Below are 144,179 nucleotides of genomic sequence, written 5' to 3'. Positions count from 1 at the left end.
CACCTGGGTTCACATCCAGGTTTGAGTCTTTGATGGATTCTAAAAAAAGTTTAAATCTTCAAAGAAAAGCCTCATCAAATATAACCTGATAAAATCTTAAACATTTTAATAATGTGTTGCAGGGGCAGATCTAGAGAAATTTTCTTAGGGTGGCATGGAAATCAAATGGGGTGGCACAATCAAAGCCTTTAAAACACACACAAACATACACACACATATGCAGGTATTACATATGATTAAAACGATTCAAATGCAGTAAATACACGTTTCATATAAATATAGTCTATAACTTAATTATTTTCTGTAGCCCAAAATTAAAAAATTAAAAATTCAGTTACATAAAACATGTGAATTTTGATTGTATGTACCATATAGCCTGTATCATAAATAAATATGTAGCCCAATAAGTATAAAATCCACAAGGCTACACGACATGGGATGAGTCATTTAGTTTCACACTGTATTTTTTTTTTTTTTTTTTAGAGAAAATTAAATTGTTACATGCTTAAATTTACAAAAAATGTCAGAAATCTGCACTGTCATGAACAAGAATTTAAACCAAATTTTTCATGATGTGTTGGGTTCACCCTCTGGTGTCCAACATATAATTTGCAATTTTTGACTGTTTTTGATTTTACATTTGTATTTCACCTTCAAATTCAGCTTAACATCATGTGTCTGAATTTACAGTTATTTTTTCAACCACATACTCTATCAACGCAAGCAGTTATGGTTTATCTTATAAAAACCACAGACATGTTTAGTAAATTATTTTCGTACAAATTGAAATGCAAATATAAATTGTAAATTTTGAAAAATTATGCACGTTTTTTTTTTTTTACAATTATATACAACTATTTATCTAAAAATGCAGCCAGTACACCTTATTTTTCTTTTGTACAACCATTTAAAAACCATTTAAAAACACTAATGTATATATATCTATATATATATATATAGATATATATAGATATGTATGTATATGTGTGTGTGTGTGTGTGTGTATATGTATATATATATATATATATATATATATATATATATATAGTCAATGTTAACTGTAGCTAGGCTTAAAGTGTTAATGCTGTCATATTTTAATAAACAATGTTGTCATATGCAAAACTAGTGTGGCACATGCCACCCTTCTAGATCTGCCCCTGCTGGAGCTGGATGGAGGTCCAGGTTGGTTCCTGTGAATAATAATGGAGCAGTGATGTGAGTGCTGAGCTGTGACATAAAGAAGAGACAGTTAGAGATGGTCAACTCACCTCTGAGCTTTGCTCTGCCTCTTTCTGGCTCTTTTACATGAAGGGACTCCCTCCTCTCTGTCCTCACACTGATCCATGCTGCTCAATTCCCATCCACATCACACACTTTCTACCTTCACCTGCAGAGGAAACACAAATCATTCACGTGCACATCAACTGAGAGCTGCAGAGAAAATCTTTAGCTTGTGATTTACACAGGAAACACACAGGTTTGAGCCCACCCGGAGGAATGCTGTTGGTTTTTATGAGTAAAGTCTTTAATCTGATTAAATTATGTCAGAACCTCACAGAAATTGATGAATCTGCAACATCTGGAACACAGGGACTCACATATGTAAACAAATCTAACCAGTAAACATAAAAACCAGTTAACCACCAGGACCAAGCTGACTGCTTACAGAGTTCATACTCTAACTGTTAGCTTCTAAGCTAGCTAAGCTAACTCATGTTTAAGGTCAGAGTAAAGAAATTAAGTGATGCTGCTGGGAGTGATGTCACACACTAGCAGCATTTAGTTATTCAGCTTTAGATTTAATCCTTATTATCTGAACCTCTGTTTACCTCTGATAACAAGAACATTTAGCCAACAGTTTATTAACTTTGGTGAAATTATGAGCAGACATCAGCTCTGTCACCAATACTGTCCTTTAGTGCTGCAGCAGCAGGAACTCCAGTTAATCTGAAATCTCTTTTTTCTCTAAAACAAAGTGAAAGACAAAAACCTTATTTAAACACCAAATATTCACCAGCATCACTTCTGGTTACTCTGACAGCAGTTACCGCGGAACAGCAGCCGAGTTCAGTACCTATGATTGTGCCCAAGCACATTTTGAATCAATATTTTTTAGATTTCAATACACGTGGTTGATTGTGATGCTCTGGAAATTGAAATCACATGACTGATTTAAGACAACATAGTAACAAGCTGCAGACACGCTGATACTCCATTTCAACATGTGTTGAAATTTCAGACTTCAAACCATATACCAGTGTTTTTAACTTTATTGATAGGCCACTAAAACCAGAGTTATGATTAAAAATACATATTTTCTGAATATGGGATGAAATGATAAAAAACGCATTTTCTAAGGACAGCTTGTTTTTTAGTTTTTTTTACTGGTACATTTTTATGGGGCATCTTACTGTGAAACCTGATTGTTCTCTAATTTTAGTTTTAGTAGTATTCTTAAATGGTTATACAAAAAACAATTTATGCATTGGCTGCATTTTTAGGTAAATTCAGACAAACTATACATTCAGACATATGAGATTGTGCTTAAATTTTATTGTGCAAGCAACTATACGATGACAGTAAAAGTTCAAGATCTAAGTCTAAAAGAATAATACCAAAAATTAATGGTGAAATGCAAAGGTAGTTCCAAACAAAAAGTAGTCAAAAAATGGCCAGTTATACCCTGGAACCAAGAGGGAAAATGCAGTAAATCATGAAAAATTAGGTTTAAATCTTTGATGAAAATTGGATTTTGTGTAAATTTATTCTACAATGTGATTATTTCTTTCAAGAAGTGAGTGAATCTTAAGTTAGACTTAGGTTTATAAATGAACCGTCCCATGTTGTGTAGCTTTCTGAATGTCATACTTATTTGTTATACAGGCTATAAAGTATCAATAATTAGAATAAATGTTTCATGTAACTGAAATTTATAATTATGTAGGATAAAGATAATAAAGTTATAGAATATATTTATATGAAAAATGTATATTTACTGCATTTTATGTGGCTTAGATTTTGCCACTCTGAGAAAATTTCTTTAGATCAGCCATTGAGCCTCTCTACAACCTCCACAGATGGAACTAAGCTGCACAGAAATGATGTTAGCCAGAAAAACTTTACAGGCTAACAAAAATTACCTGCACATGGAGACGATCAGGATCAGTCAGACACACGTTCAAGAAAGTGAAAGTAAATTTTGAAAGGGAAGGAAACGCCCAGAGAGGCGTTTGAGGACACTCAGGAGCATCGGAAATATCCTGTGCTGCATTCAGATGCACCTCAGAAACTCCCTAATCTCTGGCAGGTTGTCCAAAGGTGATTTATTTATTCTGGTTGTCCTGTTTGAAACACAAACATCTGTCATCACTTTGTTGTTGTTCTTCCTTTTGTGTTTGAATATTTCAGCACTAAACTGATGTTTCTTCAAAGCTCATTTCAACATGCTGAAGTCATGAATGAAAGTGCAGACTGAGAGTGGATCACATGATGTTTAAGGTGTGTCATGTGACATGTTCAGTATTGTCACACATGTCTAGATTGTCCCATTTCTGTGCTGATTTGTCGCCCTCTGGAGGTCAAAACACAAACTGCATGATGTCACTGTAACCACCGCAGTGACAGGAAGTGTTTTTAAATGACTGAAACACTGAAATGATGCTAACGGCTGTCGTTAGGCTCACTGATAGCAGTGCTAATGTGTTCACGTCAAACACTGGCAAAGGTCAGATTCCTTCATCCTTCTCCAGCATGAGGTCGCCCTCAGACCCACAGGAGCTCTGACCTTTGACCTCCTGACCCTAACCATTTTAGTCTATTTGCATCTTTAAATGCAAATCCATCCAAACTGTAGCAGAGCAAAACAAGCTGGAAGCTGTTCTATGAATCATGTTCATACCAGAGTTTCTGTTTCCAGCTCAGACGGGTTAAACGCTGCTGCTGTGCTATATTTGTCATTTCCTGCTTTCACTACCACCCATGTCAAAGCACTGAAGTCATTTTATCACTTTAATGCAGTAAAACAGGAGCTGTAAGTCTGACATTTATTTACTGTCATCACAAACTGGATTAGCACCCAGACAAAGGTCTAAAAAGGTGAAAATCAGCATTTGATTATTATTATTATTATTATTATTATTATATCCTGTTTATGTGGATGCACTTTTCTATCTGTCAGTGCTGAAGCAGACGTCACTGATCACGTGACTCTGAGGGATGTTTCCAGCACCTCGCTGAATCTGAGCCATGAAGATTTAAAGCAGCCCTGAAGGCAAAGCAGGTCTGAGCCTGTGTTAGCAAGCTGTACCTAATAAAGTGGCAGTAAGGACTCAGTCAGTTATGATAAGAGCCAGCAGGGGGCAGCACAGAGAGGTGAGGTGCTGTCAGAGAAGCAGGCTCACATCAGACTGGTCATATTCCATCATCTATACCTGAAATAATCATCAAACACATGCAGAGCAGAAACATGTGGAAACATCTGGAGCTCAGTCTCAGTTTGATCCCTCAGAGGTTTACCTCAGTCCTGCTCCTCTGCTTCCTGTTTACAGCGCACATCATGCTGTGTACTGAGAGTCATGTGGTCAAAGCGAGGCCCTGGTACTCTGACAGAGAGCTAGCACAGTCATCCTAATGTGTGACATCACTTCTAACCAGAGAGCATTCAGCTTTCACACCCAGCCTACATCCTGTCACACTGAGCATGTGCAAACACAGCAGCCAACATCCTGTCACACTGAGCATGTGCAAACACAGCAGCCAACATCCTGTCACACTGAGCATGTGCAAACACAGCTCTCAGCCTCCATCACTCACAAGCTCCAGCCTCCACTTAAAAGCCCAGAACAAAGCTTGTGACCAACACGGTACAGACAGAGGTGATGTCCACGCTCTGTTTCTGGGTGGGAAACTCACCTGTGGGTGTGGCTGTTCCTCCCCTACAATCTCTGATGTCATAGCTGCTAAATTAGACTGAACTGAAGCCAGACTCAAACAGAAAACAGCCTCAAAGACTCAGAGAGAGAGCACTGCGCCATCTCTGGACCCAAATATATGTTCCACCACCACGCTGCAATACATCTTGGGATAGAGTGGGCCCACCTGTCCTTTAAATCCAGGGAGAAGGAGGACACGTTTGTGGGACCCTGGGATTCTGGACGGCCTTCGTGGCCTCGCTGTGATGTCATGGACCTTCAGAGGAAGCAAAGGCTGAATTTAAACACACCTGCTGACTTCCTGTGTTCTGCTCTGACAGCTGCCATGTGTCACAGCCTGGATAATAAAGCCATCAAACTTCACTCAGTTCCAATAACACCATCAGTGTTTGATGTCCAGAGGATTCATCAGCTTTAACCATGATAGAAGCAGGAAGTTAAGATGAAGATGAACCATGTTGTGACTGAAGGACAAAGCTGAAACATACAGATGTGTACAGATGTGTGGAAAACTAAGCAGCAGCCATGTTTGGAGGCTCACTGAAGTCCTCCCAGCTGACAGTAGAAAAGTCTGATTTTTACTGTGAAAACCACAAACATGTTTAGTGAATCATTTTTAGAACTTAGAGAAACTGTTCATGTCCAAATTCTTCCCAAACACCAAATCTATAAACAAGCATGAAATGAAATGAAGCAAAAGCAAACTCAGGCATGATCTGTACAAATACTTGAAAGTGTTTCCACAACAATCAGGTACATGTACAATAAGATAGCACACAAATGATTTGTGCCACTACAAAAAATAGTTCCTGTCCACCAGCAGACATTAAGACACATCACAGGCCTGACAACGGGAAGTGTATCACTCATAAAAACGACACGCTTAAAAAGCTGAACAGAGTCCAGAGTGTGGAGAACCAATGAGAGCAAATACAGAGAGAAGTGAGAGTAGAGCAGCCAATCAGACGGGTTCAGGGCTGAGGAGGCGGAGCTGCAGACTAAGGTGGAGCAGAGTGGACTCTACATGAGAGACTGCAGATGATAAACGTTGACAATAATTCCTTGATGAACGTGTGTTTATGTGAGGTCAGATTATAAATGTCCTCAGTGAGCTGTTCAGTCTGTGGTTAGATCTTCTGTTAGCGCAAACATTATTGCATGTTACCCACAATTCATGTGAAACTTTCACAGTGGAATCATTCACATCCATGTGTTAGCTGTTGTTCTGCTGGACCATTTCTAATGTGCATTTAGCTGTATGATCTCTAATCAATGATCCAAATCATTGATTCAACTCATCAAAGCCCCCAAAATGGTCTTGAAATGCTGGATTTGTGACATTTGAAGTCAAATGTGAAGAAATTATTTCTCTGTCATTGCTGCTGCTGCTACATACATACAAATATCAAAGTTGAGTTTGTGTCAAAGTGCAGACATGATGAAAAATGTCCGTTTCATTGATTTCCATGCCCTAATAAACACACACATATACATATAAACATATATACAGTCAGATCTAATGCTTGTAATTGTTCTGTAGTGATTCTATGATATTTCAAAATCATATTCAGTAAGTATCCCATGAGTCCATCTTCAGTCTGATTTCCACTTCCTGCTTTGAGCTCTGTGTGAGTCTGTCTGTACAGTCACATGACCAAGAGTGTGTCAGCAGGAGCTCTGCAGGTTTCAGCGTGAGTGCAGTGAGATGATGATCCAGATGTTTGATTCATCATCTGCATGTTGATTTAAGGTAAATCAATATGATTCATGTGAGAGCTGCTGCCACATTAACACTGTGTTGTCCACACTTAGCTGCAGGTGTTCCAGCTGGTTGACATCCAGAAGGACAGAGGGACACTGTTAAGGTTCAGTAGCACAGCTCTAGTGTTGTGTATCCTCTGCAGGTGGAGTGCTCCACTTATGTGAAACAATAAAGTGAAGTAACAAAGTCCAGGAAACCACCGAACTCTCCAAATCCATTTGACATCCAAAAAGAAGGAAATAAAGTGGAAACTTCAAATCAAAGACAAAGTCAAACATCCAAACTCAGCCTTCAGTTCACTGTGTGCACACGCACTCACAGATGGTCACATTTGAGATCTGAGCTGGGAGGAAACTGTTTAACAGCAGCTTCAGTTTCTATTACACCTTTTCCATTAGTACTTACTCGGCTCGGCTTGGCACAGCTCCACTTGGTTCTTAGGGTTTTCCATCAGGTGCTAGTTCTTGGTACCAGCTACTGTTTTGGTACCTACTCCACCCGGCTTCCAAAAATGTGACATCAGCAGACTGCAGTCCATTGATTGGCTGGTCGGTGGTTTTACTCGATTAGTCACGAGAGTGTTTCCTTCACCAAAATCAAAAACGCCATTTTAGAAACTCAGCAACGAAGGAAACGGCTCCAAAGAACAATGGTGTGGGGGACGGCACGAGATGTGGGGGGTTGAGCGGTTGAAGGTTTAGGAGCTGGTTGAACTGGTCCCAGAACTTTGACTGTTTTCATAATTTCTCTGCTTTAGAAAAATGAAACGAGCACCAAAAGGTAATTACAGCTGCTATATCAAAGTGACGAGTGCCGAATACTCGTTAAGACCTGGATTCAGGGCAATACACAAGAAGACTGAAGAAGAAATACACTGAGAGCATTTCTTTCAAACTGCAGTGTGCAGCAACAAATACTGCAGTTCTAGTACTGCCAGCTCAGGCAAATACTTCACTGTAAAACTTCATAATAAGTGTTGGTGCTTTGTGCTGGAGACATAACACAATAAACATGGTAGACTGAGACACAATAAGAGACAAAGCAGAAATTCACACCAATCTAAACGGATATTCAAATGTAGAATCACACAAATGTAGAAATGGAAGTTACATCAAAAGATGAAGAAAGTTGAAAGTATTTTGGTTTGACCACTGACAGCTTCCAACACACAGATTTCAAAATAAAAGCTCCATATTTATGACGTTATTTTTGTGCCACTATTCTGAGCGCACGTAAAAAAAAAAAAAATGCAGGTGCAAGTGTTGCATTTTGTGGAGAAACTTATTTTGAGCGAAGAAAAGCTAAATCTGGTGGCTGTAGCTCAGGTGGCAGAGCAGGTCCGCCACTAATTAGAAGGTCGGTGGTTCGATCCCAGGCTCCCTCCTGACTGCATGCCAAGTATCCTTGGGCAAGATACTAACCCCATGTTTGCCTACTGGTGGTGGTCAGAGGGCCTGGTGGCGCCAGTGTCCGGCAGCCTCGCCTCTGTCAGTGCGCCCAAGGGCAGCTGTGGCTACAACGTAGCTTGCCAATGTGTGTGTGTGTGAATGACTGAATGTAGTGTGAAGTGCTTTGGGGTCCTTAGGGACTGAGTAAAGCACTATACAAATGCGGGCCATTTACCATTTAAATCTGAGTGAAATGCAATATCCCAGAATCCATTTCGTCCAAAACTCAAATGAGGCAGTGGCGGAGTTTGAAATATTACTCTTTCTGGGTCACAAAATAAACTTTTAAGATATTTTCATACGAGAATGGTGCTGTGTAAACTTCAAATATCTGCTCGATTTATCAAGACATCACATATTTGCAAAAGTGCTCTTATGTATTCTGCCTCGTTTGAGTTTTGGACGAAATGGATTCTGGGATATTGCATTTCATCACTTCAAGCTGATTGGAGACCAAAGCAGCCAGTCAGATTTTTTTGCATCCAAGTCTGTGATTGGCTGGTTTTGTGGCACAAATATAACGGTGTACAGAAAGAGTTGAACGCGCACGGGCAGAAATGTTGAGAACGCAAGCAACACATTGTGAGCAAGCGCAAATTCAAAAACTGAGCGAGAGGGGCTGCTATTGTGTGTGTGTGTGTGTGGATAATAGCAAACACTGAAATACATTTTTTGCAAGCAGCAATGAGTTTTGTTCAATCCAACAAACAGTAAATGTTATCATCTTCATTCAAAAACAGAAAGCTAACATATTTGCTGATGTTCTGTCCGGGTTCACAGCTGCTGTGTCTCTGTGCTCTCTCACAGCTGTGTCCTACAGAGGAAAGATGGTCCAATGCCTCCAGTGGTTCACAGACTGGATCTGATGTTACTGTACATGCTGTCTTTACCTTCAGACCAGAACCTGCCAACAGAAAAAGACTGTCAGTGTTTCATTTATCATTTCTGACTGAAAACAGCTTGGCTCATTATGACCTGTTCTTTAGGAAATATGAAACATGATTATCTGTCATTAGTTATTAGCTTCACAATCAAAATCTGCTTTTCAGCCCTCAAACATTTCCAGTTGCTGTTAAACAGAGCAGGAATTTATCACACATCCTTTCCAAACATCCCGCTTTTAGTTTGGATGCTGACATCATTTGACTTTGGAAACAAAAACTACCAGGGTCACAATGATCAGTCTGGCTCTAAGGTGGAACTTATGCACAAGTTGAGTTGATCTTAGTCTGAGACCTCTCAGTCCATTCTGTCCTGGTTACAGGGACGTCTTTCCTGACTCAGCCAAGTCATTCACTCATGTCTCTGCAGCTGTTCGGGCTCTTTAGACACATCTTTCACCAATTTTCTTTCCAAAGTCTTTGAAATCTTTGCTTCCTGCCCCTGCCATGCCTGCTCCATACTAGAGCCCTGCACAGGACTTTTGGTTTTTTTTTTTGTTTTTTTGTTTTTTTTGTGTCCCGTTTGGATCTTTAGCCATCAGAATTGTTGTCTTAAGGCCAAGAAAGATGCCAAGCGGATTTATTGGCCGTAAAAACAACGTGGGCTGTGTTTATTTCTGCAGTGACCTCATCCAAGTTGCCCAGCAAGCATACTAAAGGGGAGGCTGGAATGTTACATTTCAGACACTTTGATAAGTCTTCACATATCTCACGCCAAAACTTCTGAACTGGTGGACAGAACCAAAGAGCGTGGATGTAATTGTCCGGTGTATTTGCTGTGCAGTGTGAGCAGTTGTTGGAAGGCGTATAGCCTATCTTGAACAACCTATGACCAGTATAGTGCACTCTGTGTAATATTTTGTATTGTATTAATTGCAAACTGGGATTTCTGATCCACTGAAAGGTTTTTAAGCATATCTGAGACCAAAGGTTTGGGTCTAAGCTGATCGATAAATCTGCTTCCCATTTTGCAATAGGAAGGGATATTGATTCATCTATTTTAGAAAGTGTTCTGTATATTTTAGACAATAATTTGCGAGGTTTTAGACTAAAAAATTGTACCACACTTGGTGGTGTTTGTAATTCAGCTTCACTGGGATTAAATTTCTTTTTTACTATGGATTTAATTTGTTGATATTCCAAAAATCTTTTCTTGTTGATCCCATATTGTGTAACTAGTCTGTCAAACGAAATAAAGTCTGTTCCTTCCAATATATGTTCCAAGTATTTAATTCCTTTGCAACTCCAATCTGGAAAGTTTATCATATTATTGTTTTGTAATATGTCCGGATTGTTCCAGATAGGTGTACGTTTGCATGGGATTAATGAAGACTCTGTCATTTTTAGAAACTCCCACCATGCTGTCAGAGAAGAGCTGATATTGATGCTTTTAAAGCATTCATGTCGTTTGATGTTTGAGCTGATAAATGGTAGGTCTGAAATTTCTAGGTTATTACATAGTGCCTGTTCTACATCTATCCAAGGTTCATCTAAGAGGGTGTGTTTAAACCATCTAGAGATGAACTGAAGCCTGTTGGCTAAAAAATAGTGATTAAAGTTAGGTAGATCTAATCCTCCTTTATCCTTGGTCCTTTGCCGTGTTTTTAAGCTGATACGTGGGGGTTTATCTTTCCAAAGGAATTTAGAAATATACAAGTCTAGAGATCTGAACCAATCTTGTGATGGCTTATTTGGGATCATTGAAAATAAATAGTTTATTTTTGGCAAGACCATCATTTTTATAGCGGCGACCCTTCCCATGAGTGATATGGCTAAAGATTTCCATCTAGCCAGATCGCCTCTACTGTCTTTAAAAGTGGGATGTGGTTTAATTTAGTTAATTCTGAAAGTTTAGGAGAGACATTAATACCTAAATATTTTATATTTCCAGATTGCAGTGGGGAAGGAGAAGAATTATGGAAGGAGCAATTAATCAGAAGAACTGTTGATTTTGACCAGTTAATTGAATAATCTGAGACTCTTGAAAAAGAATTTATCAATGCAATTACCCCAGAGAGATTGGTTTGTGAATTTTGGAGAAAAAGTAACACATCATCCGCATAAAGGCTGATTTTATGTTCTACATTCTTACATTTTATGCCCTTAATTGTTGTAGCCTGTCTTATTATTGGGCATACTTATCCGGGCTTCCTGGAGTTCACCTGCACCTGGCGTCAGTGGCGAATCCAGTGCCATTGCTTGGGTGTCACAGGACTCTTGTTAAATCCCACTCCTGCTCAGTTTCTCACCATTACTGCTCACTGTCCATCTCTATCACTCCTGCTCCCCAAATATTGTGTCCAGCCCACCCCCACCCTCAGGCTCATGGATATCAATGGATTTAACATGATATCAAATTCAAATTCAAATTTTATTTGTCACACACACACACAACCATACACAGTATGACATGGGGGTGAAATGCTTGTAGCTGTACAATGCCCGACCATTAAATGACAGAAAAAAAGTTTTACAATATTTACAATTTACAGGTTACTACAAAATTTACAAATTAACTTAGGAATTTACAGTAAAGAATGTGCAAATAGCAGAAGAGATTATAAAGATTATAAAGATTATAAATTATAGGAATTATAGGATTATAGGAAATGTGTGGTGGTGCGTGTGGTGATGTGATATGTATGAGAGTCCAGTCTTATAGTGACGTGTGTGGGAGAGTCCAGTCCTACACCTGGTTCAGGGCCCGAATAGCCTGGGGGAAGAAGCTCCTCCTCATTCTCTCTGTTTTGGCCTTAAGGGAGCGGAAGCGCTTCCCAGACCTCAACAGCGAGAAGAGTCTATTGTTGGGATGGGAGAGGTCCATCATAATCTTCCTAGCTTTGGACTTGCACCGCTTGGTGTAGATGGACAACAGGTCAGGGAGTTCTGATTGAATGATGCGTTCGGCTGAGCGCACCACTCTTTGCAGATCTCGCCTGTCCTGCTTGGTGCTGTTCCCAAACCAGGTGCAGATGTTTGCCATCAGGACGCTCTCGATGGTGCAGGAGTAGAAGTTCTTGAGCACCTTCAGTGGCAGATGGAAGTCTCTAAGTCTTCTGAGGAAGAAGAGACGCTGACGGGCTTTCTTAACCAGGGTGTTGATGTGGCAGGACCATGACAGGTCCTGAGTGATGTGGACACCCAGGTATCGGAAACTGTCCACTCTCTCCACTGGCGTGCCACTGATGATGAGGGGTTTGTAATTCCTTGCCTGCTTTGTAGTGAAGTCCACGATCAGCTCCTTAGTCTTGCTGATGTTTAGGAGGAGGTTATTCTCCTGGCACCAGGTCTCCAGGTTCCTAATCTCCTCCAGGTAGGCCGTCTCGATGTTGTCGGAGATCGGGCCCACAACAGCAGTGTCGTCAGCAAACTTGACAATGGAGATGGTGTCTGATGTGGCTACACAGTCATAAGTGTACAGTGAGTACAGCAGGGGGCTTAAAACACAGCCCTGAGGCACTCCAGTGCTGAGTGAGATGGAGGGGGAGACTTGTTTTCCCACCCTCACTGATTGGGGTCTGTCTGTGAGGAAGTTGAGGATCCACTGACACAGTGATGAGCTGAGTCCTAGATCTGTCAACTTGGTGAAAAGCTTAGAGGGAATTATTGTGTTGAATGCTGAACTGTAGTCCACGAACAGCATCCTAACATAATTCCCTCTGCCAGTGTCCAGGTGACTCAGGGATGTGTGGAGCAGGTGAGATATGGCATCGTCTGTGGAACGATTAGTCCAGTAAGCAAACTGAAGTGAGTCGATGGTGGCAGGAAGTGAAGAAGTGATGTGATCTCTCATCAGTCTTTCAAAACACTTCATCACAATTGAAGTCAGTGCTACTGGACGGTAGTCATTGTGGCAAGCGGGCTGTTGTTTCTTTGGAACAGGAACAATAATGGACTGTTTGAAGCACGTGGGAACCACTGCTTGGGCCAGGGAGAGGTTGAAGATCTCCGTGAACACCGGTGCTAGCTGGTCAGCGCAGGCTCTCAGGACCCGGCCAGGGATTGCATCTGGTCCTGCTGCCTTCCTGGTGTTCACCCTCCTGAAGGTGTTCCTCACAGCATGCTCTGTGATGATGAATGCATTTTCTTCACTGGTGCACTCCGAGCGGGCGCAGCCGTTTGTTGTTTTAATTGCTGCGGCGTCGAAGCGAGCATAAAACGTGTTCAGCTCATCAGCCAGTGAAGCATCGGCATTCATCATTGAAGAAGCTGGTCGTTTATAGTCCGTTATAGTCCGCAGTCCTTTCCACAGGCTCCTAGAGTCGCACTGTCGTAGCTTGACTCTAGTTTTTCCCCGTAGCTCCGCTTTGCCTTTCTGACCGCGCTGCGCACGTTGTAGGACGCAGCCTTGTATAGGTCCATATTACCGGAGACGAGCCCTTCATTGTAGGCAGCGGCGCGTGATCTCAGAGCGTCGCGGATGTTTTTATCCACCCACGGCTTCTGGTTGGGAAACGTTCGGATGACAGTTCTTTCTGCTGTGTCGTCCGCTAGTTTCCCGATAAATCCCACAACCGCTTCCGTAAACAGGTTGATGTCATCAGAGCTGCGCCGAAACATGTCCCAGTCTGCGTCATCCAGTGCGTCCTGCAGCGCGGCCACTGATTGGTCCGTCCAGCGAGCGACCTCCCTCCTGATTGGTGGTTGCTGCTTTAGCCTTTGTTTGTAAGCAGGCATGAGGAAGATGGCGGCATGGTCCGATTTTCCAAATGCCGGCAGGGGCTGAGCCTTGAACGGGGTGTAGCAGTGGTCTAATGTCCTAGTGCCCCGGGTGGGGCAGTTGATGTGCTGGTGAAGGTTGTGAAATGTCCGTTTGAGATTCACTCTGTTAAAATCTCCCATAACAATGAGTGCGGCATCTTGGTGAAGTGTTTGTTGATGTGTGAGAGCCTCATGTAGCTCACATAAGGCAGTGTCCGAGTCCGCGTGAGGTGGAATGTAAACAGTGCAGGCAATGACCGCAGTGAATTCCCGAGGGAGATAGAAAGGGCAACATTTAACGATCAAAAGTTCCAGATTGGGCGAGCAAGAGCGTGTGAGTGGGGAGATGTTTGTGCTGTCGCACCATCTGTTGTTCACCATCAAACACACTCCACCACCTCTTTTCTTCCCCGACTCCATTGTCCTGTCCATGCGGTAAACCGAAAAGAACCCCGTCGGCTGCACGGCGTGGTCTGGTATCGCTGGGTTCAGCCAAGTCTCGGTGAAGCAGAGGAGGTTGCAGTCCCGAATGTCTCTCTGGAACTTGATTCTGGCTCTGAGGTCATCAAGCTTGTTCTCGATGGATTGAACATTGGCTAGCAGGATACTGGGCATGGGTGCGCAGTGTGCGCGAGCCCGTAGCCTGTTCCTGATGCCGGCTCGTTTACCTCGAGGCCGTCGCTTAGGGTCGCGTCCTTTGTTCTCTCTCAGGATCTCCTTTGGCCAGGTTGGATCCGGAGTTAAACATGGTGAAATATTCGTGTATTGTAGACCAATAGAAACCAAAGTGTCTCTACTGTAGCGAATTTGTGTGTTTTGCATGATGCCCATGCAAGATTATGGCAGATATAGCAAAAAGTGACGAAAAACTGCAAAAAGTGGAGAAGTTGGGGCAGAGCATCCAGCACGGCAGCCGACCTCACCGGCGCCATTTTCTGAACTACTGCCACCACTGTGCTTCACTGTGGGGATGCTGGAAATGATTGATGCTTTCTAAAGAAAACTAGTGTCTTTAGTGTGTTGAAAATGCCTCACTCTGCTAAAATGTTGATAAAAAACTTGACCGTTGACAGAGGAACAAATCATTTTGTTCTCCTCTGCAGAGCTCAGGTAACATTTGATTTTGTTGTGCCTGAATAAAAAAAAAGACTACAGCTGACAGATTGATTGTGCATCCAAGTTGTTGCTAAGAAAACACATTGATATCATTCAGTTGGTTCTTACCTGCAGACATTTTGGGCAGCATTCATTTCCTATCTGATCCTCTGCTGGAAGACACAAGAGGCTGAGACTGTCATCAGAATGATCTGAATGGAAAGAAAAAGGTTTGAAAAGGTTTTAATTGTACCATCCACGACTTACAGACTACACTGTACTACTTACAGTAGCGAGGAGTGCTCAGACATTAGTTACTCATGTTTGATGTAAATTATATGTACACGTGTCACAGCTTTTGTCATGTTTCGATGTCATGTTTTAATCAGATTCTCAGCTAAAAACATTTTCTTCTAAATTCTCAGTATTTATTTATCAGCATGTCTAAAACGACTCAAAACTGACTTTCCACAGCAGCTGGCTGATCAGATACTATAGAGATGTAATCTATTACTCTGCTGAGACAGAAGCTCTCTCTGAGATGCACTAACAGTGATCATGTTTCTTTCAATAATTTTATTTTACACACCAGAATGAGACCAAGATTAAAGCTCCTCCTAATTATATTCTTAAGACAGTGTTTGAGTCTTTTTGTTCAAACACTGAAGTCCAGCAATATGTCTGTGAAGGTTCTCAGTCATCCAGATCATCGCAGTCTAAGGAGCTTGGAAAGAAAAGCGTCTGGACTTCTTTAAGTTGCTTGAAGATGTTTCACCTCTCATCCGAGAAGCTTCTTCAGTTCTAAGGTCAAATGGTGAGAGTCCCAGATTTAAACCCAGTGGCAGTAACCCCCCAAAGAGGGACAACTGATGATCCTCTACCTTGGCTCATGTGATTAGGTAGAGGATCATCTGGGACTCTCCACCATCATAATCTGATCAGAATGGGCACAGTGTTGTTATTCCAGCACTCCCTGAAGTTTGAAAAGCTAAATGTCCATTTTAAAGTGGTCGAGTGTAGGATTGTGTTTTCCTTCCTTTGTGCAGTTCTTACAGTAAACATGTTTGAATGTTTCCTGTTCCCCCAATGGCTCGCTTCTTCCTGTTGGATAAAGTTGGTTTGGAATAACATGTTCTTATAGGTTTAAATGAACTTCAAACTGTAATCCACTTACAAAACTGTCTCATTTTATTGAAACAATCCACATTTGCATCCATTCAAGGTACATTTGACATATGTTCTGAACACGTTTGTACACATGATGAAAGGACAGATGGTGTTTGTGTGTCATTCTTAAACTTAGTGTGAATGTTATGTTTCATAATGTAGAACTACTTAGAACAAAGTCTTTGGGAACATTTGGAGAACACGTTTAGGAAAGTAACATCCTGGTAGAACATTTTCTTAAAGCAAAGCAGAGCTGCAACATGACTGTGAGGATTCAGAATAATAAAGTCAGAATACTTTATTATTATGAAGACTAAAGTGCACCTTAATGCTGCCAATGAATACACGTTCTTTTTGAAAGCATGTGTGAGCACAGCTGACATGCACTACGCCACTTTATTTGAAGACATCCCACCTTAGCACTGCCTCAGTTCTGGATGTTTCCACAGACTCCTCTGGGCTCTGTGCACCTAAAGAAAAGGTCAAAGGTCAGCAGCACATGTAGTTGGAACAATTCTTCATTTACAAACAACAGTCGCACAAACTATACTATTATTTTCCTCCAATTACAACTTTTCACTTCAAGAAATGGTCCTGTATGATTTCTAGGTTGTGATATGAAAAACTAGTTCCAAATGGCAGCGATTCACTCAGTAAACATGTGTTTCCTTCACCAACCTCACACACAGATCCAATAAGATAAGGAAGTGGGCAGTATAGTACAATATGTGTTATTTTGTACTGTACTGCCCAAACTAAAGATCTGCTTAACTGTTGGAAATGATGAAATGATTCATATGTTTATTTTGGACAATACAGCAGAAGATCAAACATGAAAGTGGAGAGAGATAAAACAGAAAACATGCAGCAAAGGGTCAGAGGTCAGACTCCACCTGGGCCACTGTATTCAACAATGAGCCAATGATCATTTTGTCAAGTAGTGACTAAAATGTGTATATATATATATATATATATATATATATATATATATATAACATTCTGTAACTGTAACTTCTGTCGGTGCTGTGCTTTTGGAAACCGAATTTCCCAGAGGAACCCACCCGAGGGATTAATAAAGTTCTATCTTATCTTATCTTATCTTATCTTATCTTATCTTATCTTATCTTATCTTAAACCAGAGCCCTAACGTTATGACTGATAGATGTCAATTCATTGATCAGCTGAGCTGCTGCTGCTGATCTTCTTCTTCATCATGCACAGAAACATTCGGCTTGTTTAAATCAGTAAATAACTCCCACTACTCTCATTTTGAACTGTTTCCATTCAAAATGCTGTTAGAACAACGATCATTGTATAACTTCATAAATATCACGTGTTGTTTTCCACATGTAAGATCAGCAAACATACAGAAACTTCCTGTTGCCACACACGGCCTCTAAAATCTCTTCCACGGTTTCTGTCTGAAGTCCACTCTCTGTGTCGGATCCACAGGAAACACAAAACAACAAGATCTTATTAACATGGTTTTCAATGTGTGTCCTTACAAAAAGTCCAACCAATGAACAAATGTGTATATTTGTGGAGGCCTAACAAAAGCATCACACATTTCTATGTTTCTATAAACTGGTGTCAAACACAAATATGAAGAGTTTCATTGACAGACTCCAAAATGCCCCCGCTGTGAATCAAAGGGAAATCCTACAGTGTGACCAGAGAATCTTAATGGCTCTGACATCAACACATCCACAATGTTGGATCCAGTTCTACCTAACAGAGTTACTAAGACACACCCTCTGCCAGCATTACAGCAGCTCCACCTGTTTCGCCTGCCTCCTCAGCACTCTGTACACCTGAAGAGAAAAGAAAGGCTCCAAAAGGACAAATCTACAAAAGATTCATGAATTTTCATCAAACAATAACATGTTTGCCTTCCACAGTGTGCTGTTAGACACCACTGTACCTCTGCCATTTCAAAAAGAGCAGCTTGGTAACATTTTGGCTCCAAACACTTTGTGTTTAAGTTCCTAATCTTTGTTTTCTTTGTGAACCCGACAACATCTGGAGCTTTTTGACTCATAGAAACATCATTTTGTTCTTTAGATGACAGCCGATTGTGACTGAATAATGAATCACTGTTAAACCAATAAAGACAAAAATGCTGATTTTACAGGAACTTTGTTGGAGAAGCTGTAAAGACATGAAGCTGGTGTAGATCCCAAAAAAGTTGATAGTGCTGATCAGCAGTTATTCCAAATAAAGCTGTTTTATATTTGAGATGAAATGAATTTCTGTACTGATATATAATAAAGATAGTTGTTTTTGATCCCCTGTATTAAAAGTTGATCCAGTTTAAAGTCAGCTTGAGTTTGATTTCTTTATGTCAAAGTGCTGCTCATGATGTTGAGCTGCTTATGGAATAAAAGAGCAGCTGGCCTGGGTGTGATTCTGACCCGGGCCACTTCCCCTTTCTCTCTCCCTCTGCTTTGCTGTCACTTATCTTCACTGCTCTGTCCAATAAAGCTGAAAAAGGCCCCAAATCAAAGAAATCTGCCTGCAGCCTCTGAAATGTCTTCTGTTTCCTTCAAGAGGCCGGCGGCTTTTTCAGCGTCAGGCCATCAGACAGTCCAGTAGCATTTATGATGATGTCATGATTTTGAAGTAGTCCTGTGTCGGTCTCGTTTGAGACCGACACAGGATCTTTGAAGTGAACGACTTGAGCCGGCTCCTTATTGGGAGCCGTGGGTTTTTTTTCTTTCTCTCAACCTCTCTCTCTCGCACATTTTTTCTGCTTCACTCTGCACGTGAGTATGGACTCAAATTGTGGTCATAAATATTTTGTGCTTGTAAATCAGTTTTGTACTTGTAAATCAGGATTTTTATGTGTAAAAAGAATTTGTATGTGTGTAAAAAAGATTTGTATGTGTAAAAAGAATTTGTGTGTGTGTAAAAAAGATTTGTGTGTGGACTTAGCCAAAAAATACGTGTGAAACTCTGCACTCAACTTACTAGTATGAATTTTGACCCTATTTTTCTTCCTTTCATCTGATTGGCCAATTCCATGTCAATCACAAATTGAACAATCCAATCAGAGAACAGATGGGTATGGCTATTTGAGGGGTGCTTTTTTGAACTGCAGGTCCTAGGTGCAATGACTCCCAAGCTAGGCGAGTGCCTCCAGCAGATCCCAGGTACAACATCTGAGATCTCTGTCCAGAAGAGCGCAGTCCTAGGAAAAGCGAAGATACTGCGCAGGACCCTCAAGCTCCCGGCCTCTGGTAGAGGACCTGAGCGTGTAGGATTGACTGCCCGCAGGGGAATTTTATAGAGAGAGAGAGAAAGCGAGAGAGAGAGAGAGATTTAAATATAGATTTTTTTTTTTTTAATAACTTGTTTTGGACAGATGATGAACTGTCCATTAGGGTCCTGTATGCATCACTGTTTTTCATTTAGAGGTGTAATTATGTCTAATGAGAAATTTTTAATTTTCCTTTTTACCTCCGATTTAAATTTTAAGCTTTGTTGTTAACCAGGAATTGTAGTTCATGGATTTTTATTTTCCTTATTTAGGTTCAACGTTAAACGTGTTTATTTTTAAAGACAAATATGTATTTTTTTTTTATTTTGCAGACTGAATGGCTGTTTCCTGTCAGAGAGAAGCTGTGAAGCTGTGTTGTCAGTTCTCAGCTCTCATTCCTGTAGTCTCAAAGAGTTGGACATGAGTAAAAACAATCTACAGGATTCAGGATTCAAGTTTATGTCTGCTGCACTGCAAAATCCACACTGCAGCCTGAAAACTCTGAGGTCAGATCAAAAGATATTTTATTTTTCATCCACTGACAGGGTTAATGAATAAAACATTTTAGTAACAAAATTTATATCAACTATTTCTTGTTGTATCTTACTATTTTTTTCTTATTTTTGCTCAGTCACAGTAGACCACCAAAATTCCCAAACTTAGTAATTCCTAAAAGCACCGTTAATACGATAAAAAGTGAGTGCTTTTTGTATTTTTTATCTTCCAGACTGACTGACTGTTTTCTCTCAGAGAAAAGCTGCAAAGCTTTGTCCTCAGTTCTCAGCTCCCCTCTCGGTAGTCTGAGAGAGCTGGACCTGAGTAACAATGACCTTCAATATTCAGGAGTGAAACTGAGGTCAGGGTTCAGTCTTTTTCAAGTAGGATTATTTAAAATCTGTAATATATATTATTATGTTAAAATATTTAATAAAATCTAAATGTTATATACTTGTCAGGTACCTTTTATTTACGTTTGAGTTGAGTATTTGTCTCTGAATTGTTTGAATTGTCTGAACTTGTCATAACACTGCATTGACTCTTGGAGTCCTTTTTCATTAAATGATGTCATTTAATGTGGTCAAAGGAGTTTGCAAAGAAAAGCGTCTGGACTTCTTTAAGTTGCTTGAAGACATTTCACCTCTCATCCGAGAAGCTTCTTCAGTTCTAAGGTCAAATGGCTGAGAGTCCCAGATTTAAACCCAGTGGGACTATCCCCCCAAAGAGAGACAAAGGACCCCCTGATGATCCTCTAATCACATGAGCCAAGGTGTGAAAGCAGGTGTGGGACCTAATCTGCCCGGGTTTCTGGTGAGCTCATTGTGAAGTAATGTGGAGTAATTAGGACCCTACACCACCGGGCAGAACATGTTCCCTCTAAGCCTGAGGGAAAAAAGAAGGAACACACACATGTAAAGGAAGCACTCGAAACATGCGGTTATCCTAACTGGGCATTCATAAAGTCAGCAAAGAGGCACAGAAAAGAAGATCAGACACCAGCGAGGGAGGATAAGAAAGACAGACGCAACAACGTTGTCATCCCCTATGTAGCCGGTGCATCAGACAAACTCAGGAGAGTTTTCTCCAAGCACGACATCCCAGTGTACTTCAGACCCAGCAACACACTCAGACAAAAACTGGTTCACCTGAAAGACAAAACTCCTAAACACAGACTTAACAACGTGGTGTATGCTGTACAGTGCAGCGAGGAATGTCCAGACCGCTACATTGGAGAGACCAAACAGCCACTTCACAAGCACATGGCACAACATAGAAGAGCCACCTCCACAGGACAAGACTCAGCAGTTCATCTGCATCTAAAGGACAAAGGTCACTCTTTCGAGGATGCCAATGTTCACATTTTGGACAGAGAGGACAGATGGTTTGAAAGAGGAGGGAAAGAGGCCATCTATGTCCACTGTGAGCGACCATCTTTGAACAGAGGCGGTGGTTTACGACACCAACTGTCTGCCATCTATAATCCAGTTTTGAGTTCCCTCCCCAGACGCCTTAACACCCACTCACATCCTGGGCCATCTGTCCTCAGGAATTCACATGACAAGGTGGGGCCAGGTTTCACAATGAGCTCACCCGAAACCCGGGCTGATTAGGTCCCACACCCGCTTTCACACCTTGGCTCATGTGATTAGAGGATCATCAGGGGGTCCTTTGTCCCTCTTTGGGGGGATAGTCCCACTGGGTTTAAATCTGGGACTCTCGGCCATTTGACCTTAGAACTGAAGAAGCTTCTCGGATGAGAGGTGAAACGTCTTCAAGCAACTTAAAGAAGTCCAGACGCTTTTCTTTGCAAACTCCTTTGACTACGATGACCTGGATGACTGAGAACCTTCACAGACGTCATTTAATGTGCACAGTAAAGATAAATATATCACTGCCTTCCTTCCTATGGTCAGCATTGTTAATTTATTGTTAATCAAGTAACGAACTTCTGGGCTGGTTTATTGTAATTCACTGGTTGTCTTAAAAGCTCCCCCAGAAACCTTCAGTTTATCCAGAATAGTGTATCAAGATTACTGAGAGGTTAAACAAAGAGAGATGATATTTCTATTTATTAACTTTTCTTCATACAATTAGGTCCATAAATATTTGGATAGAGACAACTTTTTTTCCCAGTTTTGGTTCTGTACATTGCAACAGTGAATTTAAATGAAATAACGCAGATGCAGTTAAAGTGCAGACTTTCAGCTTTAATGTAGTGGACCCAAAGCCCTGGCCCCCTGGACCTGAAACAGGCATGTCCTGTGTCACATCATCAATAATATCTGTGTATGTTCACAAAAAAATCTTCTAAATGCAAACAACCACATCATCTCCAGGTCTCTTATCTGCTTAACTGATAATGACATGTGAAGGAATTGGTACAGGTTAAGTTGACAGCTGACATTCCTAGCCCTTTATTCCTGTTTGTTTCGTGTAGATGTGACCTGAACAGTCACACATGAAGGAACGTTTTTAGAAACAGAAATACTAGTCTAACTCAATAATAAACAGCTATTATATACAGGAGTCTCCAAAAATACCTTTTTCAGGAATCTTAATGATAAAAAGCTTTTGCCCGTTGTTACAGCGCTGGGCCTTGGAGGGAGTGAGACTGCCTTTTTTTTGTTCATGCAAATCCAAGTGTGCTGGGACTCATGGATGATTGGTTACTTGGAGACCTGTGCCGGCCCTCTTCTATGCAGATTGCAGTGTGACAGTCCACGGACCACAGAAATCTTTGCACACTTGACCGAGCTGGAACATCTGATGTTAGGATCTACACACTCCAAATGGCTTTACTAAATGTAAGATCATTAGCAAACAAGACGTTTGTATTAAACGACTTCCTAAAGTCACAACAGTTGGACTTTCTGTTTCTGACAGAAACATGGCTTCAACCCGGTGAGTCTGTAGCTTTTTCGGAACTGGTTCCTCATTTCTCATTCTTCAGTCTCCCTTGGCCCTCTGGTAGGGGGCGAGGCTTAGCCACCGTGTTCAACGCTCAATTTCATTGCCATCAAACATTACAGCATGACTCATTTTCTGGTTTTGAACTCCAGCTGTTTGAGTTACACCTAAACTCTGCTGCGCCTTTGCTGTGTGCCCTCATGTACTGTCCTCCCAAGTTTAATAAGGATTTTATCAAAGAGTTTTCAGGTTTTATGGCTGGAATTGTTATTAAATTCAACAGTTTTTTAATCCTTGGTGATTTTAACATCCATGTCTGCTGTGACTCTAAACTTTTGGTCACGGACTTTTAAAATATTATTGACTCTTTTAACTTGACCCAGTGGGTTACCGGTCCCACACATGAAAAAGGTCACACACTGGAGTTGGTGCTCTCCCACGGGCTGGATGTGTGCATCACGGAAATATCAGAGTTGCGCATCTCCGATCATCTTCCTGTGTTGTTCATTCTAACGCTGCGCTGCTCAGTAGATAAGCCATATGCCCCAGCGCGCAAAAAGTGAGCGCTTAATGCTCTAACAGCGCCCGCTTTTTCTGCTGCCTTTATGGATTCTGGAATAATGAACTCCAACTGTGAAAGTGTTGAGGACCTTTCAGACATTCTTCATTCTACCTGCACTGATATCTTGGACTCTATTGCTCCGCTCAGGACTGTGCGTGCTAAGCATTTATCAGAGCCATGGCTGAATGAACATACGCGCTCCCTCAGACGTGACAATAGACGCGCTGAAAGGAGATGGAATGTGCTCAGCTGTCTTAGAGCAGTTTGATCCCGTCTCCCTTAATGACTTGACTGCGGCAGTTAGTAACCTAAGATCATCACACTGCCCCTCTGATTGTCTCCCTCCAAGCTTGCTTAAAAGCACTTTTAATACCGTTGGGCCTTTTATCCTGAGATTAATTAATATGTCCCTTGCTACAGACTGCGTCCCATCATGCTTTAAACAAGCTATAGTTCAGCCTCTTCTTAAAAAACAAAACCTGGACCCAACTGTTCTGTCCAACTACAGGCCTATCTCAAAGCTTCCTTTTCTTTCTAAAGTCTTGGAGAAAGTGGTCTACCTACAGTTGCCGGCCCACCTTGATTTTAACATGATCTCTGAAAATTCAATCTGGTTTTAAATCACTACATAGCACAGAGACGGCACTTTTAAGGATTTTTAACAATACAGGGAGTGCAGAATTATTAGGCAAGTTGTATTTTTGAGGAATAATTTTATTATTGAACAACAACCATGTTCTCAATGAACCCAAAAAACTCATTAATATCAAAGCTGAATGTTTTTGGAAGTAGTTTTTAGTTTGTTTTTAGTTTTAGCTATTTTAGGGGGATATCTGTGTGTGCAGGTGACTATTACTGTGCATAATTATTAGGCAACTTAACAAAAAACAAATATATACCCATTTCAATTATTTATTTTTACCAGTGAAACCAATATAACATCTCCACATTCACAAATATACATTTCTGACATTCAAAAACAAAACAAAAACAAATCAGCGACCAATATAGCCACCTTTCTTTGCAAGGACACTCAAAAGCCTGCCATCCATGGATTCTGTCAGTGTTTTGATCTGTTCACCATCAACATTGCATGCAGCAGCAACCACAGCCTCCCAGACACTGTTCAGAGAGGTGTACTGTTTTCCCTCCTTGTAAATCTCACATTTGATGATGGACCACAGGTTCTCAATGGGGTTCAGATCAGGTGAACAAGGTGGCCATGTCATTAGTTTTTCTTCTTTTATACCCTTTCTTGCCAGCCACGCTGTGGAGTACTTGGACGCGTGTGATGGAGCATTGTCCTGCATGAAAATCATGTTTTTCTTGAAGGATGCAGATTTCTTCCTGTACCACTGCTTGAAGAAGGTGTCTTCCAGAAACTGGCAGTAGGACTGGGAGTTGAGCTTGACTCCATCCTCAACCCGAAAAGGCCCCACAAGCTCATCTTTGATGATACCAGCCCAAACCAGTACTCCACCTCCACTTTGCTGGCGTCTGAGTCGGACTGGAGCTCTCTGCCCTTTACCAATCCAGCCACGGGCCCATCCATCTGGCCCATCAAGACTCACTCTCATTTCATCAGTCCATAAAACCTTAGAAAAATCAGTCTTGAGATATTTCTTGGCCCAGTCTTGACGTTTCAGCTTGTGTGTCTTGTTCAGTGGTGGTCGTCTTTCAGCCTTTCTTACCTTGGCCATGTCTCTGAGTATTGCACACCTTGTGCTTTTGGGCACTCCAGTGATGTTGCAGCTCTGAAATATGGCCAAACTGGTGGCAAGTGGCATCTTGGCAGCTGCACGCTTGACTTTTCTCAGTTCATGGGCAGTTATTTTGCGCCTTGGTTTTTCCACACGCTTCTTGCGACCCTGTTGACTATTTTGAATGAAACTCTTGATCGTTCGATGATCACGCTTTAGAAGCTTTGCAATTTTGAGACTGCTGCATCCCTCTGCAAGATATCTCACTATTTTTGACTTTTCTGAGCCTGTCAAGTCCTTCTTTTGACCCATTTTGCCAAAGGAAAGGAAGTTGCCTAATAATTATGCACTCCCTGTATTCTTTTAACTCTGGACTCTGGCAGCCCTGCTGCCCTTTTATTGTTGGACTTGTCAGCAGCTTTTGACACGGTCGACCATGACATCCTGTTATCACAGCTAGAATTTCATGCTGGCCTAAAAGGATCTGCCCTACAGTGGTTTCGGTCCTATTTGTCAAAAAGGTCTTTTCATGTCAATATGGGCCCCCACAACTCCAAAATAGCCCCTCTTAAATACGGTGTACCTCAAGGCTCTATTTTGGGTCCTGCTCTGTTCGCACTCTATTTGTTACATTGGGCTCCATCTTCTCGCGGTACAGCATTTCATTTCACTGTTTTGCTGATGATTTGCAGATTTATCTACCTTTAAAAGCAAGGTCAGACCATCCCCAGCTCCTATTACGCTGCCTTGACGATGTCAAACAGTGGTTGTCATTAAATTTTTTAAAGCTAAATGAAAATAAAACTCAGGTTGTCATTTTTGGAAACTTTAATCTTATCGACAGCACTCTGGGCGCCCTTTCCTCGTATTGTAAAAAACCTCGGTGTCTACATTGATGGTTCTTTTAAATTGAATAAGTAGGTGAGTGCAGTAGTTTAGTCCTGCTTTTTTCAGCTAAAACAGCTAGCCAAGGTAAAGCCATACCTCCCGGCTAACGTCTTTGAGCGTGTTATTCACCTTTTCCTTACTTGCAGATTAGACTACTGCAATTCATTGTATTATGGTCTAGATCAAGCCACCATCCATCGTCTTCAGATGGTTCAAAATGCAGCTGCTCGCCTGCTAACTGGTACCAAACGGAGAGAGCATATAACCCCAGTTTTAGCTTCTTTACACTGGCTTCCTGTCTCCTACAGGATCCAATTTAAACTTTTACTTCTTGTTTTTAAGTCACTTAATGCCCGAGCCCCTCCTTACCTGTCTGAGCTCCTCTGCCTATGCTCCAGTGTGTGAATGTGTGTGTGAATGGGTGGATGACTGGTTGTGTAAAGCGCTTTGGGGTCCTTAGGGACTAGAAAAGCGCTATACAAATACAGGCCATTTATGCTCCAGGAAACACCATGAGGTCTAGCGCAAAATTAATGCTGTCCATCCCACGGACTTATCTCAAATCCCGTGGTGATAGATCCTTCTCTGTGGCAGGTCCCAGACTTTGGAATAGTCTCCCCTTAAATATTAGATCTGCACAAACACTTGAGCAATTTAAATCATTACTAAAGACACATTTTTATGCCCTGGCTTTTAACACACTATGACCCAAGCATTTTGGTGTCATTTGAATTAGTTTTAGTTTTTTTTTTGTTTTTTTTTTAGTTTTTATTGTCCTATTATTGTTTTTTATTGTTATTATTGTATTACATTGTTGCTTTTAATGCCATTTTTATATTGTTAAGCACTTTGTGCAGCATCGGCTGTTTGAAATGTGCTATATAAATAAATTTGACCCTGACCTTGACCTTGTGCCTCCCCCTTCAAACTTTGTTGGACTTGTTCATAGTGCTGAACTTGGTTTGTTAACCTCCGTGCATGCTTGAACAAGACTGATTAGAGTTTTGAGTTTTGTGATGCTAGCTTGCTTTGATTAGAATTTTGTGATGCTAGCTTGCCTTAGTTATCCCTTGGCTTTTACGTTTGCTTGTGTTATTGCGGTCAGGGCTCTAGACTAACTTTTTGCCATTGGCGCACCGGTGTGCCTAACTATAAAAAGTTGGGCGCACGGGCACAAAAGTTAGGCGCACTCAAAATTTTCAACCGCATCGCTTAACACCGCAGTTTTACATGTGCACTTTTTTTGGGGGAGGGAAATTGCAGTCCATACAGACAATATTCATTTCTAAATTATTAACTAACAATCTTGTGCTTAAAGTGCTTTGTCAATATTGTAGAAAATGTTAAACTTAATCATCATCTCGGCCTCCTCTGACGACCTGTTTGCTGTTGCATGCTGCTGAAAGGCAGTGGGGAGAGGGGACACTTGGGCAGTGCATTTATTGCAGCATATAATGTGTTTTCTGGATACACTGTGCTTTTTCAGCATTCAAAGATTGATGGCACCATGTCAGAGCACTGGCTATGAATTTCAGATGGATCAGGCCTTAACTTGACAAAAAAGTTATCAATAGTTCCTTTCTTATTACCCACAGCTACATCCACTTCTGTCCGGCCTAGGCTACTCACTAGCAGAGATGGGCAGTAACGCGTTACTGTAATCCGATTACTTTTTTCAGGTAACGAGTAAAGTAAGGGATTACTATTGCAAAAACGGTAATTAGATTACCGTTACTTTCCCGTAGGAACACTGCGTTACTGCGTTACTAAAACCGTGATTTTTTGCGAGAATGTCTCATGACAGTGACGTAAGCGAGTGCGACGTTCGTGACAACAGTTGTGTGCAGATCAACAATGGATAATATATCGAGTACGGGAGAGAGTATGAGCGTGCAGCGTTTAAAGCGTGGAAGTACTGACCTTACTTTGAGTTTGATTCCATAAAAAGTGACAAAAACATTAGTGTCCGTTGTGCGTGGGAAGAAAACTTCTTTTTACAGCGAAAAAAAAAACAACCCTAAACTTCCAAGCAAGCACCGAGTGCGCTACGAGGTAATGGGAAATTCACAGAGAAACTCGCGGATTCTTCCACTGACCGCTGCGGCACACCTGCACCAGGGTAAACCTCCGCCTACCCCACTCCTGCTTTACAGGTGAAAATAGAGCAAAAGGACCGCTAGTCTTTGACTTTATTTATTTTCTGCTGTGTTTTACTTGCATCTATTTGAAAGAGTGAGTGTAAACACACACAAAAAAATATTTTATGTGCTGGAATGTGCAGAAAATAGGTTTAAATATTAAACAAATTTCTTCCAGTCAGAGAATGTTGCATATAATTAAATTTTTGCTTGATGCATGAAGTTAAAAGATTAAAACTGATAAAACAAGTTTAAAAAAAAGAGACTTTTCCATTTGATTACATTTTGTATGATGGATTATGTAGAAAAAGTAGAATTGGGCTGAAAGATCCATCACTTTATCACCTATTCAGGTTGTAAATCGTGTTTTTAAAAAGTAACTAAGTAACTAATTACTTTTGAAAATAAGTAATCAGTAAAGTAATGGGATTACTTTTTGGGGAAGTAATCAGTAATTAGTTACTGATTACTTTTTTCAAGTAACTTGACCAACACTGCTCACTAGGGCTGGGTATCATCAATGATTTCTGTAATCCATTCGATTCCGGTTCTCAAAGTCCTGATTCGATTCAATTTAGCCTCAGACAGTCAGAAATATTATAATTCTGATCATTTATCAGTACTGATCAGAGGTGGGTAGTAACGAGTTACATTTACTCCGTTACTTTTACTTGAGTAAGTTTTTGAAAAAAAATGTACTTTTAAAGTACCTTTTTTGCACGATACTTTTTACTTTTACTTGAGTACATTTATGAAGAAGAAACGGTACTTTTACTCTGCTACATTTGCAAAATTTGACTCATTACTTTTTAAAAAATAATTAGTTTAACACATTAGATAACATGCCGCCAGTGGAGTTTCCGGTAACTTTTTTACCAATCAGATGTGGCCATGCAGTCACATGACCAGTTTGAAACTGTGGCGGGCAGAGCGGCCCAAGCGTTTCAAAGTAGCGGACACACGGAAAGAAGAAACCCATGAAAATATGGCAGAGCCAGTCATCTACGCTAGAGCTGAAGAGGATGAACACCCTTGGCCTCACATACAAAGGATGTTTCGCTTAAAAGCATTACAAAAGAACAGCTATGTCTTCAGCGTCTGTGTCTTCAGTGAGAGCCAAAACAACAACTTTTCAGCCTGAAAAAACTCAGCTCGTGTAACCGGAGGAAACGGTAAGTTTTCTCTAAATATCTTTTAGCTGTGGTTAGCTGGATGTCAGTCTTGTTTGTGTCAGTTTGTGGGTGTTTTGTGCAGCTTCGGCTGTCCTTTTAACTGCTCGCTGGTTAGCTAGCGTGAGCTATAAGCTAACAGCTAGCATGGTTAATGACGCTAGAGTTCCACGCACATGCAAACAGCTCGTCTCTACTGCTTTAACTGTTAAAACAGAAGGCAATACTGCGGGTGACAGGGTTTATTATGTGAAACAGCAGCTTGTTTAGTTTAAACAGTCTGCATTAAGCTGGGCAAACACTGTGCGATTTTGTTGTTTTTTTTCAGTCGCGTTATTCCGCTCCTGCTCAAACTGTACAATTGAATCTCAGGGGTTAGAAGTTCATAGGTCACGATGCAGGGTCTCACACTGTACGGCCTGATGCGACCTGAGTGCTCAAACTGTGCATTTATAATATGAAGCTTATCATACAAAATCTGTCTCTCGCTCTCCCTCTCTCTGTCTTTCACTCACTCACACAGGCACGCACACACACACACACCACCGTCAACTTTGCTAAATTACTAATGAAAAACATTGACCAGGCAGCTGTGATTGAGCAGCAATGTCCATCCAACTCTTTTCATGGTTGTTGTAGTCGTGATAATTTTGTGAGGCCACATTGAAAAGACTTGGATACGGAAGCGTAGAGCTGCCACCCAGGCAAAAGAAAAATAGAAAAGTATATTGTTCTAACAATATACCTTTTACGTTTAAACAATATAATATCACATTATTACAATATACATAATTATCACGTTCGTACAATATAAATATTATATAGGCTACATCGCAGCTCCAGTCACGGCTTCCATCACCGTCTTTCTCGTCTTTTCCCAGAGTAAAAGCCAAACAGGAGGATCTATTGGCTAGCACTGCTTAGCCTTGCACGCATTCTTATTTTAAACTTAATCTGGAATTCATTGCAAATTGTTTGTGCAGGATATGAATGACAAGATTTTGTTTTTCTACAAGAGTTAGTAAAAAAACATCTCCAGTGTGATCAAGTCTTCTTGCCAAACATCTGCCGCTTGGCAGTGTATACAGCACTATAATGACCAGACCTAATTCTTTTGAAAACCATACATCTTTCCACAGGTCTCAACTTCATCAGACATCACCTAGACACAGAGCTGGATGAGGCCAGCGCAAACAGCAGCCTAACCAACGAAGATGATGGATCCATGGGGTCAGGAAAGCCAGAAGCAGGGCTGGAGAGGTACCTTTCATGTCCATTCACTGGAGGTGTGGATCTATTGCATGGCTTTCCTCACATCAAGAAGCTGTTGATCAAAATCAATACAGCTCTTCCTGCATCTAGAGCTTGTGAAGGACTTCTCAGTCATGCAGGACTCCTGTTCACTGCCAAACAGTTACAGCTTCACAGAAAGAACCTTGAGAGCAAACTGCTGCTGAAGCTTAACCATCACCTTACTGAGTTAAGAAATGGCACATTTTTGCTAAATATGCAGAAATAAATGCACACCCATACAATTTATGGTAAACTGAGCTGCCTTGTATGTACATACGTTGAAGATGCCTCGTTCTGTTTTCTCTGAGGCTGCTGTGCCATTTGGAGCAAAAATGAATATAAAGTTTACAGCATATCTTGTCACTGGAAATTGTTTGCACTGTTTATATATTTATATTATTTACTGTAGGTATTGGTGAAAAAAGTTTGTTTGAAAAATTTTGTGAAAATCTGGAAATTAGAATTGTTGTGCCTTATTTTGTTGATGTTTTTACATATATTCCTTTTGAAAATACTAAAATTTGTATATTTATTTATTTTTGTTTGTCTGATAGCATTTATTTATAAAATAAATCGGACATTTCAAACAGTTACTCGCTACTTGTAGTCTTTTCACGAAGTACTTTTTTACTCTTACTCGAGTAACTTTTTTGAAGACTACTTTTCACTTTTACTTGAGTAATAATATTTTAAAGTAATGCTACTCTTACTTGAGTACAATTTTTGGATACTCGACCCACCTCTGGTACTGATACATGTGAGACTTCATCAGAATTGTGAACATCACAGCAGATACCTTTGTGTGAAAGTAACTGAGAATAAAACACAAAAAAACATGAAGGAGATTTTCCTGGCCTGGATTTTTATAGCAGATAACCTTAAAAATATTCTGCAATTTTGCATACTTTTAAAAAGGTTAAATTTCTTCAGTATTGGACAGCAGAAATCAGGCTTTCTTGTCTGAGGTCATTTAAGTGAAAAAAAGAAAAGAAAAAGACAGCGGCCGACAGCGCTGTAAACAACTGTAGACTGGTGGGTAATAAGCAAATGAGTAAGTCAGTAAACAGAGATTTGAGATGGGAAACTGTTCTTAAAGTACATATAGAGAGAGAGCTGTGCATGAAGTGTGATTTTTTTTTTTTTTTTTTTTTTTTTTTTTATCGTGGTGGAAGCAAAACAGCAAAAGTCAGAGGGAATTCGTGACGACATTTATCAAATGTGAAGTGCAGTTTGCTGCTTCTTTTGCTGCTGGCTTGGTGAATTTTGGTTGGAGAGAGACAAAACCTGCAGCTCAGAATCAGTGCAAAAAGACGTAAACACAGAGCGGACCCGACGCATCAGAGTCGGTGAGCTCTGACAGCGTGTCCGTGTATGTGCCGTCGGGTGAGAAAGCGGAGAAAGACAAAGCTGATTCTGATGCGTCGGGTCCACTCTGTGTTTAGGTCTTTGTGTGGAATCCGTGTACCTGCTCTCATTTGGTGTTTGTAGAAATAGTTTTGTGAGCTTTAACCTGAGATTCTGGCGTTTCTGGCAAAACATATTTAAAAGTCAATTTAGGATTTAATAAATTGATATCGCTTTATTTAAGCTACTCACCTTTAATTAATTACCTTTATTTAAGCTACTCACTCTTCCAACTGCACTTTCATCTGGACCACGGCCAACCACAGAGGTCCCGCCCCTGACTATCTCTGATTGGTTTAGTCCACGATAGGGGAATAATGTGTGTCTGTTGTTGACCACACGAAGAGTTGCAGAGATTTTTTTTTCCTCTTTTTTTTTTGTTACCCGAACAGTTGGTCGCACCGGTGCTACCAAATTTTTTTTTATTTTAGTCGCACCACTGAAAAATTTGGTCGCACTCTAGAGCCCTGGCTGTACATGTGTTAATTGGTTTCCCATTGGCCTGTTGAACAGCCCTTTCAGTTTTCTGTAAAAGGTTTGCAATAAAACCTTTTATTATACTCAGTTTTCATGTGGGAGCTTGTGTATGTTACTCCCCTCCTGTCGTCTAGCAGAAGGGGTCGTAACACTGTCATTTATTCACAATTTGGGTAAATCTCTGTATTTTAATGACACATTTATTTGATCCTTTCCCTCTCTTTTGGCATAGTTTAGATTAGCTTAATCTGTGTATAGGGACAGTCCTAGGACATGTTAAATATGAAACAGTCACATTTAACCTCCTAGCACCTGGCGTCCACATATGTGGACATCACATTTTGCGTTATTTAGACCAAAATTGAAATCTTAAAACACATTAACCCTAATATCAGATGTTAAAACATGGTCCGAAAAGTACCATAAGGCGCACTACGTGAAACAAAAAAGTCAGATAAGTTAAACTTTACTCAACTCGTTCTTCTTGCTTCCTCCACTTCCGTACTATTGATTCATTAATGCTGAATTCACTTGCAGCGGCTCTATTCCCATGTTCTACTGCGTGACTGATAGCCTAGAGTTTGAAATACACTTCATAAGCATGTCTCTTAACAGGTGCCATTTTGGGTCCTTGTACACAATACGGTAATATTATATTGAAGTACAGTGCATATTACTCTGCGAGGCTCCTGGTAGCCGAAATGCTCAGACTATCCATCAAGCGGTGCGGCTTCGTAGCTTACGAAAGTCATACTAAAACATTGTGACAGATTTTTGAGTGCTGTGTACCACATAAAATCAGCTCAAGGTCAGTAAGCACAACCAGAATTTATACATAAGGCGCACCGTATTATAAGGTGCACTGCTCATTTTTGAGAAAATGACAGGATTTTAAGTGCGCCTTATAGTAAAAAAAAAAAATGGCAGTACTCAAATAAGGCTTTATTCTCCATAGTGTAGTGTAGTATAAAACAAACGTAATTAAAACACACCCACTGGGGGGAGATGGGGGGCAGGGGGCTACAAGAACAAGCAAAGACTGTACAAAGCTCTGGAGGTTATGCACTGCAATAAATTACAGGTAACTATATTTTTTTATTTTATTTAGGACAGTGCATGTTAATGAAAATACATGTAAAAAAAGAAATTACATGAATGTAAACATACCAGATTATAGCCAAAGGCTAATTTCCATCTGTTGTCCAAAAAACATATAAAAAATGGACATAATAATTCATAGAAAGTTCATAATTCATACATAGTAAGAACTCAATCACCTAACTCAAACATACATACCATTCTATTGTTCTAGTGTTTCTAAAATAAACAATTAATTATTTTACGTCCACACCTACATGGGTATTTTTGAAAAAACACTTTTTTATGCATTTGGGCCTTTCGTTCACACGTAAACAGCATTTTGAATCACAGAAAACTAAGATTTTTAAATCTCCTGCCAGGTCGGAAATCTTCAAAAACTCAATTTTTGCATTTACGTGTGGACGAGTAATACGGAGCTCGTCACACAATATCAAAACAGTGCCTTTTTTCACATCACACTGTGGGCCACATTATTGTTTAAATGACATGAATTTGTACAATGGCGGATAGAAACAAATACTGTTACTGTATCTTAATCTCATTTCATTGTTATGCAGACGACTCACAGATTCAACTATCACTGAAATGTAAATCTGTGAGTCCTCTGAAGGGTTTACTAGACTGTTTGGATCATTTTAATGCATGCATGGCTTTAAACTTTCTTAATTTACATGAACAGAAAACAGAGGTCATTGTGTTTTGTCCCTGTGACCACTAAAATGTGTTAGTAATATTTGAGGAGAATAGGAGGATTAAGCTGTGAAACGTAATTAGTTGGTTTCAGTACATAAAATTGGTTTTGGTACTTCAATCCAGTTTCTTTTATTTTGTAGAGATTAATTGTCATTAACAAATTCAGACATCAGCTGAAAACTGAAACTGATTTTGCAAGCAGTCTGTGATTGAAGAATACTGTGAGAACATTTTCAATTCTCAGTAATTCACTTTCTGTCAAAAAAGTCTTAAATCTGCTGTCAATGACTAATGAGGGATGATTAAAGTGTAAACTTTTTTTTAAAATTTGGTGTTACTGTCCTTACAGATGTGGTGCCAGACAGAAAGCACTGCTCCAAGGTGTGTTTCAAAACACTCAGGTCAAATGGCCATGACTAAACAAAGTTTTGGTGGTTGGTTTTCACCACAATTTCGACAGATGGCATACCTGCTACTTCTAGAAGTAGTCTGTCCTATTATTTTTATTGCTGAGGATTGTGAAGACCAATACACACTATTCAATCACTTAAACAGTGGACTCAAAAGTGTAAACAAGTAAATACTATATAGATATATAAATAATATATATAAAAAAGCTATTTTGAATTATAACTGACATAAAGATGAGAGAAGGTGAGAAAGACCGAGACTGGTGTGTCTGTGAAGGTTCTCAGTCATCCAGGTTATAGTAATATAAGGAGCTTGAAAAGAAAAAAGTGTCTGGACTTCTTTGAGTTTCTTGAAGATGCTTCACCTCCCATCCAAGAAGCTTCTTCTGTTCTAAGACCAATTGATGGAGAGTCCCAGATCTAAGCCCTAATGGCAGATGTCCCTTACGAGGGTCATATGATTAGGCAGATAATCTATAATGGGTCAGTGGCAGCTGTGACTCGCTTTGGTCTCTACTTTTTCTTTTTGTTTTTTTCATCAGAAATTTTTGATTGCTGCATTAAGTTGCTTCTTCCTCACTTTAACACGGTACTCACTGTAACGTGAGTAACAGACAGTGTCTTTTCAGAGTATAAAAAATATATTTATACTCCGAAAAGACACTCAGCGTTCTATTGTTCAAACGCTGCTGGAAGAAGAAGAACAGAGTGATTCCAGATGTTTGTATTTCAACTAAACGGGGCAATTAGAAGAAATAAACCATCGGGCAGCCTTCCAGCTGTTTGAGGAGAGATTTGGGGATTTCCGAGGTGCACCTGAATGCAGCGTCGGTCTTTTTCTCTGAAGTGTAGCTGTAGAGACCGCAGTGTGTTTGTAACAGGGCCGTGGTTTGTGGACCCCTCTCTTCGCGCTTCCTTCTTTCTCAAAGTTTCATGAACTTTGTGTTGCATGTAATCGTCTCAGTGTGAAGCTCCATCTGAAGGTAATGTTAGCAGTCTGTAATGTTTTCATGGCTAACATCAGCTGTGTGCAGCTTATATCCAGCACAAATTTGCCGCTCCACTGTTCACGGCTAAAGGACTCACAGCTGGACCAACGAGGCCGAGCGCTAAACGCTCTTCCTCTTTTTAGTGTTTGTGTCTGTAGAACATAATAAGTCAAACTAGTTGTGGTATTACAATTTTTCCATGTTGAAGCCTGGACTTCAGTATCCTATTGTCAGTTTCTGGAAGTTTAGTTATTGCTGAGTTCATCTACAGTAATAGTTTCAGTAAGAACTGCGCACTGAATTATTATTTTCATCATCTTTAAATGTTATGGTGTGACGAATGGTCTCCTGGAAATGGCAGAGATTAGAAAGAAAACAGGTTTCTATTTCCAGTTTTCTTTATGTCAGGATGTTACTGCGCATGCACAAAGGCAGTGAACGGTCCAACAGCAGGTTTGTCATGAATAAATGAGGCTTCAATAACACCAAGGACAGGGAGACAAGGGAGAAGTAAATGAATTACGCAAATCAGTGAAGCATTTGAAAGAGTCCAAACAGTTGTGGATGTTAATTTTCATCCATAAAATTCTTACATTTTTATTATGGGTAAAGCACAAAGTTTAAAAGAGGAGGAGAGAGACAGAAAAACAAGTCAACATGATGTGATAACTGTAAAATGATTCATTGATGATGGTTTCACATGACCGAGTAGTGCGTTGTACTGTCATGGAATATGGATTTTCTCCAGCGTCCTTGTAGAATAACTTATGTTATAATTACTTCATTTGTTGAAGTGAAATCATACCATATTTTTTTAGCTGGAAACAACATGTTTATGTAATTACCAGTTAAAAGAGAGAGTGAGGATTGCGGAGAAAGGATTCTACAAGAGCCAGAAGAACCAGGGTGAGCAATGTTAAGTGGAAAGACAAAAAATAAATATTTACATGCATGCACAATACTTTGTGTGCATTTCAGTAGCAAACTTGAATCGGGGTACATGATACTTTGAGTATTTAAAATAGCGGTGATGGTATTTGAAAAAAGCTCTCCCCAGTTTGCTGCTTGCTCGGGTGTATGGAAGTGCATTGAATGACAGACTGATTTTCGTGGTCTGTCATGAACAATGCTACGTTTCTTGATGAGTTGGTGGACTGTCCTCATGTGGTTAAGAGGTTGTGCTGTGTGCTTTTTCTTTTGTCTTTTTTTTTTCTAACTTTCTTTGGAAAAATCTGGCAAATGCAACTGAGCCTTGCCTCAGGTTAGCTCCACACTAAAACAGATCCATTCAATGAAAATCTGTGGCTATCCATTCTGAATTACCCTTAGACACTAAAACAGCTTCAAAACAGTTGCTTTGGAAAGTAAAACTGTAAAATGTACCTGACTGAACTGAGGTTTGCAGAGTTATAAAGGGCTGAAAACATTTGCCTGTAACATACTCAAAATGCATTTTGGAATATGCTTAAAAATATTTTAACCACAAAAAGCCCTGAAAAATGTAGAACCTAGACCTGAAACCCCTGTTTTACAGAGTTTCAAGACTCAGTCTGAAAGTATTCAGTGATAATTTGTAAAGAAATAACAATGAAGGTCATTTTTAGCTTTCAGTGCACGGTGGTTTTTGTGGCTCAGCGTGTAGGGCATTATGCAGATAAATGTGTCAGCTTTTTGGGTGACAATTTACAGCACAGACTCAGACTTTACCTTGCTGGGATACTTGATACCAGATATCATGACCAGCGTTGTTAGTTACTTCTTCAAAAAAAGTAACTGAGTTAGTAACTGAGTTACAAGATTCTAAAAGTAATTCATTACTTGAAAAGTAACTATTGCATTACTTAAAAATAAATCCTTAACCCTCTGGGGTCCAGGGCATAATTGGCCATTTTTAACTACTGATTTTAACTCTACATTTCACCTTTAAAATCTATGTACTTTGCCTTTTTTGATATCATTCTTTTTTGCATAACCTCACGTCTGAATTTACAGTTATGTTTTCATTTTTGACATACTGTATTACCACAATTGATCTAAAATCAGACAAAAAAACATAAAATCAGAGTAGAAAAAAAGTTATATTTTTTACTGTAACAACATATTTAATGAATCATATTTCATAACTTTAAATGCAAATATAAATTGTCAATTATAAAATCCTGTGCAAAAGTTTTGCAAACAACTTTGTTGTTTGCAGCCATTTACCTTTTACCCCTTTTTAAATAACCACTTCAAACTATTTACAGAACAATCAGCTGTTCTGCATTCAATAAGATGCCACACAAATTATTTGTGCCAGTCCAAAAAATTAGTTTCTGTCCACTATGAAGGAGACCATCACAACCTGCAGGTCTGACAGCAGCACGTGTATCACTCCTGTTTTTTTTTTTAACCTGGAGACAGCAGTCATCTCATTGTTCTGACGCACAACACAAAACTATCCACAACACTACACACTAACTACACAAGATGCTAGCGCTGTCGTTAGACAGTAAACATGATGGAACTATTGAGGGATAGCTTGGCTGTTTGGAGGTGATTCTATAAACAGAGATTAATTCTTCTTAATCTCTTAAGCCCCAAGGGGGTTTTCTGAGCTTCCTGCTCGAAAATGTAATGCCCAAATTTAATTGATTATTTCTCTGCAATTACAAACTCTGTCCTTACAATCTTGGTATCAAAATAAAGCTAACACTTGAGAGATTTCATCAGAGGTTTAATATTGAAGCAGATATTACTGTGTCAAAGTTACTGAGACTGGAACACAGAAAAAGTAAGTAGATCCTCATTGGCAAAATGAATTGTGATGAACGTGAGTGATACCCAACGATATTTTTATGCACTCTTTTATGTAACACTTACTTAGACTTAGACTTAGATCCTCCCGCACTGATCGGTGCATCGCGAGACAAGAGAATGCCATCGTACTCAGTCCATCGCAGCAGTTGCTGCTTCATCCCATGACAGTTCGACTGAGCGTAAGTCTTCAAGGAACGTACTCCTCCATGTTTTTTGGGGTCTTCCTCGCCGTCTCTTTCCATTCCTTGGGTTCCACTGAACTGCGACACGGGCGGGTCTTGGGTCCGGCGAATCTTAACCGACGCTTGGTGACTTGGACGTGGAACAGCTCTAATCCCGCACAGCGATATACTTCCTCATTGGCAACGTGATCCGGATATGTGCTCTTGAGCAGCCGTCACAGGCAACGCTGTCAGAAGACGTCGAGATTGTGGTTGATCTTAACAGTTGATTTCCAAGTCTCCGCTGCGTACAGTGCTGTCGGTATAACAATAGTCTTCAGAAGCTGCAACTTGGTTGGTGAAGGCAGTGCGGTGGTCATCCATATAGGTCGTAGTCGTTTAAAGAGTGCCCATGCCAAGAAACTATTCTGACTAGAGCAGGGCGATATGACCAAAAATATTTATCACGATATACATTTGAAAATTTGCGATAACGATATAACTGACGATATAATTGACACTAGACAAAATACTTTACAACTCCTCAACTTTATTAGTGCAAAAAAAAAAATCTATGTATTTTCACTTAAACAAGCAGCTGTTTTTTATGTGCATTAAAGTTATATAAAAATGTAACAGTGCAAATGCAAATTCCTTGCTGACAGTTTAACCAAAAGGCATTTCCAGTGGAAATTGGCCGACATATCCTCACCATAGCCATGTATAATATCCACAAAAATTAAAAAGAGGTTATACACACACAATACGGTAATGTTATGTTGAAGCACAGCACGTATCACTCCGCGAGGCTCCGCCTACGATAGCCGTAATGCTCTGACAATCCATCAAGCGGTGCAGCTTCGTAGCTTAGCAAAGTTGTTCAGAAACATTTGACAGATTTTCGAGCGCCGTGCACATAAAATCATTTCGAGGTCAGTAAACACAACCAGAGTTCATACATAAGGCACACGGGATTATAAGGGGCTCTGTCGATTTTCAGAAAAATCAAAGGATTGATTTTAAGTTCGCCGTATTTTCCAAACAACACGGTAATAACGACGGCCCGCTAGCATGCTCTACCAAAAATAGTGCTTTGTTGTGTATCTGACGGATGAAAGCTAAACCAGTTCCACACCAGTGAAGTTGCAGCATTTGTACAAACCAATTCTGGCTCATCCGTTTCATTCAACGATCCGCTTTCGCTCTTCTCATTCTGCGTCGCCGCCATGTGCGTATGTAAACAAAGGCACCGCGCATGCGTGTTTTACCCATATTCTATTGCGAGATTTCATTTTCTTATCGTTGTGTAAAATTACACCGGTATTACCGTGAACGGTACGATATAGCCCAGCCCTAGAAGAAACCTCCCGCAGAACCAGGCTCAGGGAGAGGCAACCATCTGCTTTGACTGGTAGGGGTGAAAGCAAAAATATTTGTGAAGTCAAATATTGTAAATATCTTACAGATTAGAACTGGGAAGATAAAATATTCAGTATTTGGTAAAGTTAAAATTCACATCGGCAGTAATTGTTAAGTCAATTGGAGTTTGCTAAAATTAATATTGAATTGGTGTGTAACTTTGCCAAAAGAATGTCAGACTGTAGGTTTTTTCTGGCCATCTCCTCAGTTGGATCAGGAGTGACTTGTTTAGCTGCATAAATCTATTAGCTATTAAATAACAGAAAGATGAACTGAGCAAGAAGAACAGTCTGAGGTTTCTCTGTTTAATACTCCATTTTATTCTAGTCTGTTACATTAGTTGCACATAGCAGCAGCTTAGCAACCACACTTCCTGTCATTTCCACTTCTCCGAACTCACATATGGGACAAATGTTAAACCACTAACTAAACAACCGCTAATAGAAACATGGCAGTAACCACAGGAAGTGCATCATTTTGATGAAAGCACCTCTTGTGTTGACACAGGCAAGTATGTAGAAATGGGTCTTTGTGGGTTTCAGTCAGGGTGGTCTGATCTGTTACTTTCTACATTACGCACAATACAGGAAAAAGCTTCTATGAAACTGAATCTTCCAAAATGTGCTTTAAATTAAAAATGTACCAAGTTGGTATTAGCAATGAGCCAACATTCAGTCCATAGTTAGAGATGATGTGAGGTTCTTAAAATGAATTTTAATAAAACATCCTGTTAAAACTGTTTCTCTATTTAATAAGGACATGGTCATTAAAAGCACATGATGCTGAATCTGTGCAGAGATTAAAAAAGAAAGGTTTCTCTACTTTAGTCACATTCAGTTCTCTTACACGTTAAGACGGTGGATCCTCTTTGAATCCTGGATCAGCCAAAATGTTTAAAACAATTTGTTCACACATGTTGAATTGACTTAATGTTAATTAACAGAAACTTCCAGTCACAGTTAATCGGTGTTTGTCAGCAAATGTATTTTGTGTGTTTGTGTGTGTGCTGACCTACAACTTCATGGCTCCATCTAGTGGACTGATAGTAGAAGTATATCAGCTGATGGCAGCTTCCTCTGCCTCACACTGCTGTCTGACTGCATTCAGGTCACACTAAGATGAAGCAGGAAAGACGTAGCTGATATCTGGACAGCACACATGATGGAAAGGAGGATTTCAGTTGATGTGCACATGAATGATTTGTGTTTCCTCTGCAGGTGAAGGTAGAACGTGTGTGTGAGCTGAGCAGCATGGATCAGTGTGAGGACAGAGAGGAGGGAGTCCCTCCCTCTAAAAGCACTCTGTGTGGGGAACATGAGAGCCAGACCAAAGCTCAGAGGTGAGATGACCATCTCTAACTGTCCATGACTCTTCTCCATGTCACAGCTCAGCACTCACATCACTGCTCCATCATTACTCACAGGAACCAACCTGGACCTGAATCCAATCAATTTAAAACACACCAACTCTCTGCTGCAGAGAAGTGAAGTATTAGGAACTCTCAGCAAATTAACTGCTTGATGTTGTTGGATATAAACTGCAGTGCAAACATGTAATTCTCTCAATGACATTCAAACTATTCAAGTGAAAGAAAAAACTAAGTTTCCTGCACAGAAATTATTTTTATTCATAAAACAGCCCAAGCATCATTTTAGTATTTTTTTCTTTGAACCTTCTTAAAAAAATAAATAAAACATTTTTCTCATGATTGATTATACTGTAAACTCAGGCAACATTTCTAAATCTGTTTGTGACAGAAGACAACAGCACACTGCTGTGTATGACTTCAATGGGATAATGGGTTTCTTTCAGGAAATAAAAACACATTGAGGTTTGTTTTCTGAGGAAACCAAATGTGAGCTGTTCCAGTCAATCAATAGTCAATATAAACATTTAAATTGGTCTTCAAGCAAAACAGTGATCCAGATTTTATCTGAAGTGATTCTTCATCATTTCCAGGCATTACGAAGCAAAATCCAGTCCAACAAGGCACTCTCCATTTTACTCCACTCTGAAAATCCACCAAATAAAAATGTAACTCCAATCTGTTAAAATGTTGAAAAGACAGTTTCGTCTTCATCTACATGTCCATTAAATCTGTTCCAATCACAACTCTATTTACCCTGGACATACTCTTTTCCATTTCATTGAGCATACTCCAGAATTTGTCTTTATTTTCTAAATCATATGCACTGACATTATCACCCCTTGGATTTTTAACTTCAAATTCCTCCCTCAAGATTTCCTCGTGGCCTTGCTTTTTTTCCCTTCATTCTCTCCATCATTTAAGCCATCTATATATTTTTCCCGGTCATAGTTAATACATTTGAAGTCCTCACTTTCACATCCACCCTCCAGCCTTTCCTTCTCTCTCACTTCCTCCTAACGTGCCTCCCCTTTCTGATATTCCTTTTTCTTCATCTAGCAGTATCACAGTTTTGCGCATCTGTAACCGGAAGGTCGCTTGTTCGATCCCTGGGCTCTCTGTCCTGGTCGTTGTGTCCTTGGGCAAGACACTTTACCCTACCGCCTACTGGTGTTGGCCAGAGGGGCCGATGGCGCGATATGGCAGCCTGGCTTCTGTCAGTCTGCCCCAGGGCAGCTGTGGCTACAACTGTAGCTGCCTCCACCAGTGTGTGAATGTGAGAGTGAATGAATAGTGGCGTTGTAAAGCGCTTTGGGTGCCTTGAAAAGCGCTATATAAATCCAATCCATTATTATTATTATTATTATTATTATTATTATTATTATTATTATTAGTGGAACTGATCACAGCCACAGAAACAGCAATTTGAAATGACAACATTGCAGATGTGGAAGCAGAGCAATTACGGACCAAAGTTTCAGCCTGTCTCAGCAATGCAAAGCCCCCTGAATCTAACATCACAATGGAGGACACGAAGGCACTCACATCACTCATTGATGACAACAACATTATCATCCTTCCAGCAGACAAGGGTAGGGACACGGTTTTGCTAAACCATAAACAGTATCATAAGAAAATTTTGTCACTGCTTAGTGACAAACATGAGACCCAGAAAGTGGCTACAGGAAGAGGGTGACAGATTGTCTGAAGCAGTTAGAACAAGACAATGCTATTGACCGGACCTCATACCACAGGCTATACCAAGAGGAATCTACACCAAGTTTCTGGCTTCGATCCTCAACCTCAGCACTCCACAGTCTATTTACACCCACAGGCCAGTGGACACTCTTTTAATGGTGAGGATGTACACATCCTGGGCAGTCATTGTGCAAATGTAATGTTTATATGTTTATAAGATTGGGGATTGGGGAAACCCGCAGTCAGCTGAGACTGAAGAAGTCACCTGGATGAGTGATGAAACGTTTCTCCCATTTAAAACACTGCATCCAGATGACCGAATCAACCTTTTGGGACACAGATATTTGCTTCCAAAAAGGGACATTAAACACCTGAAAACTCTTAAAAGAGGCAGATGTCTTAGAAACAAGCAATCTTGTCTGCTTTTCCTTGTGCTTCCCTGAACTGATTTTTCAGTTCACTGTTGCATTGCAATTCAGTGCATTCAGTGGGGACACTCCACATCAGCTGAGAGGAGGTCTGCAAGCAGCTGGGAAGTGTCACCGCATGCCTCCAAGTCAGCAAATCACGTTTCAAACTCCCATTGCAGGACTTCAATAGCAGACAGATGAGTTTTGCATAATTTCAGTTTTGTGGAGAAGGCTTTCACACTCTCATAGGCTGCTATAATGAGCTGTCCAAAACCTGGCAGCTTTAAGTTCAGAATGTTTAGCTCCTGTGTAATGTTCACAAGGAACGCCATTATCCATTTTGAATCATCCAATTCAAGAACATCCAGTTTAGAACTTCAATGAATATCTAGAATTTAGCTTTTAACTCAAAGAATCTCCTCAACACACCCCTTCCTATGCTAATGCACATCAGTAAAGTGCCATAAAATCCCTCAATTTCCTTCAAAAATGCCCTGAACTGGTGGTGTTGTAAACCTCTGGACCTGATGTAATTTACACGTGTCAGGATTACAGACATGACTTCAAGCATTTTCTGCACAGTGCTTGTTGATGTTTAATGCAGTGCAGAGCCATTGCTGGATCTGGATCTTTTGCTTTGGTTTGGCCATACATGGAACACAAACGTAGCTCTTCTGTCAACTCTCCATGAGCCAGGAGTTTGTGACATCTGCTTTGACATTTACTCAGGATATGTATTTTGAATCTTTCTTCAGTGACTTAGGAGAAAACAGATCAAACACCCAATGTAGCAATATTAATTCCCATTCCTCTATGTTGTAGTTTACTGAAAGTATTAGATATCCCACAATACTGATGTTAATGTTGGTTATTGAAAAATTATGTTGGTTTTTTTAATGCTTTAGATTGTGACACTTAAAGTTAGTATAAAATTGATTTCATAAGTTATTGTACATATGAAAAAAATCAGAGGTTGTCAAATGAGAGGTACTCACAGAGTTTTCATGGACTGGCGCCCCAGTTACCTGTCAGCTGTAACATACTAATCAGCCTGGTTTGGAAGGCTGATGTAAAGGTGCTGGAAGAGAGACTGGCCAGTTACTGAATGTTAAATACATTTTTTCTGTTTTTTTTTACCAACTTCTGCTTATTCACATGTTACTGAAGCAGTGATACGCAACACTTTTCGTACTTGAACTCAATACAATTCACTAAGCTGTTGAGTCTCAGTGGATTCAGAAGGACTAGTAAATTTTTACAACTATAGAGAATCATCTTAATCACTATCTTAAAAGGTCACTTTTTGAATTTTTACTCTGTGCTTGAACTAATTCTTCATAGTTCTTCCACAGTGTGGACCAGGAGAGCTCAGAGGTTCCCAGTGGTCAGTCTGCCCAGCAGCATCAAACACAGCTGGACTCCATATTTATGGTCTGTACATGTACAACAACTACTTTCACATCTATTCTGTTCACAGTCATCTCCATGCTGCTCTTTGTAGACCAGTGGATTGTCAGTGTGCCCAATATGGATCTGATGTTTGGCTCCATAATTTCAGTCTGATTGGCTCACTCATAAAGTATTCTGTTCCAGCTGCTGGAGGACAACATCATCACTTTTGTGAAGAACGAGCTGAAGAAGATCCAGAAGGTTTTGAGTCCAGATTACCCAGAATGCATGGAGAGTCAGCAGAAGGATGATGAACAGAGGAGCGCCAGAGAGGCATTTATAAAGATCACACTGAATTTCCTGAGGAGAATGAAGCAGGAGGACCTGGCTGACCGTCTGAAGAGCAGTAAGAGGATATATGTAAACTTTAAGTTGCTGGATAAATGGGACATTTTACTGATGTCTCAAGAGATTGACCAACATGTGGTCAAATGGACATACCTTAGAGAAAAGCAACTCAACTCTTCCTTTACACAACGTGAACTGATAATCTGCTTTTTTTTCCCAGAATGTCTTGTTTCAGTTTGTCAATGCGAACTTAAATCTGCACTGAAGAAGAAGTTCCAGTGTGTGTTTGAGGGGAACGCTAAAGCAGGAAGCCCAACCCTTCTGAATCAGATCAATGCAGAGCTCTACATCACAGAGGGAGGGACTGCAGAGGTCAATGATAAACATGAGGTCAGACAGATTGAAACAGCATCCAGGAAACCAGACAGACCAGAAACAACAATCAGACAAGAAAACATCTTTAAAACACCACCTAAAAGAGATGAACCAATCAGAACTGTGCTGACAAAGGGAGTGGCTGGCATTGGGAAAACAGTCTTAACACAGAAATACACCCTGGACTGGGCTGAAGACAAAGCCAACCAGGACATCCAGTTCATATTTCCATTCACTTTCAGAGAGCTGAATTTGCTGAAAGACCAAAAGTTCAGCTTGGTGGAACTTGTTCATCACTTCTTTACTGAAACCAAAGAAGCAGGAATCTGCAGGTTTGAAGACTTCCAGGTTGTGTTCATCTTTGATGGTCTGGATGAGTGTCGACTTCCTCTGAACTTCCACAAAAGCTACAATCATAACTGACCCTAGAAAGTCCACCTCAGTGTATGCGCTGCTGATAAACCTCATCAGGGGGAAACTGCTTCCCTCTGCTCGCCTCTGGATAACCACACGACCTGCAGCAGCCAATCAGATCCCTGCTGACTGTGTTGGCATGGTGACAGAGGTCAGAGGGTTCACTGACCGACAGATGAAGAAGTACTTTAAAAAGAGATTCAGAGGAAAAAAGCTAGCCAGCACCATCACCTCCCACATCAAGACATCACGGAGCCTCCACATCATGTGTCACATCCCAGTCTTCTGCTGGATCACTGCTACAGTTCTGGAGGATGTGCTGGAAACCAGAGAGGAAGGACAGCTGCCAACGACCCTGACTGAGATGTACATCCACTTCCTGGTGGTTCAGGCCAAAATGAAGAAGGTCAAGTGTGATGGAGGAGCTGAGACAGATCCACATTGGAGTCCAGAGAGCAGGGAGATGATTGAGTCTCTGGGAAAACTGGCTTTTGATCAGCTGCAGAAAGGAAACCTGATCTTCTATGAATCAGACCTGACAGAGTGTGGCATTGATATCAGAGCAGCCTCAGTGTACTCAGGAGTGTTCACACAGATCTTTAAAGAGGAGAGAGGATTGTACCAGGACAAGGTGTTCTGCTTCATCCATCTGAGTGTTCAGGAGTTTCTGGCTGCTCTTCATGTCCATCTGACCTTCATCAACTCTGGACTCAATCTGCTGGAAGAACAACAGAAGACCGCTATATGGTCTAAATTTTTTGCAAAAAAGGAGTCAAGAGAAGTGGAATCTGCAGTGACATTTTTCTACCAGAAAGCTGTGGACAAGGCCTTACAGAGTCCAAATGGACACCTGGATTTGCTCCTCCGCTTCCTCCTGGGTCTTTCACTGCAGACCAATCAGACTCTCTTACGAGCCCTGATGACACAGACAGGAAGTAACTCACAGACCAATCAGGAAACAGTCCAGTACATCAAGAAGAAGCTCAGTGAGACTCTGTCTGTAGAGAAAAGCATCAATCTGTTCCACTGTCTGAATGAACTGAATGATCGATCTCTAGTGCAGGAGATCCGACGGTACTTGAGTTCAGGAAGTCTCTCCACAGATAAACTGTCTCCTGCTCAGTGGTCAGCTCTGGTCTTCATCTTACTGTCATCAGAAAAAGATCTGGATGTGTTTGACCTGAAGAAATACTCTGCTTCAGAGGAGGCTCTTCTGAGGCTGCTGCCAGTGGTCAAAGCCTCCCACAAAGCTGTGTAAATATATTTGTGCTTTTATTTTTTTCTATTCTACCTAATGTTGATTCTACTAAAAGCTTCGTTGTATAATTTAAAAAACATGAACAGTGTAATTGTGAATGGACTGGTTCTTATATAGTGCTTTTCTACTATATCTGAGCACTGAAAGCACTTTATAAAACTTGCCTCTTTCACCCGTTCACACCGTTTTGCACATGCACTGTTTCTAAGCTCCTTTTCTTTAAATGCTTTCAATCTAATATACACATGCTGACTGGAGCAGACAGAGATCGAACTACCAACCTTCCGATAAGTAGGTGACCACCTGAGGCAAAGAAGTGGATGGTGGGCTCTGATACAAGTCTAAGAATGTTAATATAAAAATCATTAATGTAAATGATTGTTAGCACTCAGAACCAAGTATATTTTGCTTTACAACAGTTGAAAATGCCAGTGTTTCTGAAGGATATATGAATGCAACTTTTATCAAAGTAACACTAGTGCATTCTTCTCTCGGCTCTCGATGGAGTCGGTCTCATCTTTCTTCCTCTCCCTTATCTTTCCTGCTTTGCTTCTCATGTCTTTGTCTAGTCATGTCTAGCTCTAAACCCTCATAGAGTCTCTAAGTCTTGTTCTCTAAAACGTAAAGATGAATTATTATTTTGATCAACTTTTCCCTTAATGCAATTGAAACCATCTTCTTGATGAGAAACCTGGGTTCGGAACAATGATAACAGTGTTCTTGCTGATCGGAGCTGGTGGACTGTGAGTATTCCGACTGTGCTCATTCAACACAACACGGATAAGATCTTGGAGAAGCTCACAGCTCTTTAATGGGAAATTGAGAGACCTGGTGACCAGTGATGGACATTAGACCAACTGTAAAATTGGATGCAGTTTGTTCGCACTAACCCAAACAACTACCATCTTCATTTCATGCGGCTACCCAACCGGTGCCAGATGTGCCTCATGACCTAGGCTGACTGGAATTAAAAATTCTCCTTGAAAACAGGACTGTGTTTGATTCTCTTCCCTTATCCTTCAAGGTCAACTACGCCAGCTGGAAGAGTGTTGACTAGCTTCTCCTCCCAGTCAGACACAGGATACACACATACACAAAAATCTCTCATGTATACAGACACAGCGCCATAAAGATGGCTGCAGGAACTGTGGGGCTGTTGTCGGCTGTATGGCCGAAAGGGGTGCTCAAGATGGCGCTGGAGTGCCTGGCAGCCTATCCGGTCTTTAAGTGATGACATACATGAACGCTGCTTCTGGGCCCAAACTACTCTGCATTTATCAAGGCTTTTGCGTTTTTAACATGTTTTAAGGCTTTATATCTTGTTCTATTTAATCTGAACAAGCCTATTAAAACAAGGCAGTGATCACTGTTGGCCTCTATAGGTTTGTATTAGCACTATTCATCGGCAGCACATTTTAAAGCTCAGTTTTAAAACCCTGCAATGTAACCATAGCCCAGCCCATGCAGCAGTATATTAATGACTAACCTCGTATTGTGGATGGATTATCTCAGTCGTTCTCCTGACTGAAGTGTGGTCCATTTTCAGCTTCCTGCCATGCCATTGCACTTATCCCTAACCACTGGGTTAGTGACAAGTGCAATAGCATGGCACTTAACCCTGCTAACTTCTAACTCGGCTAAAATTCTGTTTTCACGGATGCCTGGATGTTAAACCTAATTGTCACAGCTGGTAGAGCAGCCACGGTGATCATTTTATTGAAGATGAAATAATTTAGACAGTTTTTAACTCTCAGGGATGCTGTGTGTTCGCTTGACTTTGGGACCTGAAGGGGAGTTTGGGCCCGGAAATGGCTAATGACGTCAGACTTAAAGACCGGATAACACAATTTCCCTCAGGATGAATAAAGTATTATCAATCAATCATGGACAGGCTTTAGCCCTAAAAAAATGAATACTCCTCCACAACTTTTAGTTTGTCTCCCTGGTTGGAAAAAATATATAATTGATGTTCTGTTGGTGGAGCATTATTTTCTGTTTCTTTCCTGACCCAGTGCACTCCCTTCAACATAATTTAGGTGTCATCACCAATCACCTCTGTATCCATTTTACTAAAATAAGAACATAGGTCTAATTCTTCAGGCCCCCGGGTTTACTAGCCTCAGGTTGAACTTGTCTCTATGGCCAAGAGTTTTATTCTTCAGTCTTCTTCTTTTATTCTTCTTTCTAATACATACACTAATACACTTTTTGTCTGTTGTCAACACTCACGACTCAGTTTGTCTTTTTTTTCTCTCTGCTATGACTGCCGTCATTGTAATTAGAGAGGAAAAAAATGGTACACAGGTTCCTGTGCCATTTTTTCCTCTCTTGTTTGTTTTCAGCTGGGCAACCAGTTGTCACAAATTGCAGTAGATCACTGCTAATCATTCTTCATTACATGTTATTTAATCTGACCACAAATATCTTTGTTTTTTCTTCAGAATGAGTATCTGCAACCTTTCAGAGAGAAGCTGTAAAGCTCTGTCCTCATTTCTAGGGTCCCAGTCTTCTAGTGTCAGAGAGCTGGACCTAAGTAACAGTGATCTCCATGATTCAGGAGTGAAGCTTCTATCTGCTGGACTGGGAAGTCCACACTGTACACTGGAAACTCTCAGGTCAGGATTCAGACTTTCCACTTATGGTCATATTAATCTTATTGCATAAAAAGCCTAACTTTCACAGAGTTGCCTAATATCTGTGAATTATTTGTCTCTCAATTTCTGTCTGGAAAACCGCTCCATATTCACATTTTTTTTGTTTTCAGTTTGTTAAAATGACTCATGAACATGACACTGGAGAAAAAATTCTATCTAATGATTTTTCATGTGCTGTTCATTTTAAAAATCTAAAACAATTTTTACCCTATTTTCACTTTCTTTTCATACTGGAAGAAAGAAAATATTAAACAATGCATGTTTTAGGTGCCTACTTGGCATTAATGAAAATGACTCTGCAGAGTCATTTTCATTAACTCGAGAATCAATTTACTGACTCATGAATCATGATTCACAAGCCCAACTGACTTACTCACTCATCCCTGTTGCTGTTAGCAGCAATATATCTAGCTTATAATTAAAATTGTGGAGAAAAACACAAGAGAATCAATTTACTGACTCATGAATCATGATTCACAAGCCCAACTGACTTACTCACTCATCCCTGTTGCTGTTAGCAGCAATATATCTAGCTTATAATTAAAATTGTGGAGAAAAACACAACATCCAGTATCTTAACAAAAAAATCTCTGCTCTCAACTGGAAGAAGAAACCCTGAGGAGAAGCTCACATCAAGACAATAGCTCCTCGGTTCACAGTAGCATCGCTCTGCTAACATGCTAACAGCACATTTGAGCTACTCACTCCCTCCCTTGCTGTGCTGAATCACTCAGGACTCACTCACCCCCTCCCTCCTGTGCTGAATCATAGCGTGAGCGAATCACTCAGGACTCACTCACCCCCTCCCTTCCTGTGCTGAATCATAGCGTGAACGAATCACTCACTCACCCCCTCCCTTCTGGCTCACAGCTTCTTCTTCTTCTTGGTTGGCAACCAATGTTAAGGCGCATTACCGCCCCCTGGATCACAGCTCAGGCGACATTTAGATGAGAAAATATATATTTGACACATTTAAGGAAAATACTAATAAAATAAAAACAAACAAAATAAATGTTCCCTTTAGAAATTTTTTTTGCTCTTTTTTGCTCTATAAAATAGTTGTTTTCTTTTAGAATCACTCATCTTAGCAGTAGGATATACATGAAAAGAGAAATACATGAATCAAATGACTCAAAAAACCCAATCCACTTTAGTCAGTGACTCATTAAAACTCGATTCAGTAAAAAGAATCAAATTTACCATCACTACAATGTGGAGTGATGGTAAAGAGCGGAGGAGAACATTTGAAAAAATACAGGTGGTTTACAGTCGGAAATTTACCAGATTTTAAAATGATGCAATTCATATATTCATCTGGCATTGACTGTCTACTAAATTAATTGAAAAAAGTAACATAAATGAATAAAAACAAGCTTTGCGGGAAGTTTTCACTGATGGATTACTGTTTTGTGTTTCTGCAGTCTGTCAGGCTGTCTGATCACAGAGAAAGGCTGTATTTCTCTGGCCTCAGCTCTGAGCTCCAACCCCTCCCATCTGAGAGAGCTGGACCTGAGCTACAATTATCCAGGAGGCTCAGGATTGAAGCTGCTGTTGGCTGGACTGAAGGATCCAAGTTGGAGACTGGACACTCTCAGGTATGGAGAGAATTTTTGTTTGTTTGTTTGTTTGTTTGTTTGTTTTATTGTACTGAAGTCTGAAGAAAGAAGTTTCATTACTGGAAATTTAACAATTTATTCACGATTGTCTGGGAGACAGCCATCAGCCATATCGTCCTGCAAACCTTCATCTTGCTTGCTCTAGGCTGTTTTTTTTCCCAGTGGATGAGAGGGTTGCTTGTTTCAAGTTATGTATGTCCATAAGTGGCATGTGGGATCAGGGCACCCTAGGTCATAGATCGATGATTGATTTTGTAATCCTATAATTGGACACTTGGGTGAAGAGAGGTCAACTGTCAAGTTATCACCACCTGGTGGTGAGTTGGATCATTTGGCACTGCAGGATGCTGGACAGGACTGGCAAACCTAAACATATAGTGAGGTTGTGCTGGGAATGTCTGGTGTGGGCTGCAGTCCAAGAGACTGCAGTCTGACAAATTCAATTCAATTCAATTTTATTTAAATTACAACAAAAGTCGCCTCAAGGCGCTTCATAGATACAGAGAAAAACCCAACAATCATATGACCCCCTATGAGCAAGAACTTTGGCGACAGTGGGAAGGAAAAACTCCCTTTTAACAGGAAGAAACCTCCGGCAGAACCAGGCTCAGTGATCAGCAGCACTGGAGCACGACAAGGGACTGTCCTCACCCCTTTCTTGGAGCCTATCCCAACTATAACAGGACAAGAGGTGGGGTACACCCTGGACAGAATGGCAGTGTGTTGTAAACATTCACACTCAAATTCACACCTATGGTCAATGTAGAATTACCAATTAATCTAACCCCAATAATTACATGTCAAGCTTGGGCCAAATTGCCAGCAGAAAAAATTGGATTCATTCCTGGTGTGTTGTGGACTCCGACAGGGCTGACCTTTCTTGCTGATTCTGTTCCTTATTTTTATGGACAGAAAAATTCTGTTGTACCTATGTAGTGGAAGGCTTCCACTTTGATGGCCTCAGAATCTCATCTATCCTTTTTGTAGACGGCGTGGTTCTGTTGGTTTCATTAGGTGCATTATATCTATGTGTCACTCTGGCACAGCTGGCTGCCAGCGGAGCTCATGGGCACGTTACTGCAACCCCCCCGGTCCTTCTGCTCCACGGCTGCTGAGTGACCCCTCATCTGGGGCCCTCCTCAGCTCTTTCGAGGAGAGTGGCACAGTTGCCCCTCCTTTGGTCTTCCTTGGTCTGTTGTTCTCTGGGGGTCTCTGGATGTCTGGAGCCTTAATCTCCTCCATACCTTACACACACAAACTACACCCTTTTTGGCTCCTACCTCAAAGCACACTGTGCACTGTCGATCCTACATGCTGCACAATAATATTCAATATTTAGTATTTACTGTTATATTCCCATAGATTATCACGATGATGTTGTTTATTATGTTGCTCTCTCTTTTTTTTTTTGTTGCTTGTTTTTTCTTTTTCAACAGGTGATCCAGGAGATTGATATATGTATTTTTTGTCTCTTGGTTTTTGTTTTTTGCCCTTTATCACCGTTCCTCCTCCCTGCTGTTTTTCTTTCCCTACCTCTTTCTTTCTCCCTTTTCTTTCCCCCAGTCATATCTGTCCCGTGTGTAGTAAGTTAAAATAAAATAAACAATAAAAACAAAGGTGAATCAAATAGACCAATACGGCAAGGCTGGGATGGTCCATTTGTTAAAGTAAATCCATTGGGCATCTTTCTTTGACTTTAGACAATAATTCTGATGGCAAAAGAATCAAATGGGACAAGCAAAAAAAAGAAAGAAAGAAAGAATAATAAAAATTATTACAATAATGGTCATGCCAAAGTATCTAAATAAGAATTAATTCTAAACTTTGACATAGCCACTCAAAAACATCAATCTTGGGGGATTTTGTTATTCTGAGGTGGATTAATAATCACTTTATTGACAGTAAGGAGAACATTTCAAGTGGAGAACAGTCAAAGGATGTCAACTAGGGCTGCCACAAATGATTATTTTGATAGTCGACTAGTCACAGATTATTTTTGCGATTAGTCGACTAATCAGATCATCATCCATTGGATGTACAGCTTATTGCACCAGCAGCATCTGCTCTTATATAACTATCATTAGCTTACAGCTTTAAGTGTTTAAGGTGTGTGCTAACTAAAAATAAAGACAAGATGATAGTTTATTAAATTTTAATGAAATTTGCAGATTGTTTCGGTGAAGTTTAATAAACTCCTTGCTATCTAAAATATAACAGGACACCGCAGTATATTCTCGAGCATCTCACACTTCTGATAATCAGCTGTCTGCTTAATGTTTATTCAGCTGTGTAAAAACTTTTTGGCTGAGAAACTTTAATCTCAGCCAAACCGATTTACTCAGGAACAAATAAAATACTTTTTAAAAAAAAGCCAAACAGTAACATTTTGAAGTTATCTAAGTGACTTGTGTACGTTTAACCTGAGTAGCGAAAGACGACAGTGGGTTTGAAAACGATCTGCCGGGAGTCCGGTGTTCTCACGGCTCTAGTGAGCCTTGAACCCGGCTAGCTATCGAGCCAGTGGGTAACAGACATCTCCAAAAAGCGCTTTTGAAAATATGTGGTGTCTTGATAAACTGAGCAGATATTTGAGGTTTACACAGCTACATTCTCGCCTGAAAATATGTTAAACGTTTATTTTGTGACCCAGAAAGAATAATAAGAGTAACATTAAAACTAATTAGCTGCCGCCATTGTTGGAAACTGAGCTGGGCCGCGCTATGAATTCTGGGACACAGCTTCTTCTTCTTCTTCGGGGTCTAACGGCAGCTGGCATCCTTGTACATGCAGTGCTGCCATCTTCTGTTTCGGTCCGTTATTACACTCTTAAATCCTGCTACTTATTCTTGTGTCTTTTGTGATCTTACAAAGCTTCAAACGACGCATCGACTATTAAATCAGTCGTCGACGATTTTGGTAGTCGACGTAATCGTGACTAGTCGACTAATCGTGGCAGCCCTAATGTCAACTCAGATTTCATTGCTCCAACAACCACTCCACCAACTGCTTCAAAGGACTGACAGATCCAGGATCAGTCCAAATCATCAGCAGTTTGATCCACGTATGGATTGAAGTGTATTTCTGAAAATGTTGGACTGTTCCTTTATCATTGTCTAACATTATATGTATGAGAGCCATGTAATGTCCATGTGTGCATGCTGAAAGAGACTGTGCTGCTCTGACCCCCCTCCTCCTTTCAGGGTGGAGCCTGCTGGAGTCCAATGGTTGACACCAGGTCTGAAGAAGTGTAAGTGTGTTTTTAATGGGATTCATGAAAACAAAGCAGCACACATTCAACCATCTTCAAACTGTCACATCACTCATTCACATCACTGATGTCAGGAGTCATCATCAAAGTGTCGATCAATGAACAGATGATGGATCAATAACTACAGCTGGATTGTGTTTGTTCTCTCATCAGATTCCTGTCAACTCACAATCGACACAAACACAGTTCACACAAACCTCGAACTGTCTGACAACAACAGGAAGGTGGCACGTGTGATCGAGGTTCAGTCATATCCTTATCATCCAGACAGATTTGATTATGAACCTCAACTACTGTGTAGAAATGGTCTGACTGGTCGCTGTTACTGGGAGGTCGAGTGGAGAGGAGAGGTCCAAATATCAGTGAGTTACAGAAGAATCAGAAGGAAAGGAAACAGTGATGACTGTGTGTTTGGATACAACGAGAAGTCCTGGAGTCTGTACTGCACTGATAATGGTCCTCATTCTGTGTGGCACAATAACAGAAACACGCCTATTTCCTTCATCTCCTCCTCCTCCTCCTCCTCCTCCTCCTCTGTCTCTAACAGAGTAGCAGTGTATGTGGACTGTCCTGCTGGCACTCTGTCCTTCTACAGAGTCTCCTCTGACACTCTGATCCACCTCCACACCTTCAACACCACATTCACTCTAAAACTTTATCCTGGGTTTTTTATCTGGTCTCGTTCGTCAGTGTCCCTGTGCTGATTTGAGTGTAAAGAGTGTCATCCTGTTAGAGAAACACTGACTGTTGAACAGATAGTTCAGTCTGTACATGTCTGTCTCTTTCAGTCAGAAATACATTTTCAGATTCATGGATTCAATCAGTTGATGTTTTAAACTGTTCTAAATTATTCCTTGTAAAGCTCTTCCTCTTCAGTCCTTTAAAGATGGAAGCTCCCATTATTACAGGATCCACATGTTGTTTTTCTGTCTTGTTCCACTCAAAGCTTCACAGTGAATATCAGTATGCTGTGTTTCTCTGAAGCTCAGTTCACAACCAGCTCCTCTGCATTTTCAACAAGTCTAAGCTCATTAAAATGAATCCAAATGTTTGATTTCTCTTTCTCAATGGGATGTTTCTGCACATGCTCTTACTGTTTCACTCATTGTTGGAAGCTCATCCTTTGAAAATGTTTCAGCCATATAAGCTGAAAATATTGGCTTAATAGTTTTGAATCCAGTTCTAAGCAGAATCTGATTGTATTGAGATATCATAATGCATGTGACTATATACATAGCAAAGGCTGCATTAAACATTTTAAACTTGCATTGTGTTTTCAGAGACATTTTGAATAAGAATATGGTGTAGTATGGTGGTAACCGTTTCTAATTTTCTTAGAAATATCTAAATACATATTGTGTATCACTTCAGCTTCTATAAAAATTAAACTATCACAAAGGGTCCTGGTGAAGAAACTTGTGGAATTTGGTGACAGACATTAAATTTATTTTTAATATAGAAATATTAGAATCACTGTTATAATTTCAACTTCACATTTAATAAAATGTTGTGTGAAAAACATTAAGGAAGTGATGTCAGATGTATTTATGTCAATAAAACTTTAAAAAATTACACAAAAATTCTTTTGAAACAACCTTCTGTCTTTTGGAGTATATATCTCTGAGTTTACACATCAATTCTCAAGGAGGGGAAACAAGGCAGAAGGACACACACACCCACAGATGGACACAGAGGGCAAAGACACACTTACTTAGCACTTAGTTCCTCCTATGCCGGGTGGCGCATCGGGCAGCTAGTGATCTCCATTGATGTCGGTCAGCAGCGACTGCATCAGCTTCGTCCCAGGCAATGTCGGCAGTTTTCAGATCGTCCATGAATGTTCAACGCCATGTGGTCTTGCTGGCACTTGCTTTCGCTTGCCAGTGCGTAGACACCATGTAATGGCAATCTTAGCTGGGCAATGCGGGGGTAGGCATAAAATATGGCCCGCAAAGCGGAAGCGCCTTTCTGCAACAACATTGGCTAACGGGCGGGTGCCTGCTCTTTGTAGGAACTCCTCATCTGTTATTCGGTCCCGGTAGGAAATTCTCAGGATTCGCCGCAGGCCACGTTGTTGAAGCACGTTCAGGTGTTGAGTAATTGCACTTCTTGAGCGCCAGGTTTCACTAGCGTATAGTGCAGTAGGAAAGACGATAGAGTTCAATAGTCTGATCTTGACCCTAACATTCAGGGAGGTCGAGTTCCAAATAGGTTGGAGACGTCGCAGGACACAACCGCCTTCCCTACTCTGGCGTCGACATCCCGATCAGAGACCCCGTCATTCGAGATGATGCTGCCAAGATACAGTGGGGCAAAAAAGTATTTAGTCAGCCACCGATTGTGCAAGTTCCCCCACCAGGTTACCAGGTTTGCACACACAGTAGCTGGTATTTTGGCCCATTCCTCCATGCAGATCTTCTCGAGAGCAGTGATGTTTTGGGGCTGTCGCCGAGCAACACGGACTTTCAAATCCCGCCACAGATTTTCTATGGGGTTGAGGTCTGGAGACTGGCTAGGCCACTCCAAGACTTTCAAATGCTTCTTACGGAGCCACTCCTTTGTTGCCCGGGCGGTGTGTTTTGGATCATTGTCATGTTGGAAGACCCAGCCTCGTTTCATCTTCAAAGTTCTCACTGATGGAAGGAGGTTTTGGCTCAAAATCTCACGATACATGGCCCCATTCATTCTGTCCTTAACACGGATCAGTCGTCCTGTCCCCTTGGCAGAAAAACAGCCCCATAGCATGATGTTTCCACCCCCATGCTTCACAGTAGGTATGGTGTGCTTGGGATGCAACTCAGTATTCTTCGTCCTCCAAACACGACGAGTTGAGTTTATACCAAAAAGTTCTACTTTGGTTTCATTTGACCACATGACATTCTCCCAATCCTCTGCTGTATCATCCATGTGCTCTCTGGCAAACTTCAGACGGGCCTGGACATGCACTGGCTTCAGCAGCGGAACACGTCTGGCACTGCGGGATTTGATTCCCTGCCGTTGTAATGTGTTACTGATGGTGACCTTTGTTACTTTGGTCCCAGCTCTCTGCAGGTCATTCACCAGGTCTGAACACTTTGGCACCACAGGCCCAGATTCAGGTGTGAACCTGTTACATGAAATCCATTACCTGTTTACGTCCAGTCACTCGATCAGCTGTGCTTAAATGTTTCATTTTAATAAAACTAGTCAACAGGAAGTAGAATAAATAGGAATCAATCATTTACTGACAGCATTTACGCATATGATTTAAATAAGTGCAGATGTTGTACCAGGTATAACTGCACAAAGTAACTGTATTACAATAAGGACTTAACAGAGCCCTCTGGTGGAGCCTCTAAGTACTGCATTGACTAGAATACACCTCTTCCTCCTTAGCCTCACACCACCTGCTACACCTCTTGTAGAGGCTAAGCCTACGCTTGAAGCCACTGAGGTGGTCGTTAACGGGGGTGACGCGATGTCACTGGTATGCATGAATTAAGTTCACAGTCCAATAAATCCAGCAGTATGTATCTTGTCCTTTTTGGTCTTTATTCTGTATCGACTTAGCATAACAGCGCAACGGTCACAAACTGTTTGCCTTCTCAATGACACACCTGACGCCGATTACGTGCGTCTACCTTAAATACCTTTACATTACATAATCAAAACAGAAAAAGGTGACCTCTCGTGACCACATAAGGATTAACCCAAGAATGGCTCCTACACCCCGGCCCCTAATTGAAATGGCTATCAGACATGGCAATTCTAATCACAAAGAAAATAAGGAGCCACTAATACAGTCTACTTTAGACCTATACATTCACATAAATAAACATAAGTAACACACTTTTAGATTACAGTCTCATGTAACAAGCAAAGTTTAGTTACAGGTCTTTCCAGAATGTTAGTCTTTGTTTTTAAATGTGCAGATTGCACAAGTCCTTTTTTGTCACGAATGGCTTCCAGAACTCTTCCAAGTGGCCAGGAACCACGCGGTGCAGAAGAATCCATTATAATGACTATATCTCCAGGTTTTAGATTCTTCTTCTTTTGGTTCCATTTTTGTCTCTCCTGTAACAAAGGCAGGTATTCGTGTATCCATCGTTTCCAAAAAAGATCTGAGATGTACTGAGCCTGTTTCCATCTTCTCTTCAGATACATATCCTGAGGGTCAAATAGTCCGGGTGGTAAAGATGGTTTTCCTTTCATCAGGAGGATGTGATTTGGTGTAAGTGGCTCTAGGTCTTTTGGATCATCAGAAAGCTTTGTGATGGGTCTGTCATTTAAAATTGCTTCAATTTCACATAGAACCGTATTTAATCCATCGTCGTCCAACTGTTGTTGCTGAAGAACTGATCTCAGAATCTTTCTGATCATACGAATTATCCGTTCCCAAATTCCACCATGATGCGATGCTCCAGGCGGATTAGAACTCCATCTTATTCCAATGTGTCGCAAAGCATCCGCTATTTGGGTATGTTTCAGCAATTTAAGAGCCTCCCTTAACTCTCTGTCCTCTCCGACAAAGTTGGTTCCATTGTCCGATTGGATGTGAGCGACTTGACCTCTTCGACTCACAAAACGACGCAAAGCATTAATGCAGGCATCTGTGTTTAGAGAGCTAGCCACTTCCAAGTGCACTGCTCGGCTGGCTAAACAGGTGAAAATGACTCCATAGCGTTTAGCTGTACCTCGTCCTCTTTTCACTTCAATAGGTCCGAAGTAATCAACTCCGACATTGGTGAATGGTGGGTTATCTGGCAAGATTCTTTCCTTGGGTAAATCTGCCATCTTTTGCTCCAAGGCTTTTCCATGATATTTTCTGCAAAAATTACATTCTGCGATAACCTTCCTTACAGCTGAGTTGGCCTTTGTGATCCAGTATTTTCTCCTTAGTGTGGATAAGGTGTGGTTACGACCGCTATGACCAAGCTGTTGATGAATGTGCTTTAGGATGAGACTTGCTACATGTTGATCCTTTGCAAGAACAAAGGGATGCTTTATTTCTTCTGGTAAGGAGCCCTTTGTCAGTCGTCCCCCAACTCTTAAGAGGCCTTTATCGTCAAGATAAGGATCTAATCTATAAATTGAGCTGTGCCTGCTCACAGACCCTTTCCCACTTGACAACGTAGCAATCTCCTCTCCAAATCGTTGTTGCTGGCAAAATCTAATAATGGCAAGCTCAGCTTCCAGAAGATCCTTTGAAGATAGTCTGTACAGTTGCGTTTTCTCCTTTGTAGTACCTTTACAAATTGGGTTATCTGAGTAAGGTTGCGGTCCTTTTTTCTTATTTCTCATTGAACAAAGGATTGCCTTCAGTCTAAGGAACCAAGCAACAGCAACCTTGAGCCTTCTCCAGTCTGAGAAGTACACCATCAATTGACATGTAGCATCAAGCAAGTCTTTTACCTGAGTAACATTTACTGTGGCCTCACCTTTGACTTCAGGGTCCTCTGGTTCTAAGGAGCATTCCATTAAATTGGTTGGCCAATCACTTTCTGGCTTCTGCAGAAAGCTTGGTCCTTCGATCCAGCGGCTGCTATGAACAACGTTCCCAGCCTTGAGCCCTCTTGTAGCATCATCTGCTGGATTTTCCTTTGAGCTTACATATCTCCATTGTGATTGTTTAGTTGCAGTTGTAATGAATGAGACTCTGTTTGCCACAAAGGTAAGGAATCGTTTATCCTCATTCATTATATATTTTAATACAGATGTACTATCTGTCCAAAATATAGATTGCTCGAGTTTCATTCTCAACTGAGCCCTTAACATGAGATCCACTCGGACGGCAACTACAGCAGCTGTTAGTTCCAGACGTGGAATAGTGACAGGTTTTAGAGGTGTTACTCTTGCCTTGCCCATCAAGAATGCGACGTGGATGGATTTCCTATTATCTTGCATACGCAGATATGACACGGTTCCATATCCAGATTCACCAGCATCTGAAAAATGGTGTAGCTGTGCATGTGAGAGAGGTCCAAACTCTCTTGGTTGTATACACCTTTTAACCTTGAAATGGGAAAGCATTTGCAAATCACTGCGCCAACTTTTCCACCTTTGCAACATGGTTTGGGGTATTGGTTCATCCCATCCCAGTTTCCTTTTGCAAAGCTCCTGCTGCATTCCTTTGGCAGGCAGCAGGACTGGTGCAAGAAATCCCAATGGATCGTAAATGGAACTTGATATTGATAACATTCCACACCTAGTACAGGATTTTTGAGGGATATCCATTTTGAAGTTGAATGTATCAGTTTCCACGCACCACTGCAAGCCCAGAGCTCTTTCTACCGGAAGTTTGTCTCTGTCAAGATTTAATTCTTTCAAGTCTTTAGCCCTTTGCTCCTCAGAGATGCTTTGCAACAGGGTGCGATTGTTACTGACCCACTTGGTCAGTGTAAATCCTCCCCTTTGACAGAGTGCTGAAAGATCTTTGACCAAATCGACAGCATCTGAGGTGGAGGCCACACTCTTTAAACAGTCGTCCACATAGAAGTTCTCGTTCAGCGTTTCACATACCTTGTCTAGGAATTCAGTTTTATTGTCCTCAGCCATTTTTCTCAAAGCGGAACTGGCGCAGCTCGGGGAAGATACTGCACCGAACAGATGAACAGTCATGCGAAACTCAATTATGTCCTTGCTCAGATCTCCATCTGGCCACCATAAAAAACGCAGAAAGTCTCTGTCCTCTTTGGCAACGTTAACTTGATAAAACATTGCCTTTATGTCACCCATAAATGCGACTGGATCCTGTCGAAATCTAAGCAAAACCCCAAGCAATGTGCTTGTGAGATTAGGACCTTGTAAGAGCTGCTTGTTTAATGATGTCCCCTGGAATGATGCCCCACAGTCAAATACAATTCTTATAGATCGTTTTCTGGGATGGTAAACTGCGTGATGAGGAATGTACCACTTCTTTCCATTTTCGCAAGACAGCTGCTGTGAAGGTATTTGCTCTGCATATCCATTACTTATCATCTCATCCATAAAGTTTTTATATTCTTTATGCAACTGTTCATTGTTGAGACGTTTTCGTTGTAGACTTTGCAATCTTTGTTTAACTATGGAGAAATTGTTTGGCATCTTTATGTTATCCTTTTTAAAAGGTAACTTCAAACAGTAGTGTCCATCTTCCATTGTTGCAGATTTTTCCATGATCTTCATGAACTTAAGGTCCTCCCTTGACAAACCCTTTTCCTCTGTAACCCTTTCATTAAAGTCATAGTTATATTGACTTTTCAACATCTCCTCCAGCTTACAAACAGATATCCTATTTACAACTGTTGGTGGGTGCTCGCTGTCCAAGTTGCTTTTACCATCTTCCATGGGCCCATTTATGACCCAGCCCAATGCTGTTCTTATAGCATATGGGCCATTCCCCTGACTATGAATGACCTCCCATGGTTCCAATAACTTGGGAGCGTTGCATCCAATCAACAGGTCCACATTAGCCATTATGTGGGGAATTTGAACCTTTGACAGATATGGCCACCTGATCAGATCTTCTTCCTTTACAAAGTTATCCGTGGTGACAGGCATCCTTTCCTGTGTTAGGATTTCTGGAAGTTCATAGAAGGCATTGCTGCCTAAACCAGAAACTTCAAGACCAGTAAGTGAGTGGGCAGAGACGACCTTTTCTTGACCCATTGTTTGTAACAGGAAGTGAGTTCTTTTGCCCACAAGATTTAGCTTTTGGTACAAATGTCCTCCGACCGTCATTCTGCCGCTGTAGGAATTGACCTGGGCGATGGAGGATCCACATTGTGAAACTGCGTTGTGATGACCATTTGAGCTTGTGGCTCACCTTCAATTTCCGTTCCTGGCAGGATCATTGCAGATATGTTGCTTTCTGTCTGTACTATTTGCACTGCAGGTTTATCTTCATTGACTGGTGTACTAGGCTTGACTGTGGCTGAAGCAGCTGTTTTCTTGATTTACCTTTCATAATATGAATTCATAGCATTGGACGATATGTTAGATATACTTTGAACTTCAGCAGCTTGGAGAACAGCTAACTTTGCAGAAGAGGCAGAAAGCAACGCTTCAAGCTCAAGTTGTTCACGTTTCCTCCTTAGCTTTAGCTCTTGCTCCTCCAAAGCATGCTTCTCTTTTAGGACTGCCATACGAGCGAGTAATGCTGCCTTTTCTGCTTTTGCTTTGATTTTGGCAGAAGAAGTTGTGCTCACTTTACCACTAGATGAGCTTTTAGTGACTGAAGATTTACCAACAACATTTGAAACACTGTCCTCTGGCTTAACACCATCATCAACACCATGATCACCCTTTAAATGTAAATGTTCGCAACCTGATAACCATTCTTTCACTTCATAAGTGAACTCATCATAATTCATTATTTTTGCTTTAAACCATGTTTCATGCCTTTCTTTTTCATCATCTGGTAACAAACACATCAATGAACCATGAATTGTTTTTGCTTCATTACACAAACCAACAAAATCATTGAATGATGCTTGAATCATAGAAGTTTCATTTTTTTCCATTGAGACCCTTATACTCTCTTTTAAATTATTAGCTTTATTTAATTTAGCTTTTCTATCACATTGCAGTCTGTCTAGTCTCTCTGCAAGTGCCTTAGCAGTCAATTTCACCACTCGTTTTTCCTTTTCTGGATGTGTCCCAGCCTTGCTGGCGTTGCTACTTTGCACAGCTGATTCTGCAGCAGGCTCCGGGGGCCTGTCAGCAGCTTTATTTATGTCCATAGTTCAAATGTTCCAAAACTCAAATATTTATCAAGTATTGAGGGTTTATGCGCACATGCGAAAGTTTGTTTATAAATCAGTTTTATTTGGGTTGACCACCAATGCATTGGAATTACGTCTTCTTAAATAAGTGTGCACACTTTTATCAATGGCCATTTATTAGTAGCGCTACTCATACCTTGCGTTGGGCGCCGTACTGATTCCGATGAAGAATTCTAAGTCCTCTCCAACATCCACGGAACAATCGCCAAGCATTCCATGTCGTCAGCTGACAGACCGCTAGTCCGGCTGTCCGCTCCTCGTGAAACCTCCACGGTAACCTTTCCAAATGGCATTCAGCTCTCCGCGGCGATCGATCACTCAGACTTTAATTGTCCTGTTTGCGCCGAGTCTCCAAAACACCGCGGCGAAGTTGGCACAAACTTTTCCCCCAAGAAAAGAAGTTTGTGACTCTATTGTAGAGGCTAAGCCTACGCTTGAAGCCACTGAGGTGGTCGTTAACGGGGGTGACGCGATGTCACTGGTATGCATGAATTAAGTTCACAGTCCAATAAATCCAGCAGTATGTATCTTGTCCTTTTTGGTCTTTATTCTGTATCGACTTAGCATAACAGCGCAACGGTCACAAACTGTTTGCCTTCTCAATGACACACCTGACGCCGATTACGTGCGTCTACCTTAAATACATTTACATTACATAATCAAAACAGAAAAAGGTGACCTCTAGTGACCACATAAGGATTAACCCAAGAATGGCTCCTACACCTCTACTCTTCTATGACTACAGTCATCCACACGACTGAGGTGAGGTCACATGGTTTATATTCATATGTAAGGAGCACAGAGATGTCCTAGCAGCTGACCTCAGGCCAGTTTAATGACTGTGAGCTCAGATCAGCAGCTCTGTTATTCTCACTGTGAAAGGGAGACACTCAGACACAGAGCTCATGTCAGCTTGTTCTCATGCAGGAGGATCAGGAGCTCCATGTTTGTCATATTCTTTATTTTTGAATCATGATGTGTTTCTGCCATCAGAGTCTGTCATGAGTACTCCGGGTTTCACAGCAGCTCTTCTGAATGCTGAGGAGGACTCCAACCTCATGTTTCACCTCTGAGGTTCTGATGTCTGTGAACACTCGTGTTTCTTCTCTGGGCTCATCTGGATAAAAACACCTTTCTGTGTTTGAGTCCAGCCTCATTCTGACTGACTGTTAGCCTTTAAGAGAAAAACATGTCTTTTATTTATTTAGATATTTATTATGAAAACAAACTAAAGACCAGAGCAATTCAATTCAATTCAATTCAATTTTATTTATATAGCGCCAAATCACAACAAAAGTCGCCTCAAGGTGCTTCATAGGTACAGAGAAAAACCCAACAATCATATGACCCCCTATGAGCAAGCACTTTGGCGACAGTGGGAAGGAAAAACTCCCTTTTAACAGGAAGAAACCTCCGGCAGAACCAGGCTCAGGGAGGGGCGGGGCCATCTGCTGCGACCGGTTGGGGTGAGAGAAGGAAGACAGGATAAAGACATGCTGTGGAAGAGAGACAGAGATTAATAACAGATATGATTCAATGCAGAGAGGTCTGTTAACACATAGTGAGTGAGAAAGGTGACTGGAAAGGAAAAACTCAATGCATCATGGGAATCCCCGGCAGCCTACGTCTATTGCAGCATAACTAAGGGAGGATTCAGGGTCACCTGGTCCAGCCCTAACTATATGCTTTAGCAAAAAGGAAAGTTTTAAGCCTAATCTTGAAAGTAGAGATAGTGTCTGTCTCCTGAATCCAAACTGGAAGCTGGTTCCACAGAAGAGGGGCCTGAAAACTGAAGGCTCTGCCTCCCATTCTACTTTTAAATACTCTGGGAACAACAAGTAGGCCTGCAGAGCGAGAGCGAAGTGCTCTAATAGGGTGATATGGTACTACAAGGTCATTAAGATAAGATGGGGCCTGATTATTTAAGACCTTGTATGTGAGGAGCAGGATTTTGAATTCAATTCTGGACTTAACAGGAAGCCAATGAAGGGAAGCCAAAACAGGAGAAATCTGCTCTCTCTTTCTAGTCCCTGTCAGGACTCTTGCTGCAGCATTTTGGATTAGCTGAAGGCTTTTCAGCAAGTTTTTTGGACATCCTGATAATAATGAATTACAGTCATCCAGCCTGGAAGTAATAAATGCATGAACTAGTTTTTCAGCGTCACTCTGAGACAGGATATTTCTAACTTTAGAGATGTTGCACAAATGGAAGAACGCAGTCTTACATATTTGTTTAATATGTGCGTTGAAGGACATGTCCTGGTCAAAAATGACTCCAAGGTTCCTCACAGCGTTACAGAGCACACCTGATCACATGACATGTGAAGCTGACGCAGGCCCAGAGTGAAAACCTCCATTGTTATAATTGCAAACATAACGAGGGGAGATCATATCTAATGACTCATTTTGTTGTGCTTTGCACTGAGTTATTATTGTACACTCTCACTTGTTCACAGAGGCAGAAACCGTGTTAGAAGCACAGAATCTATACAGTCTCAACATGTTCAAAATGAGATCTGGCCACTTGTTCATCATAGTTACTCACAGACAGCAGGTTTATAATAAGGACGTTTATTAAAAGCTTTGCAGGTTTATCATCACAGATCATCAAGTGTAGTAGCACGTGTCACTGTGGAGACAGTTTCAGATGTTTTCTGAAACATGGCTTTGACCATGACTGCAGGAATTAAAAGGTCTGACCTGGTTAAACTGGGCATACACTGTGCGATTTTTTTAAGTCGCGTTATTCAGCTACTGCTCAAACTGTACAATTGAATCTCAGGGATAGAAGTTCATAGGTCAGGATATTCCATACAACATCCAGATCTTCTTCTGATGACGGTAAGATGAGCCTGCAGCCTGTCAGCATCAACGGGGAGTGCGTGGAAAGGGTCTCCAGTTTCAAGTTTCTGGGTGTGCACATAGACACAGACCTCCAATGGAGCTCTAACACCTCTGCGGTCTTAAAGAAGTCCCAACAGCGTCTCCACTTTCTGAGAATCCTCAGAAAAATGGACCTGAAGAAGGAGCTGCTGACCGTCTTCTACCTCTGCTCCATTGAAAGGGTGCTGACATATTGCATCGGTGTGTGGTTCTCCAGCTGCACCACAGCACACAGAAAGGCTCTCCAGAGGGTCATCAACATGGCCCAAAAAATCATTGGACATCCTCTTCCCTCCCTGAAGGACCTGTACAGCACTCGCTGTCTCAAGAGGGCACGCAGCATCCTACGGGACTGCATACACCCAGGACACCGGGTGCTTAAGCTGCTGCCGTCTGGCAGGAGGTTCAGGCTGCTGAGGTCCCGAACAAATAGACTCAAGGACAGCTTTTGCAACAGGGCAATAGCCCTGATCAATGCAAATAGCTGACCTGACTGGCTACCTCCCTGGACTTTTTAGGGGGGAGGTAACAATGTTTAAAAGGATAACAATAATATTTATATTTATAACAAGGTGCAATAATAATTAATGTGCAATAATAACAGTGTGCAATACAAATACACTTATTCTTCTTTTTTATACTGAGTTAATATACTGTGTTGTGTTGTTTGTTGCGTTGTGATGTGTCATATGTAATGCCGACGTAGGACAGTTTTTCCAATTTCATTGTACTACTGTACTATGTATGACTGTGCAATGACAATAAAGAGTTATCTTATCTTATCTTATCTTATGAAGACCAGAGCTGACCACTAAACGGGAGACAGTTTATCTGTGGAGAGACTCCCTGAACTCAGGGACTGTTGGATCTGCTCCACTAGAGAACGATCATTCAGTTCATTCAGACAGTGGAGCAGATTGATGCTTTTCTCTGCAGACAGATTTTCACTGAGTTTCTCCTTGATTTACTGCAGTGGTTCCCAAACTTTTTTTGCTGGGCCCCCCTTTGTTTTACAAGAAAAATGTTCGCGCCCCCCCGGGTGCGCACGCATACGCACGCACACATCCTCCAACCACACACGCCCACACGGTTTATTTCACACCTCAAACATTTAGTAAACAATTAAGCAAATACAAGTAATCTGCAATAAATTACAGGTAGTAATAAAATAAACTACTAACTCTTTTACGCTGCGTCCGCACCTACACGGCATTTTGAATCACCGAAAACTGAGACTCCTTTTTTGTGTTTACGTGTGAACAAGGAATACAGAGATCGTCACGCAACGTCAAAGGTATGTGCCCTTTTTCACATCACGCTGTGCGCCACGTTATTGTTTACATGGGATACATTGCAGAATGGGAGATAGAGACAAAATACTGTTAATCTGACTATCTGCAGGTTTTACATGCTTACATACGCAGTTACTGTCCCTCCATTTACAAAGGCAGAGGCGTCACAGTTTAATTTTACATGTAGTTGTTTTTTTTCCTGTGTAATAATATTCAACATTGCTATCAATACATTTTTCAAAAAATGCATCTCTGTGAAAAATGGGTTTAAAAACATAAACAGCTATGGGATCCTGTTTGTCCGTGATTTGAACTGGGGGAACAAATCGTGGCAGGATCAGCCTGACATTATTTGTATCCCGCTGTAACTTTACTGTATAAAGTATAGTATAGTATGTATATCTCCAAAATGTCAGGTATAGTTAGTCATTACAAGAAGTGTTTGTGAACTAAAAATCACGAATGTGGGATACTGTTTGTCCGTGATTTGAACAGCCCAGCGCTGCTCCCAAGGAAGGGAAGACCAGTCCTGCAGGGAGACCTACCTCGGCACTTGAGCAAGTGAAACCAAAGGGAAGATATGCTTCACCATATTTTCTAGTCTTTGGCTTAGACCGGGGTGGGCAATCTCAGTCCACGAGGGCCGGTGTCCCTGCAGGTTTTAGATCTCACCTTAGGTCAACACACCTGAATCACATGGTTAGTTCGTTACCAGGCCTCTGGAGAACTTCAGGACATGTTGAGGAGCTAATTTAGCCATTTAAATCAGCTGTGTTGGTTCGAGGACACATCTAAAACCTGCAGGGACATCTGCAGCCCACCCCTGCCTTAGAATGAAGTTGGTTTGGAAACATATTCAGCGATGCTTTATCTCCTGCTTTGCATTTCTGTAGGCGCCCATGCTAGCAGTGTCCAAGTGTTTTGTTTTTTCCCCCCCCCCTTTTCATCCTGCGCCCCCCCCTGCCATGGCTCTGCGCCCCCCTAGGGGGCGAGCCCCTCACTTTGTGAAGGTCTGATTTACTGGACTGTTTCCTTAAGCTGGGTTTACACTGTGCAATTTTTGGCCCATTTGAGCCGATTTTTGCAGTCGTGCGACCGGCGGCTGTCTCGGGTCTCTGCTCCTCCTGCGTCCCCTTTCCTTCCTCCACCTGCTGGCCTCCACCACTTGCTAATCTTACTGAATCTGTGGAAGCTCCGCGATAGCCACCGCAAGAAGTAACGAATAACGACCCTATCTAAATATAAACCCAGTAACGATTAATGCGTTCCTGATGTTGGCATACTAACTAGTTACCACAATAATAACGTAGTTACTGTAATGCGTTACTTAATAACGCGTTAGTCCCAACACTGCCAATGTGTGGTATCAATGTCTCTGCTCTGAACATCCTGTGGTGTTCAGAGCAGAGACTGCAACACCATCTCTTCCAGTGAGAAGACAAAAAGTGACCTTCAGATGTTTTCTTCACCAAGAGTTTCCTTTGCAGAGCTTTGTACCAACCTGCTCACTCTTTAACAAAGTTGTTGCAATGTCTTTTGTTTACCTCATGGAGAGTTAAAGATTGGTTCTTAAGTTTTAATCTGAAGTCAATGTTCCCTCAAATTTTTCACGTGTCTGAGCAAACACACAAACTCCCTGAGCGGTCCCTTGGACCACTGTGAGTAACAGCAGACGTGTGCACTGTGGTCACGCTAGCATCGAATCCATCCAAGTTACATGTTTATTAAAATAATCAAATTACAGCATTTACATTTATGTTAGAATACTTTTAATTAACTGCTTTAGCCCACTTACAATGAAAATTAAAAACAATCTTGTTCATGACCTGTGTAGTATGTTAACACTATTGGAAGTAAAAATAACTTGAACTCCAATTTTGAAAACAAAACTTTCTTTTTTTTTTATATAAAGCTCTGACTTGTATTCTGAGTCTGTGGTCTGGGAGAGAGTCTGTAACTCTCTGTCTGCAAAATACAGTAAATAAAGACCAATGTTGGGAAATTAATTATATAGTTACTTCTTCAAAAAAGTTACGGAGTTTTGCAAACAAAGTTTTTTGCAGCTGTTTACCTAAAAATGCAGCAAAGGTATTTTTTTAAATAAACATTTCAAACTATTTATAGAAAAATCAGCTGTTCTGCATCAAATTTGATGCCACACATATTATTTGTGCCACTCCAAAAAGTAATTTCTGTCCACTATGAGATAAAGCAGAACATCAGCCTGATACCTGCAGGCCTGACAACAGGAAATGTATCACTGCTGTAACATTCAGCAGTCGCCTCATTGTTCTGACACACAAAACAAAACTACTGACTACTCCTAAAACTTCCTCCCTTCCTAAACAACTAAAGCCGCATTGCCATATCATTTTCTGATTGGTCGACAGTAAATATAAACAACCATAGTATTCAGGAAGAAAACCAAACACTGCAGATATTTTATCATAACTCTGGCCGATCAACACAATTTAAAAACTGGTACAAACGTTTTCCGTCAATTGTTCCGTCTGTCCTGCTCACATCTCCAATGGTTGTACACGTTGTCATTAACGTGGCTTCACTCCACATCAGCCGCTTTGCTAGTTAAACACCGGTGTCGGCACATAAGGACGCTGTCATAGCCTGTCGACACTTAGCTGCGTATATACGAATGTGAATCGCATTATCGGCTGGACTGTGGGATAAGGTGGCATTGTTCTTATCCCATACTGGAGCAACCAGTCACTTACTGACTAACAATTCTGTATTGCAGTGTTAAAGTTTTAATTTCAATTTCAATTCAGGTTAGATTTTATTTTTGTGTGCAACACAGGTTTTCTGTGTGCAGAGACAGTGCCAGCAGTGCGCAATTGTGCACGTACACAGCTTAGAGGGAACATTGATTAGAACCATGTCAATAAATTTAATTAGAGTTACTTTCATTTCAAAAAGTAATCCAGTAATGTTGTTGTTAGCAGGGACAGAGTGGGCTTTCTGACAGGTACCAAAGTTGTCTGTAAGGTGAAATGCTGAGCTTCTATTTTACATCATATACACAGTTTTCTCAGCACAAAATCAAGTAACTGAACCGAACATATAATTGAAACCATAAAAAGAGATTTTATACAATTCTGATGTCCCGGCATTTAAAATTAAATGATTAAATATTAAATTAACTTTCAGATTGCAAAATAATTTTTAAAAACTTTGATTTTGGTTTCTCAACCACCCTCTCACTGATGTTAAAGTGCTAAGTTTGAGATTACACTGCTGTTCCATATTAAAATCCAATGTGTTAAAATGACAATAAAAAACAATTAACTAACTCAGGGCCCTAACAATGTAACTGTTGGTATATTGTGCAATTACTTATAAGTTAGAGGATTACATACGTCAGAGTGGATCCAGTAGATGTCTGCAGTGTCAGCTTTAGCAAAAGTTAGCAATCAGACTGATAAAACATAACTAGAGTATTTTGATAGTGAGAACATCTATGAATCATTGTGGAAAGAATGCTTACTGATTAAATAATATATAATCAATACTGGAGGAAGGTTCAGGAGACCATACAGACATTCTGAATTGAATTTAAAAATTGTGTACCGTTTGATCTTCGATATTGTAGTGCCTGAAGGGAACAGGAGAGAATACACAACAACAAATATGAGCAACAAAACTAATTAGAAGGAACACCAGTTCTATATCCACACTATACTGTATACTTACATCACACGTGAACAATAAAATAAACCTTTAACAAACAGCCTGTTTAAAAATGCTGAAAAGCTGACTTCTGAAGTGTTTCTGTAAAAGGAGGACAGCCTTTAGACTGCACAAAGAAAGACTGAAGAATTTGACCCAAAAACAAACCCAGGATAAAGAGGTTCAGTGAATGTGGTGTTGAAGGTGTGGAGGTGGATCAGAGTGTCAGAGGAGACTCTGTAGAAGGACAGAGTGCCAGCAGGACAGTCCACATACACTGCTACTCTGTTAGAGACAGAGGAGGAGGAGGAGGTTGTTGTTCTTGTCTTATTGTGCCAGACAGCATGAGGACCATGATCAAAGCAGCTCAGACTCCACGAATGTTCGTTAAATCCAAGTTCACAGTCATATCTGTCTCCCTTCCTTCTGATTCTTCTGTAACTCACTGATATATCAACCATTCCTTTCCACTCGACCTCCCAGTAACAGCGACCAGTCAGACCATCTCTGCACAGGAGCTGAGGATACTGATCAAATCTGTCTGGATGATCAGGATATGACTGAACCTCCCACACACGTGTCACCTTCCTGTTGTTGTCAGACAGTTTGAGTTCTCTGTGCACTGTGTTTGTGTCGATAGTGAGTTGACAGGAATCTGATGGAGAGAACAAACACAATCCAGCTGCAGTTATTGATCCATCATCTGTTCATTGATTGACACTTTGATGATGACTCCTGACATCAGAGATGTGAATGAGTGATGTGACAGTTTGAAGATGGTTGAATGTGTGCTGCTTTGTTTTCATGAACCACATTAAAAACACACTTACACTTCCTCAGACCTGGTCTCAACCATCGGACTCCAGCAGGCTCCACCCTGAAAGGAGGAGGGGGGGTCAGACCAGCACAGTCTCTTTCAGCATGCACACATGGACATTACATGGCTCTCATTCACACACTGTTAGACACTGACTTTGCTAACAAAACGGGAATAGAAAGGTCCTGCATCTTACAAATAGGACTCTGACTCTTACAATCCACATTTCTTTGGTTGTCAGAAAGTTTTCAGCATCTTTACAGCGGTAACCATCTGGAACATGCTGTAGGTGATGCGTTTCTGCAGCTATTTCTGTACCTTGGCTGTCTTCTGTATTCAAATTTGTGCACTCCAGAAAACGTAACATTTAAAAGGGTTGGACTAACATTAGTTTTATAGCTTGTTACACTCCAAATGTTTCCATTTGCCTTCAGACATGATAGCTGACAGGAAGAACACAATTACAAAGTTAACATTTCCACATTACTTATAGCAGCTAGCTTCAGTTAGCTTCCTTATTTGATCTTATACTAATGAACTCAAAGACGCAGCTTAAATTAACCTGTAATTATCAAAATGTCTATAAGGTTTGTGTACTGCTCTCACCTGAAACACATTAAAATAACCTGTCTCATGCTACAATCCCACCAGCAAATTGAGTGTGCCAAGATTATGACAAAAAACTCTTATCCACTTCACTGTATTTAAACTTTCCAAAGATAACCCAGACTGGGGTATGTGTGGGCCAAAAACCTCTGCGTAATGCTTCAGGAAGGCTGCACGGTCACTGCCCATGCACCAGACTTCTTTATTTCTTTGCACAAGTATTCATGAAAATAATAATTTTTCAAAACTATTTAGTGAAATTGATCCTCTTGACTTTTAATCTTAATGTGTGTTCTCTATCTATGCATGTGTGGCTGTCACAAGACTCTCCATACCTCAGAGTTTCCAGTCTCCAGCATGGATCACTCATTCCAGCCGACAGCCATTGCATCCCGAAGCCTCTTGAGTGATTGTAACTCAGATCCAGCTCTTTCAGATGGGAGGGGTTGGAGCTGATAGCTGATGCGAGCGAAGTGCAGCCTTCTTCTGTGATCAGACAGCCTGACAAACTAGAGTCCCACAAATTTAGCAAATGTTTTTAACGTTTTTTGAAAAAATAATTATACTATACTTAAAATAACTGAGAAAGACAGTAAGCTATAACCATGTCTTTCCTATCTAAATGTAAGTTTAAAAAGCTCTTGATCTGACCTGAGAGTTTCCAGTGTACACTGAGGACTTTCAAGCCCCACTGAGAGAAGCTTCACGCCTGAATCCTGCAGATTGTTGTTACTCAGGTCCAGCTCTTTTAGACTGCAAGACTGGGAACAAAGGACTGTGGAAAGAGCTTCACAGGTTCTTTCTGAAAGGTTGCAGCAACTTAGCCTAAAGAGGCAAACAAAATACAAAAGTGTTCTACCTTTTCTATAGTTGTAAGCTACTTTGTATCATTTTCATTCATAAATAAATGCTATCTATGTACTTACAGAGCTTTTTTAGAGGCTTTCACAACTGGCAGGAGCCTCAGAAGAGCCTCCTCTGAAGCAGAGTATTTCTTCAGGTCAAACACATCCAGATCTTCTTCTGATGACAGTAAGATGAAGACCAGAGCTGACCACTGAGCAGGAGACAGTTTATCTGTGGAGAGACTTCCTGATCTCAGGGACTGTTGGATCTCTTTCACTAGAGAACGATCATTCAGTTCATTCAGACAGTGGAAAAGATTGATACTTTTCTCTGCAGTCAGATTTTCACTGAGTTTCTCCTTGATGTACTGAACTGTTTCCTGATTGGTCTGTGAGCTACTTCCTGTCTGTATCAGCAGACCTTGAAGGAGAGTCTGACTGGTTTGCAGTGAAAGGCCCAGGAGGAAGCGGAGGAACAAGTCCAGGTGTCCATTTGGACTCTGTAACGCCTTATTCACAGCACTTTGATAGAAATGTGTCTCTGTAAAGTATCTTGGTTTTGACCTCTTGGAGGTTGTTTTTTGTTCTTCCAGCAGATTGAGTCCAGAGTTGATGAAGGTCAGATGGACATGAAGAGCAGCCAGAAACTCCTGAACACTCAGATGGATGAAGCAGAACACCTTGTCCTGGTACAGTCCTCTCTCCTCTTTAAAGATCTGTGTGAACACTCCTGAGTACACTGAGGCTGCTCTGATATCGATGCCACACTCTGTCAGGTCTGATTCATAGAAGATCAGGTTTCCTTTCTGCAGCTGATCAAAGGCCAGTTTTCCCAGAGACTCAATCATCTTCCTGCTCTCTGGACTCCAGTGTGGGTCTGTCTCAGCTCCTCCGTCATACTTGACCTTCTTCACTTTGGCCTGAACCACCAGGAAGTGGATGTACATCTCAGTCAGGGTCTTGGGCAGCTGTCCTCCCTCTCTGGTTTTCAGCACATCCTCCAGAACTGTAGCAGTGATCCAGCAGAAGACTGGGATGTGACACATGATGTGGAGGCTTCGTGATGTCTTGATGTGGGAGATAATCCTGCTGGCCTGCTCCTCATCTCTGAACCTCTTCCTGAAGTACTCCTCCTTCTGTGGGTCTGTGAACCCTCTGACCTCTGTCACCATGCCAACACAGTCAGGAGGGATCTGATTGGCTGCTGCAGGTCGTGTGGTTATCCAGAGGTGAGCAGAGGGAAGCAGTTTCCCCCTGATGAGGTTTATCAGCAGCACATCCACTGAGGTGGACTTTCTAGGGTCAGTTAGGATTGTAGTTTTGTGGAAGTCCAGAGGAAGTCGACACTCATCCAGACCATCAAAGATGAACACAACCTGGAAGTCTTCAAAGCTGTAGATTCCTGCTTCTTTGGTTTCAGTAAAGAAGTGATGAACAAGTCCCACCAAGCTGAACTTTTCCTCTTTCAGCACATTCAGCTCTCTGAAAGTGAATGGAAATATGAACTGAATGTCCTGGTTGGCTTTGTCTTCAACCCAGTCGAGGGTGTACTTCTGAGTTAAGATTGTTTTCCCAATGCCAGCCACTCCCTTTGTCAGCACTGTTCTGATTGGTTCATCTCTTCCAGGTGAGGCTTTAAAGATGTCCTCTTGTCTGATTGTTGTTTCTGGTCTGTCTGGTTTCCCGAATGTTGTTTCAATCTGTCTGACCTCATGTTCATTATTGACCTCTGCAGTCCCTCCCTCTGTGATGTAGAGCTCTGTGTAGATCTGATTCAGAAGGGTTGGGCTTTCTGCTTTAGCGATCCCCTCAAACACACACTGGAACTTCTTCTTCAGTGCAGATTTAAGGTTTTGCTGACAAACTCTGCTGGGAGTTCCTAAAAGAACAACAGACCAAATATACCAACCAAATGTTTAGAAAGTTCAGGCAACAATTTCATGCCCTAAATCATTAGCATTTCAACACATGTGGGTCCCTCTTTTGAAACATTAGTAAATGTTCCAGTTACTCAGCAAAAGAAAATCTTCAGAGAAATCCTCACTGTTCTTCAGACGGTCAACCAGATCCTCCTGCTTCATTCTTCTTAGGAAGTTGACTGTGATTTTCAGAACTGCCTCTCTGTTGCTCCTCCATTGCTCTTCATCTTCACAATGCAATACTGCTTCATCCTCCATCTCACTGCCTTCATAATATGGACTCAAAACCTTCTGGATCTTCTTCAGCTCGTCCTTCACAAAAGTGATGATGTTGTCCTCCAGCAGCTGGAACAGAATACTTTATGAATGAGCCAATCAGACTGAAATCATGGAGCCAAACATCAGATCTCTACAAAGAGCAGCATGGAGATGATTGTGAACACGATAGATGTAAAAGTAGTTGTTGTACATATACAGACCATAAATATGGAGTCCAGCTGTGTTTGATGCTGCTGGGTAGACTGACCACTGGGAACCTCTGAGCTCTGCTGGTCCACTCTGTGGAGGAACCATGAAGAATTACATTACACTATCTTTCCACATACACATCCAGCCATGTAAAATGGTCACCTGGTTATTAATGTGCCATTTATGCTTTCAAATAAATTAGTCATGCCTGCTTACTCAAGTTGTGGCTAATCTAAGTTTAACACTTTTGGGATTTGTTTAAATTTAAAAATTTGCAGTGTGAAAGGGACAGTCCAAATGCAAATACAGACTCTCTTCTCATGTGCAGAATCTATTTAGTTAGCTAGTTAAGCAATTGTAATTGCAAATGGACAGAATTAACCTGGTCTTAATGAGCGACTATGCAAACAGCGCTCCCTGCACCTACAGACAATCATTCCTTTTTATACAATGCAATTAGGAAGTTATTCACAGCTGATATATTTTACATATTTTCTATATCGTTTCGTGGGATTGTGCAGTCAAAGCAACACCATCATATTATGACACTCTCAACCTGAATGTAGGGAAAACCACAACATGTTTACATGAAACTGCAGTGTGTTATTTTCATAGTCTCTTGTGCATTATGTTCAGTTTTCTCCACCCCCTGCTCGTTAGTCGATTCCATTCCCCTGCACCTTGTTTCCCAGCTGTCTCTTTCTCTAATTATCTCATGTGTATTTAAACCCTCATTTTTCTAATTTCTCTGTCTTGTTGTCCTGTTTGAGTCTCACATGCTTCCTGCTTGAAACCAGTTTTGAAACTTCTGTGAAACTTCCTGAATGAATGCCAATCACATGTTTCTTCCTTTAATAAAATTAGTCACAAAAGATTTTTCAGATTTCACTATTTTTTAATCCTGTTTTTAAAAGTATGCAGCCCAGAGTATGTTACTAAACTGGTGTTAAAGGCATCTCTAAGGGTTTCGTTTCAAACTGAGAAGCTTATCTGGGGTTTTAGAGATCTCGTTCTTTGCATAATAAATTTTACTCAGCTAATTACCACTTTATGTTTAATGGTTGTAAATGCTCCGTCTGCACTGATATGTTCATACTTTAGAGAAGTTCTGCCAGAAGATCATGGCTGTCATGACTACTTTTAATATGTTAGATCTGAGTTTTATGAACCTTTGTGTAATGTTTGGTATCTGAAGAACAAACTTGTGACTGTGTTGCTCAAACTGGAGTTCCTCTACCTGATTTTATGTCTCGCTGTTATGTGAAATAACACATACACTATGGCCTGGATTTGTATAGCGCCTTACTAATCCCTAAGGACCCAAAAGTGCTTTACACGTTCAGTCATTCACCCATTCACACAGACATTCACACACACTACACTAACACTGCTCTTCAGATTATTCTTTACCCTGAGGTGTTTTTAGTATACCGTAGATACCTACTTACACCTCAGTACAGAGCAAACAGCCACTTAATGAGACGGTACTGATGGAAAACGTACCTCCTTCGTTTCCCTGGTTTTAAGGGTATAACGTTTTTCTTGAAAAATAGCGGTGGCTCCATGGATGCATCACTCTTCACAGACTCACAGCTACGTGTCTGTTTGAAGACAGTTCTTTGACAGATCCTGGTAAGCAAACAATGAGCCATCCCAGAGAAAATTAGATCATAAATGTATACAGTTTAAAAATGAATAACCATTAAATGTTAAAAACAATCCAGAACCCTGAGAGTAGACCGAGATGCATAAAAGGCCTTCTGTAGTTCTGCCTCAGAGCTTTAACCACCTCTGAGCATTGTTTTGGTGTCTGTTACTTGTGAGTCTCTTAGTTAAACCGAACTTCCAAAATCTGATTTCAGGTCTCACTGCTACGTCCCACTAACACTCACATTAATCTTTACAACCATTTTAGGTCTAAATATCAGCTTAAACCCGAGTACAGGGAACCAGGTAATTATAGCGACAGCTCTAATGGACGTTCCAGGAGAGCTCACCTCTTTGGTTTTCCTGCTCTAAAGGTTGATGCTGGTTTCTTGAAGAATAGCGGTGGCTCCATGGAGGTATCACTCTTCAGAGACACACAGCTGTGATCAGGCTCACAGCAGCCTGGTCTGTCATGTCTGCCAGATAAAGAAGTAGACCACCAAGAACAAGTTTATTCAATTCAGTTTTGTTGACATAGCATGATTCTGAAGATGAGGACAGATGAGGAAGAAGATGAGCTGATGTTTACTTACACCATCTCTGAAATAATCTGCTTTTTGAAGAACAGTGGAGGCTCCATGGACAGATTACTCTTTAAGGACACACAGCTGGGATCAGGTTCAGGATAGTCTGATGGTCTGAGGCGGATCGCAGCAGACAGAAAGATCGAGTCCCAGGATCAAGATTAAGATTTCAATTAAAAAATATTTTTGTGTTCAGAAAAACATGCAACCACATTATAAACAACAACAATTCTGCATGATTTACAAACAAATACTCGAGTCATTTCTGCTCATTACTCTGTTATTAGCAGGCACAGAAACTAATCCTTCTCCTTTCTGAAACTGAACCATGACGCTGCCCTACAGATGGACCCACACACTGTTTTCACCGTTCTCTCCAAAGTCATAGGAAATATAATGCTCACGTTTTCTGTTAAACTTTGTTAATTATCTCTAAGTTACTTACAGTGTGAATTTCCACCTGCTGAACTTCTCCTCAAACCATCTCACATAAATACAAACAGTTATTTTCTTCTGCAGCCTCACTTAAACCCTTCATCCTCTAACTCTTTGCTGTCAGTCAGACTGATGAAGAAAGTTTTTCCCACCAATGTCTCAGGATCACACGGAGTTGATCAACTGTCGTGATTATATTTCTTATTTTGTTCACACATTTATCTGCAGGCTGAAGCTGCTGACTGATTCTGATGCACAGCTTTATGTTTATGTAAGAACACATAAAGCTGACATGCTGTAGGTACACAAAGCTAATGAAAAGTAACACTGAACACACGAATGTGGCATTAAGGACTCAGTTCCAGCTTACATGTCTGGAGCAAAGAACAGCGGAGGCTCTATGGACTGATTACTCCTCAGAGACACACAGCTGGATTCAGAAAACCTCTGGAGGACATGAGGCCAACAGGTTCTCCCACTGACTCTGGCAGACATGGAGAGAAAACCATGTTACATCATTGTTCACAGAAGATTCTCTCTCCACAGACATCTGACCTGTAGGAGGTCTCTTCATGTTCTTCCTCCCCACTTTCACCAAGAGCTGCTCACAGACGATCATCATTGGCGCCTCTCTCTAATATTGAACATCTTTACCTTACCTTAGGAGTGAGATAACTATGATAGCTGGTGTTACATTAGTAAATATACATTTCTTTCATTCTAAAACTCATTTGTGTTATGATTCATGTAAAATTGCTAATAAATGTTAGAAATAATGAGTATTTATATACTTTAGCCTTTTTTCTTCCCCTGCAGGCATCACCAGCCTCCAGCATGTATTACTCAGAAGAAAAAGTTATATTAAGAAAATTTTAAGAATTATCGTTATTTTTTAAAATCTGCTCTTTGAGCCACTTGTTTGGTATTTGTTGATGTTTGATGCTAGAAAAATAACCAGGATAGAAGAAGAAGAAGAAGAAGGGATTCATTATTTACAGCTTTGATTTGTGGTTGAATGATTTATTTCACAACCAGATCAAACCTCTAAACTGTCCTCTCATGTTCTGTGGAGCCTGGCTGTGTTTATCACACCCTGCATGTTTCACTGCGTTATATGTTCCCACACACTACAGGATGGATCCAGCATGTGTTTATTGGAGCTTTGAGTGTGATGTGAGTGCTGAGCTGTGACATGGAGAAGAGTCATGGACAGTTAGAGATGGTCATCTCACCTCCGAGCTTTGGTCTGGCTCTCATGTTCCCCACACAGAGTGCTTTTAGAGGGAGGGGCTCCCTCCTCTCTGTCCTCACACTGATCCATGCTGCTCAATTCACATCAGCTCACACACACTTTCTACCTGCAGAGGAAACACAAATCATTCGTGTGCACATCAACTGAAACCCTGCTTTCCATCACTGTGCTGTCCAAACATCAGCGGCTGCTTTCCTGCTTCCTCTCAGTGTCAGCTGCATGCAGTCAGACAGCAGTGTGAGGCAGAGGAAGCTGCCAGCAGCTGCTCTGCTTCTATTTAAAGGTTTTACTGATATCTGTGCCGTTATCATATCTGTTTATTGATCCCACTCTTGAAAAGTTCTATTCCCAGTTTTATATGATTATTACATTTTATATTATATTTATCAGTCTTACTCGGTCTGTCCGAGTTACAAACGTTACAAGTGTCGTAACAACCGTCCTTACAGACGATGACTTCCTGTTAGAGGAGAACAGCCAGTGTGACGCAGTATTTTTACTCACAGGTCGTTGTGTGTAATCCAAAAAAGTCGTATTTATAACAAGTAATGATTGAGTCCGTCTTTCCCTCTGGCAGCACCGTGAAGATAAAGTCCCGTCCGGAGCTCAGTGTGTCTACATTCTGGTGTTGTGCCAAACGCGATCGCACAAACTAACACAATATGGCGAACACGGCCTCGTTGCGGTGCCGTATTCGCAGTCTGAGCTGCGAGTCCGTCACCGTGAACTAAGCTGCACACAGGGAAACATCACAAACATCACACACTCCTTGCGTTACCTGAACACGGAGCTTCACACGGAGACGGTCCACACACACAAAGTTCAGGAAAAAAGTAACGAACACGGAAACAGCCGAGCAGCTGCTGTTCACCGAGACTGTCTCATATTCCACGGAGAGAGCCACACCTCCACGTCCACACGCACACGGGTGTTTATGAAAACGGGGACTTTCCGTTCTTAAAATCTCTCCGCCCACATGTAAACGCCAAAAACAAGTCAAACGCTGCCAAGAACATGGCAAGTAATAGTAATGTTGGCTTATCGCAAGCTTGGAGGGTGTACTTCTGAAGTTTGCGTTTTTCTGGAAAGGAAGCGAATTTTTACTTTTCACCTGCCTTCAATCTTTCAAATGTTAATAACTAAAGACTATGGCTGGTGTAGACTCACAGCTTAGGAATGAACAAAATGCATACAGCATATGTAATTTGTGTGTGTGTGTGTGTGTGTGTGTGTGTGTGTGTGTGTGTGTGTGTGTGTGTGTGTGTGTGTGTGAGTGTAAACCATAGTTAGTTACATTAGCAGTAACAGGATTTTGTCATTGTAGAAATTCATCCCATTGTGGCGAAGGAGGAATAACCAGTAAAGGTGACTAAGGAATGCTGACAACCACCTGGGGAGGGAGTTACCCCGGGAAAGATTTCTAAAGCCAATGTGGATCTTATACTAGCTACCAAAGCCCTCGGGCTCGTTATTAACAGCAGAGGTGAGGTTAAAGGCTTCTGAAGATTAGGACTCAGATTGATCCGGAGGAGCGGTGCATCAGTAAAACCGTTCCACACCACCCTGAAATTTGTGTGTAGCAGCTGGTCTGTGCAATGCGCAATAAACACAACATATTATTTACTGCCAGATCATAATAGCAGATAATACCACAATGTAACATGCAGGCATTAATCTAACAGTTTCATTAAAAGCTGCATTTTCACAGATATTTCACTTTTATTTGTTGTAGATGCAGCAGAGAGAGTGACTTGCTATGTGCTGAGATCAATTCAGTTCATCACTGAAGACTAACAAGTGTGCTCGCCTCTAAACACTCAGCGTGAGGACTGAAGGAAGAGTTTTACACTGCACTGCGCTCACAGCTTGTAGCCGATTAACACTCGTTCGAATAACAAATCCCACTTATATAGCAAAGCGTCACAGGCATGGATTTAATGCAGTTTGCAGTGTGCCATAAATGTCTAATTCATGAGAAAGAAAGGAAATGACAGTGTTTTTTAATCCAAAAGAAAACTGGAGAAATGAGAAGGAGACAGGAGGAGGAGAGAAGAAACAAACACTTCACATGTCAGATTTGATCACACTGGGTTAAACAGCACACTTCAGTTTAGGGGAAACACTGTAACATTGCATGTTATGTTACAGTGTCAAGACCATGTGGAAGAAAGAAGACTGACTCAAAACCTCAAAGTGAAGCTAGAGTTAAATGCTTTACTTAGAAACAATTCACGAAGTAAAGATCATCAGGTAATATTAGATTTCTTAGACAAACACATTTATATGATAGCATCTAATCCTGAAGTGACGTTCTGGACCACACTCCATACCAGATGGTGGCGGTATTGCACCATTCTGTTGTTTGCCAACCGCCAATAACATTTAGAAGAAGAAGAAGAAGAAGAAGAAGAAGAAGAGCAGGAAGAAGAAGAAGAAGAAGAAGAAGAAGAGCAGGAAGAAGAAGGAAAAAGTTGGAGGAAAGTTGTTTGTTTCTTGTGGGACGTGATTCTGGTCAAACCCGGATTATCTTCAGTCTCTTTTGTTCCTGCTTCCTAATGGGCTGAAACTTTGTCACGTTCGCGGGATGTTGAGTGTTCAGGTCAGTTGTGTGTCTTCCTGACACCGTCCTGTTTACCTCGGTGTAAGCTCATTGCTCACTTTTCATTTTTCGTTGGTTTTAATTTACGTTTGAAAGTTTCAAGTGCGGGTTAAAAACGGCCCGGTGTGTTCAAGGACGCCGCGGACTCGTGAATACGAGAATCCACTTTTAATATGTTTTTAGACTAAAATCTCGCTGTGTGGACGTCACGTGTCTGTCAACAAGTGCTGCGAATTTAGAAAACACATCGGTGCAAATTACAAGTCTGCGTCATCATTTTTGTGCGTTTGCTGTCGGGCTGTTAACTCTAACATCACGATTAATGTGATTAGAAGTTTAAGTGAAAGCGTACAGCACATGTTCATAAACTTCCCCCTGTGATCAATAAAACTATTCTCATTCTTACATGTGAGTCCAGGAAGACTGCCATTAATACTTTACACAAAGATAAATGTCAAAGTAACGGCAGCAATAATAAACCGGGTTTAATTCACTCTGTAGTCTGCAGACTGTCGTAATACATTAGACCGGATTCTTTTCCACACTCAGAAACTGCAGATTGTGCCTTAAAACAGCGGCCACGTGGTTATCAGAGTGCGCAGGTGCACATTCTGAGTGGGCCTGTCTGCAGATGAGTTAAACTGAGAAGATCTACAAGGTTTGTTTTTCCTCCTCTTGATATTTTTGGGCTCTTTTTAAAAATAATGACTGGCTTTGTTATCTTTGTTTAAACTGAGGCAAAAAAGTGATCCGTGTTGCTCTGAAACAAAGAATCCTGGAACCACCTTCACTTTCGCTTTACTAATGTTACTTAAGGTGCTGGGATATTTACAGGTTTATAGATGGCAAAAAATCAGTGGTACAGTTTAACGTCATACTTCTTAGACACATTGCAAATGCAGGGCATAAGTACTTTGCTACTTATTTCAGTATAAAATTATTTTCATGCTAAATACTGCATTGCTGTTTTTTGTAGCAGTTCTGTAGCAAGAATATGGCTCCATATGTTTATACACATAAATGAAACTGACATTTTCTAGAAATAAAGTAGACCCATTTAAAAAAAAAAAAAAAAAAAAAAAAATATATATATATATATATATATATAAATAACATCGGTTCAACAAGTTGATACTTTGAAATATTACAGTACTTGTCAAAAGTCTTGAGCCAGCCCTCGTTTCTTTAAAATGTTCTTGGTAAATGGAAAACGGCTACAGTGGTTCATGGAAATGTGCAGAATATTCTAAATAATGACTTTATAAAGAACGTCAGTATTTGGTATGACCATCTTTTTTCCCCCTATAGTCTGAACTTTTGCTCATCAGGAGGAACGTCTGTGACCTGGTCAGCTAATCTTTGCTGTTGCCAATAGTCCGTACCAGAAATACTACTTGTTTAATCTGATTGTTAATACAGTTAAGCAGCACGACTGATTACTGAAAGATAGTATTCATCTTTTCCAATGACTATGTCTAATGTGTGTTTGACATTAATCAAGGCTAAGCTTTAACTTGGTATCTGAGTGTGTGTTGGTTTTAGACTAGTTGGTTAGTCCATTCTTTTTAACGTCCCTAGTCTTCGGGACTAGTTCTGCAGGCTTCTTCAAGAACATTCAAAGCTCTCCTTTGGATGTTGGCTGCCTTTTGTTTGGTTCTCCGTCAAGATGATCCTCCAGTCCATGGTCAGTCTGTGACTGATGGTGCTTTACTGTGTTTTTCAAACCCGGAATGGGAGTGTTTGGGTTTATTGGCATGCTGAAAAATGAAGCAGTTGTCAATCAGACACTTGCTAGATGGTTTTGCACAGAGGATTGAAATCTAACGGTTCTTTGCTATCTTTATAATTCAGTCAATTCTCACACACTACTGGCTTTAGAAATCATGGAGAACTATGGCTCAAGATCATTTTAAAAATGACCAAGTTTGGCTTCAAAATGTAAAGAATTTGGTCTTCAAGTGTTAAAACCAAGTGTTTAAATGTGTTTAAGATAAGTTGTTGTTATGGTAACTAATCTTAAGATAATATTGGCTGTCCTTTTCTTTTAAATTATATTTAAAAAAAAATCCAAAAATGAACTCTGAACGTCTCCTAAATCTCCTCGTCCCCTCTCCTGGGGGCTAGTTCCAGAACCCATATAGTGCACTGAGGTGAGCATTAAAGGAAACCAGCCCAAAACTCAGGCGTAGGTCAGTAAACTGAAAAGTAAAAAAAAAAAAAAAAAATTTAGTCACCGAACACAGCTCACTAGCTGCACCCACCAAAAACAGCTATCTGGCACCAGAGCTCATCTTTCTCTGGCCTTAAATACCTTTAATTGCTGATAGGAGTCCTAAGACAGGACCTTCGGTAGGACACGCACACACAGGCAACTTCAGTAGGAGGCCCTGCTAGGGCCAATACACAAACTAAATGTTGCCTGTTTTCCAACCAGATTTCTAATCCTGGGGTGCAGACTAACCAGTGTCATCTGTTTGCACAGCAGTGATAATTAAAAAGAGAGGTGAGCTTTATCCTGCTTTAACCGAACACTCCATGCCACAAAGCATAAATCACTGTTTGAAATCCACGTTGTTCACCCTGATTTTTTTTTTTTCTCTGAACAGGACCTCTGAAATCCAGCAAGTAAAGATCATGGCTTGTGCATCTCAGTCAGCCTTGGATTACGTCAGGAGTGCCAGAGACCACCTGGTGAGAACATTAAAGGGGTTCACTGAGATTGTGGAGAACCTGTCCACGAGAGGATTTTTCTCAGAGGAAGATGTGAATAAAATAAAGTCAGAGAGTGATGGATTTGACAAAACCAGAAGAATTGTAGACTATGTTATAGAAATGGGGGAAGAAGCTTGCTATGAGTTTCTCAGGATTATTGACACAACAAGGAGAACCTCTGGAGAGAGATCACTGTCGTTTGCAGAAAATCCAGAGTCATCGTCCTCTCTGTCCAACATGTTTGACCTCAACTACTGGATCAGCTGCTTTTCCTTCAGGGAGGACATTAACATGGATGTACAAGGTATTTTTTAAACTGAAATGATTTTAACGCATTGATGATTTTTAATCCATCCATATTGTGATGCTGTCCAGTGACACATCAGTGACATTAAATTGTTCTGCTTTTTTTTTCCCTCCTACACCTCCTTTCTTTCAGGCCCCAGCCCGTGTCACAGATACCAACAAAAGCTGAAATCAGAAGCTCAAAAGATTTCAGAAAGATCATGGACCCAAAGTAAAGCAGTCTTGTTAAACAAGCAGAGCTCCCTGTCCTACACCTCGCTTGTGTTAGACACACCAGGACAGGCTTCAGCATCCAAAATAAAAAAGTCAAAGATCAAGAAAAGCAGGAAGCTTCGACCTAAAAAACTAAAAACGTACATACCTGAGGACAAACATGGAACCTCTCCCAGTGAACTCCTGAAAACATATGAAAGAAAAATCCTTTTGGTAGGAAAACCTGGAACTGGGAAAACAGCTGTGGTCCATCAGATGTTGAAACTGTGGTCAGAGAAAGATAACAGAGGTCTGGATTACATGTTCTACTTTGATATGAGAGAAACACCCAACATCACAGAGGTCCATAAACTGGAGGATCTTCTCTTCAGTGTGTTCTGTGAACCAGATGAAGGCAACGATGAGGTCTTAGAGGACATAAAGGATAATGCTGACAGTGTTACCATCATTTTTGATGGATTTACAGATGTTGGCTCTACATCTGTGGTGTTTAAGCTCATACAGAAGACCCTTCTACCCGAAGCAAAGATCATCATCACCTGCAGACCAGAGGTGGAGTCAGCAGACTTCCTGTTGGATTGGGACTGTCTCAGAGTGGAAGTGAAAGGCTTCAGTGAGCAGGGCATCAGAGAGTACTTATCCAAGAATCTGAGTGAGGATCACTTCAACAAAGTCTTGTGTAACCTGGAGTTATTCTCTCTTTGCCACGTCCCCATGTACGCCCTGATGGTGGTCGCCTGCTTTAGCTTTGAGGGCTCAGATTTCTCTCCACATCCCTGCACAGTTACTGAAATATACCTCAATATCCTCCATTTCTGCAATCAGAGAAATGTTTCCAAGACACCTGAAAATGAAAGCACTAAATGGGATGCAATACTGTCTTTATCTCAGGCAGCTTTTTGTGCAACAGAAGGAAAAAATGTGAACCTAACATCACTGCCCAAACTAGACAGCTGTGCTAATTTGGCCATTTTGAGCAAGCTTCTGATTCAAATCAGCCCAACTGTAAAGAAACCCTTGTGTGCCTTTCTCCACTACACGGTTCAGGAGTTTTTTGCAGCTCTGTGGGTCTTAAAGGATCCAGAGAAGACCAGATGTGTTCTACAGCAGTGTCTGGTTCAGGGCAGCAAACACATGAAACACTTGGTCCCTTTCCTGTGTGGACTGTTGAATGAGAAGAACATTGATTTGTTAGAAAGTCTCCTTCCTCCTCAGCAGCTCAGAGACACGTCTGACTGGTTCTTCAAACACTTGGTGACCACCTTTGTAGGTTGTAGTGATAGTGAAGACTGTGAAGTGGACTTAATGTTCTTATGTCAATGCCTCTATGAGTCTCAGTCACCTGATGCCTGCCTCTGCCTCCTGGATAAACTGGACTACTGTATTGATGCGAGTGGAGAGACTCTTGATCCTCAGCAGTGTTGTGTTCTGGCCTATGTAATCAGCCAGAGTCAGGAGAGGAAAATAGAGCTGAACCTGGAGGATACAACAGTATCAAAACAGGGAATGAGGCCTTTGCTGGGATGCCTCAGCAAACTTCAAAGGTAAGTGAGAACATTTAGATCTGAAGTTAAAGGGTTCTGTACATCTGTTTTTAATGTTTTAAATGTAAAGCATTCAGTGATTTAGATCAGTATGTGTTTTTCTTAAAGTGAAAAATGAAAACATAGTAGTGAGAAGGATTTGTTTCAGCTTTGTTTCATCATGTTTCCAGTGAGTTGTAGACAGCAGAAAGTTTGTACGTAGTCTTTAGGTATTTGGTAACATTATTCTTTAGTCTTGGTGCATACATAATAATCCAGGTGAGGGGATCCCAGAAAGCTAACTAACTTTTACCTGGACGTTTGTCATTTGAATGAGAAATTTTATTACTTATTTAAGACATTTTCAGTCTCAACTGAAGCACATTTAACTTGTAAACTAGCACCACTGCATCACACTGACCCATGGTCTCATAATTATTGTGAAGTTAATTTCACGATCAGAGGCCATGAGCAGTGCTAAAGACAACCCAAAGTAAGGTTAGAGTAACAGAGCTATCTCCCAGATTAATTAATTAATTTGTAGTTGTTACTCCTGAGTTATCAGGCAGACACGTACAGTGGGGCAAAAAAGTATTTAGTCAGCCACCGATTGTGCAAGTTCCCCCACCTAAAATGATGACAGAGGTCAGTAATTTGCACCAGAGGTACACTTCAACTGTGAGAGACAGAATGTGAAAAAAAAATCCATGAATCCACATGGTAGGATTTGTAAAGAATTTATTCAGTTCAATTTTATTCAGTTCAAAAAAAGCGCCCCTCCGACAGCCAAACCCATCTGTTCTCTGATTGGATTGTTACATTTGTGATTGACATGACATTGACCAATCAAATGAAAGGAAGAAAAATAGGGTCAAAATTCGTACTTGTAACTTGCAGGGTTTTTTTTTTTTTTTGGCTAAGTCCACACACGAATCTTTTTTACGCACGCACAAATCTTTATTACACATACAAATCCTGATTTACAAGTACAAAATATTTATGACCACATTTTGAGCCCATACAGACGTCTGTGAAAACGTCGGAGCGCTTTTGAAAATACGTGGTGTCTTGATAAACTGAGCAGATATTTGAGGTTTACACAGCTACATTTCCGCCTGAAAATATGTTAAACGTTTATTTTGTGACCCAGAAAGAATAATAAGAGTAATATTAAAACTAAGTAGCTGCCGCCATTGTTGGAAACTGAGCAGGGCTGCGCTATGAATTCTGGGACACAGCTTCTTCTTCTTCGGGGTTTAACGGCAGCTGGCATCCTTGTACATGCAGTGCTGCCATCTTCTGTTTCAGTCCGTTATTGACCCTGTGCACGACAAAATGCTAACTTCCTGGTTTGAGACCGGATGTGGGGTTGTACATTTCCGGTAGCTTTACTTTGCGGTCAATCGCTACTGCGAAGATATACTCCAAGATCATGTCCAAAACTCTAAAACGGACAGGTGAAACTACAGGTGAAGAATAGTCAAACCAGATGTTTCCACGTTATGTCGATATCAGCTCGTCAAGTACACACCTACACAGCATGTTAACAAACCGTGAAAAAAGCCACACAAAAAATGAATGATTGCTGGTAAGGGTTTCTATACATTAGTATTTACGAAGGGTATGTTGTGACTTATATTCAAAATTACAGTGGTCCCTCGCTATAACGCGGTTCACATTTCACCTCGCTGTTTCGCAGATTTTTTGGTGCAAGTTTGCATCCTTTTTTTTTTTTTTTTTTTTTTTTTTACATCACATTGTGTCCTGCGTCCTGATCGCTGCAGACGATCTCCTCCATGACGTCTCTCCTGTACAGTACAGAATCGCTGCATCGATCGCGGTGTGACTCTGAAGTGCAGTGCTGTATGTCCACCATGTCCATGAAACCTTTTGCACCGTCAAAAAATAAAATTGGCTACTTGATTTCACCTATCGCTGGTTATTTTTAGAACATAACACCCACGATAAACGAGGGACCGCTGCTTACAGATACTGAGAAATATAACATTTGAATCCCTTTTCTCTTTTGCTCTGAGACGCTGGGGGGAAAAAATATCGACAAGTCGATGAACATCATTTACAGATATATTGGATAAATGCCCAAGACATCTATAGAAATATAAATCGCCGCTTGATTCATTCATTTGCTTAACTTGTTTTGGAACGTAAAGAGGGCGCGAATAGGACACCGGAAACAGAGCTCCCCACAGGAGTTTCCGCACCGGAAGTAGCATATGCTAACGTGCACACAGTCAATTACACTCTTAAATCCTGCTACTTATTCCTGCGTCTTTTGGGATCTTACAAAGCTTCAAACGACGCGTCGACTATTAAATCAGTCGTCGACGATTTTGATAGTCGACGTAATCGTGACTAGTCGACTAATCGTGGCAGCCCTACTAGGCAACCAAAATGTGATGTCCCCATATGTGGACGCCACATCCTAGGAGGGTAAAGTTGTCCTTATAACCAGAGATAAAAACTGCTACAAGAGGTAAATTAGTATTAAACCCTAATTCTTTTGTCCCCATGATAGAACAGAGAAAATCTGACTCATAGTGGTCAAAACATTTTATATTTCTTTTTATTCAATCATCTTCTAGAAGAGAGAGCCCTGCACAGGCCCAAAAGCCAGTTGCAGGATCTCTAACATTTGAAGCTCCACATGTGTCTTATATGGTGTTATTTCTGTAGACAGAATGATTCTTACATCCTGTTCAAACTGCGGTGACTCTGCTGACTATATCTGTTCGTATTTTGAATGTAGATTTTACACTTGTTTAAGATTTACTTTCTAAACCTTGAAGGCTGCAAACTCACATCAGCTCACCCGTCTCTGGTTTATATCGTATGCAGAGTCAATCCTCTTAAGCCTCTGGCAGCTTTGCACAAATTAGGAGTTTTGCATGAAAAAAGGCGAACATGGTTCTTCAGTTTCAGCATGAATCTACACAAATAGACTATTATTATAATAATAATAATAATAATAATAATAATAATAATAATAATAATAATAATAATAATAATAATAAATAATCATATATAATATAATAATAGTTCTCAGCAGCTGATTAAATGTGAACTTGTGAATTTCTCTACCAACCTTCCAACTGTAGGAGTGACTCCTTGTCACGCCAGCTGTGGAGCATTTCTCTTCTGAGTGAGGTGGACGTGGATTACGTGAGTTTACTTGACTTCACTGAGAATCAGCTGCATCTCCCAGTCAACAGTGAAACACAACTGTATGACCGAGCTGTGAGAGTCCTGCAGAAGAGGAAGAGGAAGGTGAAAGTCTGCCTTCACTGTGATCACAGAGTCTGTCAAAGTGCGAGCTCGTTCCTCTTACACCATTTACCCCACATCCACTCACTCAGGTATGCTCTTTGGTTTTACTTATTAAACACTCAATGTTTTCATGTGATCTTCAATTGTGGTTTAAAATCCAGTTGAGTTACTTTATAGAAATAATTGAACCAACTGTAGTACTGACCTTATGGCTTTAATGTACTTTTAATGCTGGAGATATTTATCTGAGACAAATCTAGGACGGTATCAACGAGTGCTGCTTGTTTCTGTTTGTTGTTCTCAGATCAAATCATCACATCGTGTTTCCTTTTCTTTCTTCCAGTTTCTGTCAGTCATCAGGAAATCTCTCAGATCAAACTGAGTTGTTGATGAATCTCTTCATTGTAGTAGCAGATAGACAACAGAGGACAGGAGAGAAGATCCTCAACATGCTATCATCAGTCTGCTCTTATCAGAAATTCCCTCTTCATTCTCATTACAATGACAAATATCAGAGTGACTTCCTGTTGGATCTGTACTCCCATGTGAAGGACTGTGAGACTAAAACAGGTCTGAGTGTCCTTCCATCATTACAGTCAGTTTTCCAGTCAGCTCCTGCAGTCTGGTCCATAAACCTCTCAGAGAGAAAGACCTCCATCCTCCTGGAGCTGCTGAAACTCCAACCAGAGAAGAAACAAGTGGAGCTGACAGGCTGCTCACATGAAGAGAGTGAAGTGAGGAGTTTGCTGCAGTGTCTGCCTTTTATCTCACAGCTCAGGTAAACAACATGTTCTTCACATGAGTCAAATATCTGTAAGAGAAGATTTGCTGTGAAAATAAGTGATGGAAATATTTGGAGCTCCATGAATTGTAAAGTGATGATTTTGTCTTGTGCTGCCTGTTTGTCATCAGCATCATATGTTTGACCTCATCTACATGGATCATGTTATAAATGTATTCAGACTCTGTCATATTTCAGAGGGAAACGTTCTCAGTCCATCCCTGTGTTTCACTGACGTGTTCAGCTGTTTGTTGCTATGAAGTTTCATATTTTCTATAAATATCAGACGACTTTTAATGCTTATCAGCATCTAGAATAAAGACGTTCTGATCAGAAAGGTTAGATTTATATTTGATAGGATCATGTGACTGAGCTCCTGCTGCAGAGTGTTGGAGTGCACACATGCCAGAAACATCCTTTACACCTGAATCCATCATCGCCATGGAAACAGCATGAAAGCAAACTCAACGAGTCCTTCAGTGACGTAACTCAGTAAATGAATGAGTTACATGAAGCTGGACTTTATCTCTGACTTTGTTTTACTGAGCATGATGATGATGATGGTGGTAGCAGCTCTATAGTGAGCAGATGAAGATGTCAGACAGCAGAGAGGTGTGTGATGTGAGCAGCAGGTGAAGCTGCTGTTGTAGATGTTGTTGTTCCCCTCTGTGTGTTTCTGCATTGTTGATGTTTAGTGTTTGACTCTCTAAAGTCAGACAGCGAACAAAATAACAGTTACAGTTCAGAACGCAGTGATTTCACACACAGGCTGAGTGTTTGTGTTGTGAGTCAGTAACTGTCTAAGAGCACTGTTCAGCTGCTCTGATGGAAGATGGCTTTAAGATGGACTTTCATTATATACAACATGGAGTCCATCAGCAGTGTGTGGCTGTTTTTATGCAGCTCACATCAAATCATCACAAGTGATACAGAACATACAAATATTGATCACACAGTGCAAACATAACTCACTGAAGGTTTGCAGAATATTACATGAGCAGGGCCAGAGTGTGAGTTTGAGGCTTTAAGAGAGGAAGAGACTCACTGAGCAGCTGGAGCCACTCAGAGCTGTAACTTCAATGTCCTGAAACTTCTTCTATCAAATCAAATGTGAATGATCACAAAACACTAGTGAATATGTCACACAGCGTCACAGACGAGTGTAAACAGCACGAACACAATGTTGATATTGAAGCGATCAAGGCTACTTTAGCTGCTCCCTCATCACAAGGAGTCACCTGATGATGCAGGAAAGTGTCTCTGGGATGTTGAAGAGTTTGGAAGTTCTGTCGTTGGCTCCTCTGGTTTGTAGTCAGTCAGTTTTAGTAAAGACGTCCAGTCAGCTTCACTTCCAAAGTGCTCCTGAGTGAAACACAGCAGCTAAGCTGTTTGGTGCTGTGCTTTCACACAGGTGAGCTCAGGTGAAGGCTGAACAAGGGGGCGTGGCCTCCTCGTCTGGCACAGTGAAAGCTCAGCACAGCTGCTCAGGCTAAGGAGGTGATGAGGTTCAGAGGTGGCTCGCCATCTCCTTCATCACAGAGAATCCAACGCAAACAGCATTTCCTGTCATATAAACATTGTAGAAAACAGACGTTACTGCATTAAACCAAGAAACACCAGGATTCAGTGACCATAGCAAATATAAGATCTAAACTCTCCAAATACTCCGACGTACATGAATAATACAACACTGTATTACAGCTGTTCTCACAGTGTTCTACCTTTTTACAGCAGTGACATAATTATTTGATCCTCTGCTCACTTTATGAGTTTGCTGACTTCCAAAGAAATAAAGAGACTCTGATTTTATCAAAGTTTCATTTTACTGAAGACAGAAAATCAACAAAGATCCAGATTAAACTCACAAACATTGCAAAGTGTGTCAGCAGTGTGTGGCTGTTTCAATGCAGCTCACATCAAATCATCACTGAATGTTTCCTTCTTATTGTTGCAGAGTTGATGCTGAGACATCAGATGAAGACCGAACGAGGATCTTTGTGAGTCTGTTCTGTGCAGCAGCAGAGAGAGAGCAGCAGACAGGAGAGAAGATCCTGGAGCTGTTAGCATCAGTGTGCACATACAAACACAGTCCTCTTAAAGTGAAATGGTGTGACTTCCTCCTGGACCTGTACTCTTATGAGACTAAAACAGGTGTGAGTGTCCTTCCATCATTACAGCCAGTTTTCCAGTCAGCTCCTGCAGTCTGGTCCATAGACCTCTCAGAGAGAAAGACCTCCATCCTCCTGGAGCTGCTGAAACTCCAACCAGAGAAGAAACAAGTGGAGCTGACAGGCTGCTCACATGAAGAGAGTGAAGTGAGGAGTTTGCTGCAGTGTCTGCCTTTTATCTCACAGCTCAGGTACATGAATTCTTCTTTACATGATTAATTCTTCAGAAGACGAGATGCTCCCTGAAGTCAGCAGTGGAAACATTTTTCTGTATATGCATTTTAATATAATTGTATAATTGTACAGACGGCTGAAGAGTGAAGCAGCTTGATCATAAGCAGGCTTTCTTTGTGTGAGCTGGCTTGATGGAAGCTAAACCTGCAGTCAGAGATGACAGCTGTGACAATGTGGGGGAAACTTTGTGTTCAGCTTCAGTCTCTGTCCACACTCACATAAAAGGGGCCTTGATTCGCTATTTCTCTCTTCTTCCACACTAAATGGACCAATCGAATGCCGTCTTCATCAGTCACAAACATGAGCACATGAATGGATGATCAACATCTGTGAAGAAGTGAATGAATAGATGTGTGTGAGCGCTCTGTGCTGCACATTAGAGCTGTAAGAAATATTTGTAAAAATTATTATTGAAAACTATTTTAATAGTAAGGCAATATGAGCAGTGTTACAGGCACAGCCCTGAAGACGGGAGCCTCATGGGCAGTGTGGTCCGTGCAATTCTGCAGATCTTTCTTTCTTTTTTTTAACAGCGCATTGTGTTGTGCATCCTGATTTGTTGCAGACCATTACCAATCAACCTTGAGCCGTGTCTCCTGTCCAGTACAGAACGAGTTCAGCTTGTCAAATTTACATAAATCCTCGATCGCTAGCAGTGCTGTTTGTTTGTAGGGTTTCTCCCCCACAAACACAACAATGTCGACGAAACCTTTTGCACCGTCAGAGGCTCCTGTGGTAGCTCCCACAAGGCTGAGGAAGACGCTAACTATGGCACCAAAAGTTTGACTCCTGCACATGCTAAAGGAAGCTAGAAGTTACCGCATTCTTCAGATTATAAGACGCATTAAGCAAAGCCAAACAGTCAGAGGAGTCAAACTTGACTCATTCTTCTTGCTTCGTCTACTTCTGTACCATTGATTCATTAATGTTGAACTCTCTGCAGCTGTTCCCATGTTCTGAAAACAGGGTTTGATCTTTGGTTTCTTCTATAATACTGGACTTATTTTTCTAACAAGGTTTGAACTTTGTGTTTAAACAAGCGAGAGAAGAGTGAAAATGTTCATACCTGTCTGAGGAAAGTGTACAGCTTGTAGTGAGGTTATTTACAGCCTTCAAACATCTATAATAACTTTAAAAAATGAAGCTGACTACTGTACAGATTTCACCTATCGCGGGATATTTTAGAACCTAACTGCCGCAATAAACGAGGGTCCGCTTTACACATAAAATAATGAGGCCTCTGCCTTTAAATGGGGGGACAGTACCTGCTGAGTAAGTGTGTAAAAACTGCAGATAGTAAGACGTGAAAAAAGACGCACAAGTTTTGACGCTGCGTGATGAACCCCGTATTCCTCGTCCACGTAAATGCAAAGAAGGAGTTTAAAAAATCTCAGTTTTAGATTATTCAAAATGCCGTTTACGTGTGAACGAAAGGCCCAAACACATAGAAAAAGCTGTACAGGTGTGGACAGAGCTTAAGACGTAGATTATTTTATTGCTACCAGTAAATGATTGCAGTTTACTCTTATTTGTTTCATTGTTCACTAAAGGTTTTAGGTTTGAAATCAATTTTAAGTCGAGTTGGTTTTGGTCTGGTGAGTAACCTTCAGTAATAGTAATAAATCACACAGCAATGAGACATTAATGTAGTTGTAAAAAGCATGATAATATATTTTGTAATCCATAGTATTCAGAATACGTTACAAAATACTTTTTGGGGCATGTAATCTGTAATCTGTAGTGGAATACATTTGAAAACTTACCTTCCCAACACTGACTGTGAGTCAGAAACAGTCTAAATACTATGCTCAGCTGCTCTGATGTAAGATGGCTTTAAAATGGACTTTCATTATATACAACATGGAGTCCATCAGCAGTGTGTGGCTGTTTTTGTGCAGCTCACATCAAATCATCTCTAAATGTTTCCTTCTTATTGTTCCAGTGTTCTTCCTCTGTGGTCACTTCATCATGGAGCAGTCAGGATCTTTGTGAGTCTGTTCTGTGCAGCAGCAGAGAGAGAGCAGCAGACAGGAGAGAAGATCCTGGAGCTGTTAGCATCAGTGTGCAGATATCAGACATTCCCTCTTCATGAGAGACGCATGGATGAAGATTATCAGATTAACTTCCTGTTGGATCTGTACTCTCATATGAAGGACTGTGAGACTAAAACAGGTCTGAGTGTCCTTCCATCATTACAGCCAGTTTTCCAGTCAGCTCCTGCAGTCTGGTCCATAAACCTCTCAGAGAGAAAGACCTCCATCCTCCTGGAGCTGCTGAAACTCCAACCAGAGAAGAAACAAGTGAAGCTGAGAGGCTGCTCACATGAAGAGAGTGAAGTGAGGAGTTTGCTGCAGTGTCTGCCTTTTATCTCACAGCTCAGGTAAATAAGTGATGATGGTTTCATTTGCAGAACGTTTCCAGCATGTTGTCTGATCCCATCTTCACTGTGTTCCAGCTGTGGTCCAGAGTTCTTCCAGAGTGTGTGCACATCCATGTCTGTAAGATCCAGAGAGGAGGTCCAGCAGCTGGAGTCTCTGCTGCAGCTGCTGGGCTTCCAGCTGCTGCTAACAGGAGCGTTACACAGGAAAAGCTGCTGGTCTGTGGGGAGAGTTCTCAAACTGTGCGGCTCTAAAGTGGATCTCATCCTCACACCCAGCAAGATGTCTGCCAGAGGAGGCGCTCTGCTCTTCAGACACACAACACGACTACACAGTCTGAGGCAGGAAGTGAAACCATGACTCTCTCCTGCTCTTCTAACATCATTTATATGTGAATCTTTAGTTCTTGGTGTTCATCATTTCTGCTCTTTCGTCTCTTCGTTCTTCAGGCTTTCCATCGACATGTCCTTGCTGCTGTCTCAGTGGGTAAGAAGAGGCAGAGCGGCCCGTCGGCTGGCTGTTGAAGAGCTTTCTCTTGTGCCTAAGAAAGCCCGACCATCACACAGAGTATTGTTGAGGGCCGTCAGTAGTTTGGCTTCCCTGCTGAGATACTGGACAGTCGGACGGTTAGACCTGACTGAGACCTGCATCCCTGCTCAGGGTCTCATTGCACTGCTGCTCCATCATGGTCCTCTGACAGTCAAGTAAATGTCTTTCTGAACATCACAGGACAAATAAAATGTCGATTTTTACTTCAAAGCTTATTTTATATTGATGATCTCTGCAGACTGAGTGAAGAGAGCTTCCAGCAGCTCCTGTCTCTCCTCCATGAAACCCAGGACAAGGACTTGACGTTGTCCTTCTTGAGTAAGGTTGGTGGAGACCTGACCTCCTGCTGCCTGAGCTGGGAGCTGCTTCACTATCTGCTGCAGCAGCCGTCGGCTCAGACCATCACTGTGAACCTGAGGAAGAACCTGTTCTTACAGGAGGAGACCACACGTCTGCTTCCCTTTCTGGACAGGATTGTGTTTACAAGGTGCTGAATGTGGTTTGATCTTTTACACAGTTTCTGCTGATTAATCAGGAGGATTTGAAATGCTGTCTCATCTTTAATCAGCACTTCATGGATCCTTTAAACAAAGTTGGAAATAAACTCTTTGTTTTCAGGCCCAGTCCCAGCTTTGTGATGAGCTCCATCAGAGAGCTCTACAGAGCCCACGACAGTCACGCTGTTCCCAGTTTGCTGAGGTCACTCGGTCATGTGATCAGCCTGAGCTGCAGACAGCTGGACTCAGTGGACTGTGCTGCTCTGATCTTCATCCTCAGACACGGAGACGGAGTCAGACTGAACCTGCTGTGGACCTCCATACCAGCAGGGGGAGTAGAGTCCATCCTCCTCATGCTGGACAGCGTTTCTCGTCTCAGGTCCGATATTAGAGCTCGTTTCTCTGTGCTGCACTGTGTGATTGCTGAACAACACACTTTATTGTAACATAATGCTTCAAAAACAAGCTAACATTTTACTGTTAGTGTGGAACAGATTACATGAACAGTTGAACAAGAAACTACAAGGACAGTTTCAAACAGCAGGCAGAGTGAACATCATTTAAAGGTAGAGCAGTAATAATAACAACAACAGCAACAATAACACATTTTATTAGTGGGCGCCTGTCTAACAACCCAGGGTCACCGTAGCAAACACGGAACAGGAAACAGGATCCAACAGTAACTGGTTCATGGTGATGTTTACAGACAGTAAGCTGGTTTGAAGACGGCTTTGAGTTCAGTTTTCCTGGAAAAGAATTCAGAGCCGCTGATAGTGGCGCTCATAGTGGCGACATGTACGAACAACAATGTGGTGAAGCTTCCTATCTTATATATCATAGTTGGAAAGAGACGATAATTACACTCTGATGACACAAACAACATGTTCTCACTATGGTATGTGTTCTTTAATGATGACCAGATGTTTATTTCACTGCTTATCATCGAGGGTTTCATCACAGATGCCCCGCCCCCGACTCTTTCACACACGCTTTTCTTTAGCATTAGCCCGCTGTCATGGCAACAGTGAGAGCCGTTTGTTGTATTTTAATCCAACACAAACTTTACTAAACAACAAAGAAATTCAGACTAATCAAAAGTTTCATTTTTTTTTTAAGGGCCGACTTATCGCTGAACACACTGCAGCTTAGCATTAGCCGTCCTGTTTTTAGATGTCACACAATATTCATGAATTATTTACAAAGTTTACAAATGTCAGCTTTGCAATTTCTCATTAATTATGCAGATAATTGTTTAAAAATATATTATTGGAAATCATTTGGTGAAGTTTACAAATGAGGCCCAAACATTTCTGGTGATCTTCAGTGTTTCCCAAACTGCAGCCTCTGACTTGTTGCTTCTGATTTGTGTCTCATTTGTGGTTTTACCAAATGGTATCATCAGCGTTATTGTCATTTTAATCTTAGTGAATTAAAATTGGTCAAATTAACAATTTAGATTATATTAATTATAGTTATTATCCAGTGTTGTCATTACACCTCCTGGGCTACTTTTATCAGCTGCTCGAACAACAAGCTGAAGGCTGGAAATCACAAGTTTGTCTGCAGACACATTTGAACTGGACCCATTAAAATAATCTGCTACATGCTGTGTTTCTGTGGCTTCCTGGACACAAAGGAGACATTTACTCTTCATCACTGCTGACAAATGATGCTTTTAATCTGATAAATGCAGTAAATTATGAACAACGAGTTACCAGATGAACTGAGTCCTTATTCATTTAAAGCTGTTATCTGTTAACATCCACCTGCACAATCAGCCCAAGCAGGGAAACTGGGCTCAGTGTGACTTTGTCTTAATAACATGAGTGCTGTGCATAAATCCAACATCTAATTACAATAATGTGTCTGCTGCTAGTTCATAGATGCTGTTCTTAAAATCCTTTAGTTTTAAAGATCAACACATTTTATTGGAGCCAGCAGTTTGTCTGCAGCATCTATAATTTTAGATTTTCTGTCTCCATGCGTTTCTTTCCAGTGTTGACAGGAACCAGCTGCTGAGGTTCATCCACTGCTGTGCTGCCTGTGACGTCCAGCAGGAGGCAGCATCAGGCCTGCTGAGGACTCTGCAGCACAGCTTGGATCTGTCCTGCTCCTCCTGTGTGGAGCTACCGGAGGAGGATCAGACTGAGCCTCTGAGTCTGACTGCTGATGACTGCAGGGCCGTCTCCACCATCCTGACACGGGGCAGCCGGGACACACAGCTGGACCTGCGAGACTGTGAGGTGGAGGACAGCGTGCTGGACCTGCTGTTTCCTGTCCTCCACAGGGTCCGCCTCAGGTGGGAAAGACCACCGAAGAGTCTGAACCAGAGAGAACCTTGTTCACGCTGGTGTTGATGCATCCTGACAGTTTCTCTGTTTGTCCTGTTTAGAGTCAGTAACACTGTCCTCCTCCAGCTGCTGTCTCTGGTTCCTGTGAACAGTGAGAGGGACGCAGTGAGGCGGGCGGTGTCCCTGTGTACAGCCCTGGGTGGAGAGCTGGATCTCAGTCACAGCACGCTGGATCAGAGGGTCTGCGGGGCTTTGGTCCAGATGCTGGACTCGTGTGAAGGGCTGACAGAGCTGGACCTCAGTCACTGTCAGCTCACTGACCAGCTGCTGCTCCCTCTCATCACACATCTGCACAAAGTCCAAGTCCTAGAGTGAGTGTCACACACTGATCCTCCTGTGGGAGGCACCAACAACCATCAGCCTGTTCACACACACTACAGTAATATAATGTGCAGCGATCAGTTAGAGCCACATGTTGTGTTTGTGTTACAGTCTGAGTCACAATCAGATCACTGATGCTTCGACCGACGTGTTACTGCAGCTGCTCTCCATCAACCCCTCCATCCACTGTGTGCGGTGAGCCAACATGAAGGAGTTTCTTCTCAGACTCTGAGAGGAATCATTCACAGCCTGAGCTCACGTGGATTCATGTTGTTCTGTGTGAGTGACGTCTGCTCTCTCTGCTTTGGTCTCTTTCTAGACTCTTCAGCAACAACATCGTGCACAGAGCAGCCTTCAAGGAGCACACGCAGTTTGAGATCTGGTGAAGCACTCGCCATCATCACCATCATCATTATCATCATCCTCCTGGTTGTCATTATCATCATGGTCGTCATCATCATCATCATCAGAGCAGCCTTCAAAGAGCACACACAGTTTGAGATCTGGTGAAGCACTCGCCATCATCACCATCGTCATTATCATCATCCTCCTGGTCATCATCATCATCATGGTCGTCATCATCATCATCAGAGCAGCCTTCAAGGAGCACACGCAGTTTGAGATCTGGTGAAGCGCTCGCCATCATCTTTAACATCGTCGTCATGATCGCCATCATCACCATCGTCATTATCATCATCCTCCTGGTCATCATCATCCTCCTGGTCATCATCATCCTCCTGGTCATCATCATCATCATCAGAGCAGCCTTCAAGGAGCACACGCAGTTTGAGATCTGGTGAAGCGCTCGCCATTATCTTTAACATCGTCGTCATGGTCGCCATCATCAGGGAGATGTAGTTTTATGGTCTCAGTAAAAACTCTCACAATTGCTTCATACTAAGCAATTTAATATAATTTAAATTTAATTTAAGTAAGAATCGCTCGGCTGAGGAGATCCAGCGTCCCCGCCTTCTCTCACCTCGTCTTCGCTGCAGTGAATCCGCAGAATCTGTGGCCACTGAAACCGGTTCCCTGGATGGCTGTCACCGGTCTGATGGACCCTACCAGGATCGCCCTTGTTAACGCTCGGTCGTTAGCAAATAAAACGTTCATGTTGATTTCCTCTGTGTGACAGAAACCTGGCTAAGTGACGGTGAGTTAAGCGCTTTCTCAGAACTGTCACCGCCAAACTGTTCGTATTTTAACTCACCGAGGACGGGCCGAGGTGGAGGAGTGGCCACAGTGTACAGAAATACTTTTCGCTGTCACCTGTCACCTGTCACTGTCTCCAGTTTTGACCTGAATATGTTTGAGCTGGGTCATCCTGTTCTCTGTGCGCTGATCTACCGTCCACCTAAATATAACAGCAACTTTGTTCATGACTTCTCTGAGTTCTTGGCTGGAATAATGACAAAATAGGACAAAGTTTAATCCTGGGTGATATTCATGTGTGTTGTCCTACTAAACCACTGGCAAAGGACTTTTTAAACCTACTTGATGCTTTTAATGTGTTGCAGTCTGTCACTGGTCCCACTCATAAACATGGACACACTCTGGTGTTGTCTCATGGTTTACCTGTTTATAATCTTCAAATTTAGGATGTCGTCTTTCTTGATCATATGTCTGTATTGTTTGAAACTTCTCTTCCCTGTAATATCACTACTTGTGTCCTCCTACTGCTTCTCACATGTTTAAACCATCAAGTGTCGCCCAGTTTTCTACCCCCTTTATTTTTTATTATTTTTTATTTCAGAATTGTTGTCTTAAGGCCAAGAAAGATGCCAAGCGGATTTATTTTACCAAGTGGATCATCATGGCCTTGCCATATTGGTCCATTTGATTGACCTTTATTCTAATTATGAATTTATTTTATTTTCAGTTGCTACAAACGGGACAGACATGACTGGGGGATAGGACAGGGAGAAAGGATGAAAGAAAGAGAGGGAGAGAAAGAAAACCAAAGGGGAGAAGAGACGGTGAGAAGGGGGGGAAGAAAGAAAGAAAACAAACAAAACACCTGGATCACCTGTACGGAGAAAAAAAACAGAAGAGAAAGCAAACAACAAAGAGCAACATAATAAAAAAAACGGCACCATCACAATAAACTAGCTAGCCGTAGATATCATTAGATAGTAAATAATAAACGATATTGTGCAGCACGCAAGATAGACAGCACACAATGTGCTTTGAGGCAGCAGCCAAGAAAGCTGTAGTCCGCCTCTGTGAATACCCGTGTGTACACCTGTGTGCATACCTGTGTGGATCAGCATGCTTGCATTCCAAAGGTTTCTCCATGTAACGATCTGCTAGGGAGTGTGGGGGGGCCACAGCCCCGTCCTCCAGGGCATGAAGCAGGTATGGAGGAGATCAAAACTCCAGACATCCAGAGGCCCCAGAGTACAAGGACCCGAGGAGGACCACCAAAGGGGGGAGAACCGTGCCACCCTCCTGGGAAGAGCTGAGTAGAGCCCCAAAGGAGAGGTCACCCCGCAGCTATGGAGCAGAGGCCAGAGGGGGTTGCAGTGGCGTGCCCGCGGGCTCTGCCGGCAGCCAGCTGTGCCAGAGAGGACCAAGCTTCAGGCCCAGAGGCCTGAGGGCATCCCACACCCTGGAAGGGGGCCAGCCGGGCCACAGGCGCCAGGCCCCGCCCATTCTACTTTTAAATACTCTAGGAACAACAAGTAGGCCTGCAGTGTGAGAGCGAGGGAGAGAGAAAGGGGACGTGGCCCGGGTCAGAATCAAAGCAGCTGCTCTCCACCTCGTGGCACATGGTCACCTGCTCATCCACCAGCAGCCCTTTCACACAGTTTACACTGTCAAACACTGTGTGTGGACCTCAGCTAACAACAGGCTACATTTAAGTCTGGACTACATGCTTTTATATTGAGGAGATTTTTCACTGTTTTTATTCCATCAGCAGCTCAACATCATGAGCAGCTTTGACATAAAGACATCAAACTCAAGCTGACTTTAAACTACTTTTAATACAGGGGCTCAAAAACAACAACATCTTTATTATATATCAGGACAAAGTCATTTTATATTTATATTTTATACTGTAACTGGAAATGATACACATTAATCTGATTTTGCTTTGGATTTATCTTGTTTTAGATCAACTTTGATCACTTAGAGCCATCTTAAGTCTGTTTGTTTTAACTTCTAACATCTCAGATGATTTCAGGTACCTGCTGTTCCCCATCTGCCCTGTAGGTGGCCTCAGTGTGCCTCAAACCATTTACAGATGATTACGTGTTGTTCACAGTTCATATTTAATCAGAAGACGTGGGATGTTGAAGCAGTTTATACACCTCCATCCATCCATGAACATGTAAGAAATCAAAGGTTTGCTTCATGTCTGAAAAATGTAGAAAATATTTATTTATTTTATTATTTCATTATTTCATTCACAGGAGGTCAGAGTGTCGCACAAACAGCTTTAACTGCACAACGTCACACTTTAAATCATGTACAGACAAACCTGTGTGTTTGATTTATGGAGAAATAATAAAGACGTGTGCACAGCTGTCCATAAAGCAGCTTCTCACACAAACTCTGACACTTCAGTCACTTTAATTCAAAGCTGCGTAATAAAGAGCTGTGGCTGCTATGAACTGCTGAGGATGACTGCATGAAGCTCTCAGCTGAAGTTTCATTCATCTATTTTAATGTTAATGTTGCCTTTTTAAGTCTGTGTGAGGATTTTAATGACACACATTAAAGGAGCTTCTTTGATTAGAACCAAATTCATGTTGATTTTCAGCCTGAAATGATAAAAACTTTAATAATTCTGTTTATAATCATCAACCTGGAGACTAATGAAAAGTATGATGGTACTTTGATTTGGAGCCTTTTTCAGCTTTATCTAACCAGATTCTTACTCTGGATGGCATTATCTTGGCCTCCAGTAACACTGTGAGACTTGTCCAGGACGCAACCACTAAAATCTGATGTGGGGAAAATGAACAGAGGGAGTGATTTTTTTAAGTCTGATTTCAGACCATGTAAGTAGTAGTTAAGCCAGGAGTAGGGCAAAACGTTTATGGCCCCGAAGTTCTATTTCCCACAACATATTGCTAGACTAGTAAGCAAAAACCTTTCTGTGATTAATCTGGCAGATTTGGTTTTTTTTGTTTTAGTGATAGGTTAATTCTGCCAGTTAGGTTTGGGTCGCTTTCCTGTTTTCAACAGAGGGAGTTTTTCTATACATGGACATGTCCAGAACTGGGCCCATTATATTTGTAACGGTGCACTTAGAGAAAAACTGTCAGGTGTCACCCTTATGGTGATGATGTTTTGTGTTTTGATGATTTAATAATCAGCTCTCTTTTTTCTAATTTTTGTTCTAAGCAGGCCTGCAAGATTGGATTAAGAGCGCTTTAAAACATTTTCGTGACAGCAAATATAAGGTGAGCTTTTCCAGATTACAATGGAAGGCTGCCTGTGGGAACCCGATCAGTGTGTGAGTTCCTGTCTAAAAGGATTGCAGCGAGTCAATCCAGTCCAAAATCATAAACAATTGCTTTTTCTTTTAAAAATGATGACGTGATCTTGCTGGTGATGGAGACTGGAATAGGTTGTGCGTCTCCACTATCAGCAATATCTCGTGTGAATGCGTGTGAGTGAATGTGTGACTGGACTGACGATGTGGACTGAAGTGTCGACTGACTTGACACAGACAAAGACCGGACCAAGGTTAGGATTAGTAAATGTTGACAAACAATTCACCACGCCGGTAAGAAAAGGGTGGATGCTTTACTTTGTTTTGCTTTTGGCAGGAGCAGGAGGGTGAGCGAGACGGGAGGGGGAGACTGTAGGTTCACCTGAGCGTGTGGAGCGGCAGACTTAACCCTTTGGCTGCTAATTTTGGGTTTTGCTGATGTTTGCTTGGTTCGTGTTACCATTAACCATAGCAGGCCACTGTAGAAGTCAATTAAATCTTATAGAGGAAAATAGTCAGAACCAAAACAATATTTAGGAATTACATAGGGGAATGGTAGAGTAAGACATTAAAATACAGTTATGGAATAACAAACACTGGTCCAGGTGTTTTTTCCCTTTAAAATAGTAACGTATTAAAAAGAGAGCACAACCGGTAGGGGCCTGTGATAGGACGCGGTATTGCAGGTAAACACGAGCAAAAAAAAGAAAAATGGGGTTTTCAAATGTCAAGTTCATGCTAACACTCGTGTTTTGTTTCTAGGTAGTTCTGGGGATGCAGGCTCTGGGCGGAGCCAGAAGTTCAACAGATTTGACATGATAATTAAACTGATTTCATTTCTTAACACAGGTTTGCAGGCCCAGAGCAAAGATACTCGAGAGGAGAATTGTTGAGGTCTAATATGACTAACCTTTTTCTTTTAATTTCGTAGATGTGGTGAAGCATTTTCATTCTATGTGACACATAAAATGTGTCAAAGGGGGAATTTTAGGTTTATTTTGAAACAATGGATTATATGATCAGTGTTGACTTTTTGGGTGTTTGATAATTTAGGTACAGTAAAACTTACGTATAAACAATAGTTTTCATGTTTAAGCTTAACTGATTAGAATAAATGAAATCCTGTTTAGAAGATAAAATGCCTGTGTTCATGAGAAGCTGAGTACTACACTTAAAGGGAACTGTGGGACAGCAGGCTGAATGAAATGTATGCTTTTGTGAAAGAAGGGAAGATGTTAAGATTGAAAATGTTTGATTTCTTTTTTGATTTATTTTACTAGAATAAGCGATTATAATAATTTTTCATACACACATTGCAATTGTGATCATAGGAATTGCCACTCAGTCTTGTGAAGGTCATAAGCTTCGTTCATATATAGGAGGAAAATGTAGGAAAATGGCTTAGAGTGCGGAGGGGTAAATGCAAAATCGCTTACACACATAAATAATATTTTGACTAATCGTCTAGATCAGAGAGTCCCGAATATAAAAATCTGAACCAACTTTGAGTAAGTAGAAGAACAATGGATGAACATATTAGATTATTGAGGCGTCGCACAGAGGTGTTTTCCTTTTCTGTCCTTTACAGAAGGAGCAGATTCCAGAACACAGCAAAACCACGAGGGGGTTGGCCAGAATCCAGGAAGCACCAGACCAAACAGATCTGGCCAATAAAGGGGGGCACGGATGTGACCTAAAAGAAGCGTAGATCTCAGAAAATTGCCCGTCCCAGAAGATTAGTTGTTTGAATTGTAAAGAAGGTCAAAAAGCTCGTTAGACAGAGGTGGTGGTCATGCTGGATATGGTCTACCTGTTAAAGGGGGCAAAGGGACAATTAAGTGAACTGTAAGTTGTGTGCTTAGAAACCAGGAGTAATTTTAAAGAGGAAACGGTTTAACTCTATAGAGACTGTTTCCACAGATTGAGAAAAGTAATCTAGGACCTTTTACTAGGAAAAGCTAATTATATCTGTTTGGATTTTACCGTGAGCAGTGAGGGAAGTCAGAAGTGGGTTTAAATGTGACGCTGGGTGAAAAGGGGGTGTTAGGAAATAAAGGTAGGACAGCTCACAGCCCGGTGTAGACACAAGGTGCTGTCTTAGAGCTTGACTTATTTGTTTGATTTATTTGTTGGATAGAAGTAATTATGCCACAATAATAAGGGAACATTGAAAATACACAACCCGTTGAGGGGACGGATGACATGTGTGTTTGGGCAAGTGAAAGGTTTCATTTCGTTTAGTATGACTCCTTTGGTTAAATTCTTAGCTATTATTCTCACATGCAAGTAAAGTTAAGGGGATAACTTAGGTATTATGTCGTCTCTCTTTAGGAAAGATGAAAAGGGTGGAGCTGTTACGGAATAAATATATATTCTTAGTGGTTATTTTCTGTTTATATTGTTTTATAGAGGCCAGTATAGTAAAACGCCACTTTGAGTTATAATGTGTGCTAAAGGTCACAGAGTACTGTGTAAGACAGGAAACTGCAGAAGAAGCTTTGTGCAGGCCTGCAGAGTACAGGGAGTGAAACTAGGCAGAGTGCACTGAGTTGTTTTGATCAAAACTGTGTCTGATGTATAAGAGAACTATATTATATGCATTGAGAAAGTGTCCGAAGCAAGGAAATAAAGGTAAAATTAAATACACAAATGTAAACGGAGAGGTGCAAAAGAAAGGCACCTTTTAAGGAGATGCCTTTTTAGAAAAAAAAGAGGAAAAAGGCAAAATGGGAGCCAGGGGAGAGACTCCACTGAATACATACTGTATTTAACCCGCCTACTAATGCACACACATGCAGTGAGGTCAAAAGTCATCTCAGAACGGACAGAACACAGAAGCTGATGCAGGTTTTATCTGCGGAGAGCATGGACACTGGAGAAAGGACTGCCCCTATCGGTGTCAGAACCAAAGTGGACAGCACTGTGAACATGGAGCAGCGGTGGTCACAAACAGACTGAAAGGAAGAGGGCAGGGCCGCGGGGCACCCTTCAGGCTGTTGTTTATCGAAGACACCAGAAACGGAAAGTGATGCACACACACCCACTCACACAGTATAAAGTGACCTACAAACACTGACTCAGCATGAAGTGATAAACACATACACAAACATATGTACACACGTTGATTCAGTGAATAAAATGACAAACACACCAACACACTGACTCAGTGAAAAGGGATGCACGCACGAACACACATGCACATGCTGGTGCAATGCAACGTGCAGACGGTGGGTGGACGATGGCTGTTGTCTACACCGGATCATTCCTTACCTCAGTTGCATGTTACATTCTTTTACATGGTGTAAGATGTTGTGGTGGGGCGTGGTCTGCGGTGCCGTGCGGACGCACCTGCACGGCATCCGCAATCACGCCCGCCGTGTTAAAACACGGGGACTCAGGGGTTGGTGTGGTTGTGGTGTGACATGAATTAAATAAAGATGGCTCTGAACGTTGCTCCGTGGTCCCGCCGTGCCTTATTCACGCCACAGATGTGAAGATTCATGCGTTCGACTACTCCGCCTAGGCTGCACTGTCGAGCCTAGGCGGAGTAGTCGAACGCAGATTCACTGAGCGCTCAACACAGACAGCATCGTCAGAAGGAAGAGCGCAGGGCAAGCTAGCGAGACAGAAGTTAAGCTCTCCTTGCAACATGGACCTCCCCCACCCTCATTCAGATCTGGCGTTTGGAACTATTTTGGTTTTCATGTGACGTATGACCCTGATGGTAAGCGCGTCATGGACTGAAGTAAAACAGTATGTTGGATGTGCCACGCAATGCTTAATTACATGGGTGGGAACTAGTGTGTTAGTGCAGTTAGCTCGTTAACGTGTTGGCCGTCTAGCCCCACGCACGGGGCGATCGGCGGTAGCTCGTTAACGGAGATTTGCCGTGTTGTGGCGTTAAGATCATTTCAACGAGATTAACGCTGACAGCACTAGTGGGAACAGAGACATTCCTCTGTAATAAACTCTCTTTTCCAAAGATGAGTGATTCCTCAATCAGATACAGGGCTCGCAATATCGCTAGCCCGACGTCCTGGTGTTAGCGATTTTTCCAGTCGGGCTACCAAAACAGATTTCCAATGTTACCATGTGTTTGTGTATGTGTAATGTCTTTACTTATACTGGTCAATAGACTTTAGTGAACACATTATTGAAAGGTGTTATTGATAGGGTTGTCTAGCACAACCCTATTGCTGGAACAATCAGAGACAATTGTACTGCCTCTAGCAAAGCACTGGACACCAGGCAGAACACTCTGTGTGATCTCGTGCACGAGGGAGATGCCTGTGACGAGCGCTGTTCCTGCCACTTGAACCCCAGTCACTCTCTGTCAGCTCCCTCGTAGCACTGCCCTTTATTGAGGTTATGTGAATATGCTTAGGTCATTAACATATGACATCTTACACCAGCAAAGAGTACCTTGTCTGTGTTAGTGTAGGTATGTGTGTGTGTCAAGATATGGCCCTCTGAACGCCTCCTTAAAAAGGCGGTGCCAGGAGTCCAGCGGTCCACCTAAAGAAAGGGCTCCTATACTTGAACAGATAGACAGTAGGTGTCCACCTATACCATAAATCAGAAAGAGAAGATACCACCTTTCTCATGACCTTAGGATGTGTGTGTATGCCAGAACACTCTGGAAGGCACACAGTCTTTTCAGACTACTATGGATCAGACCTTTATCACTATACAATTGATTCTATACCTCTAAGCATATATGATTATATATTTCTAAGTATAATTGACAATCAAACAATATAAATATGACAGTTATACATAAATTAAAAACAGTTTTTCAAGTATCTTTATTCCTCTGAAGCAGCTGCATTATAACCAATCTTGTCCTCTGTGGCCATTTAAAATAGCCTAAAATAACTGTTGTTATATTTGTTGCAGTTTCTGTTCCTCTTGGACACACGACTGTTGAAAAGACATATTTGATTTTTGATGTGACTTTTAACTGGATAAATATCAGATATATAAACGTCCCTCTGCAACAAGTCCAGCTTCTACCTCATGATAGGAATGTTTTTGTGGCTCAAGATGACCTCATATCTTTCATGATGGATACATTTGACTCATGTTTCACATATTATAGACCAACAAGTGCCCTTCTCAGTGTGAAGTGAACTGGAGTCTGTCTGTACTGGATCTGGATTCATCATCGTCCCTCCAACAGCGACATAGTGATCCGGCTCACCAATTGGTGAAAACGACCTACCGAGCCTGCTAGCAGGTGCAGGAGGGCCAATCTGAGCCACAATTATGGAGCTAATAACTGCTAATAAAGCCAATTGATGGACCGATAGCATGTATATTTAATGTCAGCTCCCTCCAAAATAAGAGCTTTTTTAAAAACTCAGACTGAGGTCTTATTTTGAAAGCCAGAGTTTGTTGAAGCTGTTTCCTGGAGGGGGACCCTGAACAATTAGAAAAAGCAGATTTTAAAACACTTAATGCCATCTGTGCTCATTAAACGGACATCATGCCGTTTATCTTCAAACCAGCAGAGGGCCACATATCACCAACAACGAAGAGTTCAAGAAGATGTTGGTGACATCAGAGGTGTACGTATTGATCTGATCAATATTGAAGTTCATGTTTCTGTGATTGGTAGTGATGTGTCAGTCGCGAACGAAACGGCTCTTAGAGCCAGATCTTTGAAGTGAACGATGCAAGCCGGCTCCTTATTGGGATCCGTGGGTTTTTTTTTCTTTCTCTCACCCTCTCTCTCGCACTTTTTTTCCCCTTTCTCTCCGCACGCGACTTGTGCTTTGCGCTGGAAACACAGGGGAGGGGCGGTAGTTACACTCACAGTAGGAACAGAGCAGGAGGGAGAGAGAGAAAGACTCAGGTACAACAACATCACATTAGAAAGGTATAGTAATCATCCACAACTATTTTCAGTTGCGGGTGATAAAGGATTCAGAAAGTTTATTCTTGCAGGCCCATGCATCTTCTTTTTGTTTTCATATTTGATTTATTTATTACATTTTATGTGGAGTGAATAAATAAAAGTATATTTAAAGTATATTTATGGCACGTACAAACCCCGAAGCACGTAAAAACTCCAAAATACGTAAAAACTCCAAAACACGTACAAACTCCGAAGCACTAACAAAACCAAACAGAAGTGCTCCAGGATGCTAGACGCAGTGTTGAACTTTTGTTACCTAGTGGCTACACAACCCAGGAAGTACCAACAACTTGATTCTGTGTGTGGTAGTAACAGGTAAATGAACATTTTTTTAAAATTATTTGAATATATATGAGTGCTTGTGTGTAAATACACAAACAATACACATTGTGTAATTTAAGTGATCTAGGTAGCTCTGTTTTGAAAGTTCAGTTAACGCTAGAAATGTGTTTTGGAGTTTGTACGTGCTTTGTCTCTAGGGGCCACCGCATATATTTATATATAAAAATTAGGGGTGCAACGATATTCGTATCGATATTGAACCGTTCGATACAGTGCTTTCGGTTCGGTACGCATATGTATCGAACAATACAACATTTGTAATTTATTTTATCAACTTTCCTTCTGACGATGCTGTCTGTGTTGAGCGCTCAGTGAATCTGCGTTCGACTACTCCGCCTAGGCTGCACTGTCGAGCCTAGGCGGAGTAGTCGAACGCAGATTCACTGAGCGCTCAACACAGACAGCATCGTCAGAAGGAAGAGCGCAGGGCAAGCTAGCGAGACAGAAGTTAAGCTCTCCTTGCAACATGGACCTCCCCCACCCTCATTCAGATCTGCCGTTTGGAATTATTTTGGTTTTCATGTGACGTATGACCCTGAAGGTAAGCGAGTCATGGACTAAAGTAAAACAGTATGTTGGATGTGCCATGCAATGCTCAATTACATGGGTGGGAACTAGTGTGTTAGCGCAGTTAGCTCGTTAACGTGTTGGCCGTCTAGCCCCATGCACGGGGCGATCGGCGGTAGCTCGTTAACGGAGATTTGCCGTGTTGTGGCGTTAAGGTCATTTCAACGAGATTAACCTGAAAGCACTAGTGGGAACACAACGAATATGACTGCACATTTACGCCGACATCATCCTAGTGCAAAGACAAGTGGAAGCAGAAAAAAAAAGAGCAAGCATGCTACTAACTTTAGCCGAGTCATTTAGACAGCTGTTAGCACATGATTCTCCTTATATGTTTAATATGCTGCTGAGAATATAGCCCAGAAGAAGCGGATTTATTTTGGAAAGAGCCATTTCTCTGTAATAAACTCTCTTTTCCAAAGATGAGTGATTCCTCAATCAGATACAGGGCTCGCAATATCGCTAGCCCGACGTCCCGGGCCTAGCGATTTTTTCAGTCGGGCTACCAAAATCTATCTCTGCCCATGCCCGTCGGGCTATTGTAGGAAGGAAAAATATATGTCAATGCTTTTGCATTCTTTCAGAAATGTAGCTGGGTAATTATGTCATTGGCATCGGTGAGCCACTGTCAATATGTGACATATTGAAATCGCGTTTGAATTTGCGCTTGTTTTTTTGCTTTCACTTTGCAATCGCGCGAACTGTGTATAGAGAGCGACAGCACTGATCTGTGAGTGATGATAATTTGTGCACCAATTCCTCTGACATCGTCTTATTAATCGTTAGCTTACTATGCAAACATGACAAGTGAAATCTCCCGCAGCAAGCTTAAACATGTGAGAGGTTGATCGCGCAGAGAATCGCTGAGCTTGTGTGTGTGTGTGTGTGTGTAAAAGCAGCAGGATATATATTTTAGTTCTGCTGAGCCAAATAAGACAGGTCAGGGTGAAGAAGTGACAGCCAAAGAAAAGCTTACCACAAAACGGAGAAGTTATGACAAATCAGACTATAAGGCAAAAAGAAAGTGCAGCTTTATGGTTTCATGGACAAAAGAATTTCTGTGGCTGCAATATGACGAGCTAAATAACCAGGGCTGCACATAAGTGGTCCGCAGGTGCGCATTCGCTGTCAAAATAAAAAACATGCACAAGGGTTAGGGTTAAATTTAAAAACTGTACTTTTGAGTTAAAATATATATTTATAATTTTCATAAATGACAAATTAAAAAGGCATGAACATTTTTTTGTATCGAAAAAATATCGAACCGTGACACCAAAGTATCGAACCGAACCGAACCGTGAATTTTGTGTATCGTTGCACCCCTAATAAACATATATAAATAAAACCACTTTTTTTACATTAGTAATTCCTTTTGTGCATAATTTTATATTATTGTTAATAATAAATTAATTAAAGCAACAAAACAACCTGAAGAGCCGGTTGGGAGCTGAAAGAGCCGGTTCTCTAAAAAGAGCCGGAAATCCCATCACTAGTGATTGGATCAGTTTTTAAAAGCAGCTATTTTTATAGATTGTCAGAAACATGAGAGAAACTGAATGTCTTTAATATTTGATACACTGAGTACTTTTGGATGTCTACTTATTCAGCCATGATGGAAACATCCCATAAAGAAAGATAAATCAAAAATTTGGATTCATTTTAATGAGCCCCATGACTTGTTGAAAATGCAGAGGAGCTGGTTGTGAAGTGAGCTTAAGAGAAACACAACATACTGATATTCACTGTGAAACTTTGAGTAGAAAAAGACAGAAAACAACGTGTAGTTCCTGGAATAATGGGAGCTTCCATCTTTAAAGGACTGAAGAGGAAGAAGTTTACAAGGAATAATTTAGAACAGTTTAAAACACCAACTGATTGAATCCATGAATCTGAAAACATGTTTCTGAGTGAAATAGACAAACATGTAGAGACTGAACTATCTGTTCAACATTCAGAGTGTTTCTCTAACAGGAGGACACTCTTTACACTTCACTTAGCACAGGGACACTGAGGAATCAGGAGGATAAGACCAGGCCATAAACCCAGGATAAAGAGGTTCAGTGAATGTGGTGTTGAAGGTGTGGAGGTGGATCAGAGTGTCAGGTGAGACTCTGTAGAAGGACAGAGTGCCAGCAGGACAGTCCACATACACTGCTACTCTGTTAGAGACAGAGGAGGAGGAGGAGGAGGTGACGGATACAAATTTTGTGTTGTAACAGACATAAACAGGACCATCATTAGTGCAGTACAGACTCCAGGAATGATCATTCCGTCCAAACCAACAGTCATTACCCTCTCCTTTCCTTCTGATTCTTCTGTAACTCACTGATATATAAACTTCTCCAGTCCACTTGACCTCCCAGTAACAGCGACCAGTCAGACCATCTCTGCACAGCAGCTGAGGAAGAATATCAAATCTGTCTGGATGATAAGGATATGACTGAACCTCCGCACGTGTCACCTTCCTGTTGTTGTCAGACAGTTGGAGGTTTGTGTGCACTGTGTTTGTGTCGATTGTGAGTTGACAGGAATCTGATGGAGAGAACAAACACAATCCAGCTGCAGTTATTGATCCATCATCTGTTCATTGATTGACACTTTGATGATGACTCCTGACATGATGAAGATGGTTGAATGTGTGCTGCTTTGTTTTCATGAATCCCATTAAAAACACACTTACACTTCCTCAGACCTGGTCTCAACCATCGGACTCCAGCAGGCTCCACCCTGAAAGGAGGAGGGGGGTCAGAGCAGCACAGTCAGCATGCACACATGGACATTACATGGCTCACATACACATACTGTTAGACACTAATAAAGGAACAGTCCAACATTTTCACAAATACACTTCAATCCATACATGGATCAAACTGCTGATGATTTGGACTGATCCTGGATCTGTCAGTACACCACTGTATTTAATGAAATATGACTGATTCAAACTGTCACCTTCATCATCGTTATATTCCTCTTCTGTTTAGCTGGAAAGGACACCTCCCTGCCATCGCTGCCAGCTGTTTTTCTCCACAAGGAGAGAGGAAACAGGTGTCTAACAAAATCAGACGTCCTCACTTTAAAGCCTCATTTTAAATGAATGTTACATTAATGTTCATTGTAATAGCTGTAATTGGGCTTATTACACAGCGGGGACATGAATAGTTTTGTTACAGGCCAAGTACAGCTGGATTTTATGACAATAAAGCTAGCTTACTTTTGTAACATATAGGTCTACTTTTAATTAAATTTCTACCATTTGCAGTGTTGGGGAGTAACGGAATACATGTACTGCTGTTCAGGGCCGTGCAGAGAGGTTTAAAGGGGCGGGTGCTCAAAGTTAAAAAGGGGCACATTGAACCAGGCTGAATAACAACAACACACATTCATCAAGAATCTAATATGGGATGGGCAGGGCTGTGTTGATCTGAGACTGTAGACATTAAAAAGTCCACAGGAGAGATGGTAGCTGATTAAACAAGTGTCATGAGATAATAACAAAATGCAAAGATTGGTGACAGCACTTGGAACCATAAGGCAACAAAAAACTGTGAGAAATAATTTAGGCTCTGCCTGTGAATCACTCTTTGCTTCTCTTCTTCCTTCCTTCCCATCATTTCATATATCACTCTCCACTTGCTGTCTATGTGAGAACAAGGCACAACTTGCTATTGCAATAAACTATAATCTAATTATCCACACCTAACAACTCTTGCACTTAATCTATAATAAAATGATGACAGAAAAATGTTATAGCCCTGCCTTTAGTAGCCTCACACAGCTCCTACTGTTTCCTCCTCATGTCCTTACCAGCCATGTCTGGACAATGTTATATCATGAGTAATATTTTTTTTAAAAATCCATCTAAATAAAACACACACATGCACGCACACACAGTGACATTTTAGACCTTCTTTAGAATACTGTATATACTATGGGCATCACTGTGCTGATCCAGAATCCTTACATATTTATTACTAGAGCTACAATAATAAAGCAAAGAGGAGGGGGAAGTAATAAATATGAAATAATGTATTTATGATGATTCCATTTGTTTCACTATCCACTCTGTGCAGGGGCAAAGCTTATTACATTTTTAAACTGTAGAGATACAATCATTTCACTGCTGTAAAATCCAAATTTTGTCTTATTTAAATTATAAATCTAATATAATCTGCTTCTTAATGTATGTTCTTTAAAATACAGCTTGTGTTTTTAATATATTATAATTATAATAATGCATAATTATGTGGACATGCATATTAGATCGTTTTTTAGTGAAATATCCAGAAAGGCAGGAAAAGCTCTGTAACTTACTTTAAAACTAAATATGTTCCCTGAAACGGTGACAGAGCTACAGACCCATGACAGCCTTACACAGGTAGCCAGCAGCTGTGACCAGCACTACTTGTGCAGTTAATAAAAGGACAGGTAATGTTTGTCGCGCTGTTGCACACACAGCACGCTCGTTTGTTTCAGTTCGTCAGTTGCAACAAGACAGCTTACCAACGTGTACGTAATAAGCTGATACTCCTGTGTGCTACACACTACAGTGTGCGCTGTACACCTACTTACTGGGTTTGTCGCATCAGTCTGTGTCTCTGAGTTAACTTGTGTTTCTCCTGCAGCTCCGGACCGCTAAAAATGTGCGTGCTCTTTGTGAGCTCGTTCCCGGCTCGTAACCAGCGCGTTCTGCCGTCAAGGGCGATCATTGGTTAAATGTGATCATGTGACTGATGCAAGCCAGATCCTTTTATTTAGCAAAACTGTGATTAATAGTTAAATATTATTGTTGAGGGGCACAGACAGGACTCCGCACGCACACACACATAAAAAAATAAATAAATAAATAAAAAAAATTTAAAAGTTGCCTCAACAAAAGGGCACTTTGGGCACTCATCAGGAAAGGGGCGGTTGCTCAAGCCCCTCTAGCCCCCCCCCCCCCCTCTGCACGTGCCTGCTGCTGTTACGTATTTAAAATACAAAATATGAGTAACATTATTCCGTTACGGTTACCGTTTAAAAATGTGATATTCAGAATACAGTTACTTCACTGAAATAGATAGATTACATGGTGGTGTTTTCCTGCTTCATATGTTGGTCTGTCCTCTCTCTACTTTTGGTAATCCCACGCCAGTGGAAACTGTTGAGGTTTAAATTTATAATTTTGAAAGTTTATATGCTGATTATATTGCTTTATATAAGAAAGGCCTAACTCTGAGTACACTCTGTGCCAAAAGTCCTGACAGGAAACTGCATGCTTTTGCAGAAGCATAGGACCTGCTGCAGAAAGTGAAACCAACTAGGTTGTTTGATCGAAACTTAAAGTGTGATGTGACGTAGAGAGTGAGTATATAAATAGCTAGGCTTCCGTTTGTGCTTGTATGTAAAATTAAAGATCATTTTTTTGAGTTTGACCACTTTGAGCCCTGTGTCTTTCTTGGCCGTAAAGAATACAAAAGAACTGGGATTTAATGAAACCCAAACAAAACGCGCATTAAGAGGCTCTGATGCCTGTGTCACAATCTCGCGGCCCATGTCACCGCTACTTGCATAATGACATGAAGAAATATTTCTTAAAAAAATGTTTCAATATGAAGGAACTGTGAGCAGACTGTTACAGGCATACCCCTTTAAGAATGCAGCCTCATGGGCAGTTTAGTCTGTGCTGCAGGGAGAATGTGTGGGACTGCCCCTCCTGTTATATGTGTGTGAGCACGAGGGAGGGAGAAAAAGGAGAGTGGAAAAGTACAAGTTGTCACCGACCAGAAACGGGAGATGGAAGCATGTAAATATAACAATAACCACTGCACTAAGTTGTTAAGACTCAACTGTACACTGTGTTCTTGTTATTCAATGCCTCTCTCTCTCTTGCTAGCAAAATTGACCCAGACAATAAAGCTAGTTACCAGCTACGAGCCCAACACAGAACCCGACGCATTAGCCAGAGCTCCCTTTACTTTGGTTCGGAACAGCGCACCTGTTTTATATACGCGCAGAATAGTTTTCTATACGAGATCACTGCAAAAGGCGCAGCCTGACCTAATGTCCACCCTGTGGATTACTTAATATATTATCATGCTTTTTACAAGTACATGAATGTACTATTTCTATATGACTTATTACTATTACTGAATATAATTCGCCATACCAATACCTACTAGATTTTTAAAATCTTAATATAAAATGAGTAATGGTAGTATTCAGAATACGTCACTCTCATTGAGTAATATAATGGAATACATTACAAAATACATTCTGTGGAAGTATTCTGTAATCTCTAGTGGAATACATTTTACAAGTAACCCTCCCAAAACTGACCATGGGGCAATATGACAGATGCTCTCCAAAAAGCCTTGTGTTTTAAATAGGATAGGAATTTGTGTTTCCTGATTGTTCTGCTGCCTCTTTAAGATTCTGATGGTAAACATGTTTAAACAATGTGTATATCTTGATCCTAGATATTCTTTATCACTTTTAAATAGTTTCCACATTTAATTGTTTTCTCATGGTGCTCATCAATTTTAATGTTCATTTTGTGTTCTATGTGTGCTACGTATTGGCTTTAAAAGTGCTATAAATAAAGTAACAAAGAAATAAACAAATCTTGCTAATAATTAATTTTTTCTTGATTTTCTTGATACCTCTTCTTAGTGCTAAGGTAGGTTAGACATGAGCCTACTTTGTGCACTGGTGAGCAGTTATGTTGGAAAAGGAAGACGCTATCTTTAACTCTCTAGGGTCCAGGGTATAATTTGCCTTTTTTGACTACTTTTGATTTGACCTCTATATTTCACCTTTAAAAAATGTTTATCTTGCCTTGTTTAGTCCCGTTACTTTCAGCACAACGTCAAATATCTGAAATTGAAATTACTATATTAGCACAACTGATCTAAATTCAGAGAAAAAAAATTAAATCTGAGTAGAAAAAGTTATATTTTTTACTGTAAAAACCACAAACATGTTTAACAAATCATTTTCATAACTTGAAATGCAAATAGAAATTACACATTTCTAAAAATTATGCACAAGGTTTGCACACCAAAGTTTAATGGTACTATTTTCCTAAAAGTACAGCCAAGGCCTCAGGCATTTTTTATATAACCATTTAAAACTATTTACAGATGAATCAGGTGTTCTGCATCAAATAAGAAGGCACACAAATTATATGTGCCAGTCCAAAAAATTGTTTCTGTTCACTATAAAACAGAGGAGAACACCACAGGCCTAAACCCTGCAGGTCTGACAACAGGAGGTGTATATGTCCAGTTTTCCAGATGGAGACAGCGTTTACACTGGAATCTGACTTTGGTGGCTGTTTTGGAGCAACTGTGACATTCAGCAGTATAACTGACACACAACACAAAACTATAGCCTCCAAAGACGCTAAACGTTACTAATGTCTCACATATGAAAATTCATTCTCTCTATTTCTTTCGCTTGCCTGCTTTCTCTCACCGGTGTCACCCCTAAAACTTCTCCCTCTTCCTAAAGAACCAAATGCCACATGTTGCCATTTCATGCTTGGATAAAATGGTCAAATGGTCATTTGACCCTTTTCTTTCCAAGCTCCTTAGACTACGATGACCTGGATGACTGAGAATCTTCACAGACATGGTAAATGGCTGACATGGTAAACTTTTACACCAAGAGGGAAGAGGTGTTTTTTTTTTTTCACTCGCAACCGGAGAGTGTTTGCTACCCCTGTCCTTAGACCTTTTACCGTAAACGCCACTGTTTTGTTCAGAAAAAAACATTGCATGTATTTTTTATCATAACTCTGGTTTTACGTGGCCTATCGACACAATTTAAAAACTGGTATATAGTTTGAAGTCCACACTTTCGACCCAAGTTGAAATGGACTCTGAGTCCTCTTGTTGCTGAGTCGTCTTAAATTGTCATCTGATTTTGACACGCCGGCGTGTCCGTCGATCCCAGAGGGTTAAACTGTTTCTTCAAATTTGGGAGGATGAAATTGTCCAAAATGTCTAGCATTGAGAGTTCCTTTCACTGGAACCAAGAGACTGAGCCCAGCTCCTGAAAAACTACCTTGCACTGTAATCCCGCCCCACCCACCACCAAACTTAACACTTATCCATTGGATAGTCAGAAGTAGAAGTGTGATTTATCATTCCAGAGAACACGTCTTCATTGCTCTGGAGTCCAGTGGCAGCGTGTTTTACACCACTGCATCTGACACATTCCGTTGGGCTTCATGATTTACATAAGATGGACTTGGTCAGAATTTGGGCGAAATCGACAAACGCGGATATTGTGATTATCTCCGAAACTTGGTTGTCCAAATCTATTACAGATGACGACATCAACATAACGGGATACAATCTTTATCGTACAGATAGGCCTAGGAAAGGTGGAGGCGTAGCAAATTATGTTAAATCAAGATATGAAGTATCTATTGTTTTATCTGAATCTATTCCTAAACAAATGGAATTCTTGGCTTTGAATATTAAAATAGTAAAGTCTCTCTCTATAACAGTTGTTGGATGCTATAGGCCTCCGTCTGCTGTAAGGGAAACTTTATTATCTTTAAAGCATCTTCTGTACAAATTAAATTATAATGAACTTCTATTGGCTGGAGACTTGAACTGGGACTGGCTGAATATAGCTTCTGATGAATTTAAATCCTTCTGTGACTCTGTAAATCTTAGCCAGTTGGTCAACCTACCTACAAGGCCAAATATAAAGAGTCCTGACAAATCTACTTTGATTGACCTAATTCTAACAAATGTCCCTCATAAGTTCCTGTCTCTAGGCGTGTTCTGTAATGATTTAAGCGATCATTGTGTAGTTGCTACTTGTAGGAACACTAAAATCCCTAAATGTAAACCGCGTATCATTTGTAAAAGAAATTTTAAAACATTTAATGAGCAAGCGTTTCATTATGACTTGTCCATGGTAAACTGGGAAAATTTGAGTCTGATACCAGACATCCATCTGGCTTGGGTTTATTTTAAAGAAATTTTTATGAAGATTTTAAATAAGCATGCACCTGTCAGAAAATTTAGGGTCAAGGGACGGGAGAACCCTTGGTTTTCATCGGAATTATCAGAGTCCATCCATCAGCGCAATGTGGCATGGGCAAAAGCTAGGAAAAATGATTCCCTGACTGACTGGTTAGACTTTAGGAAATTAAGAAACAAATGCACGACACTTATCAAGAAGGCTAAGTCAGAATATTATTTATCTGTTACTACAGAAAACCTCAATAACCCTCAGAAATTTTGGAAAGTAATTAAGTCCTCATCTATAAATAAAATATCACAGGCTCTTCCAAAATTCATTTTAAAAGATTCTGTCCCAGTTTATGACAGAACTGAGGTCTTAAATAGCTTTAACAAGCACTTCGTAGCTACTGGTTTTTTATTTAACTCTGTTGGAGCAGCCCCCATGAATCCCTGTACAGAACCCCAAACATATTTTGGGGAGCTTTTTGATTTTTCTCCTTTTTCTGTCCAGGAAGTGCATAAAGCTCTTAAAGCCTTAGATCACAGGAAACCCCCAGGGCCAGACTTAATAGAGGCCTATTTTCTGAAAATAGCAGCTGATTACATTGCACAACCTCTTACGATCCTTTTTAATCTTTCAATCCAAAATAAAGAAATTCCACTTGTTTGGAAGTCTGCTTTTGTTACGCCAATATTAAAAGGAGGCGACCCGGCCATTCTGAGTAATTACAGGCCAATATCAAACTTGTGTGTCTTGGCAAAAGTCCTTGAGTCTCTCATCAGTGAGCAATTAAAAGAGTTCTTGTACTCTAATGAAGTTCTCTCAAAAATGCAATCTGGGTTTAGAAAACGGCATAGTGCTGTTACGGCTGCCACAAAAGTGATAAATGACATACTTGTTGCTCTGGATAAAAAACAGCACTGTGCTTCTCTCTTTATCGACCTGTCAAAAGCTTTCGACACTGTGGATCATGCCATTTTGAAGCATAGGCTTCTTTCTTTGGGGCTGTCTAGACATGCTGTCTCCTGGTTCACTAACTATTTGAGTGACAGGACTCAATGCATTAAATGTGAAAATCTGTGCTCAGAACTTTTGAATATTCGCACTGGGGTGCCACAGGGTTCAATTTTAGGACCTCTGTTGTTCATCATGTATATAAATGATTTGGGACAAAATGTGTCAAATGCTAGTATGCATTTTTATGCTGATGACACAGTTATTTATTCCTTTGGCTCAAACCTTGAAAAGGCAATAGAATCTTTGCAGAAAGCTTTTGATGTGGTTCAGCACACACTTCTGGAGCTGAAATTGGTTCTTAATGCTGAAAAGACAAAGCTAATGTTGTTTTCAAACATGAAGAGATTTCCTCAAACTGTCCCTTTGGTGTCCACTCTTGAGGGAAACCTCATAGAAGTGGTGCATACGTATAAATATCTTGGCTTTTTAATTGATGATTCTCTGACCTTTAAATCTCACATAGACAATCTTGTGAAAAAACTCAAACTAAAATTAGGATTTTTCTTTCGAAACAAATTTTGTTTTTCTTTTGAGACAAAAAAGCGTCTTGTAAATGCCACATTTTTATCTGTTTTAGATTATGGTGATCTGCTGTACATGAATTCTTCCGCCCAGTGTCTTCACAAGATTGATTCAGTATATCATGCCTCTTTACGGTTTATTACAAACTGTAGGGCTTTGATCCATTGTTGTGATCTGTATGCTCGAGTGGGATGGCCTTCGTTGTCCTCCAGGAGGTTTGATCACTGGTGCATCTTTATTTACAAGGCCCTGCTTGGACAAATGCCCACCTATATTTGCGATCTGCTCACATGGAGGAGTACTGTTTCTTATAGCCTGCGTTCAAGCGATCTTCTTCTGCTCAATGTTCCATTTGCCAGAACTGAACTGGGAAAGAGGGCTTTTACCTATGCTGCCCCTTTTACATGGAACATGATGCAAAAAGACTGGAAGATAGCAGATCTTATTTCATTAAATGCTTTTAAGTCCAAATTGAGAGAGCCAGAGAAAAATGTTTTATAAAATGTAATTGTTATTTATAATATGTATGTAACTTTGTAATTTTAACATGTTGTCGCCTCTTGGCCAGGACTCCCTTGAAAAAGAGGTTTTTAATCTCAATGGGACTTTTCCTGGTAAAATAAAGGTTAAATAAAAAAAAAAAAAAATTTACAGTTTGGATGATGCTGCTTGCTCATGGAAACCCATTCCATGTAACTCTCCTTGCACTGTTGTTGAGATAATCTGAAGACCACAAAGTTTGGTGGTCTGTATTGATTGACTCTACAGAAAGTTGGTGACATCTATGCTTGATACACCTCAGCATTCAATGGCATAAGGGCTGTGTATTGCCACTGATTTCTATAATCGATTTAATTCCTCTTCACAAGGTCCCGTTCGATTAGATCACTGATTTGATTCTGAAAAATTTTGCCTCAGACCGTCAGAAGTATTATAGTTCTTATCAGTACTGAAACTTTAGAAGCTCATCAGAGGTGTAAGCATCACTGCAGATGTCTTTGTGTCAAAGTAACTGTGGATAAAACACAGAAAACATGAAGGAGATTTTCCTGGCCTGGCTTCTTATAGCAGAAAACAACCTTTAAAATATTCTGCAGTGAAACAAAAATGAAAGAAAACCATGAATCAACATCTGAACATTACCTGATGCTGCTGAAGTGAAGCAGAGCAAAGTTATGGAGGTTTTATTAGATACACAGATAAGGGTTTGCAATTTGGCATCATTTAAAAAGTTCACATTAATAATAACTCATAATTAAATGCAGAGAGGCGTATAAACACATAATGAGTCAAAAGAGGTGAAAGAAGGAGAAACAGTGCAATAGATAGATGGAATAGATAGATTTCCTGTCTGTGATTGTTTATGTTATGTCTGCGTGAAACAAACATGAATTAAAGAATCAAATTATTTAAAGGAAATGTTTCCAGCTCTTCCTCCTCCATCAGACATTCTCTCCATACCTTAGAGTGTCCAGTCTCCAGCCTGGATCCTGCAGTCCAGCCGACAGTAGCTTCATTCCTGACTTTCCTGGATGATTGTAGCTCAGGTCCAGCTCTCTCAGATGGGAGGGGTTGGAGCTCAGAGCTGAGGCCAGAGAAGTACAGCCGTCCTCTGTGATCAGACAGCCTGACAGCCTGCAGACAAAAAACAACAAAAAACAGTTCAGCTGTGAATACTGGAAGCCAATGTAGCAGTTTCAAATTTGTTTCTGTGTAAAATGCCCTGGACCCAGAAATACTATGGTCACTGGAATGCCTTCATGCATATTTCTGATAACCAATAACCAAAGTTTTTTATTTATTCAACTTTTTTCTACTTGATGGGTGTGTCACAGAACAGGGAATTGGTGGTTTATGAGAAGTTTATGTTTTAGGCCACACTTGCTACTTTTCAAATAATATTTTCAGGACAGTAAAGTACCTTTAGCATTGAAAGAGGCCGCTAAATAACAAATCATTTGACACTGCTGGTGGTGACACAGCTGGAGAACCACAGACCATACTGCTAGTGACATACTAAGAATTGAATTTGCTGGTGATTGAAGATAAAGTGTATTACAAGTCTAGTACAATTTAAAATAAGTCACTATGTAAAAATTTGAAATTAACTGATCTGAAATGTTTAAGCTACACAAATCACCAAATTGTGTTGTAGCAGGAAGTGATACAATAACACAGTGAGAACTAAAGATTATAGCACACATGTTATTAAAGCTTCTCTACCATAATGAAACATCTGTGAGAAAGCTGTAAAGGACTTACACAGAAACACAATAATCAATGCTACCATTCACACCTACAGCCAATTTACAATATTCACATGACAACAGTAGTTGGAGGAGTATTGGCTCAAATTGTGGTCATAATTTTTTTGTGCTCAGGTTCCCTGGCTGTGTGTGGATTTCAACTTACAAGTACAAATTTTTCTTCCTTTCAGCTGATTGGTCAATGTCATGTCAATCACAAATTTAACAGTCCAATCAGAGAACAGATGGGTTTGGCTGTTGGAGAGGCGCTTTACTGAGCTTCACATCCTGGAAGAATAAATGCCCTTTCACATGCCAGCCCAGCATTTTCCTTCATCACCACAATGGAAAACAGTCTGTGTGTGTTTATACTTGTAAAGTGGATACACAGCCAGGGAACCCGAGCGCAGAGTTTTACACGTAGATTTTTGCTTTGTATCTGTAACCAGACCTTAACCAAAAAATTTGTAACTCATGTAAATATTTTTTTACAAACACAAATCTTTTTTACACGCACACAAATTGTCATCTGTAGATGCACAAACATACCATTTTCACATATTTTGGTTTACAAGGTTACAAAACTCAGTTCACAAATAACCATTTGATTTAAAAGTACAATATATTTATGACCACAATCTGAGCCCACAGAGGAGAATCCACACAGGCACAGGGAGAGCATGAAAAATTGCTTTGTGGCACCAATGCATCTGAGGCAAATACATGTTGATTCTCAAGGGGCGACACAACAGATAAAAGAAGTACCCAATATATAAGCTTGGATTTCTGCATAAACTGACACAGAACCAATGAGGGTTATGGTTATTGGCTATGTATCGTAAACAGATAAACCGGGCTAAATTCTGCAGCAGACAGTGGAGCACTTTATCTGTTTCAACTTCACTGCCACTGTCACAGTTCTGGGTAAGTTTGACCCAGTATTTTGAGTTATGTTTTGGTGCGTGTTCACATTTTGGATTCTTTAATCATTGTGGTGCTTTAGATGATGATGATTATTTTTATTATTATTATTATTATTATTATTATTATTAATAATCTGTGTTTCAGTTATTCTTGTTTAGGGATTAGTTCTTAGGTTTGTGTTCTCATGTTAATTGCAGGTTTAGTTCAGTGTCTAGTCTGTCTCTCAGTGTTGTGTCTGCGTCTTTGTTTGGTGGATTCTTGTTTCCTGTTTTATTGTGAAAGTCTATGTCTTATGTCAGTGTGTACAGCTTTGCTCCCCCTGTCTCGTTAGTCCAATCCCTCCCGGCTGTGTCTCCCTCCTGTTGCCCATTCCCTGATTACCACCCTGTGTATATAAGCCCTTTTTTTTCCTGTGCTCAGTGTCGTACCCTCAGATTCTGCCTGTGAGTTTCCGGTTCTCAGTGTTCGTTGTTGTGTTCATGTTTTGTTCATTGCCAGCAATAAAGCTGTGGTTTTCTGTTGAAATTTGGCTTCACGAGTCCTGAGTTTGGATACTCACCTCCGCCTGCCCACACACAGAGCCCTGACAGCCACAGGATCAGATATAGAAAATATTTCCTTTATTATATTTAGTGCCTTCTTTTGTGGAATCTTTTACGTTTCAGTTTGTTTGTGTTACTGAATGTAGCTCAATAAGTATATATCCAAAAACAGACCCAAAAACCTTTTATCCATTTTTACAATTGATAGGTGCAGTTGATTTCTTTTTTGACTTCCTTAAGGTTTTGCCAACTTACAGGTTAGGATTTTATTTCCTATGTTGAAAACATCAAGTTTACATGTAATAACATGTGAAATAGAAATGAAATGGCCACTGCCATTTTATTGATTATTTTTTTTAAATTTAGTTTACAAAGTTAATTTTGGATTAGTTTTTTTTTTTTAAATTAAGTCAAAAGGGATGAATGAGAAGAGTTTTAAAATTCTCATCATGTATTCAGACAGAAATAATTTCACGAGGGTGTAAGGGTTAACATGAATAAATCAAACTCCAATGTATAAACATACTTTGTAAATTGTTACAGAATACAGAAAATGAATCAAACTGGAAAGTTTTGTTGATGGAAGTAAACATTTTTGACTTATTGGACAAGACAAAAGAATAATTTTTAGAAACCATGCTTTATACTTCCTTTTAGCCTTTGCTGTAGTGCCACAGAGTTCATTCCTTTCATTCTTTCTGGGTTTATTGCATAACTGTTGGGTCTCTGGTGATGTCCTATGTTTGACTTCTCTTTTAGACCTGGTCTTCCCATTAAATAAAACGTCCATTCTCTTCTGCTTGTTCTTTTCAGGGTCGCTACCATAGGGCAAGAGGCAGGGTACACCCTGGACAGGTCGCCAGTCTGTCACAGACCTAACACATAAGGACAAACAACCATTCACACTCACATTCACACCTGTGGGCAATTTAGAATGATCAGTTAACCTAACCCCACTAATTGCATGTCTTTGGACTGTGGGAGGAAACCGAAGTACCCGGAGAGAACCACACAAAAAACGGGCAGAACATGCACACTTCACACGGAAAGGACACAACGATGTGGCAGAATCAACCTCAGGATTTGCTAACTCCTGTGCCACTGTGCTGGCAGGTTTGAAGATTTGAAGTACATTGTCTGCAATCCAGTATGAAAGAGTTTGTAACAAAGAAAAGAAATTGATATGTTATGAATCTCAAAAGACCAGCGCTTAAAAAGCATGTTATGCTGAAAAAGCATATTATGCGCCTCACCTGAGAGTTTCCAGGATACAGTTTGGACTCTTCAATCCAGCAGCCAACAGCTTTACTCCTGAGTCTTGCAGGTCATTATTACTCAGGTCCAGTTCTCCAAGACTAAAAACCTTAGAGATGAGAACTGTGCACAGAGCTTCACAGCTTCTCTCTGAGAGATTACAGCCAGACAGTCTGAAAAAAGGTTATATTTCTGATCAAGTAAATGACTTATTTTCAACTTACCAAAAGAAAAACAAACAATTCTATGTCCACATCATAAATGAGAATACAACTCAAAATTCATGCATTAAAAAAATAGAACTTGCTTTGAAACAGCACAGTCACACTAGTGATGGTAAATTTGATTCTTTTTACTGAATCGAGTTTTAATGAGTCACTCACCAAAGTGAATCAGGTTTTTTGAGTCATTTGATTCACTGAGTCAGTTGACCAGAGAGTGCAAAAAATTTACATTTTCACTCAAACTCAATTTGTTTCTCTTTTCATGTAAATCCCACTGCTAAGATGAATGATTCTAAAAAAAAACCCAACTATTTTATAGAGCAAAAAAGAGCAAAAACATTTCTAAAATAAAGCAATTTCCTATCAAAATTGCTTAATAAACATTTATTTTGTTTATTTGTATTTTATTAGTATTTTCCTTAAATGTGTCAAATATATATTTTCTCATCTAAATGTCCACTGAGCTGTGAGCCAGGGGGCGGTAATGCTCCTTAACATTGGTTGCCAACCAAGAAGAAGAAGAAGCTGTGAGCCAGGAGGGAGGGGGTGAGTGAGTGAGTGAGTGATTCGTTCGCTCTATGATTCAGCACAGGAGGGAGGGGGTGAGCAAGTCCTGAGTGATTCGTTCGCTCGCTCTATGATTCAACACAGGAGGGAGGGGGTGAGCGAGTCCTGAGTGATTCACTTACGCTTACGATTCAGTACAGGAGGGAGGGGGTGAGTAGCTCAAATGTGCTGTTAGCATGTTAGCAGAGCGATGCTACTGTGAACCGAGGAGCTATTGTCTTGATGTGTGCTTCTACTCAGGGTTTTTTCTTCCAGTTCAGAGCAGAAATGCTTTTGTTATGAAACTGGCTGTTGTCCCCCCCCCCCCACTATTTTAATTATAAGCCAGATATATTTCTACTAATGGAATTAGTTTGCTAACAGCAACAGGGATGAGTCAGTGAGTCAGTTGGGCTTGTGAATCATGATTCACGAGTCAGTAAAGTGATTCTCGAGTATTGAACGATTCGTTCACGAATCGAACATCACTAAGTCACACCTTTGTATCTGTTAAACATGTGGGGAGTTAGTAATTTTAGTGATTATAAATTAATACCCACTGACACAGGCATTTGTACTTTCCAAAGTAGAATATCAGTGATTGTTGTTGGTGGATACTGTTCAAAATAATCCTTAATGATCACATACTGAACCCTCATGTAGCCACCATTCATTATCTGTTGTAAACAAGTTGCTTTAACTCCTTGCAAGAATTTTCTTTTTTATTTATATTCGATTTTGAAGTAAATCTCTGGGCCCACTTTGATATGGGTTACATCCACAAATGTTTTGGAAATGCTAAGATTTTCTGCTGCTATAGACTGTACATTGCAATATTTAAACAATAAAAGTGTGCATAGATGCATACTCACAGAGCTTTGTTGGAGGCTTTGATCACTGGCAGCATTCTCAGAAGCGCCTCCTCTGAAGCAGAGTATTTCTTCAGGTCAAACACATCCAGATATTTTTCTGATGACAGTAAGATGAAGACCAGAGCTGACCACTGAGCAGGAGACAGTTTGTCTCTGGAAAGTCTTCCCGATCTCAGAGACTGTTGGATCTCCTCCACAAGAGAACAATCTGTCAGTTCATTCAGACAGTGGAACAGATTGATGCTTTTCTCTGCAGACAGATTCTCACTGAGCTTCTCCTTGATGTACTGGACTGTTTCCTGTTTGGTACTTCCTGTCTGTGTCAGCAGGCCTCGTAGGAGAGTCTGATTGGTCTGCAGTGAAAGACCCAGGAGGAAGCGGAGGAACAAGTCCAGGTGTCCATTTGGACTTTGTAAGGCCTTGTCCGCAGCAATCTGGTAGAAGTGTCTCAATGCAGATTCTTCTCTTCCTTCAGACTTCTGGGATGCAATTACTCGCTCTTCCAGCAGATTGAGTCCAGAGTTGCTGAAGGTCAGATGGACATGAAGAGCAGCCAGAAACTCCTGAACACTCAGATGGATGAAGCAGAACACCTTGTCCTGGTACAATCCTCTCTCTTCTTTAAAGATCTGTGTGAACACTCCTGAGTACACTGAGGCTGCTCTGATATCGATGCCACACTCTGTCAGGTCTGATTCATAGAAGATCAGGTTTCCTTTCTGCAGCTGATCAAAAGCCAGTTTTCCTAGAGATTCAATCATCTTCTTGCTCTCTGGACTCCAGTGTGGATCTGTCTCAGCTCCTCCATCATACTTGACCTTCTTCACTTTGGCCTGAACCACCAGGAAGTGGATGTACATCTCAGTCAGGGTCTTGGGCAGCTGTCCTTCCTCTCTGGTTTCCAGCACATCTTCCAGAACTGTAGCAGTGATCCAGCAGAAGACTGGGATGTGGCACATGATGTGGAGGCTTCGTGATGTCTTGATGTGGGAGATGATGGTGCTGATTTGCTTCTTCTCTCTGAATCTCTTCCTGAAGTACTCCTCCTTCTGTGGGTCAGTGAACCCTCTGATCTCTGTCACTCTGCCAACACATTCAGGAGTGATCTGATTGGCTGCTGCAGGTCGTGTGGTTATCCAGAGGCGAGCAGAGGGAAGCAGTTTCCCCCTGATGAGGTTTATCAGCAGAACATCCACTGAGGTGGACTTTCTAGGGTCAGTTAGGATTGTAGTTTTTTGGAAGTCCAGAGAAAGTCGACACTCATCCAGACCATCAAAGATGAACACAACCTGGAAGTCTTCAAAGCTGCAGATTCCTGCTTCTTTGGTTTCAGTAAAGAAGTGATGAACAAGTTCCACCAAGCTGAACTTTTCCTCTTTCAGCACATTCAGCTCTCTGAAAGTGAATGGAAATATGAACTGGATGTGCTGGTTGGCTTTGTCTTCAGCCCAGTCCAGGGTGTATTTCTGTGTTAAGACTGTTTTCCCAATGCCAGCCACTCCCTTTGTCAGCACTGTTCTGATTGGTTCATCTCTTCCAGGTGAGGCTTTAAAGATGTCTACTTGTCTGATTATGGCTTCTAGACTGTCTGGTTTACTGGATATTGTTTCAATCTGTCTGACCTCATGTTCATCATTGACCTCTGCAGTCCCTCCCTCTGTGATGTAGAGCTCTGTGTAGATCTGATTCAGAAGGGTTGGGGTTCCTGCTTTAGCAATCCCCTCAAACACACACTGGAACTTCTTCTTCAGTGCAGATTTAAGGTTTCGTTGACTCCACTGAAAGCTCCTAGTTCCGGTTCCTGATTGACCCGATACACACACACACACATCAAGGATTTATGAAGTGCCCATATTTCAAAAATGTATTTTGAATATATTTTTGTGTATTTCTTGAGACATTATTGAATGTCTTAGCAGCGTAAATATTTATGGAATAGTCTAAGGAGCTTGGAAAGAAAAGCGTCTGGACTTGTTTAAGTTGCTTGAAGAAGTTTCACCTCTTATCCGAGAAGCTTCTTCAGTTCTAAGGGTCAAATGGTGGACAGTCCCAGATTTAAGCTCTGTGGGAGTATCCCCCCAAAGAGGGACAAAGGACCCCCTGATGATCCTCTACCTAATCACATGAGTCGAGGTGTGAAAACGGGTGTGGGTCACAATCAGCCAGGGTTTCGGGTGAGCTCATTGTGAAACCTGGCCCCACCCTATCATGTGATTTCCTGAGGTCAGACAGCCCAGGATGTGAGTGGGCGTTAAGGCGTCTGGGAAGGGTTCTCAAAACTGGATTATAGATGGTAGACAGTTGGTGTCGTAAACCACCGCCTCTGTTCAAAGATGGTCGCTCACAGTGGACATAAATGGCTTCTTTCACTCCTCTTTCAAGACCAAACACCAGCGAGGGAGGATAAGAAAGACAGACACAACAACATTGTCATCCCCTATGTGGGCGGTGTATCAGAAAAACTCAGGAGAGTTTTCTCCAAGCACGACATCCCGGTGCATTTCAGACTCAGCAACACACTCAGATAGAAACTGGTTCATCCCAAAGACAAAACTCCAAAACACAAACTTAACACTGTGGTGCATGCTGTACAGTGCAGAGAGGAATGCCCAGACCTCTACATTGGAGAGACCAAACAGCCACTTCACAAGAGCATGGCGCAAGATAGAAGAGCCACCTCCACAGGACAAGACTCAGCTGTTCATCTGCATCTTAAGGATAAAGGACAGTTTTTCGAGGATGCCAGTGTTCACATTTTGGACAGAGAGGACAGATGGTTTGAAAGAGGAGCGAAAGAAGCCATTTATGTCCACTGTGAGCGACCATCTTTGAACAGAGGCGGGGGTTTACGACACCAACTCTCTGCCATCTATAGTCCAGTTTTGAGATCCCTTCCCAGACGCCTTAACGCCCACTCACATCCTGGGCCATCTGTTCTCAGGAATTCGCATGATAAGGTGGGGCCAGGTTTCACAATGAGCTCGCCCGAAACCCTGGCTGATTGTGACCCACACCCGTTTTCACACCTCGGCTCATGTGATTAGGTAGAGGATCATCAGGGGGTCCTTTGTCCCTCTTTGGGGGGATACTCCCACAGAGCTTAAATCTGGGACTCTCCACCATTTGACCCTTAGAACTGAAGAAGCTTCTCGGATGAGAGGTGAAACGTCTTCAAGCAACTTAAAAAAGCCCAAACGCTTTTCTTTCCAAGCTCCTTAGACTACGATGACCTGGATGACTGAGAACCTTCACAGACATATTTATGGAATAATTCTCACTTCTCAGCAAACGCTCAGCGAACTTATTCTGTTTCATTCTCTGCAGTAAGTCCACTGTAATCGTCACAAATGCTTCTCTGCTTCTCTTGCTCTGTTCCTCATTCACACTTTGTAAGACATCCTCGTCCTCACATTGACTCTTAAAACATTGTAGGTCATCTGGACTCAGATCTGTCTGGATTTTCTTCAGCTCGTTCTTCACAAAAGTGATGATTTTGTCCTCCAGTATCTGGAACAGAATATTTTATGAATGACCCAGAAACTTTTCTCACAACACAGACAAAAAAAGTACACAGGAGGAGGTATGTTTCTGGGAATGATTTTAATTAGGCACCATAAACACAATCCCTCAATGAAATTCAAACTCTGGCTCTCTAAAAGAATTGGGAAAAGGTAAAATCCACATATCTAATTTGTTCTACTGCTCTTAAATCTAAATGTCACTAAAAGGTATCACGCATGTTGTTCATAAGAACCTTTATCTCATACACACAACTTTAAGGATGCTCTATCTGCAGCTGAATCTGGATGTTATGGAACATTTATCCGATCTGGTGACGCAAACAGTAAAACTCTTTTCTCAACTATATTTGTGTCTTTTAGCCACCTAAGTGTTACCTAACTGTGCGGTGTAACACTTTTATGCCCCTTTTCAGTACTGTAATTTGTTCGATCCCTCAGCAGCTGGCTCTAATTAATCCATACAGTACATTGTATGACCACTGTTAGTATTGAAAATTATTATATTTTGTTTATTAAATGATTAAATAAAGCTGTTTTAATTATTTTCATATACACACTGCAATTGTGCTCATATCAATTATGCTTTGTCTTTTGAGGGATGGGAGCTTCATTCGGCGTGATTTTCTGGATTGAAATATTGTAGGAATGACGTAGAAGTGCAGAGAGATTTGCTACACGATTACAATTGATAAGTAGCAGGCTATTTTCTTCTCAGGAAGTCCGAACAAGATATCCTGAAAGTGGGCTTTTAGAATCAGCAGAAGAATAATGGATAATAACATTATCAAGGCTAGGCAGGGAGGTATTTTTCTTTTCTGTCTCTTACAGAGGAGGGAACAAATACAAGACGAGGTCAGACACAGGCGAGAGGTTCCACAGGAGGCTCTCGTGTTTGGAGAAGATAGCCATGATAATCATTTGTTATTGTTGCTGTATAAAAACATGTAAGGCTGCTTCAGGGCATCCATAGCATGAGGCAGAATGTTGTATCAGACCATGGTCCATAGCGCTGTGTCAAATTTGTAATTCCCACTGCCATAACAAATTAAATTTTATTAAACGACAGAACTTTCTCCTGATTTCCTTCTGAAAATTTGAACATGACATATTCACAATCCATATTCCGTATGGATTATTATAATTGATCCTTTTTAGATTATAGAGACATGTGTGTGGTAGACTTCAGCTGGTGCAAATTTCAGCTGCTTGTGATAATAATAGAACCCATTACTACTGTCCCTCAACAACTTCACTGGCTTCCTGTGAAATATCACAATGATTTTAGATTCTGCATCTTTCTCCAAGTATCCCCATAAAGTCACAGCTCCATCTGGAAACAGAGAGGAAATGAGGAGAGTCCAGAAGGAGCTAAGTAGAGAGATAAGGAGGGGAAGGGACAGCTACAGGAGAAAGCTGGAGGAGCAGCTCCAGCAGAGTATTCCGTTACGTTACTCAATGAGAGTAAAATATTCTGAATACTTTGGATTACTTAATATATGGCGAACACAGCTACTGCCAGATTGGCGTCTCAGAATAGGTTGTGTGATTAATTATAAGTCAAATATATTTTGGTTGAAACAAAACACAAACAAACAAAAAGGAGAAAATGGCAAAGATGAGAAAAATTGAAGAAGATTTGGAGGAGATTAAGCTGTCGCTTAACTCGTTGTCAACAGACATCAAAAGAATAGTTAAGCAACAAGGAATTTTAACGACTTTAATGGACCAAATCAAAGAATTTAAAAGCTTGATTAAGGAAAAGTATAAAACAATCCAGCTCTTAGAAAGGAGAGTGGAGGATTTAGAACAGCATGCATGACTGCAGGACGTGATTATTACCGGTTTGGAAACCAAACACAGAAGCTACGCAAGAGTTACTGAGACTGGGAGTGGTGTGAGGTCTGGCGGAGATGAGCCCCCGGTGGAGGAGCAACAAACAGAGCGTCAGGTAGTGGAGTTTTTTGCGAGTAAAAAACTTCCCCTGCATAGCAACAACATCGTGGCGTGTTATACCCTCCCCAGAAAGAATGCCAGGGCACCTCCAGCAATAGTAGTAAAATTTGTGAATCGAAAACACAAAATTGAGCTACTGAGGCAGTCCAGACAACTTAAAGGGAGTGGAGTATATGTGAATGAACATCTCACAAAAAAAAAAAAAAACGCAGATATTGCCAGACAAGCCCGTATCATGCGTAAAGAAAAAAAAAATCCAAGCAACATGGACAAGAAATTGCAAAGTGATGATAAAGCTCAACGGAACACCAGAAGAACCCAAGTTTGTAATGATCAGGGATTCCAAATCCCCCGTAGATTTGGACAACTACGGGGGATGATTACGCTGTTGCGGTCGGACGGCAGAAGGTCTGTTATGATGTGTTTGCTAACAACTAGCCGAACTTATTCAATGAAAGACAATATTTCCGACTGGAGCGGGAAAATGGCAAGGTATGAGATAGTAGACTGGAAGAGTATTAGTGTGAAGCTGCAGGTGGATATGGAACTGGGATCGACAGTGTTATCGTTATGCGTGGAGACGAGATATAGATCTGAGCCGCAGTTATTTATGGATCAGAAAAAATTGTATAGGTATGAGTGGTTTCTCAAAATATGTTGTGAAATACTTGGGTATGTCATAAGGATAACAGACATTTAAAGAATACCCAATCACAATGACTGAAGATTCGGATTACAAATTACATGATTTTGAAAATAATATCAATCCAGAAAGAAATGTGCTTAATGCAATTAATGTTACATGCGAGTATTATACTGAGAATCAATTTAGGGATAATGTTGACTTAGGCAATACATTTTCATTAATTCATTTCAACTGTAGAAGTATCTATAAAAGTTTTGTTCTGATCAATGATTTTTTGAATAATCTGAAAGGCAAGTTTAAAGTGATAGCACTATCAGAAACATGGATAGATGAGGAAAGGGGTTGGGACTTTCACATTGATGGGTATGAATTATATCATATAAATAGATCTAATAAGAAGGCAGGAGGTGTGGCACTTTCTGTTGATAGTGATTTGAAATGTAAACAGGTTGAATATATATCTGTGGCTATTGATGATTTAATGGAGTGTGTGACAGTAGAAATAGAAATGGAAAGCAAGAGTAATATAATTGTTACTTGTATGTATAGGAGGCCTGGGACACTGATAGAAACATTCACAGATGTAGTAGAAGTTTTATTGAGCAAGGTAAAGGGAAATAAGACATTCTGTATTTGCGGTGATTATAATATTGAATTTTTAAAAATGTCCAATCATAAGGCATCATGAGATTTTTTTGAGTTATTATGGGGAAGAGGGTTTTACCCTCTGATTACTAAACCTAGTAGAATAACTGGAAAGTCAGCTACTTTAATTGATCACATTTTCATTAATTGCTTGTAAAGCAACATTATAAGTGGCCTTGTCATAAATGACATAAGTGATCATTTACCTGTTTTTGCTACTTTAGATTATAAAATGACACTAAAGGAGGAAGTGTGTGTGGACAGATATATGAGAATTAGAAAAAGATGATGCGATAAATAAGTTCAGGTAAGATCTTATGAAAGAAGACTGGAATGAGGTTTATGTAAATGACGTCAATACTGCATACGAGGCATTCTTAAATATTTATTTGTTTTTTTATGAAAATCACTGTCCACTGGTATTATATCAGTAAAAGAAAACTACTGGTAAACCATGGATAACAAAAGGACTAGAAAATGCATGTAAAAAGAAAAATAAACTGTATAGAGATTATATAAAACTTAGAACAAAGCCTGCTGAAATGAAACATAAAGTTTATAAAAATAAGTCAGTATTAATTATCAGAAAGGCTAAGAAAGAGTATTATAATAGATTATTTTACAAAAAAAAAATAATGTTAAGGGTACGTGGAATATCTTAAAAAAAGTATTGGGTAATAAACATACATCCTTAAATTTACCTACTTACTTTAATAAGAAAAATAAGGTCGTACGTGATATGAATGAAGTGGTAAATGAATTAATTTTTTTTTTGTAAATATTGGGCCTAACCTGGCAAACTTAATTAGAAAACAGGATGATTTAGAATGGGATGACGAATGGAATGGTACAGTTTATGTTTTTAGGGGAAATCACTGATAAAGAAATCATAGCTATTGTAGCAAAATCAAAAAACAAGACATCCACTGACTGTGATGGCTTAGACATGGTCATCGTAAAAAAAACCTTGGATTGTATAATCAAACCTCTCTGTTATATTTTTAATCTCTCATTTTATAAGGGTGTATTTCCTGACCGAATGAAAGTGGCAAAAGTTATCCCTCTCTATAAATCAGGAGACAGACATAGTTTTAATAATTATAGACCAGTATCATTGCTATCACAGTTTTCTAAAGTGCTTGAAAAAGTCTTTGCACAAAGATTTGATAGTTTCATTGACAAACATCAACTGTTAAGTGAAAGCCAGTACGGCTTTCGACAGAACAGATAAACAGCAATAGCATTAATGAATGCTATTGAAGACATTTCATCAGCAACACATAATAATAAATATACTATAGGGGTATTCATTGATTTAAAAAAAAAAAGCTTTTGACACTAGGCAACACTCCATCTTCTTTTCTAAGTTAAGTACTTATGGTGTGAGAGGAATAGTGTTGAACTGGTTAAGCAGCTATTTAGATAATAGGTTTCAGTATGTGCAGTGTTTAGGCAATTCATCTGATAGAATGAAAATAGAAGGTGGGGTCCCTCAAGGTTCTGTTTTAGGACCAAAACTTTTTAATTTATATATAAACGACATTTGTGATGTGTCAAAAATGTTAAATTTTGTTTTGTTTGCAGATGATACAATTTTTATTGTTCCGGAGAAAACTTGAAAGAATTGGCTAAAATTATGGTTATTGAAATGAAATTTTTAAAAAAAAAATGGTTTGATGTAAATGAGTTATCGCTGAATTTGAAAAAAACAAAGTTTATGATATTCGGAAAACGTGTAAAGGAGGAAGAGGTAGTATTATCTATAGAGGGAGTATTAATTGAAAGAGTGACAGAATTCCATTTTCTGGGTGTAATAGTGGACGACAAGTTAACATGGAAATCACATATTGAACATGTTAAAAAAAGTTGGCTAAAAGTATTTATATCCTGGGTAATGTAAGATATATATTAGATTACAAAACAATAAGAATATTATATTTTTCATTGTTTCTACCCTATCTGAGTTATTGTGTTGAAGTATGGGGGAATACATGTGTGACTAATATGAAACCATTACATTTGTTACAGAAGAGAGCGCGTTGAATTATGCATAATGTTAAATATAGAGAACACATTAATAGTTTGTTTATAAAATCAAACTTATTAAAAACTAGAAGATATAGTGAAATTACAGACATTAATTATTATGTTTAGGGCAAAAAATAAAACACTACCTCTTAAGTTACAAAGTTTATTTGCATTGTGTTTGGAAAATGGGACCGGCAGAAGGAAGTTTTATTTTAACCATCGGTTTGCTCGAACCACACAAAGGCAAATGTGTCCAAAAGTCATAGGCATAAGAAACTGGAATTCTCTCAATGATCATCTTAAGTGTTGTACAAATGTTTCTCAATTTAAAATCTGCTATAAGAATAAAATGATGAACCAGTATGAAAAAGTTAAAAATAACATAATTTAATTGTAGAAAAAATTATCCTTTTAGTTTGATATTTAGTGGTATTGCTCATTGTTGAGTATATTGTTCTGTTTGATTTGTTTTGTTATGTGCAGAATATTGTCAGAGTGTAATTTTGGTTGCCTACTTGTATTGTCACCGATAGGGGGCACGTGTTAATAAGAATTTATTCTTCTTCCTGCTCCTTTTCATGCATGGAAACAGTGTTACTTTAATTGAAAGGAAGGTTGTGTATGGGAAATGAATTACTGCTGTACCATGTGTGAAACAAAATAAATAAATAAATAAATATTATCATGCTGTTTACAGCTACATGAATGTGATTTATTACTATTACTGAAGGTCCGCGGCTCGTAGCCGAAAATTAGCTTTACTTTGTTGTCTGGGTCAAGTTTGCTAGTGAGAGACAGAGAAAGGCGTTGAAAGGCTGCTTCAACTGAATTAATTGTTTCAGAGGAAAACAGGAACACAGTGTACAGTCGAGTCTTAATAGCTTACTTACAACTGGGCTCATCAGGCTCTCTTTTTGGCTGCAGTGGTTATTATTATATTTACATGCTTCCAGCTCCCGTTTCTGCTGGGTGACAGCTCGTACTTTTCCTTTTTCTCCCTCCTCACGCTCAGAGGTGGGTAGTAATGAGTTACATTTACTCCGTTACATTTACTTGAGTAAGTTTTTGAAAAAAATGTACTTTTAAAGTACCTTTTTTGCATGATACTTTTTACTTTTACTTGAGTACATTTGTAAAGAAGAAACGGTACTTTTACTCCGCTACATTTGCAAAATAAGACTTGTTACTTTTAAAAAAATAATTAGTTTAACAGCAGCATGGTGGCACGGTGGTTAGCACTGTTTTGCCGCACAGCAAGAAGGTCCTGAGTTCAATTCCACCATCAGGCCGGGGTCTTTCTGTGTGGAGTTTGGATGTTCTCCCCATGTTTGCGTGGGTTCCCTCCAGGTACTCCGGCTTCCACCCGCCGTCCAAAGACATACAGCTTGTGGGGATAGGTTAATTGGATAATCCAAATTGCCACTAGGTGTGAATGTGCGAGTGAATGTGAGTGCGAATGGTTGTCTGTCCCTGTGTGTTGGCTCTGCGACAGACTGGCGACCTGTCCAGGGTGTACCCCGCCTCTCGCCCTATGACAGCTGGGATAGGCTCCAGCGCCCTCCACAACCCTGAAAAGGGTAAGCGGAAGCGAATGGATGGATGGAATTCGTTTAACACATTAGATAACATGCTGCCAGTGGAGTTCCCGGTAACCTTTTTACCAATCAGATGTGGACATGCAGTCACATGACCAGTTTGAAACTGTGGCGGGCAGAGCCACCCAAGCGTATCAAAGTAGTGGACACACGGAAAGAAGAAACACATTGTCATGGTCCTGGGTCGGTGACCCAGCGCTTTAAGTTTATTATTAGCATTTTCCAGTTTATTATCATGATTATTGTTGTTGTTTGAGTTCTACGTGTTGTATTCGGTCTGCCTCTGAGTCTGCGTCTGTATCTGTCTGTCTATGGTGTCACCCCATCCGTTTGTGAATCTGTCTGTTTAGTTCAATGTCTTGTCTGGTTCCATGTGTCGGAGTTTCCTGTTTTATTGTGAAGGTTTGTGTCGTATGTGAGTGTGCTCAGTTTACGTTTCCTCTGTCTCGTCAGCTGTGATTTCTCCCAGGTGTGTTCCCCTCCTGTCTCTCATCCTTTGATTACTGCCGTCTGTGTATTTAAGCCCTGTGTTTTCCTGTGCTCCCTGTCGCGTCGTACCCTCTACTAGCTGTGTGTTCTGCTTCTATGTTCCTAGTGTTTAGTCTCCTGTTCCAGTTTAGTTTTTCCAGTGTTTCAGTCCTTGGTTCCTCTGTTCTGACTTTTGGTTTTCTTTTGGTGAGTTTAGTTTGTACGATGTTTTTCTCCAGCAATAAAGCTGCGCTTTTAGTTTCACTTCCGTGTTTGAGTTCTGCATTTTGGGTCCACCACTCCTGCTTGCCTGCCACACAGCAACCATGACACACATGAACACATGGCAGAGCCAATAGTCAACGCTAGAGCTGAAGAGGATGAACAGCATTTTCCTCACATACAAAGAATGTTTCACTTAAAAGCAGTACAAAACAACAGCTGTGTCTTCAGTGAGAGCCAAAACAAACCAACCTTTCAGCGTGAAAAAACTCAGCTCGTGTAACCTGAGGAAACGGTAAGTTTCCTCTAAATATCTTTTTAGCTGTGGTTAGCTGGATGTCAGTCTTATGTTACAGCAGCTGTGTCGAGCTCAAGCTGGGAGTCATATTTTTGGCGCTACATTGTAGTGAGATAAGTTTGCTTTGTGAAGCTTCGGCTGTCCTTTTAACTGCTCGCTGGTTAGCTAGCGTGAGCTATAAGCTAACAGATAGCCTGGTTAATGACGCTAGAGTTCCACGCACATGTTAACACAGCTTGTCTCTACTGCTTTAACTGTTAAAACAGAAGGCACTTCTGCAGGTGACAGGGTTTATTATGTGAAACAGCAGCTTGTTTAGTTTAAACAGTCTGATTTAAGCTGGGCAAACACTGCGATTTTTTTCAGTCGCGTTATTCAGCTCCTGCTCAAACTGTACAATTAAATCGCAGGGGTTAGAAGTTCATAGGTCACGATGCAGGCCTGCTGCTCTGATGCGACCTGAGTGCTCAAACTGTGCGTCCATAACATGAAGCTTATCATACAATATCTGTCTTTCGCTCTCTCTGTCTTTCACTCACACACACACACCACCACCATCAACTTTGCTAAATTACTAATGAAAAACGTTGACCAGGCAGCTGCAATTGAGCAGCAGTGTCCATCCAACTCTTTTCATGGTTGTTGTAGTCGTAATAATTTGGTGAGGCCACATTGAAAAGACTCGGATACGGAAGCGTAGAGCTGCCACCCAGGCAAAAGAAAAATAGAAAAGTATATTGTTCTAACAATGTACTTTTCATGTTTGTACAATATACTATCATGTTAGTGCAATATACCTTTCACGTTTGAACAATATAATATCACGTTATTACAATATACATAATTATCACGTTCGTACAATATAAATATTATATAGGCTACATCGCAGCTCCAGTCACGGCTTCCATCACTGTCTTTCTTGTCTTTTCCCAGAGTAACAGCCAAACAGGAGGATCCATTGGCTAGCACTGCTTAGCCTTGCACGTGTTCTTATTTTAAACTTAAACTGGAATTCATTGCAAACTGTTTGTGCAGGATATTGCTTTTCTACAAGAGTTAGTAAAAAACATCTCCAGTGGGATCAAATCTTCTTGCCAAACATCTGCAGCTTGGCAGTGTTTACAGCACTATAATGACCAGACCTAATTCTTTTGAAAACAATACATCTTTTCACAGGTTTCAACTTCATCAGACATCACCTAGACACAGAGCTGGATGAGGCCAGCACAAACAGCAGCCTATTCGACGAAGATGATGGATCCATGGGGTCAGGAAAGCAAGAAGTAGGGGAGCTGGAGAGGTACCTTTCATGTCCATTCACTGGAGGTGTGGATCTATTCACTGGAGGTGTGGATCTATTGCATGGCGTTCCTCACATCAAGAAGCTGTCGATCAAAATCAATACAGCTCTTCGTCTTGATGCATTCTCAATCATCCAGGAAAGTAAATCTCCAAAAGTTGATTCTGTTCATCTGGACGTAGCGTTTTGTGGGAGAAATGTTTCGTCACTCATCCAAGTGACTTCTTCAGTCTCAGCTGACTGCAGGTTTCAATTTTATAAACAGTACATTTGCATAATGACTGAAACCAGCCCACTGAAGGAACAATGGGCTGGGAGGTCAGTTCCCTAATCTTAATTATGCAAATTCTCATGACCATTGATCAACAACCACTGACCTAAACCCACTGATCAAAGACCACTGATCAATGGCCATGAGTACCATTCACAGAGAGTTGGGGAATGGCTGTAATCACAGCATTCTAAGATGGCGTAAATGGCCTCCTTGACTCCGCGCTCAAACCAGCTCAACTCAAAACATGTATTCCCTTACTCCCCAACACTGACAACAATACATAGTATTAGGTAGTATTTTATCTTTCAAGTGTTATTGGCCATAGTGTAATTTTATTATTTAGTTGCTTGTAAGGTTTACTTCACTGTGTTGAAAAGTACTTCTAAATAAAACGTTATTTTATCCATTTATTGTTTTCGGCCTGGGCAGCTGCCAAAATCTCACTATTTTTTCTAAAATACTGAGAAGTGCTTGATATTTGCAGATGTATTTGCAGTTCAAAGGAAAGTTTGCTCTACTTTCTGAGCCAGAACCCAGCTGGGAGATGACTGTGAACAGAATAGATATAAAAGTAGTTGTTGTACATGTACAGACCATAAATATGGAGTCCAGGTGTGTTTGATGATTTTGGGCAGACTGACCACTGGGAACCTCTGAGCTCTCCTGGTCCACTCTGTGGAGGAATAATGAAGAGTCCAAATAATACAATAAAACATTCCAACCCATAATGCAAACTGCTGGTGCTCTGCACTAAAAAAAATAAAACAAAAAAAAAATTATATATATATATATATTAGGGGTGCAACGATACACAAAATTCACGGTTCGGTTCGGTTCGATACTTTGGTGTCACGGTTCGATATTTTTTCGATACAAAAAAATGTTCATGCATTTTTAATTTGTCATTTATTAAAATTATAAATATATATTTTAACTCAAAAGTACAGTTTTTAAATTTAACCTTAACCCTTGTGCGTGTTTTTTATTTTGACAGCGAATGCGCACCTGCGGACCACTTATGTGCAGCCCTGGTTATTTAGCTCATCATATTGCAGCCACAGAAATTCTTTTGTCCATGAAACCATAAAGCTGCACTTTCTTTTTGCCTTATAGTCTGATTTGTCATAACTTCTCCGTTTTGTGGTAAGCTTTTCTTTGGCTGTCACTTCTTCACCCTGACCTGTCTTATTTGGCTCAGCAGAACTGAAATGCTTTTACACGCTCACTCACATAAGCTCAGCGATTCTCTGCGCGATCAACCTCTCACATGTTTAAGCTTGCTGCGGGAGATTTCACTTGTCATGTTTGCATAGTAAGCTAACGATTAATAAGACGATGTCAGAGGAATTGGTGCACAAATTATCATCACTCACAGATCAGTGCTGTCGCTCTCTATACACAGTTCGCACGATTGCAAAGTGAAAGCAAAAAAACAAGCGCAAATTCAAACGCGACTTCAATATGTCACATATTGACAGTGGCTCACCGATGCCAATGACATAATTACCCAGCTACATTTCTGAAAGAATGCAAAAGCATTGACATATATTTTTCCTACAATAGCCCGACGGGCAGGGAAGAGATAGATTTTGGTAGCCCGACTGAAAAAATCGCTAGCTCCGGGACGTCGGGCTAGCGATATTGCAAGCCCTGTATCTGATTGAGGAATCACTCATCTTTGGAAAAGAGAGTTTATTACAGAGAAATGGCTCTTTCCAAAATAAAAGCTATACTATCCGCTTCTTCTGGGCTATATTCTCAGCAGCATAAGGAGAATCATGTGCTAACAGCTGTCTAAATGACTCGGCTAAAGTTAGTAGCATGCTTGCTTTTTTTTGTCTGCTTCCACTTGTCTTTGCACTAGGATGATGTCGGCGTAAATGTGCAGTCATATTCGTTGTGTTCCCACTAGTGCTTTCAGGTTAATCTCGTTGAAATGACCTTAACGCCACAACACGGCAAATCTCCGTTAACGAGCTACCGCCGATCGCTACGTACATGGGGCTAGACGGCCAACACGTTAACGAGCTAACTGCGCTAACACACTAGTTCACACCAATGTAATTGAGCATTGCATGGCACATCCAACATACTGTTTTACTTTAGTCCATGACTCGCTTACCTTCAGGGTCATACGTCACATGAAAACCAAAATAATTCCAAACGCCAGATATGAATGTTGCAAGTAGAGCTTAACTTCTGTCTCGCTAGCTTGCCCTGCGCTCTTCCTTCTGACTATGCTGTCTGTGTTGAGCGCTCAGTGGATCTGCGCTCGACAGTGCAGCCTAGGCGGAGTAGTCGAACACAGATTCACTGAGCGCTCAACACAGACAGCATCGTCAGAAGGAAAATTGATAAAATAAATTACAAATGTTGTATTGTTCGATACATATGCGTACCGAACCGAAAGCACTGTATCGAACGGTTCAATATCGATACGAATATCGTTGCACCCCTAATATATATATATATATATATATATATATATATATATATATATATATATATATATATATATATATAAATTTGTTTTATTTATTTATTTTTTTAATCTAAAGAAATGAAAAACTTCTACTTGATAATGCCTAGGGGTCTGATGGTAGCATATCTGACACAAAGACATCCTGTCAGTTATCTAATCTTAACATTCTCTTGTTATTGTAATATTCTCTTTATATCTGAACATTAACAACAAGCAACTCTAATCTGTGTAAATATCAAAACCCTGACAACAGCTGCTGAATAGAGATTTTTGATTTTGTAAAAACACTGTTCCCTATTAGAAGACCATCAAGGGAATAGTTCACCCTGCCCGGGATAGGGTTACCAGTGGCCTGCGCTAGAGCCAGGCTCAGGGAGGGTGCCCGAGGGTGACCTTCTGGTCGCTGGGCCTTAGTCCATGGGGCATGGTGAGCACCGCCCGAAAAAGGGACATGGGCCCATCTTCCTGCAGGCCCACCACCCGCAGGAGGCACCATAGGGGTCGGGTGTATTGTGAGCTGGGTGGCGGCCTGGAGCGGAGGTCCTGGCAGACCAATCCCCAGCTTCCAAGACTGGCG

The 144,179-nt window shown here is 40.8% G+C and overlaps 7 protein-coding genes and 1 long non-coding RNA gene across 9 annotated transcripts in view; 4 read left to right on the top strand and 4 right to left on the bottom strand.

The window, feature by feature from the left end:
- Positions 1-1,417, bottom strand: part of LOC120738117 (protein NLRC3-like) — a 281,780-nt gene extending 280,363 nt beyond the window's left edge. The window contains exon 1 of the mRNA XM_040039200.1: positions 1,269-1,417. Within this exon, the coding sequence (XP_039895134.1) occupies positions 1,269-1,345 (77 nt within the window). The 5' untranslated portion in view covers positions 1,346-1,417. The remainder of the gene's footprint in view (positions 1-1,268) is intronic.
- A 12,201-nt stretch (positions 1,418-13,618) lies between these two features.
- LOC120738213 lies at positions 13,619-14,713 on the bottom strand. The gene is made up of 2 exons (XM_040039402.1): positions 13,940-14,713; positions 13,619-13,796 (listed from the first exon to the last, which is right to left on the bottom strand). Exons 1-2 carry the CDS (start codon positions 14,612-14,614, stop codon positions 13,656-13,658), a joined length of 816 nt encoding a protein of 271 aa, XP_039895336.1. The 5' UTR covers positions 14,615-14,713; the 3' UTR covers positions 13,619-13,655.
- Positions 14,714-47,121: 32,408 nt separating this feature from the next.
- LOC120738210 (neoverrucotoxin subunit beta-like) lies at positions 47,122-55,957 on the top strand. Its single transcript, XM_040039387.1, has 5 exons — positions 47,122-47,163; positions 49,609-49,782; positions 51,243-51,416; positions 54,638-54,684; positions 54,859-55,957. Exons 2-5 carry the CDS (start codon positions 49,610-49,612, stop codon positions 55,407-55,409), a joined length of 945 nt encoding a protein of 314 aa, XP_039895321.1. The 5' UTR covers positions 47,122-47,163; position 49,609; the 3' UTR covers positions 55,410-55,957.
- Positions 55,958-69,290: 13,333 nt separating this feature from the next.
- Positions 69,291-95,795, top strand: LOC120738310. The gene is made up of 3 exons (XR_005696938.1): positions 69,291-69,304; positions 80,436-80,438; positions 95,681-95,795. It is a non-coding gene; the product is annotated as an uncharacterized LOC120738310 (long non-coding RNA).
- LOC120738108 (NACHT, LRR and PYD domains-containing protein 3-like) lies at positions 70,507-80,649 on the bottom strand. The gene is made up of 13 exons (XM_040039172.1): positions 79,859-80,649; positions 78,997-79,110; positions 78,201-78,305; positions 77,958-78,083; positions 77,464-77,589; positions 75,972-76,050; positions 75,618-75,837; positions 74,138-75,452; positions 73,655-74,095; positions 73,380-73,553; positions 73,064-73,237; positions 72,136-72,182; positions 70,507-71,960 (listed from the first exon to the last, which is right to left on the bottom strand). Exons 1-13 carry the CDS (start codon positions 79,945-79,947, stop codon positions 71,428-71,430), a joined length of 3,543 nt encoding a protein of 1,180 aa, XP_039895106.1. The 5' UTR covers positions 79,948-80,649; the 3' UTR covers positions 70,507-71,427.
- On the top strand, positions 82,337-93,746 carry LOC120738131 (protein NLRC5-like). Of its 2 annotated transcripts, XM_040039220.1 has the most exons (6): positions 82,337-82,477; positions 84,912-84,980; positions 85,084-85,493; positions 85,629-87,252; positions 90,348-90,605; positions 93,252-93,746. In XM_040039220.1, exons 3-6 carry the CDS (start codon positions 85,112-85,114, stop codon positions 93,682-93,684), a joined length of 2,697 nt encoding a protein of 898 aa, XP_039895154.1. In that variant the 5' UTR covers positions 82,337-82,477; positions 84,912-84,980; positions 85,084-85,111; the 3' UTR covers positions 93,685-93,746. The 2 variants fall into 2 exon arrangements, with proteins under 2 accessions (XP_039895154.1, XP_039895147.1); XM_040039213.1 differs by lacking the exon at positions 84,912-84,980.
- Positions 95,796-96,034: 239 nt separating the features above from the next.
- LOC120738163 lies at positions 96,035-101,177 on the top strand. Its single transcript, XM_040039282.1, has 9 exons — positions 96,035-96,079; positions 96,155-96,418; positions 96,527-96,781; positions 96,865-97,113; positions 97,245-97,502; positions 99,120-99,422; positions 99,516-99,785; positions 99,907-99,990; positions 100,115-101,177. Exons 2-9 carry the CDS (start codon positions 96,192-96,194, stop codon positions 100,179-100,181), a joined length of 1,713 nt encoding a protein of 570 aa, XP_039895216.1. The 5' UTR covers positions 96,035-96,079; positions 96,155-96,191; the 3' UTR covers positions 100,182-101,177.
- Positions 100,274-131,607, bottom strand: LOC120738349 (ribonuclease inhibitor-like). The gene is made up of 6 exons (XM_040039529.1): positions 131,581-131,607; positions 128,171-128,442; positions 126,528-126,701; positions 123,024-123,197; positions 113,749-113,789; positions 100,274-100,392 (listed from the first exon to the last, which is right to left on the bottom strand). The coding sequence occupies exons 1-6, from the start codon at positions 131,605-131,607 to the stop codon at positions 100,274-100,276; spliced, it is 807 nt and encodes a 268-aa protein (XP_039895463.1).
- Positions 131,608-144,179: the final 12,572 nt, after the last annotated feature.

Source organism: Simochromis diagramma, unplaced genomic scaffold (genome assembly GCF_900408965.1).
Source record: "Simochromis diagramma unplaced genomic scaffold, fSimDia1.1 OVJJ01000105.1, whole genome shotgun sequence".
Lineage (NCBI taxonomy): Eukaryota > Metazoa > Chordata > Actinopteri > Cichliformes > Cichlidae > Simochromis > Simochromis diagramma.
The sequence above is the reverse complement of the archived record's forward strand: the minus strand, read 5'-3'. Positions and strand labels throughout refer to the sequence as shown.

Bases quoted from the DNA above. Each gene is read 5' to 3' on its own strand.
- LOC120738213 (XM_040039402.1), bottom strand. From the start codon at position 14,614: ATGGGCATCATGCAAAACACACAAATTCGCTACAGTAGAGACACTTTG. The intron at 13,797-13,939 runs GCCGCACTCATT...TCAGCCCCTGCC, and splicing joins AACAAACACTTCACCAAGAT to GGCATTTGGAAAATCGGACC.
- LOC120738163 (XM_040039282.1), top strand. From the start codon at position 96,192: ATGTCTGTAAGATCCAGAGAGGAGGTCCAGCAGCTGGAGTCTCTGCTG. The intron at 96,419-96,526 runs GCAGGAAGTGAA...TTCGTTCTTCAG, and splicing joins ACACGACTACACAGTCTGAG to GCTTTCCATCGACATGTCCT. The intron at 99,991-100,114 runs GTGAGCCAACAT...GTCTCTTTCTAG, and splicing joins CCCTCCATCCACTGTGTGCG to ACTCTTCAGCAACAACATCG.
- LOC120738108 (XM_040039172.1), bottom strand. From the start codon at position 79,947: ATGGATCAGTGTGAGGACAGAGAGGAGGGAGCCCCTCCCTCTAAAAGC. The intron at 79,111-79,858 runs GTGAGATGACCA...CATGTCTGCCAG, and splicing joins AGCCAGACCAAAGCTCGGAG to AGTCAGTGGGAGAACCTGTT. The intron at 76,051-77,463 runs GTACGTTTTCCA...GTTCCTCCACAG, and splicing joins AAACCAGGGAAACGAAGGAG to AGTGGACCAGCAGAGCTCAG.
- LOC120738349 (XM_040039529.1), bottom strand. From the start codon at position 131,607: ATGACCTACAATGTTTTAAGAGTCAAT. The intron at 128,443-131,580 runs GTGAGGACGAGG...ATCAAGGAGAAG, and splicing joins ACAATGTTTTAAGAGTCAAT to CTCAGTGAGAATCTGTCTGC. The intron at 113,790-123,023 runs GTATGGAGAGAA...TCCTCCTTTCAG, and splicing joins TGGAGACTGGACACTCTAAG to GGTGGAGCCTGCTGGAGTCC.
- LOC120738131 (XM_040039213.1), top strand. From the start codon at position 85,112: ATGGCTTGTGCATCTCAGTCAGCCTTGGATTACGTCAGGAGTGCCAGA. The intron at 85,494-85,628 runs GTATTTTTTAAA...CCTTTCTTTCAG, and splicing joins CATTAACATGGATGTACAAG to GCCCCAGCCCGTGTCACAGA. The intron at 90,606-93,251 runs GTATGCTCTTTG...TTATTGTTGCAG, and splicing joins CCCCACATCCACTCACTCAG to AGTTGATGCTGAGACATCAG.
- LOC120738210 (XM_040039387.1), top strand. From the start codon at position 49,610: ATGAGTATCTGCAACCTTTCAGAGAGAAGCTGTAAAGCTCTGTCCTCA. The intron at 49,783-51,242 runs GTCAGGATTCAG...GTGTTTCTGCAG, and splicing joins TGTACACTGGAAACTCTCAG to TCTGTCAGGCTGTCTGATCA. The intron at 54,685-54,858 runs GTAAGTGTGTTT...TTCTCTCATCAG, and splicing joins GACACCAGGTCTGAAGAAGT to ATTCCTGTCAACTCACAATC.